Source organism: Rattus norvegicus, chromosome 8, assembly GCF_021556685.1.
Source record: "Rattus norvegicus strain SHRSP/BbbUtx chromosome 8, alternate assembly SHRSP_T2T, whole genome shotgun sequence".
Classification (NCBI taxonomy): domain Eukaryota; kingdom Metazoa; phylum Chordata; class Mammalia; order Rodentia; family Muridae; genus Rattus; species Rattus norvegicus.
Genome location: NC_141541.1, coordinates 69,754,534 through 69,857,774, shown reverse-complemented (window position 1 = coordinate 69,857,774; position 103,241 = coordinate 69,754,534). Strand labels below are relative to the sequence as shown.

The window sequence follows — 103,241 nt, the reverse complement described above, 5'->3', positions numbered from 1 at the left end:
ATGCCACTCTGTGGATTTCTAGTCTCATTGTTAATTCAGAAACCTCTTAATTCTGATTAATTGCCTGGTGAAGTAAAAGTGTAATTTGCGAACTTGAATGTGCTTGAATAAATCAATAGTGTAAAAGTCTAAACAACAAATGGTATCCCTGAGACCTTCAAATACCCAGACGCCCCTCCCCTGGGGACACCAACAATGTTCTAGATACATATCAAGCATGTATGTGAAGATTTTTCTCACAAGAATACGCTATCGGCTTTTTACTTCATCTTGGCTTTTCCCTTTATCAGTATGTCTTTGGGAGACTGTGGATACAGCTCATTTGGTAGGATGTTTGCCTGGAATTCGGAAGCTCTGTATTTGATCCCGAGTGCTGTATGAAATGGGAGTAGGGGTTCATAACTGCCTTCAGAAGAAAAGGAAGGAGGGTCACAGTTCAAGACCATCCTTGGCCTTCTAAGAAAAAATCCAGGCCATTCTGGGTTGCATGAAACTATCTCAAACAATAAAACATATATATGTACACACACACACACACACACACACACACACACACACACACAATCATTGAAGTTACTCCTTTTTAGTGACAGGGTCATCACATCTCCTTTGCTTATAAGCAGTGTTTCCTGGCCAAGAACCTTCTGGAAGCAGAGGTGTTGGCATCAAAGGTACAGAAGATAGATAGATAGATAGATAGATAGATAGATAGATAGATAGATAGATAGATAGATAGAGATAGATAGACAGACAGACAGACAGTCAGATAGACAGACAGACAGACAGATAGATGAAAGAAACATGAAATATATCTCTAAGATGTCTTGGCCCACATCTTTTCATATGTTTCAAAGCTATTCCTTTCTTCCAAGCTTCTAGGCTGCCTCTCTAGGAGAACAAAGAGACAACATTTATCAACGCCCCAGGACCTGACAGACCAGTCAGAGCTAGACCTTGACCATCTGTCTCAACAGTCAAAATTCTTCATCCCTATCACCCATTTTTCTGTCCAGTTCTAATGGGTCCTTTAGCCAGTGTTTTGGGCTCACAGCTACATGAAGGCAGGAGGTAAAGGCATGCTCGTGTATATGTGCACATGTGCATGTGAGGGGAGGGCCAAATAGCCGGACCCGTTCTTTCCTTCTCTCAGGTAACTAATAAACATGAGTCTGTTGCTCCTTAGCATGTTTCTGTGATTGAACAGTGTGGTTCAGTGTTTATCTGCCTGCTTTCCCCATTTGAGTGCTAGAAATCCTTGCTCAGAGCTTAGGATGGCCCGAGGAGACCATGGCTGTCAGTCAGGTGGACAGTTGGTCTGAGCTTAATCTAAGAACAAGTTCACAAGTTCTTTGCATAGTTCACTGATACAGGGTTGGACTTCGTATACTTTGTTATGTTTGACACCTAGTAGCCACATATGTACATACATACATACATACATACATACACACATACATACGTATAGACAGACAGATAGGCATACATACAGACAGACAGGCATGCATGCATGCATACATAATACAAGCATGTATGCATGCATACATACAAACAGACAGGCATGCATGCATGCATACATATATGCATTCATACATACATACAGGCAGGTAGGCATGCATGCATACATACATACATACAGGTATACATGCATACATATAGACAGACAGGCAGGCAGGCAGGCAGACAGACAGACAGACAGACAGACAGACAGACAGACAGAGATACATACCACCTAGGAAAGGAATGGTCCATGGAGCAGCAACCAGAGCAGGGTGAAGCATTTGCCTCCTACATGCCTCTTTGGTGGCTGAAGCCTGCCACACCTCCCTGAGGGATTCACTGACTAAAAGCCCTGATCAAGAAGAGCTGATTTTGCACCTCCCTAAAGCCTGCAAATACCCATCTTCCCATTTTACAGAAGCAGTGACTAAGGCTTGAGAGACTTAGGTAACTTACTCAAGGTTGCATGGCTCAGAAAAAGCAGAGCTGGCCTTCGAAGCCACATTCAGTACCTGGATCCAGATCTCACACCCTGAGTCAGAAGACTTCTGTAGACCAACCCAGGTTTCCTTTTGCTTGGATGTGGACGGAGCTAAGGTCATAGGCTGGGTGGCAGCTAGTGGTATGCCCAGGTCTCACTGCTAGGGAGCCTTCCACTCAGGTCCCACAGACAGGCCTGCAGATTCCCAGTTTTGCGTCGTTTGGGAAAGCATCCATGGGAAGGAACGAGCTCTGCATAGGTGCTGGTCTCTGAGCAGGTAAGGTTGGGCCCACGGTGATCTGTGTGGCTGTGTTTGATGTCACATTTGGACCATTACACTTTCATCCCCAGGCCTTTCTGTACCTCTATTTGTCTTCATGCACTCACGCACGCATGCATGCACAAACACACACACACACACACACACACACACACACACACACACACACACTTCTCTTTATATTACCTTCTGTGTGGTCAAACACTCTTACTATGTGACTAGGGTTCCTGAAATCTCTGCCCCAAGCTGTCTGGGGAAGGGTATGCAGAATAATGTCATGAACAGCAGGCACCAGTGGCATAACCTGGTACTCCTGTTCATGGTTCCTTACCCATGAGGAAGAGAGCTTTAATAACAAAATATCAGGTACAGTGACAGGCTCTGTGGAAGAAGAAAGGTGGAAGGGACCGATAGAGTAAGACTCATGCTATAGTTGGAAAACACAGTGTCACAAAACTTCAGATAACCCAGTGTGCTTTTGTCCCCACCAAAGTTTGGAATGCCCTAATAGCACCACCCCACTTACACTGATCTGGCTTGGTTATTTCGGGTGCTAGGAAACTCACTACCTCCTCAGGCCTTCCATTCCATTTTGGTCAGCTGCTAATGTTAGTGTCCTGTGTGTCTGTTAAGACAGCCCGTCCTTTTGTGGCGTCCCAACAAGTCTACCCGAGGAGGTTGGTCAGGCTGACTGGTCTCCAGCTGGAACAGGTGTGGACTTCCCCAAAGAACAGCAGGGACCCAGCCAGCCATCCTTACACCCCAGGACAGACAGACATTTCTCACCTCCGTTACGGAGGCAGTCAGCCTCCTTTTTTGTCCATGTCGGAAAGATCTGATTACAGGATGACTCCTGCCACACCCACAGCTGGCTCTGTTACCCCATTAGGCTTCTGGCTGTTATTGTTTTGTTTGGGGTGTTATGTGGGTCCAGCTCTTAAATCTCCCCTGAGTGCCATGTGTCACTTTCATGGCATGCATGTCCTATAGTGTCACATGCAACTATTCCTGCCAGAGATAAAAATGCAACCTCAGAACAAGGCAGATCACGTGAGACCCAAGCCATTCCGTCCTTTCCTGCCACACTCACCACTAGGGGCTGGCATTGAATCAAGAGTCAGGCAGTGAGTCCAGCGTTGGTCTAGGCCATATGTGCTGGGAGGAGGGTGATGGGTGAGAGGAGGGCAGATATTGTGGGCATAATCAGGAGAGACTTCATGGAGGAGAAAGCCTTCAGGGGGGCTTTGAAGAGCTGGCAGTAAAGTGCAGGGGAGTGGTTCAGTATCATACCAAAGCTTGCATAGAGGCATTCCCCAAAGGTAGCATGGTTTTAGAGACCCAGGTTCCATCTACATTGCTGCTCTTCCCATTCTTCCTCCCTACCTCCCGAGTGTGTGTGTGTGTGTGTGTGTGTGTGTGTGTGTGTGTGTGTGTGTGTGTGTGTGATGTATGCACACATGTCTTTGTGTGTGGGTACACATGCATGCATGTGCAGAAACCAGACGAGGACATCGAATGTCCTGCTCCGTCACTCTCTACTTTATTCCTTTGAGACAGGGTCTCCTACTGGGCCTGAAGCCACGCTGATGACCAACGAGCCCTGATCCTTCCGTCTCTGCCTCTGTTCCTCCACCACACGCCCGGGTTTACAGCTGTTCTTGGCCATGCCCAGGTTTCTGTTTTTACGTGAGCACTTGGAATTCAAACTCAGTCCCTCAGTCTTACGCAGCAAATGCCCTTTCCTGGAGAAGCTGTCTCCCCGACCCTGCACTGCGGTTCCTTGCGTCTTTGAGTTGATGGCCCAGCGTAGCAGCTCCACAGCTCTGCCAACGTGTCCCCCACTGCAGGCGAAAGGAAAACCAAGAGGGAGTCGGAGTGATGTCATTCTCATTAGGAATGAAGCTTGGTTGTTTGCAGCTCAGAGAACCCTCAGGTCAAAGGACAAGTTATTTGTCCATTGATCTCGCCATGAAAGGCTCCCATCTAGGCACTGATTGATCTCACCATGTAAGTCTGAGTCCTGTGCGCCTTTGAGAGTTGCGAGTTTAGTCACCTCTGTGGTGGCAGGAGCGTGTGCTGCAGGCAACTCTTATCCTCTCAGAAGCACTGTGAGACCAGCATTGCATCTCTCCCTGGCAGACAGAGACAAAAGCGGAGACTCGGGCATTGTACGAGGTTACCACCAAGGCCCTTTTGTGATCTGAAGCTAACTAAACCCTCTCTCTTCTCACTCTACCCCCCCAGGAAACCAGGGGCTAAGTGGGGCGGCCTTTCCCAATGGAGCAGAGGACGCTTACATCTCTATACCGATTCACAAGAGCAAAGGTCAGTGGCCCTCCTGAGCCAGCCAGACTTCCTAGTCAGGGCAGGCAGTCCAAATAAGCCCTATGCCCACAATATCTGGGATACTGGAGCCATGAGACCCAGCCTCAGTTTCCCTATTTGTCAAAACGTCACAAAGCCACCTTTTACCTCTCAGCTTGCTTAAGGGAATGGCATAAAGAGTGAAGGGAAAACAACTTGGGAAAGATTTAAAGTATCAGATTTTGGTCAGGTATCTGTCCTCAGATTTCCCAATAGATTGATGCTTAGTTCTTTATTTGTCCATCCATCCATCCATCCATCCATCCATCCATGCATCCATGCATCCATATCCATCCACCCACTCATCCATCCATCTATCTATCCATTGATTCATTTGTCCATTCCTACACTCATACTTCTAGCATCTTTTTCAGGCTGGGCCGGGAGAATAAAAACGCATGCTGAGCTCACGTGGCTACAGCCCCCGCTCCCATGGCAGATTCTCCAAGAGCTGGAACATGGGGACTTGAGCCAGCACACCTATCTCACTCCAGTACCTTGGTCATGCTTATTTGACACCTTGAGAGTTCTCTCTTCCTTTCTCTATTCGCCCACATTAGTTCTACTCTCCGAGGCAGACTCTAGCCTGCGTTTCCTGCCAGACCCTTTTTTATTTTGGTCACTCTTCCCTCTGAGTCTGCCAAGCCCCTGTTATTGGCAAAACTCAGCACTTGACTCTCTGATGGATCCTGGTGGCTTTATGGGGCTGTGTGTCATCTCCTTGCTCACTGATCACCACCCTCTGCTCACATCCAGGGCTCTAGGCTGGACATGCCAGAGGGGTCAGGGAGGGTCTGGCAACCACTGGGCCAGCCGCTGACAGATTTAGCCAGCCAGAGAAGGTGGCAGGGTGGCTGTGATCTCATTTCCCCCTTTTGCTGACATGTCCCTAACTGGGCTTTATGGGATTCTTTTCTGGGGTGTTGGCTGTGCTATTCGGAGCTGGGCTGCCAAGAACAAACCATTCAGAGGCTATAGGAGGGGCAGGTGGGAAGGGCTTGGCCCAGGGCAAGAGTGTGTGCTGCTGTTGGAAGCCTCCAGCCGGAGCCTGGAATGTTCTGGCCCACTTTGAAGTCTTAGAGGGAAACAGTCAAGGAAAAAAATATTCAAGGAGATTTGTAAATGTTGCCCATGGGGAAAACATGACAAAAGGCCACGGGTAAGGTCCTAGATCTGCTTATGGAAGGATCTAAGGAGGATTGGCTGGGCCTGGGTTTGTGAGGATGAACTCAGGCAGGGCATGGGCCAAATGTCATTCTCACGAGCAACTTAGCTACACCTAGAGTTCTGTGGTGTGTGGATTGTCACTCTGATGGGCTGCTCCCTGCGCCTCTGTTTATCTCTATTCATAAAAGGGAATTGGATTCCGTTAGAGGCCGCAGATCAGTAGTGAGGGTTTTAAAGTTTGACTTGGTTCCACATTTGGAAATGGGGATGTTTTACACCTGGGGCTGAGGAAATGGCTCCAAGAATGAAAGCCTGAGGACCCAGCGGGGAGCCCCAGGGTCCATGCAAAAAGAGCCTCCATTGATGATATGCACTGGGGAAGGTGAAATTCCCTGGAGCTCATTGGTCAGTTTACCTCCATTAGTGAGCCCCATGTTCAGTGAGAGACCCTGTTTCAAAGACATGAGGTGAGCAGCAATACAGGAAGGCACCAGATGTGAGATGTTAACCTCCAGTCTTCACAACACACACACACACACACACACACACACACACTACAACATACACACACATACTATAATATACACACACTACAACACACACCATACCACATACATACACACACCACAACACTCACACACACACATACCACAACATACACATAAACATACGTATACCTGCAACACCCACATATACACACATGCACACATATACACACATACCACAACATACACATACACATGCATGCTACAACACACACACATACCACAACACAACACACACATACACATGCACATACATGTTGTCTTCACCATATGTACATACATATACCTTTATATACATCTGCACATGCGTGTACACATACACAAGCACTCAAGCTAAAAAAATAAGAAAAACCTATTTTCTAGCTTTCAAAAAATATCAGAATGTAAAAAAAACCCTGGGCTTATATGTCAATCACTGAGCCCTGGATCCCCTCTACCTTAAATGACTTTACAGTCACAGCGAGCACTCAGGCTTGTCACCAGCCTTTACCCTGACCACACACTTTTTGGGACACTGGGTTTGATTGTTTTTAAGACAGCATCTTATGTAGCCCAGGCTGGCCTCAAACTTGTCATGAAGCCAAGGACACCTTGAGTTTCTGATTCTTCTGCCTCTACCTCCCCGGTGCTGGGATTACAGAGACAGACCGCCATGACTGACTTAAACAGTGCCAGAGGTTGAACCCAGAGCTCTGCGTGTGCTAAGCAAATGCTCTATCACTGGATTTCCAGCCTGGACTGTGGGGAGGACTACAGCGAGAGAGGCAGGATCTAAGGGGTCAGGCCACAGAGAGCTTGCCCAGGCCCTGTGCTGACTTGCTGTGACCTAGAGTGAACCGCCTCCCCCTGGCCTTCATTTTTCCTATCTATTAATTTTCCTCATCTATTAAAAGAGGGAGTTGTTGGCCGAAACCATCAATCAGATCCTTTCAAGTTCTCAGACTCTCTGACTCTCTGAAAACACCATTTGCCAGAATTCAATGGAAGTGATGTGAAGAACTTGGCTGCTTTTAACCCTTGTAAAAGTCTTTTAGGGTGCACAGAGGGTTGGGGGAGGGAAGGAAGAGGGAAGAGAGGAAGGAAGGGAAGGATTGGAGTTGAAGAGTGAGGGTTCTCGATAGTGAGATAAAAACATGTCTGTGACCCAGACGCTCGAGGTGCTGGGGTGCACAGTGGACAGCACAGCTTTTGAGATTTCCTCTAGGTCGATGTTCTGGAGCTTCTCCGGCCCTGTCCTTCCCAGAAGCCCTAGCTTGGTGAGATTGAGGACAGACAAGCTTGGTATTCACAGGAGTGGAGAACTGGAGGCCATGATGTAAGGCTCCTGTGTGCCCATGGAAGCTCTGAATAAGGGGGGTAGGCAGAAGCATGGGGTCACTCCGTGAAATGGGCCATTTTTGGTGGCAAGAGACCTTGGAGGTCACTCTAACTCTTCCCTGACAGTTTATTTGTGCTTCTGTTCCTTCATCTGATTCTAAACAAGTGAAGAATACAACGGTATTTTGGCTCGTGCCAGAAGCCCTAAAGGTCAGAATTGGCTCTGGAACGATCTCTCTGGCCTCATCCCAACCATGGCCGTCCTGGCCCCGGCCCAGCAGAGAAGCCTTCTCACTGAACTTCCCAGTCAGAGAGGCTTATGGGTGATGGTCCCGGAGGGTCTACAGAGTTTCACCCAGTCCATGGTGGGCATGAGCAAGCACTGAGGACTTGCAGGGACACAGAGGTGGGAGAACACAGCTGACGCTCTGCAGTGGCTTGGGAGAACTGTGCATATGAAGGCCTGAGTGGGGATGTCCGCCTTGTTCCTGCTGGCAAGGGTCACGTGGGATTCATCTTGGCCTTTTACCTCTTGGGCTTGTAAGGTGGCTGCTGCCAGCAGGGACCACGGACATGCGGGTGCTACTGTGAGCAAGGATAATGAGATGGAGATGTCCTGGAAGTAAGTGGCTCAGGCCAGGAGAGAGGGAGATCTTAGCTAGAGGATGCTGGCCCTGTTGCCATTCCCAAACGCTGGGTAAAGAATGTGTTTGGGCCCTGGAACCGGGCTGGTCTCTGAATCGATTTGTGCAGTAGCAGAGCGGCCCTCCTTTCAGCTTCCGTGGTCTTTGTGAAGTGTGGATATTTATTCAGTCCGCACTAGTCTGAAAGATTAAAAGGGAAACTGAGATCGTAAAACTTGTGACAGAAACTGAATTAGGGTAGTGTTAGCGTAGCCCCAGGCATTTTCTACACCTTTCTCCTGAGCCCTTACTTCCTCGGCCAGCCTGCTCTGGGCCGTCCTGCTGGCTTAGACTGCCCTAGGCATATATAGCACATAAGGCTTCTTGGCAGAGTGCCAGGCCATGCTCCTCCTGTGGCAGGGGCTTTGTGTGCTATCCTGGCCACTTGCTTGGCCTATGGCACTCTGGATCCCCCTTTCCTGACTTGAGTCCTATGTCTGGTCTTAGTTATTCTTTTTCGACCTGCTTTTTATTTTAACTAATTAACTGGTTTATAGACAGGTTCTCGTGTATACCTGACTAGCCTCAAACTCACTACGTAGCCAACGGTAGCCTCATGTTTCTGATTGTTCTGCCTCCACCTCCCCAGGGCTGGGGTTGCAGGTACTCACCATCTCACCTGGCTCGTTGAGCGCTGGGAACTGAACATTTGCAAGCTAGGCAAGCCCTCTACTAACTGGCATTTAGCCCACTGAACCCTAAGGTTAGATTTCCAACCTCCAAACCAAGGGAAATAAATTGCCACTTGTTTTTGTAAGCTGATGTGGGACTCTGTAACAGTGGCTAGGAGCACCCAGAACAAAGGAGAAGGCCGTCTTCTTATTTGCCACATTACGTTGTAGGAAAGGAAGCCCGGAGACCAGGAGCAGGCACGAGGTTGCCACACTTGCAGCCAGTGACATTTCATCCTGATTCTCTTGCTTCTGGGTCTGGGTGCCTTCTTCGGGTGCCTGGCCCTGGGAATCATGTAAGAAGGGCTGTGTCTAGCCCTTTCAGGACTGAAAAATTGAATCATGGAATAGGTTGTGTTAGGAGACATACATACAGCTGATGGAGACATACACACACATGCATACACACACACACACAGACACACAGACACACACAGGCACACAGACACACACACAGAGACACAGAAATACACACAGACACACAGACACACACACAGACACATATACACACAGACACACAGACACACACACAGATACACACACAGACAGACACACACACACAGAGACACACAGACACAGACAGACACACAGACACACACAGAGAGACACACAGACACATACACACACAGACACACAGACAGACACACAGACACATATACACACAGACACACAGACACACACACAGAGACACACAGACACAGACAGACACACAGACACACACAGAGAGACACACAGACACAGACAGACACACACACAGACACACACAGACACACACAGACTCACAGACAGACAGACAGACACACACACACACACACACACACACACACACACACACATAAAGCCACAAAGAGAGACACAAAGACTTAGGATTTTCTTTTTTTTTAAGCCTCATGTACAATCCCTTTGGAGAAGAGGATCAACAAGAACCCAATGGACGGGGTGGTCCCACAGCCAATTTCTGTCACGGATTTAAGGATAGTTCTGGACTCTTCTTTATTATCAGAGACCCCCTCAGAGGAGACCATCATCTGACCTGTCACTCTTCATTGTAGAATCTTCTCCTTCAGGCCTCTTCTTTTTCTCTTGCATGTCCTGACAATTCTGTGTGCTACTGCTGTGCAGGGCTTGGTGGGCTGTCGCTGTCTCTAGGGGAGATGGGACCAGCTCATATCTCCACAGACTTGGTGCTATGAGAAAACATAGGTCCCAGATCATGTCATGTTTTCTGACAGCAGAACCACAGGTCCCTCTTCCCTGGCAGGAGTGAGGTGGGATGAGAAGAATCTAGAGAACGTGGGCTGACCCTTGTGTCAAATGAGCTTTCTTGAAAGGAAGAAGCAGAGGGTGAACTTCGGAGAATGTCAATGTTGGGTGAAGAGACAAGAAGCTGAGAGCTACACAGAGCCACTGCCTACTACTTGATGGCCCCTCAGATTCAGCCACCCTACAGCTCTCTAAATAGTGATTAGTTTTAACTATCAACTTGACATAACCTAAAATCACCTGGACAGAGCATCTAATGAGGAAATGCCTAAATCAGGTTGGTCTACCGGCATCTTGATTGTCCTTTGATGTAGGGAAACTCAGGCCTTTGTGGGTGGTATCATTCCCTAAGCAGGGGCCCTGGACAATATAAGAGCATATATAGCTAACTGAGAACAAGTGCGAATCCTGCTTATTCTATCTCTGCCCTTGACTGTGGATGTGATGCTTTAAGTTCCTGCCTTGATTTCCCCAAAATAGATTATAATGTGGAATTATAAAGCAAACAAATCCCTTTTCCCCTAAGATGCTTTTTGTTGGGATATTCACCACAGCAACAGTGGTCAGCAAGCTGAGCCTGAGCATATCAGAATCCCTGGGGGTTCTGGGCTAGTGATTCCTCCTTGGGTGGTGGTCCAGAACAGAACCTTCTCTGCAGGAAGCTCTTCCAGCCTTAGCAGGATGAAGAAGGCTCCTACCTCTGCCCCCTCTCAGCCCACCCAGCAGCCTCACAGGGGCCTAGTTTTCCAACATCTGTGTCCCTGTTTTACCCCACTCCTGCCACTCCCCAGCCATCACAGTCCCTGGGAGATCCATAGCAACATTGAACCTAGAGCCTGCAGACTGCCAGAGGACTGGTGACTGACAAAGCCCCCAGGAAGGTGAGCCAGACTGGAGAAAACAGAGACCCATGTCAGCTCTACATTCCTGCACAGACTCTCTAGACACTCCTCCTCTTCCCAGAAGCTCACTCCTCTCTCTCCTTGACTAGCCCCTCCAAGGCTTGCTCTGATTGGTCTCCTCCAGCAACCACCCTAGGATGTGTCTCTTACCTTTCCCCAAGTAGCTGTCTCTTTCTCTTTTCTTTCTGTGCACACCCCAGGAGAACTGACCAAGTTTTTTTCCCTTCTTCTGTCTTGTTCATTTGTTTTTCTAGGTCATCAAGTCTATTTTTGGTTAAATACAAGGTGGTTTTTAAGTCAAATATTATGTTTATAGACGGCTTGTCATTGTCCCTCTCCTACCCTCTCCTTCTTTGTGCTGCCTCATGAATGTCTGCTCCCTTTAAATAGACTGAATGGGTAGTGGGCTAGGCGTGGTGGTGCAGGCCTGTGGTCTTAGTATCTGGGAGACGGAAGTTAGAGGATTGCAGCTAATTTGAGGTCAGCCTATGTAACATAGAAAGGATAGGCCAACTCACAGCAAACAAAAAGACAACACACATCAAAAAACAAAAAACAAACAAACAAACAAACAAAAAAAACTGGCTGTGGCTTCTTATCTGTTAAACTCACTAGGAAGATGGGCAAATGTCTCCTCCTGCCTGCCAATGGGGCAGGTTAGGTGAGGGTTCCCATCTCGGTGCCCAGTTCCTGGTAAATCTTCAGTCTACCATGGACTCCTTACCTGTCACTTGTCCTGATGGTTGCTATGGGGAAGACCTTTCCCAGTGTACTCTAATGGTCATGGTGGGGACTAGCTCAGGTTGCCCAATGAGAAAAGCACCTCCCAGAATGCATTTCTCATTTGTCCTGGACTTTCTGGCTTTTATCCTGTGCTGTTTCTTGTCTAATAGGGGCACAGGTGGTGAGCCCCATGATAAGGAGACAGAGTTATTCTGCTTCATAGACTAGCTCCTGGGAGGCGGGAGGCACAACTGCCTTGCTTCTGGGGAGGGGGGTCAGCATCTGAGTCCTCCAGACAGGTTGGATGGCAGAAGATTCATGGACTTCTGGTTGGCCAAGGTCATCCTGGGTCAACATGTCAGGATCCTGGGAATTCCCACCTTAGTCTGTATTCTGCGAGGGTCAGCCAATGGGCCAGTCTCTTGAGAGATGAGTGCTTCATTCCTCATTCACTTCTGTTCCTTCAATGTCTAGGTATGGCCTGCTTGTTTAACTTGACGCTTCTTTCTATATGTTTGGTTGTTGGTTTGCTTTTTTTGTTTGTTTGTTTTATTTTGGTTTTGTTTTGTTTTTGCTTTTTCTGTTGTCGTTTTTGTTTTGTTTTGTTGGTTTTTCAAGATGGGGTTTCTCTGTGTATCAGAGCCCTGAGTGTCCTGGACTTGCCTTGTAGACCAGGCTGGCCTTGAACTCTCAGAGATTCACCTTCGTCTGTCTCCCTAATGCTGAGATTAAAGTGCCACCATGCCCAGTGGCCTGTTTCTTTTTGTTTTAAATGTTTGTTTACAGAAGGAGTTGGATCCTCTGGCTCTGGAGTTAGTTACAGGTGGTTGTGAACTGCTAAGGGAGCTGGAAAATGAACCTGGGGCTTCTGCAAGAGCAGCAAGTGTTCTTAACTGCTGAGCCATCTCTCCAGCCCAGATGTTTCTCTCTTGAGTCCAGGTGGCTCAGGCCAGATGCTGGCGGTGGAGCAAGTAGCCCTGACCTAAGCCGCTCAGTGCTTCACATTCCCTCCAGCAGCAGTCACTGGTTCAGAGGAGGGCATGCAATAAGAAGCCAGACTAAACACAGTGAACCTTGAGAAAGAAGTTCCCATTTCCTTACTGGCTAGAGTCAGATTCATGAGCTGATGCTTTGGGATTCCCTGGATGCTTTGGGAATTTGAGGAGAAGCTAATGACTGGAGAAAGCCCTGGGCTAGCCTTGATCCAAGTCATTTACTCATGACATATTCACAGTGGAACTCATATATCCTTAATGTTGAAATCAGGCTGGGTCAGATTTCTATGTCTCTCGTCATCAATACGAGGGAAGGAAAAGACCAAAAACAACACAGAAAATGTATTTCTAAATATTGACTGCATTAGCTTTAAGCAATAGACCATATATTATTTTCATGTCCCTCTATAAATGCTATCTAATTTTCCTGTGTTTGTGTAACAAACATGTTTTGTGATGAATAAAACCAAGCAAGCCCTCTGTCACAAATGGCTTCTTTAGAGAAGTGGAGTCTAAGAGGACAGAGTTCCTGACCTGCCTGAACTCGGGATCACAGCCATGCCCTCAGAGAAGGCCAGGGCCAGGTCTCCATGTAGTCCTTCTGTGTGGATCTGAAGAGATTCACCCAGAGCTTAGTAAGGAAGTCCTTCTCCATGCAGTGGGAAGGAGCCTTAGGAAGCTTTCTCCAGACTGCACAGGCCAGAATACAAATGCTTTCCAGGTGCGTCTGGAGGTGCCTGGATGGGAGATTTCTAATAATTGCTTTAAAGCCCAAATAGCATAAACTCTACAGATGGCAATACTATGCCACAGTGTCCAAGGAGCAGACATACGTGGAAGGCTTTTGGTCGGTCCTTATCGGGTGTCCAGGGGTGGTTCACCCCCTCAGACCATGCCAGCTCTTCTCTAGCTCTCTCCCTTCCTGCACCACCTATTCCCGCTGTCTGTTACTGTCCCATTGCTGACAGTGCCTTCGAGCTCAACCCCTCCTGATAACCTCAGGACCCTTTGTTGCTTCCTGTCTTCTCAGGAATCTCACAAATAAGAACCATAAGTTCTGTTTAAAGATGATGAACTCAAGGCTCCGAGATGCTAACAGTGTGTCTAAAGCCACACAGCCAATGACTAAGAGAGGCCTGAACCAAGCCTCTACCCTGTGCCTGGAAGAGAGTCTTGGGCAGTGTGAGCACACACTAATTACGTGTCAGGTGACAGAAGGAGGATTTCCTTAGGACATTCACACTGCAAAGTTCTCTGGGAAACTGTCACTGTTTAATTTCATCCAACACCTGCTTGTGAGCTCAGGGTGGACCTAGAGCAAGCATGTCCCAAGCAAGCCAGGCTGTAATACACACACACACACACACACACACACACACACACACACACACACACACACCCTCCTGTAGTGACCAGCCTGCAATTGATATACTGCTAAGTAGCATTTCTTGTACTGGGGAGATTCTATTTCCACACTAGCAGCAAATATGACCTTTGAGTCAGCTGCCAGCTGCTCATAATTCTGACAGATGCAAGCGCATTTCTGGGAAGCTGTGGCCACTCAGGACCTTGCAGATCAGCAAGCAACGCTGGCGGCTTTGGTAAGATTGATCGGCCCGTGAGAATCCCATTTACAGCCCTAACAGAGCCTCGGTTTACCACGGCCTGGCACTAATGACTTCGACAGCTCCGATCTAAATCTGTCAGCCAGAGCCGGTGGCTGATATTAAAGAGCACTCTATTTATACGAAACGGCAATTAGGAGAACGCTCGCCAATGGGCCTCCTCTTCCAAGCAAATCCCCAGCCTTCCAAACGGTGTCATGCTCGTGGTTATTTTAATCCGCTTGGAATTTCGGGGATATTAATGTGATGGGCCATCGAGGAGGATCAGCCAGGTTTATTTCAGCTGACATTTCAGAGAGCACACCCAGGTTCCTGAGACGTGCCCGCTATCCCCTGCCCTGTCTACAGCTCATTGCTGGGGGAGGCGGGCGGTGAGAGGAAAGGAAGCAGCTGCAGAGGGGGTGGGCTCGTCCTCCTCAGCCCCGCCTCCTCTTCCTCCTCAGCCCCGCCTCCTCTTCCTCCTCCCTGCTGTCCCCTGCATGTTCTCCCCAGGCCTTAGCCCCTTCTCTAGACCCCTCCAGCCTCCCAGCCCTTGTTCAGTCCTCTTCTTGTTTTGTTCTAGAAAGGAAACAAATATGTGGATGTAATTACCAGGCAAAATACAGTTTGCAGGCTGGGAACACTTAGCCAGTATGTGCAAGGTGGTGCTCAACCCTAAGTTCAAACCTCAGCACTGCCAACAAATACACACACACACACACACACACACACACACACACACACACACACACACACACACACCACAGAGCCTGCCTGAGTTTAATGGTGAATTTCACAAGAAAACGATAAAATTCTTTTTCAGCATGCAGTGTTTGGGGATATACTTAACCCTACAAACTTTATTATTTATTTAATATTCACATGTGGCTGAGCATAACCCAGCTTAGATTATCGTCCATTTAGAACCTGCTTAGAGACTCAGCCTTCTCATGCTTACTATAGACTGCCATTTCCAGCTCCTGGGGAAGGCCTGGAGGGAACAGGTAGCATAGGAGCAGGGTAGGAGCCAGCGGGAGTGAATGCTGTGCTGGCTGGTTTAATGTCAACATGACCCAAGCTAGCGTCGTCTGAAAGGAGGGAACCGCATCAAAGAAAATACCTCTATAAGATCCAGCTGTAAGGCATTTTCTTAATTAATGGTTGAGGTGGGCAGGCCCAGCCTATTGTGGGTGATACCACTCCTGGGCTGGTGGTCCTGGGTTCTTTAAGAAAGCAGACTGAGCAAGCCATGGAGAGCAAGCCAGTAAGCAGCATCCTTCCATGGCCTCTGCATCAGTGCCTGCCTCTAGGTTCCTGCCTTTTTTGAGTTCCTCTCTTGACTTCCTTCAGTGATGAACAGTGAAGGGAAGTGTAAGCCAAATAAACCTTTCCTCCCCAAGTCGCTTTGATTAGGGTGTTTCATCACAGCAGTCGTGACCTTAACCAAGACAAGTACATCAGCCATAACTGTGGTTACTTGGCTGCTGACAGCAACCAGAGTTTAATTCTGGAGACAGCTCTGATTATTCTTACCTCCCCAAGGATAAACAGAGAGTTTGGGACTTTTGTCCCTGGACATAGAGTAGGGACAACAGTGGCAGTTGCAACAGCAGGCAGCCTGGCCTGATCTGTGCAGATCTCTCCTGTAGGTGCCACACCCGTGCTGCCGTAGATACGGGCCTCCCGGCATGGCTCTGAATGTGCACGCCCAATCTGCTCGTGTTGCTGGTGAAGAGATGTGGTCAATCCGAGACTCACATGCTTGTCTAGATGTCACGGTTGGAAGCTGGAGGGTTAAGACTGACCTCTGCCTGCAGAGTTCATGCCCTTACCCATGCTGCTGTGCGGCACTGAATGAGGACTGCGTCTCTTTTCTCTGTTGCCTTAGAACTTACAGTTGGAGACTGTAGGACCTGGACCAGTGTTCACTCACCCACCAGGTGTTGAACCTGTAGAACCCCTCGTGCCTTGCAGGGCATTGACTGTAGCAGACACGGTGAGGGACAGTGCAGCTGACGGACAACAGATTTGCCCTTAGTCACCTGCGATCCAGCTCTTCCTTCTGACTCCAGAAGGTCCAGCATCACCCTCTTTGTTTCTCCACAGGCTACGCTTCAGCCTGGCTAGAAGGCTGCGGGCTCCCTGAGACCTATATGATGTTCTTGTAATATCCATTAGCTTGCCAGTCCCTCAAGCCAGGCTATGGGAAGCCTCCCCAACTCTTGGGGCCCTTCCATAGCCCCAGGATGATATCACCTTCAGGAAACCCTGCCCTCTCTCTGCCCACAGCAAGAAAGACCGATGGAACTGGGTTGGTCACTGCAAGGGCCAGCCCCTCTAGCTCCTCTGGGTTGGAGAACCTAGGGCTCCATAGCCTGGAGGATCTACTGAGAAGGCCTCCCATAACCCAGTTCCAAGTCCTCCACACTTGATTCTGAACTATGACGTTCCCTCCACAAATCCCTGAATTCTCCTCCATGCCCCTCACTTCAGCCTGAAGAGGGTCCTGTTGAAAAATGCGGGCTGGCATTAAAAACCAGTTCTCACATGGCTTTCAGCAAGCTCCCAGCTTCTCTCTGAAGTGCTCTCCCAAAGTTAGGAGAGGGGGTAGGAGGCTGATGAGGCTGCGGGAGCCCAAAGAGGAGGGCAAAAGTTGATACCAGAGCAACAGCTTTAGGGTGAGGGGAGAGGACACCACTGAGATGCTGACTATGCAGGACTAAGAAAACAAAAGTAAGAGATCACACACATGCCCATGTGGGTGTGTGCATGTGCACACACACACACACACACACACACACACACACACACACACACACAGAGGCAGAGTTAGCAATGCTGGCAACGGATACCTAGGAGGCAGGTGACTTTGAACCTGTGGGTCACCCTTTGTCCACCTGCTGGTGAGGAACTCTCATGGGAGGAGGCTTTCAGTCTACCCTGTTCTCAAGCCCACTGTGGCCAGTCTGTCCTTCGTTGTCTGCAAAATATGGAGAACCTCAGTGACAGTCTTCGGGCAGGAACTATGAGTTCTACTCAGTGCTGGAGAGCGAGAAGGTTCAGGAAGGGCTGAGCATACCTGCATGCCCACTGCCCCACCCCCACCGCCAGCCCATAATCTGGTAGTCTTGTCTTTTGGTCACAAACATGTGTGACAATGGAAATAACCTGGGAACTCTGAGCCAGATTAGGACTAGGAGGGAGACAGAGACCCAGCAAGTTCCCTGGGATCCAGGAAGGCTGGGAAGGATACTAGGAAGTTGCAAGGAGGTAGAAAGGGTGCCAGGCCAAAGAATGAAGAGGACTTGAGACAGGACAGGCTTGGGGCACCAATGATTTACTGCAGATTGGATGATAGGCTTCATGCTGGCCCTTCTACAGCACTGTGTGATTGGCAGTTTCCTTGGACCAGACTGATCCTGCACAGGGGGAGGGAGGAGATAGGACGTGTCAGTCCTGCTGTGTGATAATAATTATATTACATTTAGCATGTGGTCACATTGAACATCCAGTCTGTGACCTTTGAGTCAGTGATCTCTTCTCTCTCTCTCTCTCTCTCTCTCTCTCTCTCTCACACACACACACACACACACACACACACACACACACACACATACACACATTCTCTCTCTCTCCCCCTCCCCACTTCCCCTCTCTTTCTTTGAGACAGAGTTTCATAGGGACCAGGCTGGCCTTGAACCAAGAATAACATGTCATTTGTAATCCCAGTGTTCCTTACTGGGAGACAGGAGGGGAGACAGCTGAATCAATGGAAGCTCACAGTTTAACTAACTTGGCTGAGACATCATTCAAGAGAGCCTGTCTTAAACAAGGTAGGAAGACAACTGACACCCAAAGGCTGTGTGGCACTTGTGCACTCAAAACCATACACAGGGGCATGCACACACTCCCACATTCACACGTCATGTACACGCACACAACACAGAGGTGTACCTTTGTACGTGCATGCAGACATTGATGTGGGACCTGCTTTCAGGGATATTATGGTGGTTTGATTAAGAGGCCCCTCATAGGTTCATATATTTGAATTCTTGGTCATCGGCGAGTGTCAGTACTTGAGAGGAATTAGGCAATGTGGCCTTGCTAAAGCAAATATGTCCCTGGAGATAGGCTTTGGGATTTCAAAGCTCAAGCCAGGCTCAGCGTCTCTCTTCCTGCTGCCTGTGGATCCAGATACAAAATTTTCAGCTTCTCCTCCAGCACTATGTCCACTTGCGTGCTGCCATGCTTCCTGCTATGATGGTAATGGACTAAACCTCTGAAACTGTAAGCCAGCCCCAACTAAATGCTTTCTTTTCTAAGAGCTGCCATGGTAGTGATGCTTCTTCACAGCAACAGAACGGTGACCAAGACAGGTATACAGCAGTGTGAGGGACCCGCTCTCAGGGGTCCTCCCAGCACACCCACATGAGGAGGGTACAGTCAGGCCTGCCTAAGGGTAGAACCCAGTCCAACCACTACAGAGAGATTAGAGGCAGCAGCCGGTTTCCCAAGCGGAAACTGGATGTGAAACACAGGAGTGGGACCAGGCTTCTCTGAGAGAGCCTGCGCAGTAGACAGGCTTTTGGTGGCCAGGAGGAAACTATTTTCCCATCCCTATTACTTCCACTGGGACAGAAGATAGAGGACTTTGGTGGGGGGTGGGAATCAAGGCTGGGGTCCCCACCTCACATCTGTCTACCTTCCTTACTGTGTGGACAGAAGGAAAATGCATGCAAATCCCTCTGCCTTGGTGTCACAGCTGAGCAGCCCACAGAGCTTCCCGAGGTCTCTGTGAATGTTCGAGTTCTATCCACCAGAAGAGGCAGAGGTTTTGATGGACAGGCAGCCCGCTCCTCTCCAAGGCCCCAGCAGGCTTGGTTTAATTTCCTGTATGTGTGTTTCTAATCTACTCCTGAGAGAGGCCTACTGACTTGTCTTTGTGGAATGACACTTCCGTTTGGAAAAAGATAGGAGAGCCCCCCCTTTCCCTCCTTGCGTGACTTTTATAAAGGACAGTATGGTGGAGCAGTTGTAGAGGCTGGCAAGCAGTATCCAGGGAAAGCTGGCATGGCCAGCACAGGTTGTACAAGAGCCACAGCCCTGGGATTGCTATCTCAGGACATCATTTGTGAGTCCCACCTCCAGCAAAGGGCAAGCTGTGCTCCTTTCTTCTTTCCATTGTCTTCTCCACCCCTCCGATGTCCAACCATTCCAGGAAGTGTCCAGGGGAGGATCCAGTTTTTTCCTGAGTGCTAGCTTGGAAGACAATCCAAGGGACAGACAGGTTCAAGGAGTCCCTGGCTACAGGGCTGGCTTCCTTCTGAAATTCTTCTTCCCCTTGAGAATGCCCCCAATAAAACCAGGCTGATATTGGAGCATGAATATTAAGTAACACTTAGCTCATGGGTGGAAACCAGACAGCATGTAACACTGTTGGTTCCGTGTGGGGAGTCTGGGTTTTGAATAACTACGAAATTCTATTTGGAGGATTTCTTCTGGGTGGGGAGATGGGCTCCACCTCTGAGAGAGGGAGGTGAGGTTGGCCAGCTTGGGCTGGGAGGGGTGATAATGACCGTAGCACCCAGAAAATCGGGGTTGAGGGGGACAGACACAGGAATCAGGCTCCAGAAATCACTTTAAAGGGCGGCAGCATGCCGAGCTGGGTTAGAAGCCCAGCATGAGCTCTAGAAAGCCAGACACGTCCTCCTTCCAAGCTTTTGCTTCTTCAGAGAAAGAAGAGTAGAAGAGGTTGGGAGGGAAGGCTGGTTCATGGCTTATTGGGGCTGCAGTAAAAATTACAAGTAGGGTAACTGGTAAACAGCAGAAGCCTCTTTCTCATGGTGCTAGAGGCCAAGGTTGACTTGGTGTCTTAGACCTTTACACCTGGTAGGACCTTCCTGCTGTGCTCTTACGTGGAGGACTGGAAGGCACTAATTGTGAGGCTCCACCCACATGACATAGTCACCTCCCAAAGGCCCAACCTCTTGACATCACGACATTAGGGGTTAGAACTTCGACATTCAGACATGTAAGAAGGGAGGGGGAAAGAAGCAGAGGGGAAGGGAAGAAGGGACATGAATCTTCAACAGATGTCTTTTTATAGTTACATCATTGGCATGGAGAGATGGCTCATGGGTAAAAAGCACTTGCCTCAGGAGCTTGAGGTCCTAAATTCAATGTCACAGTTAGAGAGAACCGACTTCCCAAAGACATCCTCTGACCTCCTTCTGTGAGCCGCGGCACATGCTTGCCATGACATAGCACGTATACACAATGGTAGTATCGATAAATTCAAGTTGCATCATTAATTCCTGCAGTAGTGTATGGTGTGTGCTTACACCTGTGCTCAGCCTTCGCTCATGCATTCTCACGTTAAGTATCCTCGGAAACTTCAGACGAGGCCTCTGCCTGTCCGGCTTCCAGTTCACCACCTGAAAGAAACACAATGACTTTCTCCTGAGTCGGGGTAGAGGGAAGGAGCAGGGTCTTGGTATTAGAACTGTAGGCCAACTCCAGCACTGCCTTCCTGCAATGCCAAGGGCTTTCCTTACTCAGCTGTTCAATGTCCTTGACTTCCCTGGGGTCTCATTTGGACCTCCTGTTTGAAGGGTCTTTTGTGCAGATCCCATACTCTGGTGAAGGGGATCATGTACGAATGGTGATATAAGGTGTTGGGGTTTCTCCTTCCAGGTGGCCTAGAGCATCTCTCACAGTGGAGGGTAGGAGCCAGGGTACATTCTTGGGAGGGCAACAGAAGCCTCTTTAGTATCCTCTGCTTAGATCTCTGGGCTTATTGATGAAGAAAATAGATTGTAGACTACATCAGGCAGAAGAGTGTCCACTCCATTTTGCCACCAATGATCCCCCATGCACAAGTCTCCCCATCTTCTGGTCCTCAGTTTCCCCTTCTCTATGATGTTCTATGCCTGTCTATGCCAAGAGCTTTTAGAACAGTGCCAGACATTGCAGAAAGCTCCAGAGAACCGTGGCTGCCATAGCTGTGTGATTAGGCCCCAGTACCGCGCTGAATCACATGTAACCAGAAACTCCCAGCTCAAGTAAGAGGAAGAACGCCCAGGTCTTTTGCTTGTTTTAGATCTATGGGTGACTCACTAAAGCACATGACAGTCCCTCGGCGCTGTTTAGAGAACACGGTGAAACTTTAGATGAAGCTTGGCTAAAGGCAGAGTGGTTAACTGCTCTCACGCTGGTCCTTCCTTCTCTCCTGGAAAGCCACAGAAACACAGCCAACGAGATTAAATTATCATTAAGCCGCACTGATACCCAGCACTGTGCCCATTAAGTGCATTCGTTAGCTAGGGAAAGTTTAGCAAAACCCACTTGCTAGCGACTTGAGCCCCGCCCCCTCCTCGCTTTCCCAGCCAAAGACACCCCAAAGTTTCTATGCACTTATCAAAGACTTTCCCCAACTTTCTTCCCAAACTATTCCTTACTCGTCTGGAGTTTCTACCCAATGGAGAAGAAACTGCCTTGAGAAAGATATAAATAGGACCAATTTAGACATCTCTTTTGTCACGGCTCTACCGAGGGCTGAAGGACAAAATAAAGAGATTCCTGAGACTTCTTTAAATGTTCCTTCAAGTCTTAGCGCTCTCCTATGTGAGAGCAAATGGATTTCAATTATGCCAATCCTGTGAGCAGGAAACACAGAATTGAGGTCTTAAATTCGCCCCATTCACCGATGATTCAGGTTTGTTTAGGCTGTCAATGAGTCTCTGTGCTGGCAGTGCTAAGGCGCCTGGGAACTTGGTTTGATTTCACATAGAGAAGCTTCTCCATTCAGGGCAACATCCCAGGTGTGCAAGGCACAAAGGCCTTGATATCCGTGTGATTTCTCATTGAATCGAGAGTCAATCACACAGCTGTTGAAGTCCCTTCTACACCATGTTGGCCCCGTTCTGCACGAATTCAGCATAAGGTAGGGGAAGCCCATGGAGGTCAACTGCAACCCAGTTGAGCTCCTGGCTAGTGGACGTAGCCTCTGGAGAAACATCTCACTCGCTCTTCTGCCTTGCTCTGGGGTGAAACAGAAGGTGAAATTTCCCTGTGAACTCTGTGGTTTGGCACAGAAGAAAAATGTGTTTCTGTTCCCTGGTGTGCCCTATCTGCTCCCTCTTGCTTATTTCTCCGATGTTTTAGTCTGCATCAGAGCTAATCTTCATGTCAGGTAAGAACCGAGGACCTTATAGAATATTCTGTCTGCTCGGTGAGCTAAATATTAGTTTCTGTCACCTCTAGCTAGACTCGCAGTCCTTGGAGATGGGATCATGGGAAAGAGACTTCCTTTACTTTCCCAGGATAATTGGATAGATAACAGGATGGCTTGAAAGGTGTTGCCCTGCTCAGTACTGAGTCTGCTGAGTCAGCTTTAACTGTTAGCTTGACTTAGACTAGGGTCATCTGAGAAAGGAATTGTCTAGATCACATTGGCCTTTGGGGGATTGTCTTGATTGCTCTTTGAGGTATGAGGACCCGTCCACCATCCCCAGACACGTGGCCCTGGGCTGTATAAGGAAACTACCTAAGCATGTGTCTGAAAGCAAGCCAGTAAGCAGTGTTCCACCACAGCTTCTGCTTCAAGCTCCTCCTTGTCCCCCTGTCTTGACTCCCCTCATTGGTGGACTGTAGCCTTCAAGTGTAAGCCAAATAAATTATTTTCTTGCCTAAGTTGCTTCTGGTCACAGTGTTCATCACAGCAGCAGAAAGTGAACAAGAATGTGGTCAGATTACGCTGACACACAAGACTGTTGGAGTTTGGGAAGAAAAGCCTGAGGTCTGTCCTGAGGTCGGCCTATAGAGTCCTGGGCAAACAGGAACTGCATTTCCTGATAGGACATGGGCAGAGATGCCAGGAGGTGAGTCGTATGTCCTTCTGGCTAAAAACGTGGGTCCTCCTGAGATGTTCAGCTGGCAGGCTGCTATGTGTCTGATTGGCAGCTCAGAGCATCCTGGGGGGGGGTCGGGGGGTGGGGGGAGACCCACAGTGGCCTTAGGACCTGGCTAATTGTCTGGAGACCAATGTGGCTGTAATTTTGGTGTTAGATTCTTCTTAGGTTAAGATGTGGGGTAGTATACCATGCCAAGACCCCACACCCACACCCCTCCCTCACACAGAGAGAGGCTTGTAGAAATGATACTTTCTGCTTTAAAGGGACAAAGACAGACTCCCAGATGAGCAGGACTGAGCTCCAGGGAATACATTCTTTTTTCAAAGGGCCAAGAGACAATCATCTCTGTGTGAAACTGATGCTAACTGAGGTCTAGGATAAGCCAGGAATTTTTTTCCTCTGCTGACACAGAGCAGCAACCCATCTTTGGCTATAAGTAGACTCACCCAGCAGGAAGGGAGAAAAGAAGAAAGGAGATTGGGTTTGTAGTCACAAGACCAAATAGAGGAACCCCAGGCTGGCCCTCCTACTCCGGGAGGAATTTCTCCTCTCAAACACTGCCAGCTGCTCTCGGATGCCAAGACAAAGCAGTACACACATCTCAACTGTTCTCGAACCATATCTGATTGATGTTTTTCCATGCATTTCTGTTTGTAGAAGAGGAGGCTAAGGTCTGGGAAGAGAAGGCGATGTGCCCAGAGGTAACGGAGGCATGGCTCCGGAAGGAGGTCTCTGTCACCCAGCTCAGGGCGTTTCATGCACTGCTTCATTTGTCCCTCAGCACTGGCCTTGAAGACCTTTATTGGCCAGTGAGACCCTGTACTGTGAACTCAGGGGTGGCTGCTGTGTCTTCATATGCTGGTCGCTGCTCAGAATGGGAGCAACACCTCATCCCAGGAGTGCTTTTTCTCAGGACAGAGGAAGATGGTTATCCAGTTGGGGAGAGCTCTTTGCTCAGTGGTAAATCTAGAAACGAGCCTCTTTCTCGGAGCATGTGCAGAAGGCTGCTCCTTTAGGAAGAGGCAGACAGCTCCTTAGAAGTCACTGGAGAAAGTGGTCAACAGAAAGAGCAGTGACAAGAGCCCCAGGGACCCCGCCCTGTCCCGCCCAGACTGTAGGTTGCTTGAAGACTGGACAGCCCTTACCACTCATGGCCCCAGACTTAGGACTCAAATGCAAGATGCTTCACAACCATCCTGGTCATGGAGTTGGCCGAGGATTCTAGAGTCCTTGGAACTGTATAGGTAGATTCTACAAAATGCCACAGAGGGAAGCTTTATGTGTGCCAGGAGGGCCTCAAATCATATCCTGTTGCCCCCATGTGCTGTTTGCTCAAAGCAATGGCTTAGGGTTTCTAAGCCTTCATTTCTCATCTGTTCAGGAGACTCTGAAGAATCCCAGGGGTTTGGGTGGAAGGGAACACAGATCTTTGAGATAACCTTGGAGTAGAGGTCCTTTGGGGAGGTCCAAATACCCTCAAATCCCTGAATCTTCCCACAGAGATGATGCGGACAGCTATGCCTGACTACCAGCTCTAGTTTGCACTATTTCCTTGGTGTTGGTTCCAAACAGTTGAAGCACAATAGAAGAGACACGATCCAGGAGCGTTTACAGAACTGAGGGGAGGGAGAGCTTTGGAGACGCAAAATGATGGTGGTGTTGAACTTAGGCTATGCTGTCTTCTGTGTGTTTGGACTCCAAATAGCCACTGGCTTCTCATTTTAATTTCAAATCCCCAGGTAAGAGACTGCGATTGGCCTGCCCCAGGCCAGACAGCTTTGGGCAGATGCCCGCTTCTGCGTCTTGTGAGAGAAGGATCTCGTGGCTTGGTTTTGTTGCTTTGTTTTGTTTTCGCCTTGACACAAGCTGGAGTCACATGGGCAGAGGAACCTCAATTGAGAAGAAATTGAGATCAGCCTGTAGGCCAATCTATGGGGAATTTTCTTGATGTGGGAGGGCCAGGGTCACTGTGAGCAGAGCTACCCATGACCACGGGGTCCTGGGTGCTACAAGAAAGCAAATTGAGCAAGCCACAGGGAGCAAGCCAGTCAACAGTGTATCTTCGTGGTCTCTGCTTCGGTTCCTGTCTCTGCGTTCCTGCCTTGGCTTGCCTCAATGATGAATCGTGAGTTAAGTAAGGTAAGCTAACGAAACCCCTTCCTCTCCAAGATGATTTCGGTCATGGTGCTTTGTCAATGCAATAGGAAGCAAAGTAGGACAAGGCGGGTGTTGGGTAAACTCCACCTCCCTGAGTCTGTTGTTTACTCGCAGGAGACATAGGTCATGGCTGCCATGTTTATGTCCTTTGTGCCTCTTCTAGAGCAAAGTGAATTTCTCTGTCCCCTAATACAGACACTGGTGCCCTAGAGATTAGGGACCTGAGATTAGACAGCTTTCTATTTCAATGGTCAGAAGACAGAGGACACGAGAGCCAGGAAGCACCACTAGTCCATACAGTCCAATGTCTGTGCCACCTGCCTTGGAAGTGAGTACGAAAATCCAAATTTTGGCTTTGAATGAAGTCCCCTTCATTCACACACCACGGTGTGTGAGGGACTTCTGCAGAAACCACAATCATATCCAGCCAGGCATGTGGACTCAGGGAACGCACTTATTGCTGGAACACATGCCACTTGGAAATGTTCTTTATTATTAATAATAATTAATAAATAAATGGTTCAGAGAGTTCTAATTTTCTCTCGCTACCCAAATTAGCATACTTACCCCCAGTTTTCCTAAATTGCTACCTTTTTTTTTTTTTTTTTTGGGTAATGTGTATATAATTACGGCACGCTCCCTCATTCCACCCAAACTCGCTCTCTGTTAGGTTGGCTGACTTTGTCTGTGCTCTGTTAGCCACTGGTAGGGCTTCCCGAGGAGCCGTTATGATGGATGGAATCAATCCAAGATGAGGCTTCCATTTTGCCTTTCCTGAGTGTTTCTTTCCTTTTCTCCTTCCCATCACAAAGGGGAGAGGGAGGTGGGGAGAGAGTGGGGAGGGAGGTCTGGTTGTTGTGTTTCTGGTTTCTGGGACTGCCATACCAGAAGGTCCCCTAGCTGCATCACCGACAGAATTCAGGCACCCACTGCAAGCTTCTACTTCTGGCTGCATTGTTCTTACCAATTACCGGAGCGGCCTCGGGTCTCTCCCCGTTAATTGCCGCGAGCAGGGAAGCTTTACTCAGTGCACAGCGTACCCAAGCATGTATGGAGTTTAATGAGTCATACTAACTCCTCGCTCTAAGCAATTAGGTAAATCTAGCTGTTAGTTAGTGAGGCATAAAATAAATTTAATCTCTCTTCTAAAAAATCAATTATAGTGCTGTAATGTATAATTCAATTTGGGTCATGCTACATAAATTTTCTGTTTTTAGTATGTTTTTAAACTGGTTGTTATTAGATTTCACAAGCTCTCTCTCTCTGTGTATGTATGTGTGTGTGAGTGTGTGTGTGAGTGTGTGTGAGTGTGTGTGTGTGTGCGTGTGTGTGTGTGTGTGTGTGTGTGTGTGTGTGTGTATAGATGCAGGCTGAGGGACAGGCACATCATTAAGAAATCTGGATGGATTAGGGAAACAGTGGGTCTCTGCTACAATGCTGCCCTAATCTTTCTGAAGTGCCTACTGTGCGTATTATCTGCATAGAAGGCACAGAGAACTTTCAGTAAATAAATATCTGTCCTCAAGAGATGCAGTGTCATGCACATTGCAGGACCAAAGCAAGCAGAAATCAGAAGATGATCAATGAAAGGGGAAGGGGTCAGATAAAAGTAACGATGTTGGAGGGAGAATTCAAACCTGGACATGAGCGCTCCATCTTGAAGTCTACGAGACTAGCATGCAGCTGAGGGTGGACAACAATCTGTCTAAACGCTGCTTCCCTCATCTCTAAAGTGGGACCAAGAGCTTGTCTTAGTCACTGTCCCCTTACTGTGGTAATGCACCATGGCCAAGGCAGCGTTTAGAAGGAAGTATTTAATTGGGGGCTCGAATACAGTTTCAGAGGGTCACAATCCATGACCAGCACCGTAGGGAGCATGGCAGCAGGCAGGCATGGTGCTGACACAGGAACAACTGAGAGCTCACATCTGACCCACAAGCAGGAGGCAGGGAGAGAAAGGGACTCTGAGAATGGGTGAGCTTCTGAAACCTCAAAGTCCACCTCAAATGCCATACCTCCTCCAACAAGGCCACGCCTTCTAATCTTTCCCAGAGAGTTCCACCAACAGAAGACCATGTATTCAAACATAGTGACCTAGGGGCATTCGCATCCTAACCACCACAGAGCACCTTTCCACAGGGCATTCATTGGCGATAAGTTGGGGTGACATGGGCTGAGAGTGCCCTCACCCCCAAAGTGGTGCCTTGAATCTGCTTCTGAACAATTGGCATCTGAGGGACACCTGGATCCTCCCTCCTTTCTTGTCACCCTTGGCACCCGGCCTGGCACTGGCTTGGCATAGAACAAACACTCTAGATGTAGAAAAAGAGACAGGAGAGTCTGGGTGGCATTTGGAGAGGGAGCCAATGACAAGGCCAGTCTGTACCAGCTATTGTGCTGTAGAAGGGAACCCAGTGAGTCTGTGCCTCAGCTCAGTAACGCTGCCCCTGGGAGCAGGAGAAGACACTGTCCAAGACCACATGGTAAGAACCACAGGCTAGAGGCATGGACTTCCCATTTCCAGAGCCACCTTGCCTTCCCACCACTATAGGAGAAAGGAGAGCGGCCACAGGAACCTGGAACATACAGAGGAGCTTTTGTTGAGACTCAGAGGTTAGAAACTCCCTCCTGCTGAAGCCCCCAGAAAGTCGTTCACGCCCCTAACCCCTGCCTGCCCATTTGATTTTGTTAATGGAATTCTTAGAAAAAAAAATTACACACTGTTCCATTTCCCTGCTAATCTCCCGGCAACAGCCGTGGTCCCGGACATTATTAAAAATGTTAAGACTTCATCCCAGCTGTCTCTTTCCAATTTTCTTGTTTCCAGGGGGTGCTGAGCACTGCCGTGAGCAGGCCCACCTCCCCAGTGCTTCAACACAAGCCCAGAAAGTGCATCTGCAGCTCTCTCCCATGGCAACTAGGGCCGTGAGGCTAGACAGAAGCTGGGGTGGGGAGATGCTATAAAACGAGGCTCTCAAGCTGGGCTCTGTTAGTCTAGTAGGAGGCCCTGGGCCTCAGTCATTCTCCAAAAGCCTGCTGGTTCCCCACTTGTGACTTCAAGGACGCACTTGCCACTGGCTGCATTGGAGCACGAAGGCTCTGGAGGTACACGTAGTGTTCTTGTGTCATAAGCTGGGAGCCTCACTGTGCCAATGGTTGGCTTCCTTTGCCAAGCCGGCGGGTCATTAAAAAGTATATATCTAAAGTAGGCTGGGTGCAGTAGCTTCCACAAAACGATCCCCATCACAAAATAAGCCTTTAATTAGTAGAACAACTCGCCCAGATGAAACCCAACTTTCACAGACATATACCCAGTGATGTTAATTATGAAATGAATCTGCACATGCATGATTTATGGGCCTTTGACTTTAAAGAGAGGAGGAGAGAGAGAGAGAGAGAGAAAAAAAAAAACTCAGCCGCCTTTTTTATTTATGCTTGCTGCCCTCTGAAGGGAGTCACAAGAGAGAGATACCACAGAAGGTTCCAGAGCTTCTTAGAAGTTTAACGTCCCTTTCAGTGACTTTTATGATTTTGCTTATATCAATCAGCTAAATATTTATCAAATTCTCAATTGACCAGCATGGAGCATGGGGTAGAGGATGGGGTTGGAAGCAGGGACTCAAGATGAATCACAGCAATAGGTTAGGTAGCTCAGAGGGGCCTCGGGGAACACAGGGCTTACCTCCTTCATTTTGTAAGAAGAAAAAAAAAAGGGAAGTAAGGCCAGAAAATAAATTAAGTCGTCAAAATTCAGAACTGCATGGTCAGCCAGGTTTGTCCTGATGGCTCAGCTGGGTGCTTTTCTCATACCTGGACCACTGATGGCAGAATCTTCTGGTTGCCAGAGCCGTAAGGAAAGTGTGTTCGCAGTGTAGAAGCAGCTAAGCCAAGCATCTGTGTGCATCATGGGACTCCGTCCAGGAAGCTGTTGGCTACTGATGCATGCTGGGGGAGGGGAGACATTGTCTTCAATTGTGTAGCCACCTGGTTCCAATTGATAATTTCACACCCATGTTCATGTATGTGGATAGCCCTGGTTCAAGTCGACTGGTCAGAAGACAAAGCAAAACGACTAGAAGGGAGATGAGGAAGGGTGGGCAGGGGTAGGCGGGATGTAGGGTGGGGTGGGGGGTGGGCAGGGGTAGGCAGGGGTCGGGGGTGGGGTGGGCAGGGGTAGGCTTGGGTTCTAGGGTTGGGGAGGGGAGGGGATCAAAGTCCATTAGAAGTGAGTCAGTCATCAAAACACATTATATCCAGGTATGCAACTATCGAAGGATACATTACATTTAAAGTAAATACGTAAATTGAATCTCCATTTGAAATCAAGTCCAGTGCCTTGATCATCTCTAAGCCATTGCTTCTCAAACTTCATGGTCATGAAGAAGTGAGTAAAAAAGTACAAGGCCTGACCCTCAGAGATTTGGGCTTTAGGGTGTGGTCGATCTAGAGAATGCCTTGCTCCCACGAGATGTCACAATGACCATTTTGTTAGAGGTTCAAAGTGGGCCCTGAACACTGTGCTTTTTCTCGGGGCTCACATTCTTGCTGCAGTGCTGTGCACTTTACACACTGGCTGGATTCCTCCATCCCTCCATGTTGGTTACTTTTCTTGTTGCTACAACAAAATACCTAACCATTTAAGGAGGAAGGGTTTATTTTTGGCTCAATCCGAAGATACGCTCCATCACTTCGGGAAGGCACGGCAACAGGAAGTGAGGCGGGTGGGCGGTCACACTGCATCTGCAGTCAGCAAGCGGAGATGAATGAACCCTAGGGCTCACGGTTTGGGTCTGTGTTCTGCCTCACCGCTGGGGTGTAGGAACTCTGCCTGGCACACAAAACACATAGACACAGTCTATAGGGCTCAGTGGCTGGGTAAACACAGCCTAAAATGTGGGAGGCTGAAACTGGGGTTCCCTGATTCCCGGGAATCCAGAGGCCACTGGAGACTGCATGGAGAAGTTGGGAACGGAGGGTGGAGGGGCTGTAGGGAGGCTGGGGCTGGAGGCTCTCAAACTCCTGGACATTCAGACACCGCTGAGCCATGGGGAGCTGGAACCAGAGTTAGTTGGGCTGAGGAGCCCAAGGCTGGGGGTATGGAGAGAGCTATGACTTATTTCATAAGTGATTGTCCCTAGCTTAGTGGCAATTGTCTAGGAATGCAGTGCGGAGGGGCCTGAGGGAGACTTAGATGGTGCTGCTCTGTAGGCGAAGGCTTCCTCCATATTCTTGATGAGAGAGACAGTCCTTGGTTCCAAACCATTTATTGATTGTTCATCATGTTCATCATAGCACCTGCTCAGGGTGGATTAGCCACTAAATACCTATTTCAAGAAGGAATGTCTGGGAAGGAAGCTTATTGGCTAAGCCTTCAGGGCCGCTAGATGCCTAATTAGCATGGAGAACTCTGCTCTGATCTAAGTGACCATTGGTCACATTCCTGTGTAGGGATAGTGGTCATGTGACAGGGGCCTGGTCAGAAGCAGGTGAAGCTCCTGTCGTCCTCTCTGGCATGAGGTTCCCACTCAACTTTACCAAGTTTCCTGGCATGGTTCAGTGCCCCACATCACGTTTTCCTTTTCATTGCATTCTTAGCTGCATCCCATGGAATGGTGCTACCCACAGCACACATCAATCTAGAATCCCTCACAGACGTGCCCATAGATCTGTGTCCTGGGGTATTCTAGAGCCTGCCAGGTTGATAGTTTCAACTACCACGCCATCCCATATATCTTCCTTGCTCGCCCTTAGACTGTACTTGGGCAGCGGATGCTGGGGACATTCTTCCTGATTTCCACCCTCCTTTGTCAGAGGTTTCTTCCTCTTCTGACACCCGTTTCTCTTCTATGCATCCCTTAGTAGGACAGAACCCTGGAGGCTTCAGCAGCTCTGTGGTGCTGTCTCTGTGTTCTGTACCCCACACCTGAGCCCTCCCCCTCTCCACAGACTGGGGTTTCCATGCAAAACTTCCCTAGCCTTCTCATGCATGGTACATGCCTTTTTTCTCTTTCTGGATTCCCACATCCTACCCTGTTCCTTTCCTTTCCCTTTTTAAAAGTCCATGATTTATTCATTATCTGCATTTTTCATCTGCTTTCAAATATTAAGAAGGCATAGTAAAAAAAAAATTCAAGCATGGCAGTGGAGAAAGCTGTGAGCCTCTGTGTGTGACCCTCCCCCAAAGTAGCAGATGCTCATAGCTTGCTTGGTGGAGTTTACAAATCATCACACAAAGAAAAAGAAATGAATACATATTCTGAAGCAAAGGTATAGTAAAAATTATAGAAACTATCTGTGGTGTCAACCCCAAGGAACAGCAGATCTTAGTTTTGCTACTGACATTACAGGGAGACGAGCCGTAGTTTTTTTTAAAACTCAGCCGTATCCCACTGGGTGATTTTAGCAGATTATTTTTTATCAGCCCACACTTATTGTTTACTTTTCATTTTTTCGTAATACATTTATTTATTTGTTTGGGGGTGAGGTGGGTAGGTGCATGCTTTTGGACGTCAGAGGACAACTTGGTCCTCACCTTCTACCATGTTGGGGGCTGAACTCAGGTCGTCAGACTTGGCAGAAGGCCCCTTACACCAGGAGCCATCTCATCGGCCTAGAAACTGTTTCATTTCAACAGTTACAAACTAGCACGGCTACAAACATGCTCGCACAAGATTATCTGGGTAAGCTTGAGTGGAACTGAACACAGGCGGATAGAATTTTTGGACAGAAACGTGAGTGCCTTTTACAGTTCACCTATGTTACCAATTTGACTCTCAAAATTGATTTTTACCAATTTTTTTGTTATTTTGTCTTTTTTTTTTCGGAGCTGAGCACTGAACCCAGGGCCTTGCGCTTACTAGGCAAGCGCTCTACCACTGAGCTAAGTCCCCAACCCCTTTACCAATGTTTTTGAGTGGCTGTTACCGACATACCCTGTGCCCATCCTGGATGTGATACTTTTCAATACTTTCTTAAGGCAGAGGGAGGAAAACACCTGCTTGTCATTTCCTCTTTCTTCTCCCAGTTCTCAGCTCAGTGAGGACTGGCTTGGCTTCTTCTCTGAAGTATCATGAAGTGAACTTGGCTATTCTTTCTTCTTTGGTCATTAAATGAAGTACATGGGTGTTATTCTCATAGGGTCTTAACCTGTTTTCTCAGGACAGAACCTCTTCCCCCGGGTCACTTGTAAAGGCAAGAAGTCGTGGGGGCTCACACTGTGAGAGGCTAGGAAGTTTCAGACTTGGGGGGTACATCTGGGGAGGGCAGAAGACAAGTAGGTATCAGTGGGGAACACCCACGGTCTCACTCCATAACAGCTGTGCTCATGTGACCACCACAGGCTCTGAAATGGAGAACTCACTGAAGCAGTCAAGGCTGAATCTTGTCCTGAGAGCTCTGTCCCATGACCCGACCACTTCCCAGTAGCACCTCCTGGGGAACCAGGCCTCAACACCAGTTTGGGTGTCAAGTCATACTCAGACCACACAAGGCAGCTCACTAATGCCCACAGTACTGAAGGCGATGTGAAATAAACCCAGAACTCAGAAGCCCTGATCTCAGCTGACCTGGAACCTCACACAGAGTGCTCACACACACCCCAGAGCACCCCAGCGCAGTCATGCCCACTCCCTGGGTCCTCACTGCCAGAGAAATCTAGTAATCAGTAAGATGGCCAGAATGGAGAGACAGTTCCAGCCAGTGCCAAATCCCTGCCCCGGGTTGGGAACAGAAACAGGGCCCAGACGCTGAAAGCCTGGGCCACAAGCAGATGCCTGGGTAGCAGATGAGTGGCTGGGAGTCAAGTCCCAACTTCACAGCCAGTTTCTTCCTTGTATAAGGAGCCTTGGCTCTGGGCTTCCCCACGTAGGAAAAGGAAACGGTGATACCACATTGAAGACCCTCTCGAGAGGCACAAATGGAGCTGTATACAATAAAACTAGAACCTTCTGTAAATGTAGGTTGTAAGCACCAATGTTTGAGGAGTCATCCGTGACCATCCAATCACAGTGCTAGTGCAGAGTCCCCTGTAAGGGACACATACCTGTCTGCTATTTTGTCTATAGCTGTGTTTTTTAAAGTGGCCGAGAGCACAGGCTGGCCCTGGAATCAAGAGCTGCTGACTCCTTACTGTGTGACTCTGAACAGGTTACCAAACTCCTCTGAGCTCCAAAGTCCCCCTTCAAAAAAAAAATGGCTATAACCAAGCAGTTTGTTCTGAGAAGTTAATGGGCTGTGTTAAAAACCTGACTCCATAAACATCAACTATGCTATTATCATCTTTAATAATTATCGACCTTGAACGCAACTGGTGATTGTTGAGAACAGGTCCCATGTAGCCCAGGCTAGCCTCACACTCATTTTGCGACATGGATGACCTGAACTCCTGATCCTCCTGTCTCTACCTTCTGAGGACTGGGACTCTATGCAGCAGCCACCTCATGGTAGGCAAGTGCTCTCTTGACTGAGAAACAGTCCTGAGAAAAGGCTGAGGCTCAGCTTCCTATGGTCAGTCCGTGGTCCCACAAGTTCTCAGTCATGGGCTCCTTCTGGTGGATCTTCTGTTGTCTTCCCTGCTGAGAAACTTGGCCTTAAATCTTTCAGCTGTGAGATAGGATGCCTGCGACTGCCTTCCTGCTGGAAGACCTTGGCTTGTGTGTTCTTTCTGCCTCAGTTTCCTCATTTGTAAAGAAGCATCAGAATGCTGACTACAGAGGGCTCAGAGCTAAGGGAAGGAGCAGTTGGTAAGTGCCACACAATGGCTCCTCCTCTGGTCATTCTTTGGCAGGGCTCCGCCTGTAGCATGGGAGCTGATCTCAGAGACAGTTAGGATCCTAGAGAGATAAGACTTCTCACACCAGAGACCATGTGACCCCAGAACAGCACAACCACTGAGGAGGGAGGCTCCCGGCTTTGAGCAGCCAGCTACTCCTCCATAGAGCCCCTGGCTGCTGTTACTGTGAGTCAGGGTGAAGCCTGACCTGGGTAGGGAATGTGCCCACTGGTCCTTACATTCCCCACTCAGGTCCTTCACCCTGGATGATTTCCTGCCTCGACATTTGTCATCCGCACAGGAACATTGGTTTCCTTAGGTTTTTGCTCAGATATCATCCCTGTGTGTGTGTCCTGAGCACAAATACACACACACACACACACACACACACACACACACACACACCACACATACCACACGCACACACAGATGCATACACCACACACATGCACATACTCACACATATATTTATCACATACACTCACACATGCACATACACACACAGACACACACACCACATGCATGCACAGATGCACACACTACACACATGCACACACTCACACATATACATATCACACACACTCGCACACTCACACATGCACACACACCACACTCACGCACAGATGCACACACTACACACATGCATACACTCACACACACACATACACACTCACACATGCACACACACACAGACACACACACTCATGTTCTCCCCACTTTAGTCTCCTCATGCTCTATTGTCACCAAACTTCTGATCATTTTTGCACATCTGATTTTGTCTGTCCGTCTGTCCTCATCCGTGGCAGAATTGTCTATTGCTGTGACACAGTCTCTAGAAATCAGTAACTCAAAACAACAAACAGGCAGTAAACCAAAACACCATCTCCCAGTCTGTGAGGAGTGTCAGACAGAGTGTGGCTGGTGGCTCTCCCACCTTAGGAGCTGACAGTGGAGATAGCTGCTGGCACGTCCAAGATGGCTTTGCTAGTCTGTCTGCACCTTGGGAGCAGCCTGGGAGAGCTGGGGCTCACTGAACTGGAGCACCTACACATGGCTTCACGGATGTGACCCGGCTCACTTTGGCCATGGAGCCCAGGGCTCCTGAAGTGACATGGGGGAAGACACAAGAGTCTTCCTTCACAGCAACACTTCCTTGTTGTTCTCTTACTGGCATCACTAAGGCCAACCTGAACTCCTGGGTAGGCCACAGCTTTCAGGAGCAGGAAGCTGAGGATTCCAGCTCTGCCCTAACATACCTCCCCAGGATTGGCCTTCAGAGTGGTCCATGAACTGAGTCTAGCACACAGGGGCTCCTCAGTGGACATGTGCTGGGGGCTGAGGGGGCACTGCATCTATGTTTTATTTATTTACTAGCTTGTTTAGTCTGAGCATCATATGCGCATGTGTGTGCTGACGTGTGTGTCCACGCATGTGGTCAGAGGCAGATGTCAGGAATCCTGCTCTAGCACCCTCTGCATATTTCCTTGAGATGGGGACTGTCACTGAACATGGAGGTCAGCTGGCAGCCAGCATGACCTCGTCTCCTCCTCCAGAGCTGGGATTGCAGATGCCAATGCCATCACACTGGACTTGTCACATGAGTGCTGAGCGAATTTGCAGGCCCTGATACATAGCAAACACACTTGCCTGCTGAGCCATCTCCCCAGCCCCCTGGCATCATCTGTGTCATCCAGCCAGCTAGAAACCTTTCATACCTGCTTGAACAGAAATTCTTTCCTAGTTCAGCCTCCCCCGCCCCTCTGCCTCTTCTGCCTCTGAGCCCAGGGCTCTTTCCTTCTGTGCAGATAATCCTGGATCCAGATCATGAGCTGCCTCTGAGGGTTCTGTGACATTCAAGGAGGCTTAAAATGGTTGGGAAGATATATATATATGCATGGGTTCATGAATCACAACCACAGACAGGGCGGAGGCTGCTGTGCCATTTTACAGATGAGGACATGAGGCCCAGAGATATCACGTCATTTTCCTCAGGTCACACAGCCAACCCAAGTCCAACCTGGAGGTTCTACAGAGCCACTGAGCACCTGTCTCCATTTTTTAGGCTATGCAGGTGAGAAGCTTCCCCACCAAGCTTCTCCCCACCCCGCCCCACCCCACCCCAAGCTTGATATGTGTAGCCTTCTGAAACGGGGACTTCTGGCGTCTAATTTTTCTTCTCCCTTCCTTGGAGACCACTGTTTCCCACCCCTGAGATGCTCTGCCAAGGGAGTTGGGTTTAATATTCATGAGCCAGCCAGGCATGAGTGATTAGCTGACTGGTGTTAGAAGAGGCCTAATTGAATAAGGTATTTACATAACAAGTTAATGCTGTCGCCTGCGGTGCTCCTTTGCCTACCCCCCACCCCCAGGCCCCCAACTTGTTCATCTTGTGCTTCTCCTCCCCTTGGATGGCCAAGGACACAGAGGCACCACTGGTGTTGATGTCCGCAGCATACATAACACCAGGAAGAGGAGAGAATAGCCTTGTAGCCAGCAAGAGCATGGGAGTTCTAGGCTCCCCTAAAAGCAGACCTCCTCCCCAGGAGCAGAGCTTAAGACTGGCCTTTGACCTAGTTATGTTCACCCCAAACCCTAAAGACCACAGATGGATCCCACCCCACTTCTGAGCTTGCCTTCTTTGCTGTAATGTGATCGCTGGAGTCTAGAACTATAAATCACCTGCCTGTAGTAACAGGAAGTGAGAGGACTGAGCCTTCCTGGCCCAGGGAGATGGCCCAGTGGGTAGCATCCTTGCCATGTGAGTGGGAGGACTTGAGTTTGAGTCCCCCGAACCCATGGAAAAGCCAGATGATAGTAGCACATGTCTGTAATCCCATTGTTCCTACAGTGAAACGGGAGGGGGAGACCAGAGAATCTCCAGAGGCTTGGGAACCAGTTAGTCTGGTGTACATGGCAGAACAAAGCCAAACAAAGAGACCTTGTTTCAAACGAGGTAGGAGGCGGGGAACAGACACCTGAGGTTGTTCTTAAACCTTCATGCACAGGCCGTGGCGTGTGCGTGCTTGCACTCACACAGAGATAATAAATGAATAAATAATGGGGGGGGGGGATCCTGCAATTGCAAAGGAAAGACATAAGTCACCATGTTCACATCTTCCCAAAGATCTGCCTTCAGGGTTAGGCCTGGACAGCACTCCCTTGGGGACAGCAATCCCTCAGGGTTACAAGCTCATAAAGTTCTTGCTCACCACAGGCTGGGAGGTGTGTGGTGCGTCTGACCTCAGGCAAGAGGAACACCAAGCCAAGTCCCCTGGCTGCAGTTGAAAGGGCTCAGCAGCCTCTCCCTGCAGGCAAACTACTGGGCGTGTCTGAGAAGAATAGGAAGCACTAGCTGCTGGGCCACCAGCTCCAATGAGCTGCCAGTGCCTTCATGCTCTGGAACAGTGGATGGTGTCCTGCGAGGGCCACAACAGTCTGGTTCTTCTTGCCAGGCGTGCAGAGAGGTAGAACTGGGAAGCTGTGTGTCTGACTGTGTGTGTGTGTGTGTGTGTGTGTGTGTGTGTGTGTGTGTGTGTGACTTCTGGGAGCTGCCAGTCCCTCTTTTAGAGAATGAACAAGGTGACAGAGCTCTCCTCGTGGGGTCTGAGTGAGGAGAAAAAGAATTGTCTCGTTAGGTGTTCAAAACAACAAATATTCCAAACGAGAACCTCAGTAGGCAGAATCTTCTAGAAGACTAGAAAGATGCTGTGTGTGTGTGTGTGTGTGTGTGTGTGTGTGTGTGTGTGTGTGTGTGCCTGTGTGCACAATACCACGTCTTGAGCTTCAATCTGTTTGGTGTCTGATGATGGATGAAGTTTAGGTAACTTTCATGGCTCCGAGCTGTATAGTGGGGGTCATGAATCTGATCTGTCAGTCAAAACGGCAGACACTGAGAGACAATGCCTGCCACACAGTAGAATGAGCCAGTGTGCGCATAAGGCTGGAGAATCTGCCCTTCGTGAACCTCCCTAGGGGCTGGCGCTACCCATCCTCGTGAGCACAAAGCCCGGGGTCTGGACCGCTGGCTCCAGTGCACCCAGGGCGAGGCTGTGCAGCTGGGCATTTTAGAAGTGTGCAGCTGCTGAACTGCTGATGAAATGTTCTGAGCAGAAGTCCTTTAGACGTATCTGATGGGAGCGGAGCCCTGCCGCAGGGTGGGTCTCCTCTGAGCCTGGGGCTGTGTGGGTTTTGGTTTTTTTTTTTTAAAGGTCTTGCATGTGATGGTGATCATGGGGTAGAAGGAAGCTGTTTGGTTAGCTTCTTGTCCTCCTCAGTAGCTGTATGGTGACACCTGCTCCTGGCTCCTGCCACCAACCCATCCCTACTCTAGTGTAATCTCCCTGCCATGGGCTAGCAGCCGCTTTCTGACACCAGGATAGCACAGGGCTACTCTCTCTATTTTCCAGCTTTGCCCACCGGGAGGCCAAACCACTAAGCTTGGCAAGGGAGACCCACAGGAGAACCAGCAGTTAAGCCAACATCTTAGATGTTGCCGATGTTGTTTTGGATTTGTTCCTTCCCCACCATGACACATTCCCCAGAAACTGTGGTGTAATTTCCTGCTCCAGAGTCACTCACACATGCTAAGCAGCCAGTGGGAGGTGGGAGTGCTCCCTGAGAGTGCTCCTAGTGTCTGCTCCTGGAACTGGTTGGGGGAGAATGTCAAGGCCAAAGCTGAGGACCAGAGCTAGAGGGTGGGTGAGGTCAGGGAGGCAGATAAAGATGGTTAAACAGTGATCAAGATAAGTCAGTTTTTTAAAATATGGACGAAGCAGTATTTTTAAAGGCCAGGTTCATTGAGAAGAATCTAGACATTGCTTTTTATTTTTAAAATGCATTGCTTTGAAATGCTTATCATGGCTGGTATATTCAGGGGTGCTGCCTAAATTTCTCATATGTGGAGGAACCCCTCACTGCTCTGCCCTAATCTTGGTCCAAGAGCATTGTGTCTCAGGAAGGCAGATGTTGACTTTGGCTTCTGGGTTTACCAAAAGTAGCAGCAGGCAAAGGGGAGGAGGGTCCCCTAGGAACCCTGCTGGGGAGTGTGTGGTATAGCCTGGGAGATCCCTCTGACTTGGGGTACCAGAGAGGTCAGGGAAACAAGACAGCTATTGCCAGACAAACAGAAAGGTTCCTAGATGCTTGGTCCCAACCCCTGGAGCTCAGTGGGCCAGAAACGAAGCTAGAGGCCAGCTCGGACTGACTGAAGACCACCTAGGTGAGGTCCTCGGGAAGCTGAGACCCAGAGTTCCCTGCACTTTCCTATCATGCCCTGCTCTGCTCTAGAGGACACTGGGATACCCCAGCTTACAAACAAGCAAGTGGAAGGTAGATGGCAAATCAAGGAAAGGCGGGAGCAGGACGCAGAACCTCTTGAGCCAAGCCAGTGGGCATGCCCCTGCCTCATCACTCCTGTGGTGCTGATGAGGAAACTGAAGCTTAGAGAAGGACTGGCCCGAGACACAAGGGCAGAGCATCTCTTCAGACCCTACTCTCTCTGCTGCTGATAGCCCTCCCTGCTCCAGGCTGCTCAGCCCCAAACTGTCACTTCCACCTTCTCCTCCCCTCTTAACTTTCCCAAAGTGAATATCATTATTAATATTATTTCCCTAATTAACACATTGGCTGAATGACAGAAAACATGCAAACAGGTTTTGCCAGAGAAACTCTGTCTGATTAAAACTGCAGCCTGTCTAATTAGATGGAGATTTCTTCATTACCTTCCCCATTTTTAGATGAGCCAACCTGCTCCCCTGCTCCTGTTCCCACTTGCCTGGAAGTTGGTTCAGCAGATGAAAACAGTTGCTGCACAAGCGTGAGGACAGGAGTTTGGATCCCTGGCACGCATGTGAATGCTCAGTGGAAACTGTGACACCCCTAAAATCCTAGCAGGAGGGAGGCAGAGACAGGCTATCCCGGAGCAGGCTAACTGGCTGAATTAATGAGCCCCGGGGTCAAGAGAGAGAAACACCTCAGTACATAAGGTAGAGAGAGCTCGAGGAAGATGCCTGACATCATCTCAGGCCTCTGCATGCATGTGCACATACATGCTAACATGTATACCTATTCCCACATGCAAAGAAGAATGATTAGGAGCCCTTACTACAAACCTGCGCTGATGAGAGCTCTTTCACATTCCCACACGGGAGTCTTCCTGAGGGAGTGTTGTCATTTCACAGATGAGAGCACTGAGGCTTCCAGGGAACAGGTCCGGAGTAGACTTTCCAAACCCAGCCCATTCCCCTCAGACATTCCTCATTCCTCTGTCCTCCTTCGTCTTTCAGTTATTAGGAAGCACAGCACAAAGTGAAGCTCCAGGACCAAGCCCAGGGTGAGGCCAGGGCTGTCCAGAGATGTCCTAAGTTGAGGTCAGCCAGAGCTGTGTGAGTGGCATCTGCAAGAGCCTCAAGAATGTGGGAGCCCAAATGAGGAGGGTGCTGGGGGACACTGTGGTGAATGAGGTCAAACACAGTTAGGGGTGGGGCTGCTGGGTGACCTGAGACAAGTAGGTCAGAGTGGGATTACTGGAAGGACATGGGCTGGTGCTCTTGTCCCTGAAGTCTGTCCCGTGAGTGTGTGAGTTACTTTTTACGTGTGTGTGTGTGTGTGTGTGTGTGTGTGTGTGTGTGTGTGTGTGTGTGTATGTCTCTGCCCTAGAGCCAGATGTAAGATCTCCACACTTTGCAGATGAGGAAACAGGCTCAGAGAGGTTGAGAAACAGGGGCAAGGTTACACAGCTTAGAACTGGCTGCCAGTTTCCTGTGGGAACAGGAACGGCTTGTTCTGGTGACTCCCAAGGCACCCAGGGCCCAGTGGGCGGTAGCTGAGAAGCTGAGGTCTGGCTCTCTCTGCAGTGGTTTGAGGCCCGTGGGCCAAGTTTACCAGGAAGCCCAAGCCCCATAGGGAGCATGATCAGAGGCGGGCAGACAAGCCTCATTAGCCGGATCCAGCGCGAGGTGCCGTCGCCATGGCAGCCAGCCTGGTGCAGACCAGGTGGTTTTTATTACCAAACTTGGAAAACTTTACGGTGGCGCCAACATTGGATCTTTATCCTGCTGTTAATAGTGTGTCTCTTATTAGCGTGTATCTCTTCCCCCTTCCTAATAACCTTTACATTTCCGAGCTGCATTTATAATTAAGTCATTAATCCCTTACTGGAATTTCTTGTTGTTTTTCATAAGCGGCAAATCAGAAGTCCGTCTGCCTGTTGAGAGCGAAGGCCCAGTGCTCCAACCTGCTCTGGGAATGTCATTCCAGTTATGGGGTCCCAGCAATGTGCTGATGTGCTCAGGTTTGAGGATGACCTGTCTCTGAGGGGGCTCAGAGCCACGCCAGGGTTCCTCTTTTACCCTCGATGGCTTCCCTGCCAAGACTTAATCTGGTTCCCAAGAGCTGTTGTCTTAGGAGAACCGTTACTGCCAGGGTAGTGGTGGGGAGGGTCAAAGGTCAGCAATGAGATCATTGAGTGAGATTACAGGTGCGGAGGTCCAGGCTATTTCAGAGGAGCAAGAAGTACATTTGTTGACCCCTGGGTCTCTGGAATGGACTGAACTATGTCCCACCCAAAATCATATGTCAGAGACTCCTTATACCTCAGAACTCGTATCTGTCCTCAGTCTTTATAGAGGTGCGGTGAAAAGAGGATGTTGAGGTAAGCCCTAATCCAGTAAGATTGTGTCCTTAGAAGAGGAGGAATATTTACACAGGAAGACACGGGAAGAAGATAACCATCTCCAAGCCCAGGAAGAAGGCCTCAGAAGACACCAGCCTGCCCACGCTTTGATCATGGACTGCAGCCTCCAGACCTGGAGGAAATTGATTTCTTCTGTCATTGACAGCCCGTGGTCCTCTGTGTCAGCAGGCCTGGTGAGTTTGAATAGACTTCTTTCTTTCCCAGTGCATGCTGGGTCCTCCATGGATCTGTTCTCGGGATCTCTGAGGGTCCAGAGAAGGAAAGCTTGATGTCTCAGCTCTGTCCCAGACCAGATTAGGGAAAGATCTGCTATAGACACTAGTGTAGGGGTAAAGGTTGCTCTGTATGCTTCCCACCAGTTCCTGACAGCCCAGGTTGGCCAGTAGAGGTGGGGCTCAGGTAGGCTATCTACTTGGAAGGTGGGCTTCCCTCTGGGTCAGCAGTTTTTAATCTGTGTGACTCCACCCCTTAGATAAACCTCTAGCTTCAAAAGTATTTAGACCGTACTTATAAAGAATCAATGAAAATAATTTTATGGTTCAAGGATCACAACATGGGGGACTGTATCAAAGGTTTGTAGTGTTAGGAAGGTCGAAAGTTGCTGCTCTAGGTGGAGGTTTCAGACCTGTGGCCAGCTTCCCAGGAAGTAGTGAGCCCCATATAGCAGGCATCAAGAACTGAGGATCAGTGTAGCTGCGAGTAGGGTTAAAAAAGGCCTGTCAGGGGGTTGGGGATTTAGCTCAGTGGTAGAGCGCTTGCCTAGCAAGCACAAGGCCCTGGGTTCAGTCCCCAGCTCCGGAAAAAAAAAAAAAAAGCCTGTCAGCCTCAGGGACACACTGATGTTCCCCACAGATGGTCTGGTATGGGAAGACCTCATCAACTGGCAGCTCCAGAGTGACTGACATGGAGACTTGCAGCCCACACCTTCCTGCCATCCCTGACTTGAGGTTTTCTCATTGCCCCACCATAGCATAGGCTGATCTTTTCAAGATGTTGCCTGAGAGTCATTAGCAGCCACTAACCACTGTTCAGGCTGCCTCCTGCTTACCCCGTGGGGGTTGTTCCAAACACTCTCTTCTGCTGTCCACCATCTTCTCCCTGTGGACCATCAGAGCATATTCTCCTGCATCTTGTTTTTCTGTCCATCCATTCACTGACCAAACACACTCATTTACACAGCATCTTCCCCGGGGATTTTTGTCCTTCTTGGTAGTCATGGAATTTGAGCACAGTGTGGAGAGCTCACCGCCTCTTCCCTCACAAAATCTAGAAAGACCTCGACATCAAATCCTCTGACTGGAAATGGCATGAAGGGAAAGTTGGGGAGGCCTGGGTGATGAGGGTGGGCCTGGAAGACTTGGAGATGGAGACGTGTAACATCACCGAGTGTCACCTAAGGCTGGAGTCAAGGCTAAGTAGGAAGGGGGAGGAGGAGAATGCCACAGACAGAACAGCCCAGGCAAAGACCCTGAGGTTCTCAAAGACACCTGAAGCACCAGAGCAGAATGAGTAGTGAAGACTGCTCGGGGAGAGGGAAAGCAGGAAGAGTCCCTGGGAGACATGGCAGAGGTGATGACTTGTATCTGAGACTGTCTGGGGCTTGTACAGAGGAGTTAGTAGGTCCCCGGAGAAGGAAGGACAGTACAACTTGTCACCACGTATAAGGGGATGGCAGTTCGCTCAAAGGTTTTGAAGTCTTCTGAGACTGTCTCTTAAGTGTGATCCTAGTGCCCAAAATCCTTTGTCCCTATACCCCTGGCTAGTCTCCAACTCCTATTCCAGTTAAAGATGGCCGTCAGCTTCTAAGTCTATGACTCTAACTTCTAAGTCTCCTGCCTCTACCATTTAAGCGCTGGGATCACAGGTGCATGTGCTGAGGGTGGGATCCAATTCTTCAAGCAGGCTTAAAAAGCACCTTGACTAACCAAATCACATCCCCAGACACTACTATTACAGTCTTTTGCTATGTCCCTCCCCTAGACGTCTTGAGTGAGAGTTACTCAGCTGTCTGTAGGCCACTCTAGCGTGAACAGCCACTTTGTTTCTCTCTCTTTATCCTCCCTGTAGCCCCCACCCCCAACACACTTCCTGAAGTCCTGTTTGTCTTGCATATATTCACAAAGGCCAGTTTGCTACTCTGTGGTTGCTGCAGTGTTTTGAGGCTGTCCTCTGCGGTGTCACCTCTAAGGCCTCTCGCAGCTCATCAACCCTCTGTTGAGAGCCCCCATATGTCAAGGCATCAAAGAAATGTGCAGTCAGCCAGCACTGAAGTCACCACGTGGGACTCTGCCCTGAAGGCAGAGAAAGCGCCTATTCTACATTATAAGTAAGAGTTGAATGTCAAGACAGCTGTCTGACTGTCACTTGAAATCAATTCCCAGTGTACCTGCAGGCCTTGCTCCTTGAGGCTCAGGCTGGGGAACTAGACTCTGGAGCCGGGAGCTGGAGGCAGGTGATGCTGGTTCCCCAGAACCCTGTCTCTCTGGTTGTACCTACTCACAAAGACTCATGCAAGCCACTATGCAGAAAACGGGCCACCCACAAGATGACCTCACTTGCTGAAAAACATCTGAGCTGACGTAGATGTGGTTTAGAATATAGGGCTATTAATATTTTTATAGATTGCGATCCGTATGCTTTCCAATTGGGGTCCATTTACTTTTACTAGGTACTAGAAGTCTGTATGTTAATCTCACTTGTCAACTTGATGACATCTGGAATCATCTGGAAGATGGGCTTCTGGGCACCCTTGCTTAGGTTAAAGACCTGTGGCTAGGATCCTGGACTGTACAAAGGATGAGAAAGTGAGCTGAGTACCAGTGTTCATTGCTCCCTGCTTCTTGACTGCAGATACAGTGTGACCAGAATCCATTGCTCTCTGCTTCCTGACTGCAGATACAGTGTTACCAGAATCCATTGGTCTCTGCTTCCTGACTGCAGATGATACTTTGTGACCCGCATCCATTGCTCTCTGCTTCCTGACTGCAGATGTAGTGTGACCAGCTGCCTCAAGCTCCTGCCACTGACTCGTGGGCCATGCTAGTGTAGTCTTCAATAGGCATATGCCCTGTGGAGTATATTGAGTGGTTGTATTTTACCTTTGCACTCTCCTGTTATTGGGCCCTTAGCTTGTTTCTGGATTGTTATGATGATAAATGAGAAGCTCTGAATATCCCCAAAGATGGACCACCGGTTGGTATCTTCTGAGTTAAAGTGTCCAAGTTAACAAAAGACTCTCATCTGGGATGTTTATTTGCCCTCTAACTGGCTTGAAGCAACTAACACGTGGATCCCTGACTTTACCGCTATAGGAACTGCCTAACTTGGGCTACCTCTCTTTCATAAAACCAGGAGTGATCACTTAAGTGTAGGTCAGGGCTAGGGAGATGGCTTAGCTGTTTAGAGCACTTGTTACTCTTCCAGAGGACCCAAGGTCGATTCTCAACATCCATATGGTGTAACTCTAGTTCCAAGGGACCCAGTGACTTCTTCTGACCTCTGTGGGCACTGCACATATGTGGTATACAAACATACATGCAGACAAAACACCCATACACACAATAACAACAACAACAAAAACAACAAATTAAACATTAAAGTTCAGGGCTTTAGAACAAACAGTGGAAATTGGCCAAAGACAGAAAGTAAACCATAAAATCAAATAAGACTTTGAACCAATATCTAAGCCCAAGCAGGGAGTTAACATAGTCACCCATGTAAGTCTCTATCTACTGTGGGGATCTTGTCCTGGTGGGATGCTCCCTCCTTAGCTATTGATGCTTGGGTAGGTTAGAATCCCCCGACCTGCTAAGATGGGGCCCTGGCACACCTTCCCTCTAGGGTGGCACACCTGCTTCTTCCTGCCCACCTGCCGACACTAGATGATCCATGCTGGGACAGATACTCACCTACTAAGTGGATCTCAGGGATCAAACCCAGGTCACCAGGCATGGCAGCAGCCTTTTACTACCAAGCCATCTTGCCAGTGCAATGCCTCGTCTTGATCATGTCAGTTCCTACTTGGCCCTGAAGGAAAAGCACAGGGGCGGCCTTCCTCCCACTTGGCAGCATGCCTTCTTCAGGTGTCAGGGGAAGCCATCCTTTCTCTCTTCACATTGGGTGTTTCTGTTATTTTTAGATCCTCTCAGATTCTTCCTCTTCCAACTCCTCCTCTTCGTGCCCTCCTCTGTTTCCTTTCCTTTCCTTTTCTTTCCTATCATTTCCTTTTCTTCCTTCCTTCCTTCCTTTTTTCCCTCCCTTCTTTCCTTCTCAGACTGACCTCCAACCTATAGTGTTCCTCTTTCTTTAGCCTCTTGAATCTTGAATGTTGGGATTACAGGCACAAGCCAGTGTGCCAGCTTGGCTTTCATTTGTTTCAGATAGAGTCTCTCATAGTCCAGGCCGGCCTTTAGTTCCATATGTAAGCTGTAAACTCCTGACTTTGCTTTGCCCAACTCCCAGTTGCTGAGACTACAGCACACAGCTCCAGGAAGAGAGTCATATATGGCACTACCTGATGCCCATTGAAGTGGAAATTTCTGGTTTCTTTGGAAACTCAGTTGTGTCACATGATGTTTTTCTGGAAGCTGTCTTGTGAGAGGATGTTTTGCTGAAGCAGACACATGAGAGGACATGTGACGTTTAGCTGGAGCAGATGCTTGAGAGGGTGTATGATGTTTGGAAAGAGTATAAATGGAACCCCACAGACAGTGAAAGGATGTTTTTACATTGTGGTACTGTGCAATGCTTCGCTGTTCTTTACTGGTGTTCAGTGGCCTTCGCTGGTCTTCTCGGGTCCTTGCTGGTCTTCGATGGTCTTTATTTCATAGAGAGAAATGCACCAAAGAACTTCGAATGGTATTTCAGCTGATTTTTGCAGATTCATTTGACTCATGCCAATTGGGCAGAGCCTTGTGGTTTCTGCTGGATCGAGCCACTGCTACTGATTCATGTTTGGTGTTTGCTATTGGACTGGACTGCTGATATCCCAGCAAAGAATAGCTGAATTGCCCCAAAGAACTACGTGTAAACAGGTTCACAACCCCCCTTTTCTATAAACCTTCTTTTCTCTACCTCTGGTGGATGGTGGGCTAGAAGGGAGGTTAAAGCATTTAAGAATCCTAAATAAAGCAGGCTTTGAAAAAAATCTAAGCCTACAGACTATGCTTGCAGCTTTGCAGTTTTAGCTTTTTCTAGGTTACATGGCCAACAGTGTCCCTTACCCCATGAAGCAGGCTTTTTAGATGTCTAGGGAGGGGATGTTGAACTCATTTGACACCTTCCCATCACAATGGGTTAGCCAAAGTGAGAGCTGGGAGCCTACAGTGCAGGTTAATGAAGGCTTCTACCCAGGAGGCCCCTTGTCTGTAAATGAAGCAGTTCTTCCCATTAACCATCACTGGCCATAAAAAGCAAAGCTGTAACAAAAGAGTGACAGGCGGAGAGGCACAGAAAGCACTCTGCATTTAGGGTCCTTTTTATTTCCATCTCCTTTGGAGATAATGTTTGTAGATCTTCCCAGATTAGTCCCCTCCTCCTCCCCTTCTTCGCCTCCTCATCCCTTCCTTCTCCCTGAATTTCCCATCTTCTTCCTCTCTTCCTTCTCTTTCCATTCCTCCTCTTCCCTCTCTTCCCCCTCCTCCTCACCTTAACCCTTTTCTGGTAGCAGGTTGCTTGTCCCCAAGATTCCACCCATCTGCCAAAGACTTGAGAGTAGGAGGCCAGTTTAACATGGGGACAAGTCAAGCAGGAGTGAACACTGCCTGAACTCTGGTCCCTCTACGTATCGCTTTAGTAGGGCCCCTTCACCTTTCTGGGTTGCTGTTGTCTCTTGTGAAATCTAGACTGATGGTATTAACAAGTCAATAATAAAATTAATGTCCAGTGCTTAAAGCCTTGCCTGACATGTAGCAGGGGTCTAATAGTTGACAAATGTTATTATAATTGGGAGCATCTTGTTCGCCACTGCAACTAGGGATATACTTCATGTTCACTTAGCATGAGTGAAGCAGTGGGTTTTGTTCCCAGCACCACTAAAGGGGGCATGGCGGCACATGCATGTAAGCCCAGCATCCCAGGGCTAGAGGCAGGTTAATCACAAGTTTGAGTTTGAGGCTACTCTGGGATACTGATGAGGCACTGTCTCAAAACACAACATTAAAAAACCCCTCCACTACTCCAGCAGTAACTGAACACTATGCACAGAGACCAACAGGTGACAGTCACTCTATTAATCCTTGGGCTTTTTACAGCAATGGGAGGAGAATCATTCTGATTCTCCTGCTCTTCATCCACATCTCTAAAATGTGAGCATCCCCCTCATACCCACTGTACAGCCTGTAGTTGGAATCCCACAAGAAGACCAATGTTAATTCCAAGCTCTGAAACACTTCATAAAGGGCAGATGGACGAGCATGGGTAGCTGCCACGGAGCCAATGTGCTCACAGAGCCGATCTTTTATCTATCCAGATGTCACTTTCACAGACCCGGGCTGCCTCTCTGTCTTCATCCATGGTCTTGGACTTGAAGACTACAGGTCAGCCGGGAATTTAAAATACAAAATGAACCTTTCAAAGTGACATTTAGTGCATTTCCAACGCTATATAACCACGACCCATGTGGCGTTCCGAAACACTCCATCACCCCTGAAGAAAACCTCCTAAGAAATCTTTCCCAGAAGAAAAACCATCGATAGTCACCAACCATATCCAGTTGTGAAATCATGCTTAAGCCAGTCACTCATGAGGGGAGTGGACTTATCTTAAATGGCCCATCAAGATCCTCCTGGCCAAACGTTCCTAAAGCCTAATCCCTGAGGCTTCTGTGTGAGGGTGTGGCAGAATGAATGAGTGGCCAGTGCAGGGTGGAGCACATGAAAGATGCCCAATAGGTGTGTCTGTGGTGGCTCCTATGTGTTGCCATCTTAACAGGATTCAGAAGACAAAGCTCACAGCACGAGTTTCTAGACTGGATTAAGTGAGGTCTGAAGACTCACTAAATGTGATGACATTCATGGGCCAGGGGTTCCTGGCCTGAATCAGAAAGATAAATGGAGCTGAGCACCAGCCGTCTCTGTGTCTCTGTGCTCCATGGCTGAGGATACTCTGAGGCCTGCGGGTGCTTGCCACAAAGACTTCCCGGCTACAATGTATCTTCAGATGATGGGCCTTCCCTCCTTAAACTGCTTGGTCAGGTATTTTGTTACAACATTGGGAAGCACAGCTAATACAGTATCTTCCTGTGTTAATGTCAGATCCTTGGGTAGGGCTCACACACTCCAGCCATTCTGACTTGCTAAAATGACAAAGCAGAAGGGATGGAACCCACCCAGTCCTCTGAGGCCAGGGACAATTTGATTATCATGGCAGAGAGAGAGGGAGAGAGAGAGAGAGAGAGAGAGAGAGAGAGAGAGAGTTAGTTCTTTGCCATCAAAGAACCGCTTACCCTCATTCCAAGGCTGCTACGAAATCAGTTATCTGCAACCTGTTCCCTTTCCAGGTTTGTATGAGCTACCAGCTTCCTCAGCTTTTCCCATCACTCCAAACTGGCTGCTCTTCTCCTTTTTTCAATGTTACTCAGAAACAGGAGAGCATATTATGTAATTTTGAGCCACCTGTTTGCAATCACATTTCCTTTTGTGGAAGGGTTTTGAAGTTGCTTCCAGGAGCTACCTAGAAATCAAACGGCAGGGCTCACACCTGCACAAGATGCTTTCCACGAGGAGGGCATCCCTCTCCTCCTCCCCACCGTGAGAACTGCTGAAATTGGGCATCATTCTTACCTTTCAGACAGCACCTTGGCCACAGAGGGCAGTGTCATGTGGGTCAACTTTGTGTGTGTGTGTGTGTGTGGTGTGCACGCAGGACCACTTGCATGTATATGCACACATGTGTGGAAGCTAGACACTGGGTACCATCCATAATTGTTCCTCACCTTACATTTTTGTTTTGACACATGTGTCTCAGTGAACCTAGAACTCATCAATAGCTAGACTGATGGCCAGTGAACTCCAGCAATCTTCCTCTCTCTGCCTCTGTAGTGGAAGGAGTCCAAACGGATGCATGCTGCTATGCCTGGCTTTTCATGTGGATGCTAGATATTCAAACTCAAGTCTTCATGCTTACTTTTATTCCCTGAGCCATCTCCCCATTCCCAACCTTTGAGAACCATCTACAAAGTTCAGGCTTGAGAACCATGCAGTCAAGATATAAAAAAAAAATAATGCTGAAAAAAATCTTGTGATGTTTTAACTATGTATATGATTGTGACTTGAGCTGCACTCAGAGCTATCCTGGGGTACATGCAGACTTAGATTTAAACATGATTGGATCCACTGCAGTGGCTCTCACAAGGGTTAATGCTTAGTTAACAAGCACCTCTCTTCCAGCATCTTCTGTGTCTCTGCAGGCATCTCAAGGGTTGTCAACTCAGGACCCATTTCACAGAGTCCCAGCTGTGTCCACTTGACAGATATGCAGGTCACAGATGTGCCCAGTCCTGTGCTTCAGAGACCTGCCCTGCAAGGGCTTCCAAAGATCTATAGCAGGACTGAGGAGATGGTTTAGTGGCTAAGAGCATGTGCTGGTTAATTTTTTGTCAACACGACACGAATTGGAGTCATTTGGGAAGCAGGAACTTTAAATGAGAAATGCCTATATCAGACCAGCTGGTAGGCAAGTCTTTGAGACTTTTTTTTAAATTAATGATTGCTACTGGAAGCTCCACCTTACTGTATGTGAAGCCATCCCTCGGTGGGTGGCCCTGGGTTATATAAGAAAGCAGGCTGAGCAAGCCAGTAAGCAGGGGTGCCTAAATGATCTCTGCTTCAGTTCCTGCTGAGTTCCTGCCTTGACTTTCCCTCCTGGTGGACTATAAGCTCTAAGACAGATAAGCCCCTCCCCAAGCTTCTTGCTTCATCTTGTCCATCACAGCAATAACAAGCACACCATGTAGTAACAGAGCACCCGCCATGTAAGCAGAACCAGAGTTCACCTCTGCACGCACAGAAAAAAAGCCAGGTAAAGCAGGGCCTGCCTGCAATCCAGGCTAGCAGAGACAGCTTGTCAGAGACAGGACAAACGGATCTCTAGAGCTTCCCGACTAGCCAGTCTAGCCAATCCTGGAGCTAAAGGTTCAGTAAGAAGCCTTGCTTCGAAACATAAAGGGGGGGGGGGGGATCAGGAAGACACCTGACTTTTTGGCCACGTGCATATGTGAACACACACACATGTGCACGCACACCCTGTCTGCAACCAGCCATTTGACCTTCCAGGCAGCTACAGTCCACAGTGCCTGGCTGGCCCAGGAACAGCAGAAAGAGCAGTGGCGTTTACTGTCAGACAATTCTCAGCTTAGATGAAAAAGACCAAACTGGCTGGAGTCTGGTCCTTTCCCCCCACTAGCCTTTCAGGGGTTCTCCCTAGGAAAGCGGGTCTTCTCCTTCCTGGCTAATTCTGCTGCTTTTTGGCTCGAATTACTTTTCCTATCTGGATACACCATGTACGTGTGATAAATCAAATGTAGCACAATGCTAAGGGCGGCTTCTAAATCAGGGGTCAGCAGCCTTCTTAAAGGACCAGATGGAAATGCTATCTACAGTTCTCTTTTTTGGGGTGCATGGTTTCTCTTTTTTGGGGTGTGTGTGTGTGTGTGTGTGTGTGTGTGTGTGTTAGCATGTGTGCACCTACGAGTGAGGGCAGAGGCCAGAGGAGGACCTCAGATGTCCTGCTCTATCACTCTCTGCCTTGTGTCTGAGTCAGGGTCTTTCACGTTGAACCTGGAGCTAGGCTGATACTGAGCAAGGGGCAAATTGGCCACACCCGGCTTTTCATTCTGATGCTGGGGATTCAAACCGAGGTTCTCCTGTTCACACAGCAAGTGTCATCACCCACAGAGCCACTTCCCCAGGCTGCAGACCGACCACATAGCTTCTTTTCCAACTAGGCCTCTCTGCCAAGGAGCCATGAAAGCAGCCACAAATGATCAGGAAACAAACAAGCCTGACATTTTCCAATAAAATTTCACCTACAGACACTCCAATTTAAATCGTATGTAATTTTCACATGTCACAGAATATTATTCTTCTGTGATATTCTTTTTCTTAAACTGTTTAAAAAGCCATTTAACAGTGATTCTTAGCTTCCAGGCCACACAAAAATAGGAGGGAGGAAGAATCCATCCATCCCTGGCCTGGAGACAGGAACTTAATTGTTCTTTGCACTTCTTAGTATATCTTAAATTTTCCATCTGAAATGTTAGGAAATTATCTTTTCTCAGCCAACTACCTATGTTTACACTTTGTTTTTGATGCTCTGTAATTAAAACCAAAGCTCTGGGCTATGAACGTTCAGTTATCCTACGCCCTGGGTGACCGCTCTGTCCTTGTTCACTGATGGGTAAGCTCCTCTCAGTGGCTTGTGCAGCTCCTGCAGGGGTGAGGTCCGACTCTAGGATGAACCTCGCTCATCCTCAGGGTCCTACTCTTCCTTCCTTCCTTCCTTCCTCCCTCCCTCCCTTCCTTCCTCCCTCCCTCCCTTCCTTCCTTCCCCAGCTCTTCCTACCTCTCTGGTGTTCATTCTAGACTACTAACAGACTTCTTGACTGGTCTGTAGTCTCCCTGGCCTGAGAGGCTCTCAGATTCATTTCTAGGAAGGCTCTGGGCCATACCTTTTGCATTCTTGTCACTGCAGAGACAGGCAGCAATGATGAAGATCTGGGGACACTGCATTATGGTCTCCTCCCCTCAAGGACCAACTCACCATCCTTCTGTCCTCTCAGATCAGCCTGCAGTTCAGGGAAGGGGTAAGATGAAGGCCCTGTGCTCCCTGCTGGGACGGGGAGAGATGGGGCTGATACCCTCCCTAGTTGGGGCAAGCACAAGATCAGACTTAAGGTAAGAGAAGCAAGGCAGCGCAGTGCATCTTACGGACAGCATGGAGGGTCTCAGGTTCATCCTAGCCCAGGTGACTGAGTGCAGTGCAGCCCAGGGCAAAGCCAGCTGTAGGCACCCAGGAGTTGTTCTGTTTCCACACTGAGACACTCCTCTCTGCTGCTGCTTTCCAAGAGCTTCTGTGCAGCTGGTACAGACACCACACAGCAGAAGTGTTATTGCCGTTACCTGTTTGACCTGGGTTCACTTTCTCCTGTCCGGGCAGGGGCCACAAACCTGCTGAGGCTAAGCAAAGCCACCGTCTCTGCCATTCGCCCGTCTCTGCCACTGCACGACAGCCATGCCACCAGTCCAGACCACTTCAGGGAATGATATCAGCTATCAGCGGAGGATCAACAGACATCTTTAGTAGCTGTGCACGTGTCTGAGGGGAGGGGAAAAATTAAGCAGAACTCAGGATGTTTTAAATCAGTGGTTCTCAACCTTCCTAATGCTGTGACCCTTTAGTCCAGTTCCTTATGTCACAGTGACCCTCCCACCATAAAATCATTTCATCACTACTTCATAACTGTAATTTTGCTACTGCTATGACTAGTAATGTAAATATATGATATGCAGGACGGTCTTAGGAGACCCCTGTGAAAGGGTCGTTCAACCCCCAAAGGGGTCACAACCCATAGATCCAATGGTTTAAATGAATTGAACCTGCCTGCCAAGATGGTCTTGCCTTCTTGGTGCGTGGAAGGGTCCCATCTGTCAGAACAGAGTACTATGTGTCAGCACCAGCCCGAGTGAGACCTGGGATGACAAGGTGCCCCTGGAGCTGAGCCAGGGGCTCAAAGGCATGTGTGCTAAGATGCTAAGAAGTCCAGAAAGGCACTGGTACAACCAGAGAGGGGCACCTTGGAGTACGGCAGTCATAGCAGCTTGGAGTCTGGAGGAACAGGTGTGAGAAGCAAGCTGCGAGCAGGTGGGATCTACACGGGGCCAGGGCTGTGGGGAAACTCCAGGCAGACAGCCGTGGGGAGGGGAACCATGGAATACGTCTGGCTAGTCCCAGATAGACATCCTTCTCTCTCAGCTTTGTGCTCAGGATCGCCCAGGGCTTAGCTGACACGGCCAAATTCACATCTATTCCCCTCAAAGGCACGTCCATGGACTCCTCCTCCCAGCAATGACACCGCCCACTGGGACTCCATATGTGGGGACATTCCATGAGGATATGACCAGAAGCAGCACAAGGCTGCTAGAAAAGTTCTTTTAAAAGCCCATGGGTTCTGTCCTGTTGTGTAAATACAGGGCTTTCCTTTTTAACCATGCAAACATAAAAATGGAATGACTCACAGGTGGACCTCTGTGAGTTCTAGGCCAGTCTGATCTACAGAGTGGGTTCCAGGATAGCCAGAGCGACACAGAGAAAACCCTGTCTTGAGGGGGGAAAAGGCATGACTCTGGGGCTATCTTTGACCACTATCCTTTACATTGATACCCAATGCCTGATACAAAACAGGGGATAAGAGTTGTTTGTATAGAGAAAGCAGCCGTCGCAAAGTCATCAAAACTCCAAACGGGCAGAGGAGACCATGCACTGGAAGTGCTTGTCTTTCAATACTGAGAAGCTGAGTTCAATTACCAGAGCCAACATGAAAAAAGGAGGGTGTACTGGTGTGTGCTCACAGCCCCACACATGCAGCTTCCTGTGGCAAGCTGCCTGGGCAACCAGCTCACCCTACTGGGTTAGTGAGAGACTCTGTCTCAAATAAAAGGTGGACAGCACCTGAAGAATGATACCAGAGGTTGACCTCTGAACCTCTACGTGCACATGCACACCTGTGTAACCACACTCAGAAACACACATGCGTGCATGTACATGAACACACAATAAAATGGGAGTGGCCAGAAAAAGAGCAAGCTGTGTTTAATTGCGCCAACTTCCCACCAGGCCCTTTAGATACCCTTCCCCCCATGGTTTTGGCTATATATTCTTTGGCTCTCCTCTGCCCAGTCAACAGTTTTGTGGTATTTTTATGGGCAGAATAGAAAAAGCAATCTGGTTTTCCACTTGGCATTGTCCTCTGCTCTTTGGTTTTCATTATGAATGTACAGGAAAGTTTCTTTCCACTCCAGAGCCCACTGCTGTTGGGTCAGGAGTGTTAAAACTCTTAGAGAATCCAGGAAATCTTCCATCGGAGCTCGTCTGCACCTGAGCTGTCAGTGCGCCGTGTCTTGGTAATTGCATATGCAAGCTCATCATGTCTCTTCCAGCAGGAAGGAGCTTCTGTTTGGGCCAGACGCCGCTTCAAGCCAGGTCCCCCATGTAGAAGCACACACAGCTGGTGACAGGAATTTCCTTACACGGGCTTCTGGCTCAAATACATTCTTGTTTCTCCTCATGATCCACAGGCAGAATCTGATTTTATTAAAAACTAAGCCAGGCCTGATGGTACAGGCCTAAAATCCCAGCTATGTAGGAAGCCGAGGCAGGAGAATAACATGTTCAAGGGCTGTGTGAAATCCAATGTTAGTTTGAGACCAAGCTGGGCAACTTAAAAATAAAAATGAAACACAGAGGGCTGGGACAAAATGCTTGTCCCACGGTGTGAGAATGTGAGTCTGAGTTCCGAGAAGTGAGTGATGCAGACCCTGGTACAACAGCGCACAGCTCTGACCTCCACTCTGGTGTACACACATACACACACATACACATGCACACACACATGCACACACACATAGGTGGGCACACACTTGCACACACACATACATGCACGTATGCATGCACACATTCACACACATATGCACACACATGCACACACACTGACTTCTGCTGCCTGGAGGCTGCAGTTAAACGTCTTCAATGATCTTGAGGGAATTGGTGACGAGGCAGTGACGGGGGACCTGTTGGCTATTCCCAACACGCTCTACCATCTCTTTGATGCAACTGCCTTTTAACAAGAAAGGAAAAGCAATCCCCTGGGACGCTGAGCATGAGAAAGGGATGGAGTAGAGGAGGGTCAGAAGAGAGACCACCCAAGGGCATGGCCTCCTGTCCTGGCCACTTATACCAGCTAGCTCTGCCCACACACCCTTGCAGAGGATGACAGGTGTAGATTCACCAACAGTCACCAATACCTGGATAAGGAACCACAAAGGTTCCCCAGGGAGGTAGCCATGAGTACCCAAGCCTGGGGCCCCCACACCACCACCATCACCCCCAAACTGTAGAGATTGGTTTCTGGGTTCATCCCTTCTTCTAAAACAGTAATGATAAGATGTTCTCACTTGGGAGAAAGATGATTAAATTTCAAATTACTCAGCTTGCCAGAGAAGATTGACACCTCCAGATCCAGGCAGGCCAGAGACCTGCTTTGCACACAGGAAGCCACCAGCCACCAATTCACCACGTTGCTGGGCGACTGAAACGGAGCAGCGTGTTTAAAACGACATTAAGGGGCGGCAAACACGGTAATGAGGGCATTTGTTATACTGTAAGGAGGTTTCCAGAACATGGAAATTACCGACACGGCGATTATGATTGTGAACTGGGTGAGGGAAATCAAATCCATCCACCCCACCCCACCCGCCCCCCTGCCTATCCTCCATCCGAGACAAGGGGGTGAAGGAAAGAGGAACAAGGGGCCTTGGCAGGGCTTTGTGAGGGAGGAGCTGGAGAGAGTTAGTAAACACTTTAATAGCACACAGAGTTCTGGTATCAGCTCAGGTTTGTGGGGGTTTTGATCAGGGCTGATTCTACAGCAGGACTGCCTTCCCCAGGGCGATCAAGAGGTGACCACAGGAGGCAAAGGCTGGTCCAACCTCGAATCTTATTTCAAAGCTGCGCCAGGATGCATTCTGGTTCTCATTTTCTTCATAATGGCTTAAAGGCAGCGAGCCGACTTCTCTGTCATCTGGGCTTGTCACCAGACTGAACTTAGAGTGGAAGCAGGTGTGTGTGTGTGTGTGTGTGTGTGTGTGTGTGTGTGTGTGTGAGAAAGAAAGTGTGTGTGTGTGTGAGAAAGAGAGTGTGTGTGTACGTGGGTGTGGGTGTGTTGTGTATGTGTGTGTATGAGTGTGTGTGTGTGTGTGAGAGAGAGAATATATTTGAATGTATGTTTGAAGTGTATATAAGAGTATATGTGTGAGTGTGTGAGTGTGTGAGTGTGTGTCAGTGTGCAGTGGAAGAGAGAGTGTGTGTGTGTAAGTGTATGTGAGCGTGTCTATGAGAGTGTGTGTATGTTTGAATGTATGTATGTGTAAGAGTGAGTGAGCACTGACATGCATGAGCATATGTGTGTGTGTGTGTAAGAGTGAGTGAGCACTGACATGCATGAGCGTGTGTGTGTGTGTGTGTAAGAGTGAGCACTGACATGCATGAGCGTGTGTGTGTGTGTGTGTGTGTGTTGCACACGCCAATATCTAAGGAGCTTATAAACAAGGTATTTTATAAAGACAGGCTGGGGTGCAGTGTGCCCTAGAAAAATGCAAGCATGGAAAGTCGGCTGTGAAGGCTAGCCCCAAAGACTGTGCTCCAGGTTGGAGCGACTGGCATTTCACTACCCAGCTAGCACACTCAGCACTTTCTGGGCTGCCTTCCCCTTGTGCAACCTTGAATCCTTTCCCAGAGGAATCGTTTCACCATCCTTGCCCCTACAGACTTTAATTTAGAATCTGGTCTGGTCTTTAGAGTCTGTTTGGTATGCCCGCTCCCCACATAGCTGCGGGTTCTCTGAGGCCCACACGATGAGGGACAAAGACTTGAGCGGTCAGAGATCTCCTAAACCTAGTCTTGTTGAAGACTCAAATCGAGAGCCAGGCATGGTGGCTCGTGCTTATAACTCCTGCACCCAAGAAGCTCAAGGCAAGAGGCTTGAGAGTTTGAGGCCAGAGTGGGCTACACAACAAGGCTCTGTCTCAGAAAGAAAAGACCAAAATTAAGAAAGATCTTAGGGGCTGAGGGGGTGGCTCAGTCAGTCAAGTGTTTGCTGTGCAAGCTTGAGGAGCTGAGTTCAAATCCCAGCACCTACACAGAGACTTTAGTCTCTGTAAACTGAGGGTAGAAGCGCAGACTTTTAATCCTATTAATCCTAGTATTTGTGAGTAAACATGAAAATCCGTGGGCTCAGTGTCCAGCCAGCCTCATCTAGTAGGAGAGTGAGCCCCAGGTCAACGAGGCCTGTTCCAAATGAAAAATAAAAGTAAATAAAATGAGAGAAAATGGGGAAAAAAGCCAAATTTAGGTTGGAACATAAAATGTTTTAACAAATTAATCAAAGTATCAAGTAACCAGTACCTAAAAGTGAACACAAAGCTGCCTTTTGTCATGTATCTATCTTTGGTGCAAGGGTTTGCAGGGCCTGGAATGGAGATAGGAAACTGAGGGAAAGAAAACAAAAACAAAAACAAAAACAACCAACCACACAAACAAACCAAACAACAACAACAACAAGAACCAAAAACCACACATGCTTTTTTGCTTAGTTTGACTTTGGCTCTGAGACAAAGCGTTTCAGCAGTGGTGGGAGGGGGATATGGTGGTGGGTGCCTGACCCCAGGAAGCCCAAACCAAACAGCCATGGAGGTCAGCCAGCCTTCACGCTCCAGGCAAGAGGGGTTTCCTTTCCTATATGCATGCATCCGGGAGGTCTCTAACAGAGAAGAATACATTGTGTGTGTGTGTTCTATGTGCACATTTCTCTGTGTGCACTCGTGCAGCTGTGTGCTTGTCTGTGGCAGACAGAGGTCAGCACCAGGTGTCTTCCCCAGCTGCCCTCCATTATTTCAAGCCTGGAGCCTGGAGTTCACAGATCCTCATAGCCCAGCTGCCAGCAATCTCCATGGAGCCTCCATTTCCCCAGACCTGGGATTGCAGATGAATACCACTGTGCCCAGCTTTTAAATGGTTTCCGGGGATCCAAACACAAGTTCTTACTCTTGTGGGGCAAGTACTTTACCGACTGAGCCATCTCCCCAATCCCAGAATGATATTTTAAAACAGTCTCCCCTTTGAAATCGTTTGTCCTTATAAAAATATATGGTTCTCAAATTGAGAACCTTAAGTCGATTGGATTGATTTTTGGACTCCGTTTCCCGTCTCCTAGTGAACAGGATTTTCATATTTACTCTCATCAACTGACGGACAGAATGTGAGGTAGAGGGTGGGGGCGGAGGGCTGGAGGGTGGTGGTAGACAGTACAGCCCTCACCATTCCTCCTGTCAGGAGCTCTTACCAAAGAGTAGCAGGATGGTATTTAGTATGGGACCTTACACAAGTCACTGCAACAAGCCCAGGCCAGCCTCACAATGGATGGGAAAGAAATAAACTCAGAGGTGTCCCCGGGCTATGGATGGAATTAAATGAGATACAGCGTAGAAACACCCATCAAGGGCTCACTGCGGAGAAGACATCCATCGAGGTTAATTGAATGGAAAGGTGTGAGAAAGGCAGAAGGAAGACTGGCAGTGCTCCTGGGTGGCAGAACGGTGCCCCACTTCCTGCTGGACTCAACTGCCGCCTGAATCCCACCATTGATGCATTCCACCCCCTTTTCCCTTCCCCCATCACCATCCCTACCCTTAGCCTGAAGCAGTGATCCCAATTAAAATGCTAATTATCTCCAAGGGTTCTACTATTGAATTTTTTATTTTGCTAGCCTGTCATTGACCCCAGAGTATGAATGAGGAGTCACAAAGCTTCAGATCCTGAGGGGAGGATGCAGAGGGTGGTTTGTCCCCAAAGGCACCCATCTCTGTGACCTTCTTTGTCCTTGTCACATGGCCTTCTCTGTAGGCAGGTTTTCTGGCTACCCTGGACCCATCCTACTGTCACAGCCTCGGTTTTGCCTCCTATGGTGGTGTTGAGCCTATGCAAAGACCATTGTCCCTCATTCACCTCTCACTCCCAGGAAGACCTACTGACTCCTCTGGGCTGCGGCCATCAAGGCTCTGTGTGGTCTTTCCTGTCCCTCCTCCGTCTCTCCCTCCTCCCCACTAACTTCAGGTCCACACACTTGAACCCTCAATGCAAAGTAAAGCATGTGGCATGCTGTTGAAGCTGGTCCACGTGTGCCCAGCATCCCTGACTTCCCAAAGACTTCTATCGACAGATAATACAGGCTATGGACACGGTGCAGTGTGGAAGAGTGTACCCTCGGTGATGGGGTCACCATTAAGGACCTGTAATGGTCGTTCTTGTCTCTAAGACTGCGTTTCCTCCTCCAGAAAGCAGAGAGTCGCCGTAAGCAGTTGTGGTGCTGGTGGTTTAGGGCCAGAGATATCAGCCGCATCCTTGGATTTCTCCTGCGATAGCGGATACTGATTGATTGACTCTAGAGCCACCCAGGAGACTTCCTGGGCACGTCTGTGAGGGAAGTTCTAGGTCAGGTTAACCAAGGAAGAGCCATTCTAATGTGGGTGTTACCACTCCATCCAATACGATGGAGAAAGAGAGCAAGTTACAGTCTTCACCTCTGTGCAATGTACCTAGCTGTCCCCTGTTCCCGCACTCCACCGTCCCTCTGTGATGGACTGTGTCCTCAAGCTTAAATCTTAAAGTTGTTTCTTGCCAGGCATTTGACCGCCACAAAGAAAGTGCCAGTCCACCATCCTCAGTTGCTTGCCCAATAATGCTAAGGTGTGCAGCTCTTAGGATTTTCACTGGGCAAGTTGAGTAAACTGAGGCCTGGGAGGCAGCAGGTTTATCCAACGAAGTTCACGAGCCAGTGAAAACCATCCTGTTGTTCCACAAGCTTCTCATGCTCCTCCTCTGGCTGTTGGGTTCCTGTCCCTCAGTGTCAAAGGTGGGACAGAAGTGCCATCTGGGATGGAGGTAGGAAAGCCCACAGGGGTGTCACCCCTCTGACCCTGTTCTCTGTGCCCCTCAGCTCCGCAGGGGGCCTATTCATCTTGGGTTCTCTTGGTACCTCAGCTGTTCACACCAAAGCCCCTTAGGAAGACAGTGGGTGTTATCCTGGAGGAGAGGAAGCCTGGATCTAGGATGAAGTCAGTGAGTAGGGAAACGGAGGCTGAAAGAGGCTGTCTGGGGACCTACAGTTCTTTGCAAAGAACACTCAGGCCTCGAGCAGGGGGAAAAGGACAGAGACAGATGTTAAGGATGTTGGTCCCTTCCTACAGTTCTTCTCCATCTTGCCCCCGGCATGAACATAAAAGCTGGTCTCCTAGGACAGTCTGGTGGGGACCAGAGGGGTCCCCTTGAGCAAGGCTGCTCCCTGCTCAGTGTCAGAGAAGTCAAGCGTTCATTAGAGCTTTTAACTCTAGGCCTGTGCTGGGTGCAGCCAAGTTAACCTCTAGTGATGAAACCATCCCCCTCTCAACCATCCAGAGCAGCAAAACCATGACATGACCAACCGCCCCGCAAAGAGAGAAACATACCTTCTTGAGAACTCCTAAGATAGACTGGGGGGAGGGGGGTATTCCTATGAAATACCTGGAATGGCTGCATACATTAGGGGGCCCATCAGCTTGTCACTCAGCAAGGAGGCCTTCCAGGAAGTGGGATAGACAGGGCAGCAGACACCCTCAGGCCCCAATGACAGGCTCTGTGTGCTCAGCTTAGACTCCTATGAGCCGCTCTGAAAGCTAGCGTTCCCTTCTCTGACCTCTTCAGCCAGCGGTTCATCCACCCATGTGTATATTTCTCTGAAGATCCCCCTGAGGGTGGAGGAGATTTTGCAGATGCCTGTCAGCCACACCATCTCTGCGGGGGCTGCCAGGGTAGCTTCAGCCTCAGAGCAACGCAAATCAAACCAAGACCCAACCCCCACACGCATAACATCTTGACTCAGGTAATGGAAACTGAGTTGAATTGTTCAAGCAGTAAAGAAAACACCGTGGAATGTACGCAAGACGCAAGGCCACACAACGGCTATCCCGGAAGCAGGCAGACTCCTCCTAACAGGTACATAGGATTTCCAGTTCAATCAAGTCAGCCATTAGAAAGCCACCTGCAGCAGCTGGATCAAGCTGGCAGACATTCTTAAACCTTCACTGAAGATTAGCCAATGGAGCCCTTTAATTGATGTGTGCCCAAGTGCATGTCAAAACAGTATTCCCTTTTATGAGGGACCAGTTTGTCCGTTGTGTTCCCAGCCAAAGACGTTGCACAAAGCCAGTCACCTCATGCTAGTACTTACCTAATTCGCAAGCCAAACACACTTGACTATTCTGGGCTAGACCATACTTGATCATTAGAGACAGCCACCAAATCCCTCTCCTCTCCTATTTCCGGACGGGAGAGGAGCAGCTGCTGGATCTGCACACCCTCCTCCTTAATATAAACACACCTCTGATTTCCTAACTATCTTTAGGGAATTCCTTCTCGGCGCCTATGTTTATTTATGAAGTGGGTTTGGAAATAGCAGGCACCGATGTCATTTCTTCGAGTCGGTTAGTTGAGGTCAGGCAGAGAGAGGCAGTACAGCTGGTGAAGGAGGCGTGGGAAGTGAAAAAGAAGGGGCCCTCCTCACTCCAACCCAGGGGCTCCTCCCTGAGGCACCAGACATGGTTCTTAATCTGGACAAACATCTTCTCCTTCAAAGGGTCCCCACACCCATCCCCACTACCGATTGGCTTACCTTTTGAATGGTTCAACTCGCTATGGCTGTCAGGAGGCTCAGGGTAAGTCCGATGTTATTCTAGGCTCCTGAGGAATTCTGTCTCCTAACCGTGTAAATGGCTCAGGAAGAACCTTTCTGAGAATTTATTCATTTATTGGTTGTTTTGTGTATGTTTTAATTAACACTATAAACAGCTTTGCGTATGTTCAGGAAGTACATGTGAGGAAGAGACCAACCTGACATTCACCCAGCATTCCCTTCTGTCACTATTACAATATAGATTTGGGTTAGGGGTGTGGTTCAAGGATTCGGAGCTTGCCTGGCATGTGCAGGGCCCTGGGTTCTATCCCTAAAGCACTACAAAAATAAAAAAAAAATTAATAAGCTGTAGATATCTTGGGGCTCTTGCTGGACGATTTGCTTTGCATCAGAAAGTTGCCAAAATTAACCCCAGCAACATGGAGATTAGAAGGTTTAGCTCTAAACTAGGTACTGGAGGCCTCAGGAAAACGAAAGGACTCCCACCAGTCACTATCCACTCTGGGCCTGTGTTTACAGCGGAGAGGTGTGAACATGAAGATCTAGAGCAGAGGGAACGTGTCCATAAGCCACCGGCAGCCCCTCCCACCCGCAGCTTGCCTGGTGCTCCCTGACAGCCTGCCTCACAGGGCTCCTGATGCCACCACCACTCGAGCCAATGTCAGCGTTTCAAGCCCAGAGTTCACCTTAAAGTAAGGCTCCTGCAGGGAAGGCCTGAGGGAATGTGCAGTAGTTCACTATGTCCTGGCCTCTAAGCAGTGCCAGGTCCGTTTGCTGAGCTTGTGCCATTGGCTAAGAATTGGCGTAGGGCAGAGCAGGTTGGCAGAGAACAGGCCAGGAGTGCCCAATCCTGAAGGACCGGGTTAAGAATTGAATGCAATCGTGGCAATCTTGGTTTCTCAGGTTGGCACATCTGGCGCTTCCTTCTACATAACCAAGTGTATGAACTGGGAAAACACAGGCCTTGGTCTCCCCTCCCGGGAGTTCCACCTGACCGCCTTCTGACAGGTTCCCAGAGAGGCCAACTGGACCAGCAGAGGGACAAGTGACCCTGAAGGAAACATATCCCTTGTTGTTCCCCTCAGCTCTAGAAAGGAGCTGCCAGATCATCCTTCATGTGACTACGTAAGCCTGAACCAGGATGGGGAGCAACTGTACATGCCTGGCTAGAATTTGAATATCTAATTTGATGGGGCATGTAAATTGGCAGTTATTCAAATGAGCACATTTGCATATATAGGGTTTAAGGCGACATGATAATTCCTTAATATTTTTCTCCACGGTGCAGTGAGGACTTTAGATCTCTCTTCTTCTTTCCAAAGCTTTTTAGGAAGGGCTACAAAGGGAGCTGGGTAGCGCCCAGGAGTTGCTCCAGGGATCAGATGTGGGATGCAGCCCAAGGGAAGAGGAGCTGGCTCAGAACAGTCCTTCCCTGATCCTGAAAGATGACATCACTCACCTTCCTGTCAATCATTCATCCCACTGCTTCCCTGCATGGCTGTACCTGCTGCCTTCTTTGTTCAAGGGTAGCAGAGACTCTGGGCTGCCTCCTTTTGGTTGCTCACCACAGCATCCACAATACCTGGGAACACGTTGGATATGCAAATTCCAAGGCTCATCCACCCTCCTGAATCCCAAGAGCTGGCCAGCAGCTGGATCCAACAGGATTTGCTAAGGGTGCCTGTGAATCTCAAGTTAAGGACCCTTAGTCCATGGTATCCTCACACAACTGCCATAGTTGTCATACACACAAGTTCAAGGTTGCACTAGCATCTGGGTTTGTCTCTGAAGGCCAGACCCAAGCTATCACTCAGCACTCTACAGGATGGTTGGCTTCCAGGAAAGGAGGCTAGAGGGTCGAGGGTTCCCTAGGCAATGGGGAGAGGAATAAGTCTCATTCTCCCAAAGTCTGGTGGTCTGGGTGCAGTGGGGGACTCACCTGGCCCTGGACCAGGGCTGCTTTTCCCCCACAGATGGTTGGATAGAGGGAGACATTGTTAGGTCTTTGCTGAAGGGCTCAGAAAACATTGGAAGTTGTTAGCCCTCTGTTGGACGGGGCCCTGCTTTCTTACCGTCCAAGTTCCTGAGGGCTTGTGGTTCACACATGTGGGGAGGCTGGCAGTGGGTAGACAGCTCTTGCATGACCATCAGGGAAATAACCTCAGGTGCTAGAGACCAAGTAACAGAGGAATTCCTTACCATCCAAAGGTGAAGGAATGTTTCTGTAGGTGGAGAAAGGGAGACAGAGGGCCAAGGTCACCAGAGCATTGTGTTTGAATAGGAGGCAGGATCCAAGAAGCAAGCAATATTTGTGAGGCCTCAAGAGACTTGGAACTATTAAAACTAGAAGAAGAGATATCAGATCTATGCTCTGGGTAGACCATGCTGCCTGTGGGAGGGTCTAGTAGAGAGACAAAGGCTTTGGAGAGCCACCTTAGAATGCCTGTAAGATAGCATTCTACCATGGTGGCTAAGTCTTCCCCCAGGTGTCTGCCAGGGCACTGGACCAGCACATGACATCCTGAAGAATTGAAGAGCCCTGGGTTAGGATTGGGGTTTGGCTCTAATTTGTCTCTTTGGATTTAGAGGCTGCAGCACCCTTGATGAGTAGATTTGTGGTAGGATCTCATCAGAGGGGGTTGGCTGGGGTCATTCTCAAGCTGGAAAGATGGACTGTAGCAAGACTTCAGGGGTAGAGACTTGCTCCAATCCAGGGTGGAAATCATCAGAGGTGATTCAGTGGGATGGGGAAAGGGAAGATGCTGGACTCATGCAGGAATATGCTAGAAAGAAAATAATAGAGCCCGGAGGTAGACAAGGATGCAGAAGCTGGGGTGGGGCTTGCTGGGCTGCATTTGGGATAGCTCACATAGGCAGTACTTAACTGTGTTCTCCCTGTTCAGGACAACCCATGATCTCCTCTGATGCCCAGGCACCTCCCAGCCCTGCCAGTTCCTAAGTATGGCTGCATCCTGTTGCTTATGAGATAGCTGCTGGAGTGCCGGCCATCATGCCCACCTTCCTAATAGGAAGAGCCTAAGAGAAAGCAAGGAGAAGAGGGAGGAAGCAGGGTCACTTACCAATCAAGCCAGGCCTCTTTTGAGGTTTTCCCTGGAGTCTTCTCTTAAAGACTTGAGCTCTTCGGCCACCAATATCTGTAAGACAGGCAGAAGCTCGCAGGGTTTTCCTTCTATATATCCCTACCTCAAAGAATGGGAAGGGGTGATAGGCACGATACAGACAGCCAGAAACCACTCTGTAGATGAGAAATAAGTACAGGAAATTAGAATATATTTCCATCTAATTTTATTTTTAAAAGATTAGAAAGGAACTATAAACATTAACAAATGAGGTCAAGTTATCAGGATAACCAGGACAGTCTGAGGCGCTAATCAGGAAAAGAGCAGAGTGAATGCCACTTAGCAGCCTCATGTGAAATGGAATTTGCTGAAGGGATTTGCGAGATTGTCCCAGGCTCTGAGGGTGGGGGCTGTAGGGCAGGACAGCCTGGAACCTCTTTTGCCCCCTTTCAGTCTTAAAGGACCCTGACTCCAGTTACCCTGGCAGATTCATCAGCTCGCTCTCTCTCTCTCTCTCTCTCTCTCTCTCTCTCTCTCTCTCTCTCTCTCCCCCCCCCCCACCCTGCCCCTGAATCTTGGCTTCTCTCTCCATTGTTCAAAGCAGAAACAGTCACCCAACCCGGCTGGTTGCTGGGCCAATAGGGCAAGTCTCCAGGACCCAGTGTTTGTGCTGCTGTAACACAGTGCCTGAGACTGGGTGACTTATAAACAACAGAAGTTTGTAAGTTACAGTCCTGAAGACTGAAGCTTAAGGTCTGATGACAGTCTGGTCCTTTCTCCCAGGGTGGTGCCTACATGGCGTCTCTCTCTAGGAATAAACGCTGTGACCTCTAATGGAAGGAAGAGCAGAAATAAAAGACTCGGCAGGCATTGACCCCTCCCTGAGACTGCAGCTGACCCAGGGCAAGAAAGTAGAGCCCACATAATCTGACCATGCCAAAGGGCTGTGCATGCCTGTACATGTGTTTATGTGCACATGTGTGTATACATATGTATATGTGAATGCATGTGTGTACATTTGTGTGTGAGTGTATATATGTGTGCATGTGTGCGCATGTCTCCTTCTCTTCTGTGTGTGGGTATGTGTGCATGTGCGACTGTGTGTCTGTGTCTGTTTCTGTGTCTGTTTTCACAAACCTCCTTTCTCTTTCTCCCCAGTGCTGGGATATCTGGCACAGACCACCACGGCCAATGTTCTCTGGAAACATGGGTTCTGGGGATTGAACTCAGGTTTTTAGGCTTGCAGAGCAAGCACTCAGCTTCCTCACTCTTTTTTTTTTCTTTTATTGGATATTCTTCATTTACATTTCAAATGTTATTCCCTTTCCCAGTTTCCCGGACATAAGCCCCCATCCCATCCCCCTCCCGTTCTTCTATAAGGGTTTCCCCTCCCCATCTCCTTCCTGCCCCCTGGCATTCCCCTACACTGGGAGTCCAATCTTGGCAGGACCAAGGGCTTCTCCTTCCATTGGTGCCTAACAAGGCCATCCTCTGCTACGTATGCAGCTGGAGCCATAGATCAGTCCATGTGTAGTCTTTGGGTAGTGGTTTAGTCCCTGGGAGCTCTGGTTGGTTGGCATTGTTGTCCTTATGGGGTTGCGAACCCCTTCAGCTCTTTCAATCCTTTCTCTATTTCCTTCAACAGGGGTCCCGTTCTCCGTTCAATGGTTTGCTGCCAGCATTTGCCTCTGTATTTGACATGCTCTGGCTTTGTCTTTCAGAAGACATCTATATCTGGTTCCTGCCAGCATGCACTTCTTAGCTTCATCAATCTTATCTAGTTTTGGTGGTTGTATATATATGGGCCACATGAGGGACAGGCTCTGAACATTCGTTCCTTTAGTCTCTGCTCCAAACTTTGCCTCCATATCCCTTCCTATGAATATTTTTGTTAACCCCCTTTTTTTTTTCTTTTTTTTTTCTTTTTTTTTTTCAGAGCTGGGGACCGAACCCAGGGCCTTGCGCTCGCTCGGCAAGCGCTCTACCGCTGAGCTAAATCCCCAACCCCTTGTTACCCCTTTTAAGAAGGAGTGAAGCATCCGCACTTTGGTCATCCTTCTTCTTGAGCTTCATGTGGTCTGTGGATTGTATCTTGGGTAATTCGAGCTTTTGGGCTAATAGCCACTTATCAGTGAGTACATGCCACATGTGTTTTTCTGTGATTGAGTTACCGCACTCAGGATGATATTTCTAGTTCAATCCATTCGCCTATGAATTTCATGAAGTCATGCTATCATTGGCTCTAACACTTCAGTGCATGAGTTGATGGGGGCAGGTTGGGAGTCACTTTCAGACTGCATTACTGGACTAGAACACAGGACCTCCCAGGACCACCCAGGACTGCCCAGGGTCAGACACTGCTTGCTCGACAAGACCGGGTGTAGGCTGGATGGACTGCTGCCCTTCGGCAGATGCTGAGGGCACATCACCTGTCAGCCAGAGTGACCCGCAGATACCTATGGCCCCCCACTTCTCTTTCTCTTTGTCCTTGCTCCACTCTCAGCTTTCCCTCCCAGGGGTCTCAAAGGAACTGGCTCATTCCCAGAAAGGCTGTGGAGTTCTAGGCCAGATGAAGCCAGAGTCTTCTTGGCAGGTATCCTCCACACTTGCTTTCCTCTTCCAAAGACTGGAGAAGCAAAATCAAGTAGGAATTCCTTTGACCTGAGGGCAGAGTCAGGGAGGATGAAACACACGAAAACAGAGGCATTACATTTTCACCTGTAGTTTCCTATGGGGCATTGGTTGTCTGAGTGCAAACAGTGGTCCAGTGTCCGACACATAGAAAAAATGTTTGCCTGCAGGAACGGGCCAGAGAAATCCCCTCCCAAACACCTTGTGTGCAAGACAGGAACAAGGGAGGGATTCACTGGGAGACTGCCACCAGCAGGAGAGAATCCCAGAGCTGATACAAGCAAGAAAGCTGGCAGGACAGTGAAGGTTCTAGTAAGTGACCCAACCGCATTAATGTAAAACACAGTGCTTGGGCTGGGATTCCCCAACAGCTGCGTAGAAACAAGTCCTGACATCATCAGGCCGAGGCCAGGACGCTAGCAGAGCCTCTACACCGAGCTTAGAAAGCCACGAGCCACCGAGTGATCCTTGTCCTCAAGAGGAATTTTCAAAATGAAACCTGGGGGCCAATGAGTTAATGGTTTAGCTAATAAAGGTACCTGCTGCCCAGGCTGATGGCCTGAGCTGGAACCCGGAAACCCACAGAGTGGAAAGAAAGGACTGACTTCAGCAAGTTGTCCTCTGGCCCCCAGACATGCTGTGTGCACTGGCACCCACCCACACCCACACCCGGCCACCTCACACACAAACAATAAAGGCGCTTTAAAAACAACCCTGTATACTGTGTGGTGTATGAAACGTATTTAAAACTGTTTGAGGATAGAATTAATTTCCAGTTCATTTTTTTCCAAATCCAGTCTCTCTCTTTTACAAACACTGTGATGAGTAGCTATGTCTTTGGTACAGCGTTAAGTTGGCTTTCTGTGTAGAGGAAAAGCTGACTATTTATTTCTCACTTGAAGGAACAGCTAACAGGCTCCTTCACAATCAAAGCCAGCGTGTAGAAATAGGCAGGGCGAGAATTTGCCATCCCAGCGCTGATGGGCAGTGCAAAACCTTGTGTCTAACTAACATTGACTACACAAGTACACACATTAGAATAGCCATGCACGGTCTGGTAAACTTTCGGTAAAGGCGTGCATACTCACCAGACTCAGCTACCTGGGGGTTCTATAGCAATGCAGTGATCTTTCTGAGCTAGGCCTGTTAGTGCAGGCTTGTTAATCCGAGCTACTCACAAGGCTAAGGCAGGAAGACTGCAAGCTCAAGTCGTACCTGAAACATAGGAAAATTCAACTTAGCCAGACTTTGACTTAAAATTTTTAAAATAGGGTTGGTGACGGGTCTTAGGGGTGGGGCGCTTGCCTGTGTGTTTGGGGGTCTAGGCTCCATTTCTGATACTGAATAAAAGGAAAAAAGAAGAAGGTTTTCTTCTTCCAACCCTGTTCATTTGTCCTAAGGGGACAATCTCCTTGCCTGACAAAGAATAAACATACTAAAATGCTATTAGAAATGAGCTATGTATGTGCTGTGTCCCCCCTCCCTGGAGCCTTTGAGATTGGGAGTGACCCTGGCACATCAGATGTGCCTGGTGTTTCATATCCCAGAATCCAGTGATCCCCACCTCCAGCTGGTGGGTGGGTAGCTTCGAACCCCTAAAGACAAGGACTTGCTCTATGTTCCTAATTACCAGTTTTGCTTTTCTTTTTTCCAAAGAGCCTTGGTGTGCTCTATTATGCTTGCAGACTCTGGGACAGCCCATCTGGGGCTCTGTTGTGAAGGAAGAGAATAACATCATTTGATACCTTCCCAAGAAGTGCTTTACAAAGGGGGGGATCCCAAGTTCAAACACGCTGGGGTTTTCCCTTTCTTTCCCCCTTCTTTTATTAGGCACTTTATTCTCTAAGAAGTTTGGACTTGATAATTACAGTGGTGGTAATTACAGCCCACTTCTGCCTCTGCAGAATGCTTCTGAGGAGCTGAGCGTCCTTCATAAACACAAGCTCATTCATCCTCCCAGCAGCCAGCCCTACAGGTAAGAGATGGCTGCTATCTGTACACAGAGTATGGGGCTCCGTGACTGCCTGGGCTGGGATGCAGCTGTTCTGCTGGTCAGGGCCTAGGCTAGGGTGCAGGTGCTCTGCTGATCAGGGCCTGGGATACTTGGAACCCTTTCTTTCTTTCTTTTTTACACACAAGGCATTGAAGCCATGAAAATCAAAGCCCTCAGCCTGTCACCAGTCCAAGCCACACCCGTAACACAGAGAACCACTCCGAGTCCAAGTCCAGCACAGTATGCCCAGCCCCAGTGGCATCTGCCCTTTCTCCTCCTGTTCACTGCACCCAAGGGTCTGTCCCATGCTTGTTATGACCTGTATCTTCTTTCTGTATTAATCCCATCCTCCAGCTGAGACCGTCTATTCCTTCTGATAGTATCTTCTTGTCCTCTACCAAACCCTCACTTCAGGTTATCCTAAACCTGTGATCTCTCCTGGGGCCCAACTCACTGGCTAGCGACTCTCCTCACAAAGCAAATGTTACCCTCCCTCAGAGAGGGAAGCATCTCACCTGAGCTTCTGGGCACCAGTGAAAAATGCTAGGTGGAGTATACAGTAGGTGGTCAATAAATGTCTATGCAAGACTGAAAGGGTCGGAGTATCTGTTCCTAGGAGATATGGACAAGGTTGTGGCTATGTTCTCTCTCCTTCTTGCCTGTCTCTTCTCCAACCCCCATGCCCCCTGCACCGTTAGCAGAAGTACGCGTGCGCACACACACATACACACACACACACACACACACACACACACACACACACACACACACACTAAACCTGGATCTTCATGCTTGCAAAGCAAGAACTTTAGTTACCAAGTTCTCTCTCTCTTTCTCTCTCTCTCTCTCTCATGTGTGCCCAGTCATTTATCCTCAGCTCCCTCTCTATTCGTGCTCAGATTGTGTGTGTGTGTGTGTGTGTGTGTGTGTGTGTGTGTGTGTGTGTAACCTTCTAGAACTTTTTCCATATACCCCTTTTTTTCCATTTCATTTAAAGGGTACTTAGGCAACTCTACAAAGATCAAGTTGAAGTATTAATATGAGTCATAACTGGATGTTAAACCTTACTTCCATGTCTATTATCAGATAATGGATATAATGGATTAAATCATCGGCTGGGACAGGATCCAGCTCTGTCTCTTCCACTGCCATTACCCATGCTGACGCTGTCTGGGAGACCTTGCTGAGTATCTGTAGAGGGCCAGGCTCTGGGCATCATTCTAGTTAGGTTTGTTATTAACTTGACACATTTGGGATGAGGAACCCTCAACTGAAGAACTGCATGGATTACATTGGCCTGTGCACATGTCTGTAGGTCATTCTCTTGATTGATGATTGGTGGGAGGACTCTGCCCCTTGTGGGTGAGACCATCCCCTAGGCAGATGGGCCTTGGGTATATGGAAAGCCTGGCTGAGCCTGAGCCTGGAAGCAAGCCAGTAAACAGTATTCCTCTGTGCCCTGTGCTTCTATTCCTGCCTCCAGGTTCCTGCCTTGGCTTCTCTAGATGGCAGCCTGTAACTTGGAAGCTAATGAATTCTTTCTTCCTCCAAGTTGTTTTTGGTCAATGTTGTTTATCACAGCAGCAGAAGCTGGACTAAAGCAGGCATTAACCAGGTCCCTTGAGTTTTCTGAGTTTCCCTCAGTGCAGTTGCTTAGATTTCCTTCCTGTATTCCTCTAGCCCCATCTGAAGGTACTGAAAGTCCATTGCCAATTGCTTTACTAAAATTAGATCTGTTACTTTTATTGTGATTCTCTGACTACCTACTAAATAGCACACATTCTGACACAGGCTTACTTTGATTCACTTGTTCTTTGTGAAGCCATTTTTGGCATCTCATGACTCCTATTCCGTTTCTAGTTGCTAATCAGTCATGCTTTCGTCATTCTGATTCAACCACATCCTGGACCCACACCAAGCTCATAAGCACACAACATTCCCACCTACACACAGGCCACCTTTCCTGTTCTAGACCTCCCGAGAGCATCAGCAGCTTTGGATGATATTTGAAAGGCCTCTTGGGACCAGAGGTTTAGTTCAGTTGTCCTCAGGAGACTGGAGTTCAGGACAGCCTGGGCTCCTGACTACCCACTTTACAAACACTGCAGAGAAACCAGCAGGCTATTGTGCCTGAAGCTCACTTTCCTAGAATGAAGGAATTAGAGACAGAAGAATCTAGTTTACATTTTGTCACCTGGTGTCAATGGTGAAGGACTGAGGAGACCATGCATGTCTTGGGAATCATGCAGACCCTTGTTGAAAAACTCTAGCTCCGAGCACTCAGCCAGGGTCAAAGTTCAAGATCGTCTTCAGGTACATAGCAAATTCAAGCCCAACCGAGGTTATATGAAAACCTCTCTCAAAACAAACAAACAAACAAACAAACAAACAAACAAACAAACAAGTCAAACACACACACACACACACACACTTTGATAAAACCTCCATTTCCAGGTTGACTCATTTATATATGTATATATGTACTTGTACATACAATCACCTCCTGGAGCCAAGAAGAACCAGCTGTTTCCAGTTTGCGTCACTTCCTGCTGCAGTTGGCCATTGCCTGCTTAGGTCCTTACCACTGTTAAAGCAGATAGAGAACAGAGATGTGGCTCCTCTGAGCTCCCCTGACAAGTATTCGGATATGAACTGAATGACTCAGCACATTCAGCATATCAGCATTTTGGGAACTGGATAGAACCTTGGTCTTTTCCTTCTGCCATGGTGGTACACAGCTGTAATTCCAGATTGGGAAGATAAAGGTAGGAGGGTGATTTCTCCTGTGTTCCTTCACGGTGGATGCTTTTCTGGTCTGTGGACAGGGTGATACTCTGGTGATCCTAGGTGCTCGCTCTACTTCACTTCCTCTCTTCCACTGACAAGACCCTGGACATAGCTCACCCCCCACCCCCCCCACCCCCCTGTCCCATACCTCCCCCACCCCCCCCCACTACCCCACCCCCAACCCTAGTCTTGTTCATGGTCTGGATGAGCCTTTTGTTAATCCCCCTGGTAAAATGAATACACAAATGAAGAAACAGAGGCTCAGGGAGCCATTTGCTTTGTTTTTTGAGACAAGGTCTTCTTGCCAAATCATCTAGACTGGCTGGTCAGGAAGACCCATGGGTGATGGGTCTATCTATCTCCTTAGTGATGGAACTCAAGCACGTGCCACCAGGGCTAGCTTTCTTATGTGTGTCTTGGGCATTGAAGTCAGGTCCTTGAGCTGGCAAGACAAGCCCTTTACTAGCTGAGCTGTCCCCCAAGCTAGCTCTGCCTCTTCTACATCATACTCGGTGGTAGGTCAAGAATCTGCTACTGGAAGCGGTATTCTACTCTGGACCTCTGTGTGGCATGGAGATAGGATACTTGACCTCTAAAGATGCTTTCTACTCTAATCTTAGCATCTTCAGATAAAAGCCCACACCTCCATCAACCTGCCCTTACGGGTAGGACAGCCTCTGGATTTATTCTCATCTGTAGTGACAGGCCTTTCCTCCCACTCACACCAATACAGGCTTCCCAGCCAAATCCCTGAGCTTGAGGACCACTGAATCAACTACCTCAAGTACAAAGCTAAGAAGGAAAGATGGGAAGTCTTGCAGGCTGCAGCCCCCCAGGCCCCTACCCTCACCCCTCTCCTTTTCAGCTCCCGCTGAATCCATCTGAGCACCTGCAGAAGGTCCTCAGGAGGGATCCCTTGGCACAGTCTGCCTTGGGTCATTAGCTGTTGAGACAAAGCCCAACCCACAATGTGTGCATCCCCAGCTCCCACTCTGCCTGAATCAACACTGGGAAGGGAACCAAAGCGGCTCCCACTTGGGCCCCCGTGACTCCCTGCCTGTATAGCCAGGTCCAGCCAGCACCTACTGCATTCCCCCAGGGCCACACCTGCAGAAGGACGATAAGGGAATCAGATTCTCCTGTGACGGCAGAGAGGGATAGTCCAAAGATCTAGAATACTTAGCTGTATTTACCTACCGTAATCCGCTTCTCAGAGACAGTCACTGGGCAGCCCGTGCTACATTGATTATACCACCTCCTATTTTTGGCCCCTGGGGGCAAACAGTTCTGATTAATATTTCACAACACCTTTTTTTTTATATCCCTTTCTTCGTGTTGTTGCCTCTCTCTCTCTCTCTCTCTCTCTCTCTCTCTCTCTCTCTCTCTCTCTCTCTCTCTCTCTCTCTCCCTTTCCTCCTCCTGAGCCCCTGGGAGCCTGATAGAGAGACGCAGAATATTTTACTGTCTCTTGTGTCTGCCTGCTCCAGTAATCAGCGGACTCAATCATGCTTGCAGTGTTTTATGAATTAATAACTTTGGAGGGCTAGCGGGGGAGGCAGGAAACGCAATCTATGGAAGCTTAATGAGCGCCGTGGGGAACAGCTAGCTCACTGCCTCTCACCCCACCACTCTGCACTGTAAATCATCTTTTCCGAGATTACTGGCTTTCAGACCAGCCTAGACAGCTTGCAGGAGGAGCTCCTTGAATGTCCCTCTGTCCCTGCCAGGTCCCTCTAGGAAATGGAATCTGGGAGAAACAGAACATTGTGAAAAGGGAAGGGAAAGGGGTAAGGCTCGATTGGTAGAGAGCTTGCCTGGTGTGGACCAAACTCTGGGTTTCATCCCCACACACATGGATAAGTCGAGGCAGAAAGACCAGAAGTTCAAGGTCACCCTTGGTTACATAGCAAACTTGAAGGCAGCCTGGTTCACACGGGCCCTAAGCAAAAGGAGGGTGGAAAACAGGCTGATATTTTCTTTGTCTACAGCCATAAGATCCTCTACGTCTCAAATCTGTTCTGAAAAGGCAAAGGAGGTGGCGTCCCAGCTTGCCCAGACAAACTGCCACATTCTTCCATGTTCCTTCCACTGTTACTCTGGCAAATTATATGAGGAGGGCTGAGGTACAGAGGGTCAGCTGGTGTCCTAGGCAGCCTGGGTCACTTGCAGTCTCCCAGAGGGCGGGCCTTTCACTCCTGAGTCTAGAAACATGTTCTTGCTTCTCTTGGCATTTCCTGGTGACTAGACTCTCCATGTCTCAATTACACCACCAAATATCCCAAGAACTCAAGCCGTATCTTGATATAACATGGAAAAAACAGCCTTCCAATGGACTGTAGTCCCATACCAGTCCTGTCAGGTGGAAAAAGTCCCCAGTTCACAGCATCAGGAGCTCACTGCTTGAGTTACCGAATCTGGTCCTACTTGAAAAGAGCAGACAGGAAACAGATGTTAGGGAAATGCCAAATGACCACAGGCCACAGTCCTTCCCCCTGACCCAGTACAATGGTTCATAAATGGCTCTGGTTCACATACCCTAAGGGACAGCCCTCTGTATTCTTCATTCTTTATATTCTTACCACCTCAAGCAGAACCACAGACTGAGACGGGAGTCATCTTCCCAGTGAGACAATAAAGGCCAATACTCTAACCAGGAAGTTGGCTTGGAAGCAAGGCCAAGCTACGAGAATGCTGTATCCACACAAAAGTAGAGAAAATATATGTTAAACTGAGTGTTTATGACACTGTGCCCTTGGGCTCAGATGACACCTCCGTGCAAGGGTAGCCTCCATCCCAAGCGGGTGCCACATGTCTGTCATCTGGCCTCCTTCTAGAGAGGCACTATGTTCTCATCCCTCCCAGGTCCACTTGTCACCTGCTGAGACGGACACCTGGGGTCATTTGTTTTGTCAACTTTCAAGTTTCATCTTCATACAGCAACTTCCAAGGCTTGGGAAAACCAGTGCTTAGGAAGCACAGTGCACTTGAACTTTGGCTTGAAGGCTTTCTGCTGTTGAGACTTAGAAACCCACCTCTGGATGCAGTTGCTGCCATCAGGGGGGAAACAAGAAAGCACCCATATCCATGCTTTGCACCACGCTCTGTGTTAGGCAATGGGAGAGCATCTGTGTCCACCCGTGAGGACTCAGAGGGGACTTAGGGACCATTTGGTGAGGGGACAAGTCCCCTGAGGATACTGAGGTTAAAACACATGAGTAGCAGGGGAAGAGACAGAAGAAAGAGGGTGAAATGAGCGAGAAGAAGTAGAGACAAAGATGCATGAGTTGGTGCATATGTACCTGGAGAACCAATGGCCCAGATATCACCCGACACAGAGTCCTGGTCTCAGGCAAATGTAAGGCAAAACGAAGAGTGTGAAAGTAGGCCCTGGATTCTGTGGCAGGAGCCATAAGTTCTCAAGACCCCCATCTTGCAAATACTGAACATTGTTGAGAGCATAGTTTACTTACCATAATCATCCAGACTCAGTAACTCAAATTTACAAACAGCACCTCCGGGTTAATCACTCCATGCTCCCCAGGGAGGGCTGCTTTGGCCAGAATTCCTCCCAAACTGTCACCTGCTGCAGGATTTAGGGGGCCTTTGACAGGCTGGGTTTCCACAGAGGACTCAGCTCACTGGTCACTTTGCCCTTACAACTGTGTTCCCCAGGTTAGCATCATCAGTGCCCTGTGGGAAAATCATGGGAAAGGCTCTCAGTTTTCACCCAGGCCCCACACATGAGCCAGAATCTAAATTTTAATCCAGTCACTGGGTCCTGGTTGTACCCAGTTAATGATGAGAAACTGGAACTATTGGGTGGTGGGGAGCACCTCCAGACGTACATTTGCGTTTCTAACACTGGAGTCTCTCCTTAGCCCCAGCTGATTCGCCTGCTGGAGAAGCCCATCCTTTCCACCAGGTTTTCAGGGTCCGGAGAGAATGGGTGAACTCTGGGGTCTTCTCCATGCCTGCCAGTAAGAAACATCTCCAGATTCTAATGGCCTTCAGGTCTCCCTGGCAAGTAAGCTTCTCGGGCTGTCCTAATGGAAGGCCTTGGCCTACACTTCTACACAAGACATCTATAACAAGTCTGATTGACATCTCTCAGATCCCACAGTCTTGTGAGCACTGGATCTTGTGTGGTGCCTCATTTCATGATCCTTTTGGACAGAGTCACAATTTATATAACAATCCTTCCAGAGAGTTCTATGCAATGTGGTCTGGCTTTGCTTTAATAAAACCCCACCTAAAAAGCACAAGGATGAGATGTCCAGTGTGTGTGTGTGTGTGTGTGTGTGTGTGTGTGTGTGTGTCTCCATTTCTCTCTCTCTCTCTCTCTCTCTCTCTCTCTCTCTCTCTCTCTCTCTCTCTGTGTGTGTTTATGTGTCTGGGTGAAGGTTGGAGGTCAATCTCAAGTGTCATTCCTCACAAACTACATGTCTGTGGAACCTGCAGATGAGGTTAGATAGATTGGTCAGAGAGCTCAGGATCTGCCTGTTTTTGTTTCCCCAGTACTGGGATCACACACCACCATACCCAGTTTTTTATATGGTTTCTGGGGCTTGAACTCTTGTCCTCGTGGCTCTGAGATAAATGCTACTGACTGCTCCATCTGCCCAGCCCTGAGATGACCACTTTTGTTCAGTGGTACTTTCTTCAGGTGCCAGCCCTGGGCTAGGCATAGTGACAGGAATGAATGAGATCTGGCCCTCAAACCTTGATGCCAGGTCTTCACTTTAACAGCCTTTGATGCAGCAAGGGTGTCTTCTTACAGTAGGCTCTCCCCCAGAGGACATACGAATGGTTTTTCCTTTAAGAAAACAAGAATTTCCTGGTATGGTGAGTGCCTATAATCCCAGAACTCAAGGAGCTACGACAGCTTGAAGATTACGAGTTCAAGGCCAGGTTGGGTTATATAGTAAGACCCTTAACAAAGCAACTCCGCTAACAGGTTCCCAACACACATGTGGTTGCTCCATGCTGAGTCAAACATGAGTCCTTGAACAAAGAGCCTCTTATGGCTTGATTGGCCTTTGAGTTCCTGGTGCACAAATTCACACAATACGCAGAACGTTTCTTCCCCCAGAAACACATTTAAATAAGATTTTCTCAAATTGGATTTCAGGTGGTTTCACTTCTCTCGGCTCTGCTTTGGAGCCAAACTTACCTTTCCTGTGGCCTACTTCCGCACAGCCTTCCAGATGATTTTAAGCTAATCTGTTAAACCACTTTGCATTTAGAAGGATTTAACCAATATTAGAATACTATTTTACTCCTCCCCAAGAAAGATAGGGGCTCTGAACCCATTGCTGCACTAATCCAAAATTTCACAACACACGTTTGTGCAGAGCTGGAAGGCTAGACAGGCTTTGGACCAAAGCACAGAGCCCACTGGAAATTCTATTGGTCCCAGGGACACAGGCTCTGTCTAACACATCTTTGGGAAAGGTCAGTGTTGTGCAGCAACCTCTCCACCCCACCTCAAGGGTTTCAGGTCTACTGTGAGTGAGGTGGGCAACCCTATCCCCTGAGTGATCCTGGGCCTCTCCACAGGGTCAGTGGCAAAAGCCGTAGAAGGTCGCTTGATATTTCTCCCTCTGCCTGGTTGTGTGACTGTAAGGTTGTCCTCAGTGACTAACCTGTGACCTTGAACTGGGAGGCCATCCCTGTTGAATCTTTTAGAGCAGGAGACAAGAAAGCTACAGAACTGAGTGTTTCCTGAGAACCTGGAAACCCCACAGGGATGCAGGACCATATGCAGGGTTTCATAACCACTGGGAAATAGAGAGTGTATTTGGCCTTTCTCAAGAATGACTACGTCAGGAGCTCAAGAGGACATCTGTGTCCCCTCATCTGGCCTAGCCTTGGAAAGGTAACATTACTAGGAATTGAATATTGTTATAGTGACTGATGCCCTCCCTCTTGCTGGAACTCAGGATAGGAGGGCATGGGCAAGGTTGTGAGAAGGAAGATGGGGGGCCCTTCTCTGCCACCTCTCCACTACTGTCCTCTTTCCTATCATCTCCTGCCCACCTGCCTTACCTGTTAGCAGTCCTCACTGTGCTGTGCTCATGACATCCTGGCTGTGGAAAGAACAGGGGAGCTCTTCTTTGCAGTAGCTATACATACCTTGGATGCAAGGAGACGGGGGCGGTGTTTGTGTCTCTGTTTTCTTTCAGAGTGGAGCTAGAAATGTGTCTGCCTGGAACATCTGCTCCTGGGCACTGTGTGTTTAACGGCAGTGAAGAAAATTTAAACATGAACTTGAGTTCTCTGAGACTGTACGGAGGGAAGTTTGGCCATTGGCATTACAGTTATTTTTCTAAACCAAATGCCCAGATTCAGGCATTAAAATGTAACACTTCCACTCCCCTGCAGGGGGGTGGTGGAGAACACGCATACATATTTACAACCTGATTTCTCTGGGGAAAGGTAAGAGCTGTTGTGCAGTGTGGCTTCCTGGTTTGCGTGTTGGCTCTTCAGCACATTTTGTTATTTTCTGTGCACTCAAACACAGACCATCTGGGCAAACACACACAGCAGCTGAGAGCGTTCCTCCTCACCTTGCTGGGACTTCCCTTTCTAGGAATCTGTGCCAAACTTCAGGTCTAGTTCTCCAGACATGTAAGGCTGTTGCCCTGAGGCTTATCCACCGGAGAGAGAAGGGTTAATTAAGGCTGAGAACACTATAACTATGTCTTAGCTAGGGTTTCTATTGCTATGATGAAACACCATGTCCAAAAAGCAAGTTGGGAGGGAAGGATTGATTTGGTTAACGCTTCTACTTGCTTTTCATTACCAAAGGAAGCTAAACAAAGACAGGATCCAGGAGGCAAGAGCTGGTACAGAGACCATGGAGGGGTGCTGCTTACTGGCTCACTCCCCATGCCTGGCTCAGTCTGCTTGCTTATAGACGTTAGGACCACCAGCCAGGGATGGCACCACCCACAATGGGCTAACTAGTTAATCACTAATTGAGAAAATGCCTTATAGCTGAATCTCACAGAGGCATTTCAACTAAGAACTTCCTCTCTGAGGACTCTAGCTTGCATCAAGTTGACACACAAACCCAGCCAGTACAAGTTATAATGATGACTAGGGGGAAGTTCACTGGGGCCCAGAACATTCTTGAGCACGACCAAGGAAAGGTCAGCCTTAGGGATCTTCTTCCTACACATGCAGCCTGTAGGCGACTTCTGCCCAGGTGCCCAAGCAGACTTCACATTAGTAGATCAGTCACAAGTCCAAGACCTTAAGTTCCAACAACAACTTCCTGGGTTTGTTCTTGCTGTCCTCTGCCACCATCCTGAATTCTCCCCCTTTTCTCTCATACATGTGTGAGTCCCTGTCAGATCCCAAGCAGGAGAAAAGATAGGAGGGTGGGGGGACTTCCCTTCAAATTGTCATCATGGATCCAGTGAGATAGCTCAGCAGTTAAAGGTGCTGGCTGCCAAACCCATTGACCTGAGTCTCTCTTGAATCAACATGGTAGGAGAAAAATGACTCCCACAGACTGTTCTCTGACCTCCACATGTTTGCTATGGCATCCAAACCCTCTTGTATCAAAATAATAAGTAAATAGATAATAAATGGAAAAAAAGTCCAGTCTGTGTGATGACTGTCAGTCGATAGTCTCAGACACATGTTTCTGAGCATGTCTGTCAGGAAGTTTCTAGACTGGGTTGCATGAGTATGTCATGGACTGGGGTCCCGGATTGAGCAAAAAGGAGAAGCCACAAGAATTCACCTTTCTCTGCTTCCTAACCAGGTGTCTCACATACCTGCTACCTTGATTTTCCCACCACTGTGGACTGTACTCTCAAACTGTGAGTCAAAAATAAGTCCCCGGTTCCTTACGTTGCCATTGTGAGACACTTGTCACGGTAAAAATAAAGTGACTGACAGATGCTGGCACCTCCCTATCCAAGAACATCGTATACCTCTTGGTGTTGTCTTCGGGGTATCTCTCTGGAAAGTTTTAACATTCTTGACTTAATTCTCACACACTCAGAGCATTTAGACACCCCACCCCATATTAACTAACATTGAAAAACTGAATTCATTTTTTTTAAATCTGGAAAAAGAAAACAATTTCTTTGCTTCCTGGCAGTGGATGCAGGGGAGGGGCTTGCAAGATCAGGTAACACAGAGCCCATGTTGTGCCAGTCAATGAATTATTGCCTATGTGGCAGAGGCTTACTATCAAAAAGTGCTGTCCCTTCCCTGTCATTAAAATGTTTGAGTATGTGGCAAGGGCACAACAATTGGAGAAGAGGTCAAGAGAGGGTCACAGGAAGCTGCTTCACAGAGTGTCAGAGAAGGGGTTGGGTTTTTAGACAGGAAACAACAGAAGCCTGTAAGATACTGGGTGGAGCTGGGATAGGGGACAGGTTGGGGATAGGTCCCTTAGGAGGCCATGTTCCTACTGAGACAGGACCTAGATCCACTTAGGCAACAAAGGTGGGGCTCATGGTGTATCAGGAGCTGTAGCAAATGTGCGTAGCAAATTTGGCATCTCCCTTGAATGGAGGAGTACTTCTCTGACTGTGGGTATGTGGACTCCTTACTGGCCCAAAAATGGTAATCCCAGGAAAGACAACTCCATCCTGTATCTAGTTCCTGCTAATGAAGCCACTGAGAGGTCACCGGTCAGGGCTGTGTGGTGGTAGTCCTCCCTTGGACCTCTCCGGCCCTCACTCAGGAGTACCTCAGAGTTCCCTAATAAATCATGGTCACTCTGCTCACTCCCTGTGCTCGTGTTCTTCCTCATGCTCCACAGATGTGAGACAATGAGACTAGAAGCCATCAACTTGGGGTGGCTAGGGTGGTCCTGACCATGTAGCTGCCCCCAGTCACAGCCACAAATAGCTGAGTTCCCAAGTTCCATATTGTTTGTTCTAGGTGTGCTAGGAGCATCGGCTCCAGCTGCCTGGGGTCTGAAAATCAACGGCCAGTGACAGCCATTGTCTACAGACTAACCTTGGGCTCTTTCTTATCCCGAGCATCCCTCCTTCTATCTACAGACAGAAGAGACTCATCACAGCTGGGCAAACGTGATTTACACTAAGAACTGTCATGGGTCTCTCCTGACCTGAGGGTATCAGGTCACCACAGCTGTAGGATTACTCAAGAGCATCCAGGGAGGAGACAGGACACCTATGTCTATGCCAGAATCTCCCCAACCCTGGTGATTGTGAATTGATAAAGTTGTTTCACATTCTGGCCTTGTGTTTCTCCTTATTTGATAATTAAAAACAAAACAAAACAAAAACAAAAACAAAAACAAAATGACACAAGACAAACCAGAAAAGGCAGATTGAAAGTTCAGTCCAGGAATAGAAGGTGGGGCATATTGCCTGCAAAGTTCCAGTTGTCCTAGGCCCTTCAAAATAAGCACCACCAATACCCAACACACTCACCTCTACCTATGTCTTGCACTCTTATATGATTGTCTCAACAACCAGAAGTTTCTGCTTAGGATTTGAATTAGACTCTGCCTGGGTACCAAGGGCCCGAGGAACAGACAGGTGAACGCAGAACCATGTTGAACTCAACTTGCGGATATGTCCTAGTTAGCTTTAACTGTTAATTTGATTCAGCCTAGAGTAACCTGAGAAGAGAGTACCAGGTAAGGGAGGGGTAGCACCATCAGAGTGGCCTGTGTGCATGCATTATCTGTGAGGGACTGTCTTGGTCGTTAGATAATTGTGTGTGTGTGTGTGTGTGTGTGTGTGTGTGTGTGTGTGAGAGAGAGAGAGAGAGAGAGAGAGAGAGAGAGAGAGAGAGAGAGAAACATTGTGGGTGGTACCATTCCCTAGGCAGGAGGTCTGAGAAGGCTAGCTATGAATGATGAGGCAACACTTCTCCATGGTTTCTGTTGTAGTCCTTCAGCTGTAAGTTTTCAAGTCTTGCCTTCAGGTTGTTATCTTGAGTTTCCTCTGTGACAGAATGTAACCTATAAGCTGAAATAAACCTTTCTCTCCCCCGAGTTTCCTTTAATCCAAGCCATAGTAACGAAAAGGAAACTATAGCAAAAGAAATGGTAAGATGATGGATGCACCATGAAGATGCCTGACCCAGGCTGTACTGGAACCAGTTCTTTTCCTGTCCTATTCTACTGCCAACCTGTTCTTCCTAGACTCAGAGTAATGAGACTTACCAAAGCTCCATCCATGCCACACAGAGGGCTTAAGGTAAATGGGCATCTCTGGTGGATGAGTGAGGACCCTGCCCTCCCCTGCACTCTCCCGTGACGGCAGTGTGATGACCCAAAACTCTCACTAGGAGCCAGAATTATGACCTTGCCATACCTGGAAGGATCTATGGAAGTCTCTGGGCCCAGGAGACACTTGTCTTAGTAAGAAGTGAAAACCAGCCACCCCCACCCTCCAGCCTGTGAGAGGAAACTCTGATGGTGTTATGGGACACAGGTAGGTCACATCCCAAATCCTTGATGAAAGGCTGAGTGAGATTCAGACTTGGCCTCAGGATCTCCATGCCTGCCTCTTACCACGCAATCCTTCCCAGCCCTCCCTCTCTCCTCCTTCATTTCCTGGCTCCTACCACATTCTTCAACACCCTTTTAAAAATTAAGGGTGCAGCAGGGGCGGGGGCAGCCTTGGAAACAGATAAGAGGTAATTGCCTGCCTTTGACTCCTCTTGATGCGAAAATAGGACGGGAATGACTCAGTCTGGTTGAAAGGTTAGTTGAAGGTTATTACAGGAAAATTGTTATTCATACATTTTTCCCCCTGTGCGGTGGATAGCCTAAAAGATTAAATTCACAGAGTGCGTAATGACCCATCAGGGCGGACAATGGTAGGGGCGTCCCGGGGGAGGGGAGATAACGTAGCACAGAGACTTCTCTGAATAATTCATGCTCCAGTGCCCGGCACCAGCAGATTACAGGAGGGTTTTCATTAGAAAGAAGCCGAGAGAACAGAATGTGCTTTCAGAGCAGCGCCTGTTTCTCTGCACCGTGGGCAGCTCTGGCCCGGTTTGCTATGGCTTCAATCAACGCCTATCCCTCATCTTGGCAGCCCTGGGAGGGTGGCAAATGGGATAAGAGGGCATCATTGTTCCTTATAAGGCAGGCGAGTGATGGCCTGAGCTCCTCCTGAGCCCTGATGCTCAGAAGGGTACATGGGCCTAGAGAAGACGCTGAGGACAGGTTTACCCATGGGGTATTGGATGCATTGATAGTGTGCTCAAACATGAGGACAAGAGTATGGGAAAGGGATGGCTGTCTGGGTGTCCCATGGATGCTCTTTCCTGTCCCTTGTGCCATTTGTGCCCTTTCCCGAGGCTGCCAGGTGAACACACCTGTCATTTGCAAACCCAACTATCAGTATGAGCAGAGGCTCTGGCTGGCAGATGCTTGAAAAAGCTCTTTATGTAAACAGGGCTCCTGAGGCAGAGGCCCCTAGCCCCCTACTCTTCCACTGCCTCTGCTGATAGAAAGATGGAGATCCAGGTCTGAGCTGCCCAGGAATTCAAACTCTGGTTCTATGACCCAGGTCCTTGATCTCTCTGTCTCCTTTGCCCATGGAACAGACAGGGTAGTACTCACAGCTGCCCAGAGGACTATGTTCATGGAGACGGTGCAGGGACAGGACTGTTTGGCCCCATGTTTCTTCTCAGACAGTCACCAGGTAAGGCGACTTGCCCTCTCCTGGGCCTGTTTCCACACAACTCCCAGTGCCAGGCCAAGGCAGACACTGATATGTGACCTATCAGCCAGGGGTTGTGTGTCTTCTTCCTCTGGAGTGCGGAATGTTCAAACAGAGGTCAGAGGAGTTGAGAGACCCATGGTTGCATGGGGCTTGGGAGAGGCACAGGCCACTTAAATCAAAGCGAACTGGGGTGTATAAGCCTTGGGCTGCATCCTAGGAACTCTTGGCCTATGCTTATGTCAGGGCAACAATTCAACAAGACAAGGCCTGAACTTCTGTTTCTCAGGTGAGGCCTGTAGACCTATGGATGTGGGACTAAGACAAGCTTACACAGTTTACAAGCCATGAGAACTTGCCCATTGAGAGGGCAAGGCACTCCTAAGCCTCCTGACTTCCTACCTCTAAGGTTTTTATTTCTGCTGTGTGCCCAGCTTCAACCCTGACAAAAGGTATGAGGTTTTGGCCTTGTTTCTCTGAGGGGTTTGACTAGATGGTCCCTTCCGGTTACGTAGGAGGTTGGTGTTTGCCATCTGCTAATTGAAGCTTGTCCCAAGTGGGAGTTGTCTCTGGCATGTCTGTCTATCACATGCCATCAGCCCATATGATACTCAACGTAAAACAGCTATAGTCCTGGGCCCCTGTTAAATCCAAAGTCAAGAAGTTCATTCAACCCCTTGAGACCTGAGGATCTGCACCCAGGCCAGCTTTCTCTCACCCTTACCCCAAACTCCCGTCACAGCTCTGAGTGAGCAGCTGCTGCGTCAGCCCCCGTGTTCTCTCATCAAGAGACCCAGGATGCAATCACTGTTTCTGTGGCTCATTCACTGGGCCAAGAAGATAAGAGGGCCCAGGTCTTTGTCACAAAAGCTGACTGGCGACTTGCAGACTGCGTGGTGCTCACCACCACCCTTTGCCGGCCAGATGTTCCAAGCCATGTGGCAGCTCCCTTCGAAAGGCTGACACTGGGATAGAGTGAGCAACTGTCTGTCACATGTGCCAGGGGTCTAAAAAACTGATGTAACATGTCATGGGGTCCTCAGAGGCCATCAAAGACAGAGAATGAATGAAGCTAGAAAGGCTTCCTGAAGCTTGGGAATAGAAGCTATGCCTTGAATTGGGTTGGGACCTGGGTCAAGCAGGGTCCAGGCTACAGAAGCCTTGGAGATGGGGGAGAACTGACGTAGACAGTGGATGGCAGTCTCCCTGAGAGCTAAGGCTGTGGGGGCTGCCCCACAAGAAGGTTTGCCAAATTTCAGGTGGCTCAGCCTGATTCACAGCTGATCCCCATCAGTTGGTTTTCTCTTCTGAGAAGGTCAGCCAGGCTTCATGTACAGGGGTGGGCTGAGAGGACACTGAAGCCTTGCTCCCTTTGTAAGGACTCTTATTTTCTATAGGAAGGCACTAACATAGCAATAGTCTTAGGTGTGGTAGAAGCCATGGGATCCACACTATCTGGGACCTAAGCTTTTGATGACTTGTGACAGGAAATGCAGTATAGCAGCTTTGAGTAGAAGTGAGGGAGGTCAAGAGAGTCTGACAGGGAGGAGCATTCTTACCTAGGGCCTCTACAGGAATAGGACAAAGATGCTAGTGGATTCTGGATACCCAGTGGCCTCTAGCACTCCTGGTAAAAGCACCCAACTGGTAGGAGGAACAAATCTCCCTTCTTTGGTTTGGTATCCATGGGACAGCCACACCTGTTACCATGGCCACAGTGATAGACACATGACCTGAGGCAGATCAGTCAGTTTTCAATAGGAAGTTAACTCTAGCACATGGCCACACATAGGCACATTATGTTATTGTGCTGTATAAAGATTATCCTTGTATTATTCAAATCTCAATCTCTGTGTCCCCATATCTGCTTGCAAAACATTGCTCTCCAAATATTCCCTGATTGGTCAATAAAGAAGCTGATCAGCTAATGACTGAACAGGGAAGAGGATAGGGTTGGGCTTCCTCTCAGACAGGGAAAGGGGCAGGAGAGAGTTCAGGAGACATCATGAAAAAATACCTAAGGAAAGCCATAAAATGCAAGTATCTCAGGGATTTTGGCTGGGAGGCAGCCAGATTAACAAAGAGGATTAAAATATAGTAATACTGCTCAATTGTTGTGCCCTTAAAGCTTGTTAAATAAATATAGTAGTCCAGTCTCAACTATTTGGGTTAAGAAAAACTACAAAGAGGTATTAAAAAGCCACTAACAGCCAGAGGTACTCTTTCCTTGTGTGTCATAATATCTGTGCCAGAGCCACTGGGGTCATCCTGTGTCATATGGAGAAAGCTTTGGAGGCAGAAACACCTTATCAATGTATAGATAACCAAGAAAGGAAGGAGAGATGGAAGAGAGGAAGGAGGAGAGAAAGGAAGAAAAGGGGAAGAGAAGGGGGTAGAGGAAAGGAAAGAAAGAAGAGGGGAATGAAGGAGAAGCTAGGGAGAGAAGGGAGAGAGAGAGAAGAGAATAGAGGGGAAATGAAGGAAAGAGGAGGAGGAGGAAGAGGAGGAAGATAGGGAGGAGGAGGAGAAGGAGGAGGAGGAAGAGGAAGAAGAGGAGGAAGAGGAGGAGGAGGAGGAGGAGGAGGAAGAGGAGGAGATTGTCTCTTTTTGGTAAGCTGCTGAGTTCTTCCATCCACTTTGCCCTTCATAGTTACAAACAAGTTTCATTGCCAGGGGGGTAAAGGCCTTTCTTCCTACACAAGTCCACCTAGCCTGGACTGGTGACTGTGGCCTGCCTCCCTCAAGATGACCTCTGGCCTTCCGGACCACAGGCTGCCATAATAGGGATCCCAGCCTGGGGTTCAGCACCAGTCTCATTGCCTACAGAGTAGGCAACACTGCTATCCCCACTATGTCCCTGTGGTGTTCTTCTCTGCCCTGGAGGTGTGCCCCTCACAATGTTGCTCCTAGAGCGCATAGCTAACACTGTGGTGCCTCTCTACTGTAGCCATGCTGGAATGGAGGAACCCACTTCCGCTCCCTGGGGCCCTCTCCAGCACACTGAGGCTTCGTCTGGGACTCTGCTGATTCTTCACTCCTCTGTCACAGAAACCTTGGGGTGCTTGTCTCCAGAAAGAGTCTTACTCCTCCTCACAAAGATGCTACAACCACCCCTCCCTCACTGCCTGACACCCAGCACATCCCGATCCCAGAGTGAAGGAGCCAGGATCAAGGAAAATGTCCTCCCATACTGCCACTAGAAGCTGGAAAGGGGCTGGGGAGTCACGTGATCCTTTGTTTCACTCCATGAAGAAGCCCCTGATCAATTGCCCCTAGCAGAAGATGAGAGGTAAAATCTAGGAACACTTACAAACTGAAGATGAGATGTGGTAGTCTAGATGAGAATGTCCCCCCCCCCCAGGCTCGTGTGTTTTAACTCCTGATCCCCAGTTGGTGGTGTTATTTGCAAGACTTAGGAGGTGTAGCCTTGCTGGAGGAAGCATGTCATTGGAGGCAGGCTTAGATGTTTAAGGCTGAGACCACTTCCAGGTGCCCTCTCTGCTTCATGCTTGTGGTTGAGGATGTGAGTGCTCAGCTCTCTACATCTGCTACCTGCCCCATGCTGTCCTCACCATGATTGACTCTAACTCTCTGGGACCATGCTTGCTCACTGTTGACATGCTGTCCTCTCACCATGATTGACTCTAGCCCTCTGGGACCATAAGCCCAAGCAAGCCCTTCCATCGATAAGTCACCTTGTTCATAAGTCACCTTGTTGATGGTTTTTGTCACAACAGAAAATTAACTAAGATATAACAACACTTTAGAGGGTTGGTGTTTCCCAGTCCATCTTCTACAAAAATTGGCTCCAAGCCCAGAGGTAAGAGCCTCTACACACTCACCAACAATTTTATTGGATATGACCAGTTCATCAAAACAAAGGAGTCAAACACAGGACTCACCCACCTGAGCTAGTAGGTTCTCAGTTGGTTCTTTGAATAAATAAAGAACATGTAAAGTGTATATGTTACATGGATTCTTGTGCAGGCAATGTAGCTCCTATACCTTTGAGCACAAACACATACACGTGAACACACACGTGAGGGGCCAAGTGCAAAGCCCCATACATCCTACAACTCTTTTGCAGCTCCCCTTTTCTTCATTCTCCAGCTCAGCTTAGCTCTTTGATCTCTCCTGCTCCCTCTTCCTCTTGCTCTCCCTCTCGCTCTTGTTCTCCCTCCTCTCTCTCTCTCTCTCTCTCTCTCTCTCTCTCTCTCTCTCTCTCTCCCCCCCCTTAGCTCCACAATACACCTTCCCCAAGTCTTGCCCCTGCATTTCTAGTGCCTACTACGTGAACATTCTCAATTGGAAACAGAACACTTTGCCATCTATATCACCAACTAAGAACTTTCTATTTCCAGAAGCCTCAATGTCTTGTATGGTAGCCTGCTCAGTACAATGCACTACTTCTTAAAAAATATTTTTCAGAAATGCACATGTCTGAATGTCTTGCCTGCATGCATGTCTGTGCATCATGTGTGCATATATATGCCAGACATTTGCAAAGGCTGTGAGCCACCATGTGGTGCTGGGAATTAAGTCCAGGTCCTCTGGAAGAGCAGCGAATACTCTTAACCATGGAGACATCTCCATAAGGCGACTGGGTGGAGAACACCCTGTTTGTTTCAGTCCTATAAATTCTACTCACCATTCCTTTAGGCGAGAATGGTACACTCAGGGTGGTAAGATTCTAGATTCTAGATTCTCTCTCTTCGTGCACTTCGGAAAAGCAGGACCTATCTGCATACAGAATCCACGGGAACGTTATTGTTCAAGTAATGAACATAGATGGCATCAGCACTTACTCAAAGGAATAGATTTCTGTAAAACTCTATGCCCGTTAAAACCTAGACTTCAGCTGGGTGCTTGTAGACCTGGGAGTATCTGAACAAACTCCAGGGCTTACAGTTGACCGTGCTGATCCTCTGCTTCCGCCATGGAAGATGTTACCACTGATTGAGGAAGCTTTTAAAGGGAGGGAAGGAAGATCTCTTTGTATTAGTTTTTCCGGCTGTATGGAGATCAATACTCAGCTCACAATAGTTAAGGAAACACTGGCTAGTGAAAGGTCTTAGACATGAAAAATTTTCTTCCCAAATCTCCTACACATCCCAGCTTTCTGTTTTGTCCCTTGTCATGAAAACCAGATTGCATAATAGATGTGTTCAGGATCCAAAGAAAGTGGCTTACAAGACACAGTCAGGTCTCACTTGGGTGTTTACTCTTAGAAGGACTGTCGGGTAATCCTACATGCTTCTGAGCTTTTAGTATGGCAGAAGGCTCCCAAGAACCTGTGACCTCCAAACATCCTACAAGATGGAACGGTAGGCTCTTGACACTGTGGTACCAAAGCTGTTTGTTCTGTATGCTTCCCCAACATCCAACTGGAATGAATGTTGGTGAATGCCTAAGGCCAAATAGTTCATGTGTGTGTGTGTGTGTGTGTGTGTGTGTGTGTGTGTGTGTGTATACTGTGTGTGTGCATGCATGCATAAGCCCTTTCATTTTGTACGGCCTGAAGAGGCTCTACAATATGTCACCCAAATACTCACACTCCATGGGGATTTGGGGGAACATATGGCCTGAGCTAACCCTGACTGCAGTGATTGGCAGAGGATGGCGTATGTGTCTGAGGCTAGACCAGTCAGTCTTTTAAGGACTTGTCTACTGGAGCTGCCTTTTGGCTGAGACTTGGTTACTTGCAGAGGTGATGTTGGGTTGAAGGGTCAATCTTTTAACACAGGAAAAAGATGATGCCACTACAAGTGAATGGCACCAACAAGAGGGGGAATTGCCTTTGAGAGGCAGAGGGGAAAAAAGAACTCTTGTCAAAAATCTTGATTTTTCAGGTTGGGGAGATGGCTCAGTTCTTAAAGTGCTTGCCTTTCAAGCACAGGAAGCCAAGTTCAATCCCCAGAACACAAATACAAGGCAATGGTGGCATGCATTTGCAGTCCTCGTGCTGAGGAAGCAGAGACAGGCAGATCCTTGGGGCTCCCTGGCTACCTAGCTTGGCTACTTGGCAAGTCCCAGTGGGAGAGCTTATCTCAAAACAACAGGGTAACTAGTGTCTGAGGAAGTGTCCTCTGGCCGCCTACATACACATGCACACACACACACACACACACACACACACACACACACACACACACACACACAGAGTTTCTTCTGCATGTTTCCATCCTTCCCTGTGGACTCTGACCTTTGGGTTGGTTGGTTTCAAACTCTTTGTCCCCTCAGGATCATATGTTGGAAATTTGGTCCCTAATGTAGTGTTAAATGCATGGTAGAGCCCTTTGTTAGTGGGGGGGGGTCTGCTAATTATTTTAATGAGAGCAGCACCCTCAGAAAGGATTAAGACTGGTTTAGGAGGCAAGTGATATCTCAATAGAATGGCTTCTTTATAGGAGCTGGAGAGATGGCTCAGTGGTTAAGAGCCTGAGTTCGATTCCCAGCAGCCACATGGTGGCTCACAACCATCTGCAATGGATTCGATGCCCTTTTCTGGTGTGTCTGAAGAGAGTGACAGTGTACTCACATACATAAATACTTTTTAAAAATCTTTAAAAAGAAAGGGAATGGCTTTTTATTAAAGAACTGTTCTCTACTTCCTGGCTTGTCCCATCTCCCACACGATGCTCTTGCCTTCTTGGTGCTGTCTGTCACAGACCCTCACCACATCCAAACAGGAGCTGGTACCATGCTCTTAGACCTTCAAAAATGTGAGCTCTATTCTTCTTATTCCTCCTCCTCCTCCTCCTCTTCCTCCTCTTCCTCCTCTTCCTCCTTCTTCTCTTCTTTCTTTCTTTTTTTTTTTTTACATGTTATTCAGTCTCAAGTGTTTTATTATGGTAAAAGGAAAATGTAGCAATGAACTCTCCTTGGGGACTTTCTAGTTATGGCCGTTGGGACATGTTCCCCTTTAGTTTTTAAAGCCAGTCTGACTTGGGTACCTCGCGCCAAAACTCAAGAGTTATAAGTCTGGCCATGCTCCAACTAGATAATTCCTTCACAGGCAGCCAAAAAGGGGTAGACAAGCTCCGTTAGCCTGAACCTTGCAGCTAAGAGCTAACTGACTCTCCACAGGAAAGAAGTGTGGGCCAGTGGGCAACTACGGGCCCACCTCCGCCAGGGTGCGGAGGACAGGCTGCCCCTGACTTCTGCTCCTGGGCTGTCTTCAAGTCACTCGCCACAGTTTGGATTCGGCATCCATGTTAAATGGTCCTTACACTTTCAATCATTAAAGAATAACCTGAAGAGGCTGAGAGAGCAGGGTTGGGGTGAGGTGCTAGTCACACAAGCATGAGGAACTGAGTTCGTCCCCACAGACCACATAATCTATCAGGGTGCAGTGTTGCACAGCCACAATCTCGGTGCAGGGAAACAGACAGATACGTTCTGCCAGCCTAGACTACTGCGAGCCGCAGGTCCCAGTGAGAGGTACCATCTCAGAAAAACACGGTGGCTGGGTATGGCAGTGCACGTCTTTAATTCCGGCACTTGGGAGGCAGAGGCAGGTGGATGTTTGTAAGTTTGAGGCCAACCTGGTCTACAAAGTGAATTCCAGGTCAGTCAGAGCTGCAATGAGAAGTCCCCGTCTCAACCTCCCAGTCTAGAACAAGCAAAAAGAAAAACAAACAAATCCAAAAAAGGTGGATGAATCACATGTGCGTACACACATGTACCTCACGCATCTGCATACACAGGAACACACACACACACACACACACACACACACACACACACACGTGGATGTTTCAAGTATTTAAAAGCACATACATAAGGGAAAAAACACAGACTTTAGAAGTGGACTAGTCATGCCAGGAGCCTAGGGAGGTAGAGAGAGGCTGGGCAGAGGGTACTGAGCTCCATCAGGGAAATGCATGGCCTGTATGCTACTGCAGAGTGGCAGCCACAGAGAGCAGGGGCGTGGTCTCTACGCGCAAATGCTGGGAGAGAACGCAGCTTACCCAACTAAAAAACACATCCGTGGATGGATGAAGAGTGTGTGACCCATTAACATGCACAAATTAATGTTTCCGTATAAAATTAATTTAATTTTATAAAGAAGACATATTGTTCTTCAGCTGCCTCTCACCCTGTCTTTAAACACACACACACACACACACAGAGAGAGAGAGAGAGAGAGAGAGAGAGAGAGAGAGAGAGAGAGAGAGAGAGCATATGAATAGAGTGTAAGAAAGGCAGCTAGCTGTTCATCATGGTCTTCACAGGGATCACCCTGGCTTGCCCTTTGACCTGGGACTTCAGGTCTCCAGAATCAATGAGAAATAAATGCCTCTTGTTATAGTGTTGAAGTCACTTTTTTTTCCTCTTAATTCGTGCAATAGTGTTTTTTTTCCTTACACTTATTGGGTGGGGGTCTGGGTGTGCACGATTGCCATAGTGTCTGTGTGGAGGTCAGAGAACAAATTTTAGGAGCAGTTCTCTCCTTCCACCATGTAGGCTTCAGGAATCCAGCCCAGGTCCTGAGCTTTGAAGGCAATCACTTTTACCCTCTGAGCCGTCTGACCAGCCCCCTGTAGAACTCTCTTGCTCAAAGTAAGTGATTCACTTTCTAGAACAAACCTGAAACTAAAAAAAAAAAAAAAAAAAGAAAGAAAAACTTTATTTTTGTTTCAGAGGAAGTTGAGATTCCAGTATTCTCTATGCACAAATTAGGCACACCCTGGGTAAGCTACCAGGCTACCCTGCCTATGTGGTGATCTCTGGTGTCAAGGCTGTTGGAGTAGGCATGGGCACCTGACTGAACTAGACCCGTCATGCCCTCCTTCAGGATCTGAGGCAGAAATCTGACATGCTCACCTGGTGTATTCTCCACATGTGGGCCGGGTTAGGTGATAGGTGGACAATCTACCACCACCCAGACTAACAAGGCAAGGGGCCTTCTTTCTGAGCAGCGAGGGAACAAGAGACAGGAAGTTGAAATGACTTCTCGGTCTGCCCTCTTCCTGAGCCGGGTGCAGGCTTTCTTTGGGATTTTGTTAGTCATCTCTCTGTATGAAGTAAGTCACCACTTTCTCTTCTGGAGCTAAGTCAGGCTGGCTTCTGCCTCTTTTAATCAAAGAATTCTTTGCAGAAAATTCAAGATTTTTTGCTGACAGGGAAACTCCTTCCCGCATCCCTCTCTTCTTTGTCCCTTTTCTCAAACCCGAGCTGGCTGACACATTTTTATTACATAGAATATCAAATATAGGTCAATGGATGTCACCTCAGGAAAACAAGCAAGAGAAAGGGCCCTGGTTGGCGCTGGGCGAGACTTGTTAGTGAAGGGAGACCACAATGCCTCCATCCTCCCCCCAGCCCCCGCTGGTGAGGGGGTCGCCAGGGTCAGCCCGTGCTTTGGCGAGTGAACTTCTTGTTCCCACCGAATCAGTCAGCTGAAGTGGGAATGTTTTATTTCAGCAGACATGTGTCAGCCTGGGTTTGAAACAAAGACATGCGTCCGTAGCAGACTGGGCACTAGCAGGCCTGTCACAAAGGCCGGCTGTGTGAGCCATCTCTGCTGAGCTGTGGGCCTCTTTAGTGCCAGGCACCATTTTGGAAAGTTGCTAGGGAGGCTTGCGCTTTAATGACGTATGAGACACATTCAAGGCCAAAGCTTTTGAAAAGGCAAGGCATCGGGAAGGTTTGGGGAGGGGCGGCTAGGGAGGTGACAGAAATCAAATGACCCATTGAGGCTAAATTACCAGCCTCTTGGAGCGGTTTTTTAGAAATAACGGTCTGCCTCCGCCTGTGGCCACCGTTCATTCTCTCACTTGTTCTTCCGATTAATTACTGTGTTTTAACACTATCTCAGAAGATAATTGCCTGCCAGTGTATCAGTATGTAACACCCCAGGGTGAGCGATGCTTCTGCTCCGTCTGCCAGAAACTCAAAGAAACACAGGGCTGGGGGGGGGTGGGTAGGGGTTAGAGGGGAACCCACCTGGTGGGAGGGGAATCCCACATGGTGACAGGAGGGCCCTACCTAGTGGGAGGGGGGCTTCACCTGGTGAGAGGGGACCCCACCTGCTTTCTTTGGATGGTCCAGGATTCTAGATCTTTTTAAAGTTCGCTCTGGTTAGCCTGAGGTGGGAGGTCTGACTGCACTGCGAGCAAAACAGACCCCTACTTGGTAGCTGAGGTGCCCATCCTGCTTCTACTTCCAACAGCCTTGTGTTTGTTCGTTTCATGTTGAAGATGACAGGGGGGATAGCAGACGAGATTTGCTCTCCCATTTATCCCATTACCTCATCCAAAGGATAGGTGTGTGGGTCGATAGGCTGTATAATTACAGAGTGGGTGAGAGTCAGATCTTTTCTAAATAAATCATGAGTGCAGGGGTCTGTGTGTGTGTGTGTGTGTGTGTGTGTGTGTGTGTGTGTGTGTGTGTAAAAGACTGGAAGAGTGATGGGGTGTAAAGGTGGGACACTTATGTAGCTAAAACCCGCTGAACTAAATATTTCAATAGGGGAAAAGAAAAACTCCCCGTTTCAAATTAAATCGAAGCCATTTGGTAAAAAATATGAGCATCATAGGGTGTAACTGTCAATTAAAGTGATAAGTCGTGGGACTGGCACTGAGTTCTGGATTGTTCTGAGGCCCACTTCCCAGTGTGGCCATTGGTGCTTTGGGAGAAATTGAAACTGATCCGCCAAGTGAGACCTGGGAATCTTCTGAGAAGCGGAGTCTAGTTCAATACCTCTGAGTTAATTGGCATTTTATTCTCATTTAAATCTCTGTCACAACCTTTTATTTTATTTTCTTCTGTATTTCCGAGGAGGCGGCAATTTTGAGATCTTCCCCGAGGCTCCCGGGAAGCTCAGAACAAATTAGACGGTGCCATGTAATCTCACCCATGGATCTCACAGCCTTCCAGCTCCTGTCAGGATCTGGGGGCTGAGGCTAACACCAGGCGCTTGCTAAATAGGATAAGGAGAGGGAATGGAATCATTAGTAGCTCAGAGAACTTTCTCCAGGGCCCTGATTGCATTCTGTCTGTAGATAGCTTATTTGACAAGCACGGTCCTCCCCGTGAATATGTGGGGGAAGAGATCACCCGATATACAATGGGATAAATGATAAGATTGGGCTCCCAACATGGCTGCCGGCATGCAGTTGTGAGTGGGAATCCATCTTTGGGGGACCCTTCTCGTTTCCCTGGCTTCATTTCCAAATAGTGTCAATCTGTGGCCACCTTTCAGGTGGGGCCGTCTGATCATTTTTTGTGACACACTGAATTTCCCTGGGCTCCATCTGTTTGTTGCTTCACAAAATTCTTATCACCATATCAACCAGATCTTTCTATTCTCCTGCTGGTGTGGGACTCCATGCCAGGAATTTCCTCTAGTAGAAGTATTTCTGAGGATACACAAGGAAGGTCTCAAGTGGAGTCCCAGATGTCCATCTTGCTGCTACCCACAAAAGTGGCCACGGGCACCAGCCATTGGCTCTCTTATGCTACATTTTTGTTTGGAATTGTACCCTAGTCTGGGATCAGTCTCCCCTGATGTGTGTGTTACTTTTTGGGATGCTATAGCAACCTAGTTGTTCATCAGTAGATGAATGGATAATGAAAAATAGGGGTGTGTGTGTGTGTGTGTGTGTGTGTGTGTTAGAATAGAATAGAATACTATTAAACACTAAAGAAAAGCTAAGTTTAAGAATTTACAGGAAACGATTGGACTTAGAATATATAAGTGAGATCACACATCTCAGAAAGAAAAAAACCCCACTGCATGTTCTTTCTCATCTGCAGAATCTAACCACTAGCACGTATGCATATATAAGCAAATGAGTTACATGTGAGTACACATAACATGCAGAAAAAAAGGCTGAACGCAGGAGGCAGACATGAGTTATGAAAGGGAATGTAATTGTTGTTCTCTGTCTAACTCTGTCGTTTTGGGTTGCGTGCTGGGCACGTGGGCAGTGAGAGTGTAAAACATACTGGGTAGCTCCACAGCTTACCCTCCGAATGCCCGTTCTGTGTGGAAGTTCACTGAGTTGTATAGATTTTGAGGTCTGGTTAATTTTTAGTGGTATTTTTATTTTCAAATTTGTTTTTGTATACGTTTTATGAAATAAAACCTAAAACATTTAAAAAGATCTCTGAGAGGAAACAAATGAAAGGAAGAAGAGCTTGTGTTGGCGCACAGTGGTGGATTTTGGTCTCTGGGCTTGGCTCTATTGTTTGTGAGAGTGAGGTAAAGCGGAGCATCATGGAGGGAGCCTGAGGAGGAAGCTATCAATCTTGTGACAAATGGGAGGCAGAGAGCAAGACAGGGAAGGGTCTTGGACAGGATACAGGCACTAACGATGTACCCTTGGGGGCTACTTCCTCCACATAGGCCCTAACCCCTAAAATATCAAGGACCTCCCAAACAACGTGTCTGCTGGGGACCAACCCTTTAGTATTTTCATTTTTAAAAGTGTGTGTGTGTGTGTGTGTGTGTGTGTGTGTGTGTGTGTTCATGTCTGTCACTATTGGCACATTCATACCACAGTGTACATGTGGGGGTCAGAAGACAACCTCCAGGGTCTGTCCTTGCCTCCCACCTTGTTAGATGTGACTCTTTATTGTTCCCCAACATGCACCCACCAGGCCAGCTGATGTGAGGATTCTCTCATCTTCTATCTGTGCTGTGTTAACTGAGCCTCAGCCCCAATGCAGAACTTTTCATGTTCAAACGTGTCCACTGCTCTGTGAATAACTGTCACGATGCCTGCAGTTCCCCTGTGATGCAAAGCAGGGAAAACACACACTTCCATCCATGAGCAGGATGGATACCTCACAGAAAGCTCTGCTCTGCCTGAGGTGGGAAGCAGCAGTCTTAGGATCATCCCAAAGACTCCGTATCACAGCATTTGGACCCAAGTCAGGGCTGGGTCAAAGGGAAGACCCTTGCTTCCCCTTCTGTGTGCCTCACATCTGTCTCCAACATCTAGGTTCAAGCTGGTCCAAACCCCTCCTCTCCAGGCAGCCCTTCTCCCTGGCGGTTGCCAGCCCACCAGGCCAGCAGACACAATGAGACCCAGACTCCCCTTTGGGCCAGTTGGAATTCTGGCTCAGTGTCTGTGCCACGGTTTGTGAATCTCTTAGCCAGTTAATGAGCGAGACTGGCTCAGGCCGTCCTATGATCTCATAGCCTTTGAGTGGGGTCACATTCCCTGGTTCCCAGTAGCATTACTTGGAGAGGCAATAATTTCCATCGCCTTGAATTCATTCCTGAGATTGCCATTTGTCTTTCTTTTCGTGTCTCTGAACTGTCTGAGGGCACTGCCTGTGTCGTACATAGCTTTCTACTTTCCCTGGATGCAGTCCATTCGCTGGCACAGCACCCAGGCGGTGGACATCAAGAACTGGACCACGCCCCATGTGAGACATTTGCAGAGGCATGGAACTTAACCCGGGAGACCTAAGGCCCTTCCAAAACATTTCTTAGGTTATGACTCAGGTCTAAAAGAGGAGACCCGAGACGAATATATTGAATAAGCTCTAAAGTTCTGGGGATCTTGGCTTTTCCACCACTTGGAACTACTGGTTAAGAGCTTGGTGCTGAGTTTGGCTCTGGGGAAGGCTCACTGGGTACAGGGTGTGGGCTGTCTGACAGAGGGGATGTCTCTTCCTGGCTGTCTTCCTTGAAACTCCTGCATGTTTCCTTCCACACAATTGTGTCGATATTCCGTGCAGGGCACAGGCCTCATGTCACATCTGACACTCAGTCTTCCCCTGACCTGACCTTGACTAGGTCAATAAGCCTCCTGTCTTTTCTACTTTGAAAAGTATTAACTTTGCCTCCCAAGGAAGCATCATCCTAGAACCTTGAACTATTAGTGACCTAGTATTGATTTCAGATCTGGGTGATTCTGGGAGCCCTTATTATAAGGACTCTGGAAGACACTACTTCTTGTATAGTATTACGGTTTGGTTTCCCCTCTGGTGGGATCCACTACACCATTTTTTTCACTTTCCTGTCTTCCTTTGGATTCTGTTCCAGGAGCTGCTAACTTAACCCCAGCTAAGAAACTTAACTCACAGCTGCCCCCAATTTTACTCTCTTTAAAACCACTGACAGCATCTAGAACTTCAAATTGTATAGTTCACCATCCATGGGAAGGTATTACGAGGTCCTAGGATAGCTGAGGAAGAGTTACAATGGAAACTACACAGGTGAATCTGGAGTTAATATCAGCCTCTAAACTAATTTGAGGCTTTAATTTTCAACTTGTTATCATTACTAGGAGATTTATTTATTTATTCTATTTTTTTATTTTACTTGTCAGGAACACTGACACACGAACGGGTTGTGCCATGTTGACTTCAAGACACTGTGCCCTCCCTGGAATACTCTGTACGGCATCAGACAGCTCCAAGAGAAGGTCAAGTGCAGGGAGTTGGGGGAACAAACGGGCCACATGGAGCTTGGGCCTAAACTCATAGATCTTCATAAATCTCCAAACCAAGTCTGAAAGAGTCAGGAAGACATGGGTCCCCATGGTCCCCATGTACAACGGGACCTTGTGGGCTGTGGTGTAAGGACGGTGACAATCCTCACAGCACAGATAAGGACCATCATTAGGGACTATGATGACTGGGAGGCTGGGCCTGTGCGTGAGAAAATGATGGGATTCGTGGCCTGGCCAAGGCTCCTTGGAAGACTCCCTAGGGAGTAGCAGATGAGGACTAGAAGCCTGTGAGATCGGGTGTTACTACCAGCTCGGTCTCACTTGTCTTCTGAAAAGCTTTGGCTACAGGCCGATCAGAAGCCTCGTGGGAAGAAGGCTCATGACGACCTAGTCTCGTGGCTTTAAATACCAGCTCTATGCTAATGCCACCCACATTTATATTCCCAGCTCAGACCTCTTTTCTGGACGTCAGTCTGATATATCTGAACACCCACTCAACATCTTGACTTAAGATGTCTAACAGGCATCACAAACTCCACAAATCCAAAGTCCCTAAGCACCCCCTCCCCAAACCATCCCCACCCACAGCCTTCCCACTGCACCAGCAGCACCTCCATCCAGCCTGCTGCTCAGCTGAAACGCTTGGTGCCTCCTCCACCCCACTCCCACCCCCCAACACCCAATAAAGCATCAAACTGGGAGATTTCAGCTTCAGCTGGGTCCACACTCTGACCATTGTCCCTACTTCCCTGCTAAAGCCACCCACCTCCCCCCAGTGCAAGTCATTATCACCATATATGGTTTCCAGTGTTGTGGGAATAATTTCCTGGGTCCCTCCGCTTCTGTTTCTGTCACCCTACCCCTGCCTCTCTCTCGTTGGGGACAGACTGGCTGGCCAGTGAGCCTGGGAATCTGCTGTTTCTACCTCCTTGATGTTCAGAGTCCAAGAGCTCGCTGGCCCGCTCTCCTGCCTCACTTTTCATGTTTGTGTTGGAGATGGAACTCGGGTGCTGGTGCCTGCCTGACAAGAACTTCACTCACTGAACAAGCCATCTTCAAAGTCCCAGCTCTTCCTCACGTGGAACGACAGCTCCTTCGGAAGAGTAGATCAAGTCTCTTGTGCTCAGAACCATGCCACGATCTTCCCCACCATGCAGAGCAAGATGGTCCCTCAAGATGGCCGAAAGGTTCTGTGTGGTCTGCACGTCCTCTCAGCTCCATGCACTTGACCTTTGCCCTAGCAGCTAAGCCTAGCCCCTCTCTGGCAAAAATAAAAAGTAAAAACCCATCCTTGAGCCTGTGTGATGCATCTTCAGAGCTCTGCTCAGTAGATCCCTCTTTCTAAAAAAACCTCCTCTACCATTTGTCTACTTCGCCAACAACCTCATCTCTACCATGGTTGCTCAGATTTTCTTTTATCCGTGAAGCCACCCTGCATACCCCATTTTCTGCTGCTGTGCACACCCTTCAGTCTACTCTTCCCAGAGCTACCTTATATTCCATCCCCTCCCCCACTTACGACAAACTGCATAGTAGACTTCTGTACGACAGTTAATGTCCTTCTACGCTCTGGAGAAAAAATGACTCTGTTCTGCCTCTCGATAGGCTCTGCCCTAGTGTGCATCTCTGTTGATGTGATAAAACATTGACTGAAACAGACTTGGAAGGGATTTTCTTTCTCATAAAAGTTACAGTCGATCATAGAGGGAAGCTACAGCAGGAACTCAAGGCAAGAGCTTGAAGCAGATCCCACACAGAGAAGACCACTGTTTCCTGGCTTGCTCTCAGGTTCACAATTCAGTATCTTTCTCTAACAGCCCAGGCACACCTGCCTAAGGTTGGCACTGCCCATAGTGGGCTGGGCCCTCTTATATCTTTCAGTGATCAAGAAAACTTCCCACAGACATCCTTGCAGGCCAAGCTAATGGAGGTGATTTTCCAGTTTAGGTTTCCTCTTCCCAGGTGTGTCAAGCTGATAACCGAAATGAGCCATCCCAGTATCCGAGCAAACTTAACAAAGCTGTAATGTCAAATGTCTGTCAGAGTTTGCCAGTATGTCCAATCGGGGCAGCAAGGTGCATGGCCCAGGATGCGAGAAACAATGATACGAAGCCAGGACTTCTTAGAGTTATATCCAAGAGTTGTTTGAAGGTTCACCAGGAGAGTGGAAAGAGGGCTCTTTCAAGGAACTCAAGATAGAGCTGGCAGGATGCTCAGCTGATAAAGGAGCTTGCCACCAAGCCTGACAACCTAGTTCCATCCCTTGGGATCCACATAATAAGAGGAGAAAGTTGAATCCCTCAAGTTGTTCTCTGACACACACACACACACACACACACACACACCATGACATGTATTCCCTTACACACATGTAAAATTAAAATAGGCAAGTATGATTTTATGGGTTTAAAAAAAAAGCCAATTCTAATACAGATGTTCAATAATAGCAACAGAAATCCCCCCTTTAATATGTGATGCGTGACTCTTTCGCAGATGTGCGTGCTGCCTTCCATTGGCATACATGATGGACCTTAGGGTTTCCACTCCTAGTTAAGAGAGGGAGGTGCAAGGGGCTGGGGATTTAGCTCAGTGGTAGAGCGCTTGCCTAGGAAGCGCAAGGCCCTGGGTTCGGTCCCCAGCTCTGGAAAAAAAAAAAGAACAAAAAAAAAAAAAAAGAGAGAGAGAGAGGGAGGCGCAGAGAGACAGGCTGGCTTGCCCAGTGCATAGCTAGGAGGTGAGTGGGCTGCCACATTTGCCAAGGCTTGAGTTCCCTCCCTGCTCCCATGGACTCCAGTATGACTCAGTGGCTGACAGAGGGAAGGACAAACATCAATAGCCTTGCGTGGTCAGAGCAGCTGGGGCTGTCCCTTTTCAGAGATGTCCAATCTGGAAGGTTCTCCAGAGGCTGAGATCATTCCAAGAGACGCCAACTCGCATTCCTTCCTACAGTCCAGTCCCTGTTCAGGCACCCGGAACATTCCCTGAACGTTTGCAGAACGGAGTCTTTAAGTGACCTCACTGGAGGCCATCCGTCCCCTCCACTCCCATCCCGAAATGCTGTCCCTTTCTCGAACAGTGAGCCAGCCTCCTTGACGTCTACTCACCTCTCCCCTTGTGTATGTGCATGGGCATGTGCATGTGCAAATGTGTATGCATGTGTGTGCCCATGGATGCTGGAGCCAGAGAACAGTTTCGGCTGCCATTCTCAAAGGTTGTTCATCTTGCTTTTGAGACACTCTTTGCGTGGCCTGGGACTCACCAAGTAGACTAACCCAGATGGCCAGTGAGCACCAGGAGACTGCCTGCCTCCATCTTCGAAGAACCAGATTCGGGTCCTCAAGTTGTATAAGCAAACATTTTACCAAGTAAACTATTTCTGCAGCTACATTCTTACTCCTCTCCTAGGAGATTATAAAATCAATAAAGGGCCTGGCAAAGTGGATCAGTGGATAGAGACACTTTCTCCAAGCCTGATGACTTGAGTTCAATCCCTAAAACCCACATGGTAGAAGGAAAGAACGGGCTTCCACAAGTTGTCCTCTGACCTCCGCACATATACCATGGCATGTGTGACTGCCCCACCCCAACACACAAATAAATCAATTAATGCACTAAAAAAATTAAAGATCAATGAGTGAGTCTGACATTTTAACCAAAACAATAGAATTGAAAGTCAGGGGTTGGGGATTTGGCTCAGAGGTAGAGCGCTTGCCTAGCAAGCACAAGGCCCTGGGTTCGGTCCCCAGCTCCGAAAAAAAAAAAAAAAAAAAAAAAAAAAAAAAAAAAAAAAAGAAAGTCAGAGCGCTTCATGTTGACAAGACAGAGGCCAGACTGAGGGCCTCAGGCTGCCAGCAGAAGGGAGCTGTAACTGTGCCCGGCTAACAACAGCTGCATACAAAGGAGGTCATTCACCCTAAAAGTTTTTTAAAATTCTATAGTGTGTAACTTGGACTCCGTGGGGTTGTTTTGTCTACTTCGGTGGATGCTGGCCCACCCTTTCCCTAGCAGAGGCTATGGTGCCTCCAGAGCACATTCACAGAAGTCCCCCCAGAACTGACCACTTGCTGGGGGGAATGCTCTTAGCAGGCACTACTGGAAATGCTAACACTCGCATTGTTGCAAAACAGATAATTTGGAACTCAATCC

At 48.5% G+C, this 103,241-nt stretch overlaps 1 protein-coding gene and 1 long non-coding RNA gene across 16 annotated transcripts; one reads left to right on the top strand and one right to left on the bottom strand.

Annotated features, from left to right (window-relative positions):
* Positions 1–7,322: 7,322 nt before the first annotated feature.
* On the bottom strand, positions 7,323–40,986 carry LOC148004186 (uncharacterized). Of its 7 annotated transcripts, XR_015627308.1 has the most exons (6): positions 40,442–40,986; positions 29,372–29,506; positions 21,609–21,720; positions 20,642–20,926; positions 18,447–18,670; positions 17,811–17,911 (listed from the first exon to the last, which is right to left on the bottom strand). XR_015627308.1 is itself a non-coding variant. In XM_087564086.1 (5 exons), the coding sequence occupies exons 2-5, from the start codon at positions 29,466–29,468 to the stop codon at positions 8,461–8,463; spliced, it is 429 nt and encodes a 142-aa protein (XP_087420212.1). In that variant the 5' UTR covers positions 29,469–29,506; positions 40,442–40,789; the 3' UTR covers positions 7,760–8,460. The 7 variants fall into 7 exon arrangements, 1 of the variants encoding a protein (XP_087420212.1); XR_015627307.1 differs by lacking the exons at positions 17,811–17,911; positions 18,447–18,670; positions 20,642–20,926; positions 21,609–21,720 and adding exons at positions 7,323–8,475; positions 8,946–9,332; positions 10,039–10,192; XM_087564086.1 differs by lacking the exons at positions 17,811–17,911; positions 18,447–18,670; positions 20,642–20,926; positions 21,609–21,720 and adding exons at positions 7,760–8,475; positions 9,170–9,332; positions 10,039–10,192 and having other exon boundaries at positions 40,442–40,789.
* LOC148004185 (uncharacterized) lies at positions 37,714–100,361 on the top strand. Of its 9 annotated transcripts, none has more exons than XR_015627312.1 (6): positions 37,714–37,795; positions 41,513–41,622; positions 42,038–42,197; positions 70,137–70,207; positions 98,687–98,859; positions 98,973–100,361. It is a non-coding gene; the product is annotated as an uncharacterized LOC148004185 (long non-coding RNA). The 9 variants fall into 9 exon arrangements; XR_015627316.1 differs by lacking the exons at positions 37,714–37,795; positions 41,513–41,622; positions 98,687–98,859 and adding exons at positions 67,538–67,732; positions 83,005–83,208; positions 83,300–83,445 and having other exon boundaries at positions 41,786–42,197; XR_015627319.1 differs by lacking the exons at positions 70,137–70,207; positions 98,687–98,859; positions 98,973–100,361 and adding exons at positions 44,693–44,828; positions 44,920–45,248.
* The last annotated feature ends 2,880 nt before the right edge of the window (positions 100,362–103,241 follow it).

What these genes read in the sequence shown, in the direction of transcription:
- LOC148004186 (XM_087564086.1), bottom strand. Translation starts at nt 29,468, where the DNA reads ATGATGCACACAGATGCTTGGCTTAGCTGCTTCTACACTGCGAACACA. An exon ending in TTCTGCCATCAGTGGTCCAG is followed by an intron (nt 10,193 to 29,371) that starts GTATGAGAAAAG and finishes GTTTTCTCATAG; the next exon opens with CACCAAGTCTGTGGAGATAT. An exon ending in TCTACAATGAAGAGTGACAG is followed by an intron (nt 9,333 to 10,038) that starts GTCAGATGATGG and finishes TCAATTTTTCAG; the next exon opens with TCCTGAAAGGGCTAGACACA.